The following is a 125,413-nucleotide window of genomic DNA, read 5'->3' as shown; positions in this document are numbered from 1 at the left end:
TCATTAAAGACTATGATTTTATATGGAGCTAAGGAGGAGAGAAGAAAGAAACAGACTTCTTGGAACAGCTGGACTTTACAGGTGGAACTTTGGAAACAGAGGCTATCTTAGTTTAGAAGACAACCACAGGTTAATAAACAAAACAAATGAAGAAAGGAAGAAAGAGAAAAGAGAGAACAGATACGTTATTCCAGTGTCATGTGTCTTATCATATGCAATGACTATGCAATCTTCCACTTATTCAATAAGTATTTACTAAACACTCCACCATGCCAGGGAACCACACTGTTTGCTCTGGAGGAAATATATAGGAATCAGACTTGGAGAAGCCAGGGCCTTTAGGGGAGTTGAATCACCTAACAGGCAGGTGGTGACAAGTGGGAGATGGAGGTCCAGAGCTGGTGCCATGGAACTCAGAGAAGGCAGGATCCGTCTCATCTGGGACAGTAGGGGAAAGGCTTACAGGGAAGGAAGTCTGAAGAACTGGGTATTAAAACATGGCAGGTGGGGTTTGGTCATGTCAACCTGGTGGAATAGCCTTGGTGGGGAGAACATTAAGGACTAAGGCTCAGCATGAGATGGTGCAGGTCTCAGTGAGAGGAGAAAGCCTGGCCCAAAGGAAGCCTGATGGTGACTGGGGTGGGAAAAAATTATGTTGGAATGAGGTTCTGAGCCAAGATCGGGAGGTTCTGGAATTCCTTCTTGGGCAGTGAGGAGACACTGGGAACCCTGGGCCTGCAGGACGTGGCTGGAAGAAGTGGCATGCAGGCTGTGGGGAATGCTCTGGGGCAGGGTGACTGCAGAAGCCCACCTCCCCCTGCTCATGACAAATGATGACATCATCCAGGTAATCATCTGGGCAACCAGGCGCCTCTGGGCTGCTTCCGGCTGCGGTGGCCACTGCCTGTAGGAGAACTCCAGGTGAGAAGGAAGTTACAAAAGGCAGGGCCCTGGAGAGGCAACTTGGTGTGATGCTGCATGAAGGATTCTCATGACCCCATCTCCGCTTCTCAGTAGTGGTTTGATCTGAATCCTGTTCTGTTTCGGACCTCACTTGCTTAGTATCTTAGTATCTTAGTATCTTATCCCCTTTTAGGAAGAGTCTACACGTTAATTAAGCATGAGGGAGTTGCCGGGCGGTAGGGCAAATGCTTTAAACACATACACATCATCACTGTTCTTTGGATGGCTGCTCTGTCTCCCCCGCCCCACTGACCTTCCACACCGGAATTCTGAAGAACTCCAGGACATGATTCTGAGCCAATTTGTGGAAGAGTACAATGCTGGGTAACCATGACCAGATCATTTGTGTTCCTCAGTGTTGGGTTTTCCCCACAAGGTGAGCAATCCCATAGTACAACGAAGTGTTATCTAGAAGCTGGATATTTGTGTAGGGCAGGGCAGCGGGCCGTCATCCATATTCATTTTGAGGAGGGGTGGATAACACATGTATTTAAAACTGTGGTCAGTCAGACAGGGTCCAGGATTGATGGCACCAACTGGGCTCCCAGTGGGCAACCAGCTCCAACTGGTAATGGGATATATATGGTTTTAAAAAGTGTTGTTATGTCACCTAGAATTCTTCATAGAAATTTCCAGAAGTCTGGTGGCACCGAACTGGCATCTATGCATCGTAAGGAAAAGATAAAGCTCATCATCTTTTTATTATGCTTCAGGTATTTCTAAATAGTTTTAACTGATCTTTTACGAGCCCACACCATGTAAGGGAGCCCTTCTCACATTATCCCCTAGTCTCATTTTCCTTTCATGATCTACATTAACCTGTTTGTTTGCTTCTTGGTTGTCTGTCCCTGTAAGCTTCCAGTGAGCAGGAACTTTCTACCTGGCTCACTGCTGTGTTCATGCCTGGAATAGTGAGGGACCTACATTTTACTTCCTTCCAGTTGTTGGGTTAGGCTTTCTGCATGCCCCTCCTTGGGATCTTTCCTCCAGATGCGAACACTCTTTATCATCCCCCTCTGTACTTCATCTTATGTTGAGCCTTACATAGCATAGAAGCTGGAAGGAAAACCTGCTTAATAGGTCCTCATTAAGGTTTTTGTTCATAAGTAAAAGCACTTGCTCATTCATTGATACCCTTTGACATTGGTTTATAATGTAATTACAGAGAAGTCAATCTTTAAAGAAGGATTAATCAACTTATACTGAAATATGTTTCATCTTGTTTCCTAAATTTGTTATTCTTTACAGTGGTGGAAAAGGGAAGGCAGGTAGATGATGGTGATGACATTGCTTTTTAGCCAAAGGGCACCAGGAACTCACATGTGGTTGAAAAGGTTGGATTTGTTACTCGTTGTGGTGGGGAGGACACACTCCATGGCAACCTTGAGGCATCTTAGTAAGTGAACATGAGAAAAGAATTATAGCGTCTGGTCTTGCATTCATTGATTTTTTGAGACAGCTTGAGGAAGGGTAACTTTGCTTTGCATTGGATGCTGTCATTAAGTTAAAGCAATTCTGTGATTGGGTATCTTAATAATTCTCATTGGGATGGCAAAAAGAACAGAGGAGGCTAGCTAGAGCTATGACTGGTAAAGAAGCAACAGTCATTGACATTACCTGGGACAGGAAGATGGTGGTCATTTTTGTTTAAGCAGTGTTCTTATTTTTGTCTATACTCGTACTCAGACATTATTATGAAGGACTCTTGTTTTTTGTCGTGGTCCATCCTGGTCACACAATGACTTTGTCTGGTATTGATATTCTGTGAAATTGTTTATGTCTAACAGAATAACGTCCGGGCCTAGCTGTGCATGTCAGGCCAGCTCCTGGAGGTCAAGAGCTTCTCTTTCCCACCAACAAATCACAGAGAGCTGAGGGGAAGCCTCTGTCATGATGTGGACAACCTATGGGAGCCATGTGAATGATATTGGAGCAGCACATGGAAAAGTCTCACCTCAAAACTCTCAGTACTAAAATACAGGTTCCATTTTTAATACATATTCTTTTATGAAGGATGAGATTTGCATTTAACATTTTAGTTGGTACTGCCTGTATGGGAACATGGAATAATTTTTCTCTAATTTTGTACAAGTAAATAGGTTTACTTAAATGTTGGCAAGAGTGTTGTCTTCTCAGATTCTCTGTTGCTTCTGACCCCATCAATATCTTCGTGGTGCATCAAGAAGGATTTCTTTTCTTGGGATCCAAATACAAGAGTTCTATTAGGTGACAGTTTGTCCACAGGCTGAAGACCTGGAGCTCAACAAAGAGGCCCGAGATGGGACACCGTTGTGTGCACTTAAAGAAATTGCTTCGTGTTGAAACTTGATAGAAGAACCAGGAGTATCCTAATAGAGGTAGGAGTATTACTGTTGAAACCAAGACTTTGGGGGCACCTAGGTGGCTCAGTCAGTTAAGTGTCTGCCTTTGGCTCAAGTCTTGATCCCAGGGTCCTGGGATCCAAGCCCTGTGTCAGGCTATTGCTGACCAGGGAGTTTGCTTCTACCTCTTAGTCCCCATTCCTCCCCGCCTTGTGCATGCTCTCCCTCTCTCACTCTCAAATAAATAAATAAATAAATAAATAAAATCTCTTAAAAAAAAAAACCCAAAACAAAACTTCCTCATCCTGTTTGGAAAAATGATTCGTTTAAACAAATAAACAATCAAACAAAAACAGAAACAACAACAACAACAAAAAAAAAAAACAATGAAACTCAGACTTTGAAGTCAGGCAGATCCAGATTTGAATCACCCCAGGCCTCCCATTTACCTGCTGTGACCTTGGGCAGGTTACTGAGTCTCTGCCGATATCAGTTACTGCCATTATAAAGTGGTGATAAATATACCCATAAGTTTGTTGAGAGGAGTAAACCAACCATGACAATGCATGTAATATATCTGTAACACAGGGTAGCTTTATTCATAGTGTCAACCTTAAAAATAAAATAGCCAGTTAATTTTTCAGCAAAATGCATTTATTCAGGAAAAGCAGAAGAATTTGCAAACCAGGTTGGCCAAAGTGTGATAACCTTTAAGCAAGTCTGTAGAACAAAAGAGGATCTTGCTTTCATAGAGGAAAGGAGATAGATGGGAGGAGCTGTTTAGAAGGAAAGTCCATTGGAGGAGAGTAAGGGTTTGGAGTCGTGGCTACTTCTCATTGGCTGAGTTATGCAGTTCTCATTGGCGGGGTTGTTGCTGGGTCGGGAGAAACTCTTCTTTCTTCCCGCTAAGGAACGCAAGCTAGGCTTGCTCCTGGCTGGTTCTGGGCAAGTGCATGAAAGCTCCCACTCAGGGCTTGCAAACTCCACTTTAAATGAGGTTTCCTTTACTCATTTTGCGAGCAGTTACCCGATAAGTGCCACCCGCCAGTCATTCCTTTAAGTAAGAAAGGGAGGATGAGAGGGTGGGGGGAAGGAGAGGTGGGGATCAGAAGGAGATGACAATGAGGGTCTTCCTAGGGTTGTCCTTACATTCTTGGGTGAAAGAAAGATGGCTGATAACTGTGAAGAATTGTTTGATTTGCATTCAGGTGACTGAGGTGTAGTTCTGGTTGGCCATGAGGAGTTGTGTCATTTTGAACAAGCCTTTTCATATTTTTGAGCCTGAATTTGTTTATATAATTAGAGTGAGAACGCCTGACTTTTTGCACCATGTAGAGATAAAGTGAGGATGGAATGAGCCAGTAACAAGCCATGCATATTCAGGCGAGGGGACACAGGCAAAGCATGCTGCAAAGGCCCGTGGCATTATGAAGTGTGTGATGTCGTTCATGAAACTTAGGAATTCATCATATACTCACTCCTAAAGAAGTTATCTTTAAAGAGAATTCCTTTAGAGCATATTCCTTGTGTTTTTTAGTTTTCTTTGGGGGGGTGCTATAATATACAAAAGTACACAATTTTGTATATGTTTATCTCCATGTAATTGCTACCCAGATTAAAATCAATGTTTCCATGCCCCTTCAGAGCCAATACCCCTCCCCTCTAGAGGTGGCCACTCTGTCACCATTGATTTATTTCTGCCCATTCTGTAACTTTCTATAAATGGGATCATACAGTGTGTTCTCTTTCATGTCTGACTTGCTTTGTCACCATGATGATTATGGCTGTGTGTGCCAGTATTTTTATTTGTTTGTTTGTTTTTGAAATGGTGAGGATCATCCCTTTGTTTATCACAATTCTTCCATCTGCACAGTCATTCTAATATTGATGGACATTTGTCCAGTTTTCCACTATTATGAGTAGAACTGATGTGAACTTTCTTATCTTTTAATATTGGCTTCTATTATACATTTCAGATGTGTCTCCTGGAAGACACTTTGACCTTGACAAGTAATAGGAAACATCAAACATTTAAATGAAGGCTTCCGCACTTCAAGAGCAATGACCATTTCAAATGCCATCATTCTTGTAAGTAAATCACAATGTCGTAAAGTGAGTCCCTGGCATTATTTTTCTCTTTGGCACACAAGCAGAATAGTTCCCAGCCGCGTTTTGCATACTACAGATTGGGAACTACCAGTGTGTTGTGAAGGAAGAAAAACACTTTTTTTTTTTTCTAGGAAAGAGAAAGTAAGAGAAAATTCAAACATTTTTAGCTTGCTAAGGACAAAAATCGTTATCTTCAGACTTCTGGTTCAGTGATATAGGCAAGCATTTTCTGGGTTGTAACTATAAAAAGAAAATTGTCCTGGATCCCCAAGTGATGGAATCTACAACTTCTTTCCGGGAAGAAACTAGCATTTCTGTTAGAACATTGAAGATTTTCTGAAGTTAATGGGATTAAGACTTGATCAAGGACACTGGTTACTGACCCACCCAACTGACTGTCAGTATCAGTTAAGGATCTAGTGACCTTTATCTAAACATTCCTTTTCTTTTAGTTGTTAGTTTAAGAATAACCATTCTCTTTCTCCACAAAATGTCCCCACCACAAGTAAATCTTTGAGTGGCTCGCTAGAGGCCTTTGGTGTTTTGAACAGCAAGACTGTAAAAATAACTCTGAAATGTGTTCATAAGTAGATTGATAAAAAGTTTTAAGCGCTATGTAAAATATTTTTTCTTTCTGTGCATCAGGATTAAAAAAAAAAAAAAAGGCCTGGAATTCACTGATTCCGGGGGACAGGAGGTCACAGCCTAGTGGACCAGAATGCGTGGGAGTTGGTGGTTTCCCAGATAGGGATCCCAGATCTCTGCAGTGAATTACAGAGGCTCTTATTCTCAGTAATACCTTCCAGAGAAAAGACCAAGGGATCCCTGAAAACAGGATCTGTGCCAGGATATCATTTTGGGCCAAGACTGCTTCTGTGTGAGTGAGCTGATAGAATGGGTCTGAGGAGGAATGGGTCTGACTGCTACAGGCAGAGGAAGAATGGAAAGCGTATTGAGAATTTCTTGGGGAGTGTGGTCTCTGGGAAAGAAGGAAGGCTGTGTTACTGAGTTGCCTGCAGCAGTGGTCACTGGTCCCTGGATCACTGGGACACCCTGAGGAGCCATAGGAAATGCATCTCAAGACTGCCCATCTGGGGAAGGAAAGGGAAGGACTGGCCCCCAGTTTCTGTGGGTTTGCCTGTGAGATGTTAACTCTCCCATCATCCATGTTTGTGGGCACCAGGTGTGTTCTGAGGCATCCCGCTCTGCATCCACAGAGAGGTGCTAGTTTGGGTGGTAAGAGCTTTGAAGTGTACGTGGAGCTGACTGGAGCCATCAGTGGGTACCCTAGTGGAGGCTGAAACAAAAGACAGGTGAGGTTGAGGGGGTCCAAAGTGGTAAATAAGATGTCCCATACAGATGGAGAAGCAGTAACACCACACAAGTTTATTGCATGGGACAATGGTTTGGTCATCAAGATAGAAAATCTTAGAAATAGATCGAAAATATTTAGTTAGCCATTGTCTTCAGCCTTGTTTTATTTCTTCCTGGTAGTAGTCTTAGTACAGTAAAATTTTCTTAATATGTCTACTCAGAACTAGAAAAACAACACAATGTTCCAGTTGAAGATTTACCAAGAAATCACACTTCTGAATGCCATCACCTGGTGGTGCCTCACAAGACACATACTGTCCCTTAGAGCCTGTCCGCAGCCCAGATGTCTGTATGATTCCCATCTCAACATTTTCATCTCAGTCTCTCTTCTGAGCTGAGGGTCCATTTACTTTATTATCCTTAAGAATATTCCCATAGGAAGGACACCTGGGTGGCTCAGTTGTTTAGTCCTCTGACTGCTAGTTTCAGCTCAGGTCATGATCTCAGTGTTGTGGGATTGAGCTCTACGTTGGGTTCCATGCTCAGTATGGAGTCTGCTCAGGACTTTTTCCTCCCCCTCTCTGTGCCCCTCCCCCCACATGCTTGCTCTCTCTCTCTCTTTCTTAAATAAATAAATCTTAAAAAAAAAAAATCTTTCCACTAGAATTTACCATGCAACTTACTGGAGACAGAAACCAACACCAATATTTTGCCCTTTTGCCTGGTCAGAGGCATCTGACTGGAACACAGGGCTGGAACCCTTTCCCACGGTCAGCTAGCTGTGAAGTCCCAAGTCCACCCCTTCCTATCTGGAAGTCTGTCCTCTCTGTTCTCTTCATTAAGGTGGTTTAGTCCAGGCCCTCGTATCCTCTGCTCTGGGTTGCGGCTCAAGTGGCCTCCTGACTGTTGCTCTGCTTTTAGTCTCTTCTGCCAGTTGTCTTGGGAGGACTCTGGGAGGATGTCACTGATTGTCCAGAGACCCGTAGTAGGGGGTTGGGAGTGGGGCATGGAACAGGAGAAGTCACGTGGTCTGGCAATCCTCAACCAACAGAAAAGAAGCTGCCTGGGTGGGAACTGAGGTTTTTTATAACAATTAGCAAAATTGTCTCTTGCTTGTTCACCACGTCTACCATAATTGTGAGGTGATTCCCTCTCCTTCCTACCATGGCTTATGTACTTGTAACCTGCTGGGAGGTGGGCTCTTAGACACTCAGGACTGCTCTTGGTCCCCCATACACAAGTGTTTATGACATGCTGCAGTGTGACTATGTGTATTCATTTAGTGGTGTCTGGAGATGTGGTGGTGATATTTGACTACAACACAGAACATTCTTCATGAACACCACAGGAAGGCACACCCAAAGAAGACAGTCTCTGTCCAGGAGGGCTTTCTTGGCACTTAGCCTGACCTTACTTTCCTGTTTCACTTACCGGTTGGGAGGAAAAAAAGATGATTTTGGTCAAACTCCCTTGGCGAGGGGGAGGGTAGATTTAACTGAGTGGCTGTTGGAAAGCAGTTAACATGTAAGCTATTGCTAATGTTGCAATAACACAGATTTCCCGTGGGCCAGCTATGTTCAGCCTTGAGCAGAGGCATTGAGAGATGTAAAATATGGAAGATACAGTCCCCTCAAAATGCAGGGGGCAATCGGACTGAGTTTCATTGAAGGTTCACGAGGCACCTTTTCTTATAACTCTAGTTATAAGAAAATTCAGCTATTTTTCTGATGCCAAAACATGTGAACGAAAGGAAATTCAGTCATCTGTTTTTCTTTGCTTACTTTGTATGATTGAATTTTTTATTTTGTAATTTTTATTTATTTTATGGAAGGATAATTAACATAGGATGTTATATTAGTTTCAATTGTGACAACGTATTGGTTAGGCAATTCTGTACATTACTCAGGACTGAATTTGAAACTGTTCTTTCAAGTGTATGCAGCCTGTAGACTGAGAAAGGACAAATCTCTGGGAGAGATTCCAGTCAGAGTCTAACAAAAGCCGTTAAGGAAGTAAGTATGGACGTGTTGCCTTCTGTCAGTATTTACTGCATGACATGAAGAATAATTTTATTTTAATTAGAATCATCAGTGTGGCCTCAATTTCTTTAATGAATGCCAGGTTAAATCCATTACTTACTTCCCAGCTGTGAATGAGTTCCATTCTTCGCTAACACATGTGTATTCCAGAAGTCAGATTTTTCTTTCTTCACCTAATAGGAAAATTTACTTTTGTTGCATGGTTAGGGCATTTAACTTATTGGTTCTTTCAGAAACTAGACAGAAATAGCATTTATGATCACTGCTTCTTAGATTGAATGGACTCATTTGATTTAAGGCAAAACTTCCCAACATCTGATAAAAATGATTTATTATTAAGGCAACCGTGAGATGATTGCTTCAGTTGGGCCAAACTCTGCACATCTGTTATGGGCTGAATTGTGGCCCCCACCTCGACCATTTATATGTTGAAGCCCCAACCCCTCATTTCTCAGACCATGACTGTATTTGGAGATAGAACCATTAAAGAGGAGGTCAAGTTACAGCGAAGCTGTTGGTTGAGACTTTAATCCAACTGGACTGGTGTTCCTGTAGGAAGAGGAAATTTGGATGCACATAGAGACACCAGGGATGGGCACAGAAGAAAGACCAAGTGAGGACACAGCAAGAAGGAGGCCATCTGTAAGCCAAGAAGAGAAGTCTCAGGAGTAAACAAAGCTATTGGCACCTTGACCTTGGGCTTCGGGCCTCTACAACTGTGAGAAAATAAATTTCCATGGTTTAAGCCATCCAATCTTTGGCATTTTCTTATGGCAGCCCTAGAGGACTAACACAACATCCAAAACCAAATTTATTCTTTCCTTGTTCAAACTCATTCATTCATTCCATGGCCCTCAGAGGCATTTACTGTTCACTGAATATCCATATAATTTCCCCTGCGGTTAGGTGGGCCAGCAGTGATCTGGTCGGTGAGTGACACCAATCTTATCCCCTGTCACAGTGACCAGGGAGGCTACTCTTCCAGAGCTGGAGCTCCAAGATGGTGGGCATTCCCTCTCCCTGGGTGACTGAGTGGATTGAATTTTCCCACAACCCAGTGCAGGGGATGTCTCCCAGGTGAGAAATAATTTATTACTGTATTAAGCCTAGGATTTGGAGGCTTAATTTGTTTCTTTAGCTTGTGTTCATCATGCATGTTCAGTGCAATCTTTATCCTCTCAGTTCACCTGGGAATATAAATTTAACCATCCATTTGCACTCCTCTCACTTCATAATTCCACATCTGATAGGTCATTAGTCCTTTCCATGCTACTTTTGCAACATTCCACAGATCTGCCCTACTTTCTATTCACAGAACAAATGATAGTGATGATGATGACGAAGAAGAAGAAGGAGAAGGAGAAGAAGGAGGAGGAGGAGAAGGAGAAGGAAGAGGAGGAGGAGAAGGAGGAGAAGGTGAGGAGGAGGAGGAGGAGGAGAAGAAGAAGAAGAGGAAGAAGAAGAAGGAGAAGAGAAGGAGAAGAGAAGGAGAAGAAGAAGCCGACAATGGCGGCTCATTGCCCCAGGCACTCCTGTGGCGCATTACATATATGATGTCATTGAATTACATAACCAATAAAGTAGGTACTATTATTTTCATCCCCCTTTTCAGGTGAAGAAATTCAGGGACAGAGAGTTTAGGTAACTTGTTCAAGTTCATACAACTGATAAGTGATAGAGCTGGGATTTAATCTTGCCAATCTGGTTTCCATGGCTTTCCCATAAATTCATGGCATTAAGTTCCCTTCTAATCCCAATGCACACTCTCACTCTCTTCTCCCATCAAGGACAACCCTCTACCCTGACTACTTCCAATCTCTTACTCTACTGACAGTCTAGATGGTTTCTCCAAACCAGTCCTGCGTTTGCCAATCTCTGTTTCATTGTTTAAGCTCTTCCACGGAATCGCTCTATTTCCCATTCCTCTCCCCTTTGGTCCTCCCTGTCTACTTCCTGTGTATCCTTCAATGCCTCCCTCCTTTGCTACCTCTTCTGGGAAGGCTTCCTTGGTTCATCTTCATTCAGTACTCCCCAAATCCCTTGCCTATACTTTCCTTTGGGGACTCATGGTTTGCTTATGTGCGTATCTTGTTTGTTTATCTCTCTCCCTGAAGTATAAATTCCCTGAACACAGGAACCATGTTTTCTTGGTTTTTAGATCTCCTCTATAGATAATATGTATCACTGGATTGCACATAATTGTTGATTTATGGATGTCACTTGCAATTAATTGAAACTTTCTTTGAACGCATTGCTACTTAACAGAATATAATAATGTTCCCCCTTCTCACTTTGGCCACCATGGCTTAAAATTCCCAATCACACTTAGTGAAAGTGACTTTGTTAACATCAGGACATTTTTTTCTTCATTCCTTTATCTCTTCCATTTCTCTGAGTTTGATGCTATCACTTTTGATGTTAGCAAATTGCTCTTTGGCTTTTGTATTAGAACTGAGTTTCAATGGATTTCAATTATTCCTTAGCTTTGATTTATTGATTAAGAGCAGTCTTTTATCGTGACGGTATTTTTCAAGCATGTGGTGCTTGAAAGGTGTTCCCGCCTTTTCTCCTCCAATGACCTTTGAGTATTTTATGAAGCCTGAGCCCTCGTCTCTCATGGGTGGGCATGAAGCTGAAAGGAATGTAGAGTTTGGTCATTTCTGCCACAAGGACTTCTGGTTCAAATGCAGGATGGAATTGAAACTTGAACAAATTTTTTGAAGATTTCAGGTGATCATTTTCCCTCAAGAATGTGTGTTAAGTGAATTTTTACCTACACATGCATTTCCCATGGTATGGCAGCCATCCTCCAAGATGACCTCTAATAGTCCTTGCATCCTGGTATTTCTGGTTCTTCTCCCATGACCCACTGAATAAGGGAGCAATCCCATGTTAAACAATGGGATATTGTGGTTTTGATGGGGTATAACTTCCAAGGCTAGATTATAAAAGACATTCTGGTTTCCACCTTGCCCTATTAGATCACTTGCTGTGGGAGAAGCCAGTCTCCAGGTTGTGAGAACCTGAAGTAACCATTTGGAGAGGTCCATGTGCCAATGAACAGCCAGCACTGACTTGACAGCAATGTGAGTGAACCTTCTTGGAAGTAGATGCTCCATCCTTGGCTAGGCCTCCAGGTGATTACAGCCTCAACCAACATCTTGTCTTTAATTCAGGAAAGATGGAAGCTAGACCATCCCAGCCAAGTTGTTCTGCAAATCCTGACCTATACCATCTGGGGCAGATGATGAATGCTTATATTTGTTTTCAACCACTAAGTTTTGAGGTAATCTGCTGTGTGGTAGTAGACAACAAATATACATGCCATGTGCAGTTTGATTTTACTGGTTCTTTGTGAATCCATAGTCTTGTGTTTTCAGTCCTATCAATTTTTAGCAATATGTAGCATATGACTATTCATTTGGTAGAAGTAAAACTCAGTGGTATAAAGGATAAATCATCACGGTTTGGTCAAATGCTCAGCATAGAGAGATTGCCTCAGTTTCTTGCTTCACTTGTGCCTGGACCCCTAGCACTGCCTCCTGGCTTGCTTGTCCTACCTGCTCCCCCCACAAGACTCTCTTTGCTCCCTCCACGGGGCCACCCTGGCTCCTCCCTCAGATACATTATTACTGCCATTAGGGCCCATCAGGTCAACCTGGACCTCTGTACCTCTTATGTCTACCATCGTGCCTGGTTGCTTTGCTGGGGATGGCATGACTTTGAAGAACCTTGTGGAAGACATTCTTCATCAAACCCAGAAAGAGAGAAAATGTGCTGAGAAGTCCATACAAGGGTGAAACCCCCCTAGAGCTAACCTGCAAAAGACAAGGTGGCACATGTGGACGTGCCAGGAGTATTGCCTTGACAAGTATGCCTGGAGACAAACCCAGCTAGAATGAATGGAATGAGCTAGAATGAGGTCGTGGGCTACTTCCTTCTGGCCTTGAAAAAGGTGGCCTGGCCCACTGCCATCTGCTTCTGAAGGGGCCCTGGCTGATGGGGAGAAGAGACACTGAATCTCCCCGCACCTTGTTTTCCCTTTCTCTACCTTCTTCCTTCTCTACACTCTCACACACCAGGCGCAGTCATACGCTGGATCTTTACGATCCTAACCAGTGCATTTGAATCATTCAGTTAATTAGTGGAAATTCTGCATTGCTTTAGAGGCAAGGATTATGGAAAACACTGCACGAAATTCTGTAAGGATTAATTCTCCTACTTTAGAAAGCTAAAAATCGAAACAAATACTTTAAGGGTACGCACGTTTCCTTTAAAATGTTTGCTAACACAAGCCGTCTCTAATTTAAACATTTGCCATGGAGCTATACAATTTAGAGAGAAATGAAAGTTAAAGTCTTTATGGTTAATGTAGTCAGTGTTCAAACCATACTGGGTAATTTAGGCAAGAAAATATACCTCATTTACTTTGAGTGAATCTGCAAAATGCCATATTGGCAAATTTTCACTTGGCTCCATATTGCATGGATAGATTTTTGGAAACGGTGTTAATAATTCCAGTATAAGAATACAGACAACCCCTAATCACTCGCCCACCTCAAACCACTTAGGTTTTTAATCTACTGATGCTCACTTAGGTCAAATGTGGCTAAGCATCAGTTAACAGTGGCCTTAGGCAGTCTGATAACTTATCTGAGCCCTAGGGTATAAGGGGGCCACAGAGGGTTCTAAGTCCTTCCAGTCCTCCTTGGAAGCTCAGATCCTCTCTGAAGCTCATGCTCCACTCCAGGCCAGCCCGCACATGGCCCTAACTCTCTGTCCTAATAATGTCCTAGGCCCCATGGTCTGGGAGAGAAAGCTGCCAGCCTGAGCCTGTGGGGTGGGGTCAGCTGTTTGCCCCTCTAGCTCCTGCCCCATCTTTCCCGGTCCCCCAGGGCTGGCCTGCTCAGACTGGCTCTTGGTGGCACAGCATGCTTCTGGGACAGAATGGGGCCAACTGCCTTTTCCTATTCCTGGCATCAATCAGGTGCCCTCAAAGCTGTCACCACCCCCCCAAATCCACTCCACCCACACCTCCACAAGAGCTATTGTGTTGTTGAAACTGCCACGGGCACTTCCTGGGAATGCAGAATTAATCAAACAGAAACCCACAGTGAAAGCATGAACAAATCCTAAAGTGTTTGCTCCTCCTGGGGCTGCTGGGGTAGGAGAGCGCTCTGTGCCTCTCACCCGGCCAAGGCGCTGGGGCCTCCAGCTCACAGCTAGCAACCCGAACTCACAGTCAGGAGTCAGGCTCTCACTCCTGGATAGGGAACGTCTGGAAGGGAGCACTGTTCTCCAGGCGCACAAACCATCTGCGGGGGATTGGGGGAGGAAAAAAAGGCTTTTATTGTCTGTCCCCAGTTCTCTGAGGTGGCCTGGACCTCTGAGGATGGCCTGGGGTGAAACTCTGAAGTGGGTGGGCTTGTCCTGTTGTTCCCTCCCCGCCCCAGCACGAGCAGGACCTGATGAAACATGGTTCACAGAGAGGCTGATATCAACACTTCTAACCAACTCAGAAGTTGTATTGCTTGGGAAGTTCCTTAAAAGTCACAGAAAATCAGTTCTGGGGAGGCAGCCGGTTGGGGTGGTATGGGTGGAGCCCAGGGCTGACCTTATGCGTGTGTGACCTGAACAGTCACACAGCACCCATGCTTGGAAGGGCCTCATGCAAGGTTTAATGCTCTTGAAATTATTACTATCTTTGAACAAGGGCCTCACACTAGGCACCCGCCCCAGATGGTAGAGCCGGTCCTGGCAGAGCTTAACCAGAGTGGGACCCCTACCTCATCAAGATGGTATTTTTGAGACTGGATGCTTTAAGGAGATGTAAACCACTGATGGACGCCCGGTAGCTCTGGTGTTCTGAGCAGAGCGTGATTTTGTGTAACACTGTGTAATTCTGTGCAATTTAGCGAAATCAGAATTCCATCAATTGGTGGTAGATCTCCTAGGAGAATGTGGGAACAGCCATGCCAGGCCCCATGCTAATCACTCCATAATACAGAATCTAAGCCCATGATTTCATTTCATCCTTGTAAGACCTCTATGTGACAACTGTTATTCTTGTACTCATTTTATTGAGGCTAAGAAAATTGAGTATCTTGCCCAGATCCAGCAGCTACTGTCAAAGCCCAGATTCTAATCCAGGTTTCTCTGATGCCAGGACCTAATAGGGTTACTGCAATAGTGAAGACTTTTGTCAGTTTTTATTTGTCCAGAAAAGGCCTAAAAACAGAACTTGAAAGTAGCAACTAAAACTCTTCCTATAGCTATACTGTTCAGAATGGAACATCTTTATTGCAAGTGGGACATAAGGTTCAGGGTTTATTCATAATCTCATAGCTCTATCTAGCAAAGACCATTGGGCGGGGGGCTCATCAAAGTCTGTGTTCCCCTTTTCTCCCTGGAGACTTCATGGCTGAACTCTATTTCCCAGGTGTCCAAGGTGTCCTTGCCTTTTAGGTTCCTGGACCAACTCCAGCATATGTGTGTGTGTGTGTGTGTGTGTGTGTGTGTGTTTCCCACAGAACACCAAGCAATTCTCTTTTACCAGTAGGGTGTATGAGAATTAAGCTCAAGTCACTTCTTTTTTTTTAATATTTTATTTATTTCTCTCAAATAAATAACTGTGCTCGAGTAAATAAAATGTTTCTCTGAGTTCCGTGAGCCAGTCTGGCAAATATCAAACCCAAGGAGGCATGGGAACCACTGATTTATAGCTGGTCTGTTGGAAGTACAGGTGACACCCGGAACTTGCAACTGGCCTCTGAAGGTGGGGTGGAGGAGGGGGGGGACAATTGTATGTGACTGAACCCTTAACCTGTGAGATCTGATACTATATCCGGGTTCTGTCAGAATTGGGTTGAGTCAAGGGCGTTAGAGAGCACACAAGAAGAGGGGAGGGCTAGAGGGAGAAGCAGACTCTCCACAGAGTGGGGAACCCAATGAGGGACTCAGTCTCAGGACCCTGGGATCATGACCTGAGCTGAAGGCAGATACTTACCTAACTGAGCCACCCAGGTGCCCTCAACTCAACCCAGCTCTGATAGTACCCAGATATAGTACCAGATCTCACAGGTTAAGGGTTCAGTCACATACAATTGACACCCCCCACCTTCAGAGGCCAGTTGCAAGTTCCAGGTGTCACCTGTACTTCTGACAGATCAGCTATAAATCAGAGGTTCCCATATCTCCTTGGGTTTGATTTACTTGCTAGACTGGCTCACAGAACTCAGAAACATTTTACTCGAGCACCGGTTTAGTGGAAAAGGGTGTACCTCAGAAACAGAGAGATGGGAGATAGGCATCGGGCGAGGAGTGGGAAAAGAGTGTGGAGCTACTATGCCATCCCTGGGGCTTCACCCTTTCCAAATTGCCAAGTGTTTATCAACCGGGAAGTTCTCCAAACCCTGCCCTTTGGGGTTTCTGTGGAGGTTTCCTTAGCTAGGCGTGGTTCGTTAAATCATTGGCTATCTGCAGCTGATTCAACCTCCAGTCCTTTGCCTCTCCCCAGAGGTCAGGGAGTGAGACCCGAAGTTCCAACCTTGTATTCACAGGGCGGACTCCAGGGGCCGCCATCCCCTGGTGAGCTTCCGAAGCCATGTTACTAACGGAACAGAAGATACCTTTATCACTCTCAACACTTAAAACATTGCAAGGGTTTTGGGAGCTTTGAGACAGAAACTATGGAGGAAACCCAAATACATATAAGAAATATACTCTGGCCATCTAAATGACCCAATAAATATTTCTTATAAATCAAATTTCACACCCTGCCATTAGAGGTGGTACCTGTGACAAAGTCCTACCCAACAGAATGTGATGTGTGCCATCTCCTGGCCTGGTCTGTGGAAACCTACCCCACGCTGTCTTCCAGGCTTTCCTTTTCTGGAAAGGCTTGCTTTCTATACCTGGGACTCCCTTGAAAGTCACAGTTGGCGATGACAGAATTTTCATAGCCTGAGTCTCTTTTAAGTGACTGCATGGAGGGGGCTGTTGTGGGGGTTCATCCAACCAGAGTTAATATGGGAGTCCAGCACAGAATTCTGGAGGGGTGGAACCATTATGTATTTTGGGTCTTGGCCATAGCAGTTAGCTCTTCTCATGAACACACACTGCATTACAGATAGTAAGCAGGTGCATAAGCAGAGCGTGTGGCTGATGGCCAGATGGGGACAAGTGCCATGTAAAATCCATGCATGGTATTTATTTCCAAGAAAATGAATGTATTGATTACAGTACTTCTGAATAGTTTTAAGATATCATTGAATGCCAGTAAAGGCTCAGCTGCCTAACTCTAACCTAGGAGGTGTCCTGGGAGCCCATTCCAGGAGTCCATAAATAAATACACTCCACATATTATCATGGCTCCATCAGGTAAAGCATCCCCATTAGCAAAAATCCCCTCCATCCCATTCTAATTTCTCATTTGTACTAAAAAACATTTACTTAAACTTGCAGGAGGTTTGGCAAAAGGAAGTCATCACTTCAACATGCAAATAGAACCATCACTGCTGTGCCCTCACCTGTCTGTTTAAAATTTAGTTGCAATCTGGCCATTCTTACCATGTCCAGGGGACCTGTGACATCTGCAAAGATAGCCACTTAAGCAGACAAATGGTTCAGCTTTTTAAATAAACTAAATTAATTTATTTGCAAACACTGCCTTTTCTCCTGCAGGAAGACCAAGTCACATCTCCAGGTCCTTTCCAATCACACCATGCTTCATACCTTGTTCATGGTGTGTTATACTGGAAAGGCTCCTTTGTGCTTGCCTTACTCAGTGGGGAGAGAGAATTGAGGAAGTGAAAGCTTGCTGAGTTTGAACATCAGCTTTATGAAGGATGTCATGGCGTGTCCAAATCTGGCATTTGCAGGAACATGGGTGCGTTGCGACCAGGAGTAATTTTCCCTGCCACGACTCCGTGGTGCTTGTCTCAGTGCAATGGCCAGACTTGCGATGAATGAGTACTCCCGGAGGATTTGCTGGAGGAATGACTCTGATCAGAGGTTGCATAGCATTGGGAGCTACCCTGGCAAGTTACATTGGGGTGAGTACTTGACCTCTCTGTGTTTCCGTTGCCTTATCTACAAATAATGAGTTGTGATGATTGCATAGTCAGTAGATGTAGAGAAACAATCTGGAAAGTAGCTGACATTTAGGAGAGTACATGAGGATAGCTGTTGTTATTACAGTGGTAGTATTAATATTCTTCTTGAGTATTGACTTTCAGAATGTTGACATGATTCTCAATGTTCCTCTCTTAATAAGCTCGAGTGGAAGAATATAGTGAGTTACAGCTTATCAAGATGGTATTTTTATGTCCAACTAGTATTTGGTATTTAAATAAATGAGTTTTTTAAAAATTAACATATGTAGTCATGTATTCATTATTAAATCTACTACTTGCCAAATACCATGCTAGATAGTAGGGGTACCAAGTAAGCCAAATCATTCTTTGTTTTTCTTCCAAGATTTTATCATCTTAACCCTACTGGTTAGAGATGGTGTTTTTCCAGCCTCACAAATTTTATGGAACCATTTTGACTTTGTGTCCTATCTATTTAAACTTTTAGAAGCTGGTCCTCTCTTGCCAGATCTTTCTGCAACATTCTTTAGTCTACTAACAAGGTATTGGGTCTGGTTTCCAGTAATTAAGAAATCAGCTGACATTCAGTTTATTTGTATCAGAATGAATAATTCCACCTTTTCTTACAGATTATATTTGAAAAAGTTAACTTCTAATTTTAAGTATATTATGTTGTATTTCTTTTTTTTTTTTTTTTTTTTTTTTTTTTTTTTTTTTTTTTTTTTTACCTGTAACGTGAAAAACAGAAAACTCTGCAATGTGGTAGGACCATGGATGAGGGATCATGGATGAGTGGGTGTCACCGACCAGAAAACGTGGGCTGTGAGCCTGGGAAGTGCCACCAGCAGGTTGGGCGTGAGCTGTCCCTCTCTCTTTGCGGTCCATGGTGGACAATGCTAGTGCCTGATGTCATTCTTCCCTGTGGAGCATGGACATGGCTTCATAGCCCAGTTCCAAGCCTCGTGCTAAGTGGCCCTGTGAGGAAACCTGAGCTGACATTGGAGAAGAAACTCATCTCCACCTCGAGTCTGCAGGAGGCTCTGGCCTGCCACCAGGGACACTTTTGCTTTTCTCAGTTCTGTATTAGTTCTTAGGGCTAGACTCACCAAGTACTACAAATTGGGTGGCTCAAACCACAGAAATTTATTCTTTTCCAGTTCTGGAAGCTCACACTTAAAAAAAAAAAATCAAGTTGTTGGCAGGGCCATGATCTTTCTGAAGACTCTGGGCAAAGAGACTTCCTTGGTTCTTCTGGCTTCTAGGGGCTCCTGGCAATGCTTGGCATTCCTTGGCTTGGAGGTGCGTCACTCTGATCTTTGTCTCTGTCACCCACGGTCTTCTCTGTGGGTGTCTGCATCCCTGGGTCTCTTTTCCTCTTATAAGGTCTCCAGGCATGTTGGATTAAGGGCCCACCCTACTTCAGGATGGCTTCATCCTGGCTAATTATATCTGCATTTGTGCTGAAAGATGAGAAAGGGCTGGTGGGGGATGGGGGCTGGGAAGTTGGGGGGCAGGGAGGAGGGGAGGAGCGGAAGGCATTTGGCAGGGGAGAGAGAGCTTTGTGAAAACCTCTGCGGGTGAAATGCTGTGATGGAGGGACAGGCACTTGCAATATGCCCCTGGGAGACCCAGAAATCAGGAAGAAGGACACACATCACCCACTCACAGCTTGGCTCACAGCCTGGAACCCACCCACTGCTGCATGCCGGGATTAGCCATGGCAGACGGCCCAGCCTGACCGATTGTATAGGACGGAATAGGGGATAAGGCACAACAGGCGAATAAGATCCTCACCCTCATTCGCGGAAAGACTCCACATTTCTTGGTTCGCCAGAAGCATGAATGTACCAGCATTTTTATTTTCTGAAATGATGGCTGTGATTATAATCGCAGTTCTGTGATACATACAGTGACAGTTTTGGAAGTTCCTTGAGGCTTATCTCCATTCATTATGCTCTGCAGCCTTTCTGGGCTTTTCTGTATGAAACCTTCAGAAGGGTTCAGACAGCCAAAGGGCATTTGTGGAAATTTTAATAATTTTCTCTGTCAGGGCACCTGGGTGGTTCGGTGGGTTAAAGCCTCTGCCTTCAGCTCAGGTCATGATCCCAGGGTCCTGGGATCAAGCCCTGCATCGGGCTCTCTGCTCAGCAGGGAGCCTGCTTCCCTTCCTCTCTCTCTGCCTGCCTCTCCATCTACTTGTGATCTCTGTCTGTCAGATAAATAAATAAAATCTTAAAAATAATAATAATAATTTTCCCTGCCTATGGGTAGGGCAGTTGGGGCAGAGGAAGTTAATGACATTTATTACTTACTCCACAGTTTACTGCTTGGCTGTCTACACTGAGGGCATCAGGCACACTTACTGCTTGGCTTATTTTCTGGGTTGTAGCATTATTGCTGTACCATGACATAGAACGTTATAATTTGGTCTGTTTTCCAAACATTATTTATGCAACACAGCACGATGAATTTTTCTGTTATCTTAAATATGAAAGCCAGAAAGACACACCATTCTCTACTTTTTCAACACGTTATCATTCCTAGGATCAATACGATTTTCTTTTCTCTCTCTCCTTTTTTAAGAGTTTATTTATTTTTTTGAGAGGGAGCGAGAAAGCACAAGCAGGTGGAGTGGCAGGCAGAGGGAGAAGCAGGCTCCCCACCGAGTAGGGAGCCCAACGTGGGACTCAATCCCAGGACTGGGATCATGATGTGAGTTGAAGGCAGATGCTTAACAGACTGAGCCTCCCAGGTGTCCCTCGATACGATTTTCTACACATTGTTCTGATAGTCCATACCCTGGAAGGTTGGTTTTTTTTTTTCCCCTCCTAGTTAGGTAATTCGATTTTTTGGTGATATGAGAGATTTACTTATTTATACCATCATATAACTCTATCTAATCCCTTTATTATTCTATAATCAAGGTGTTTTGTCTATCAATAAGTATCTACACTTTATATTTCAAAACGGTGGGCAAATTGCTTCGCTGGTTTCAGATGGAACAGTGAGATGCACACTGTGACTGAATAGTGCAGATTTTAGAGAAATTGGCGTACTTGATTAAGCACTTTTGCAGAGTCAATGATGATGATTCCAAAGTTTTGGTGGAGCAAAACTCCAGAGGAGAGTTAAGAGTGGGAAAGAATGGAGGAAGGCTGAGAAAGTTGTCACACATAGGATTGTCCCCAGGTGGTCTGTGGTGGTGGTCCTCAGCCCCAGCTGCACGGGGAAATCACCCAGGAATTCCGAGCAGCACCAGCTCCCAGTCCTGGCCTCCAAAGGCTTTGACCTAATTTGTGTGGGGTGGGCCTAGCACCAGGTTTGCCTCCCACGTGGCAGGGAACATGGAACTGGACAGCCAGCAGATGCCATATATAATTGCTGATCTTTTCAGAGGTTATCAGTTTTCAAAGAAGAGAAGGGGAGAGGAAAAGTTTTTTTCATCCATAAAAACAAAACTTGGCTCCTCTAGACTTGGAAGTAGACTAGCAATCTTGGGAGGGGTGGGCTTAGGCTCCTCTGAGGCTGACTGTCCCCCTGGGGGTCTCTCACAATGATTCCAGGCTCCACCGAGCCAAGCCAAAATGGAAGGAAAGGAGATGCTGTATTCCCACAACACAGTGGCCTTGCCCTAAACATAGCCCTGTCCTAACCCCTGCATAGAACTGAGGGCAGACAGGGGACATTCAGGTCAGATTTTATTATTAACTAGGCCTGCAGATGCAAAATAAGATCCCAGTTCCACTTCCTATAAAACCTTAGGTTAGAGGTAGAAGTTACTTAGCTTCCGGTAGCTTGATTTCCTTATCTTTCAAATGAACATAGTCATCATTGTTGTAGGTACATAATCATGTGGGATTGTAGGAAGTTTAATGAGATAGCATTTATAATAAAATGCCTGACACCTAATAGATGTCAGTGATGAGTAGCTTTTGCTATTGTTAGACTCAAAATATTCTCACCCTGTATCATCTGCTCCAGATAAGACCAACTCAGGGCCTGCCGACCCTGTTGTGGGTCTACTGACCCATGGAGGACACCGTAAGTAGAACAGAATTAGTTCTAGACATCTTCTCCAGTGTAATCACAAGGCCAAGGAAAAAAACATTTTCTCCTATCCCCCTCTGCAGCAACTAGAGTTCGCTTTACAGAAGAAGGAACTTCCAGATCTTGAGACAATTGACACTGGGAATGTCAAGCCCTTCATGAATAACCAGCCTGCTGTCCACTGGGATGGAGCCCATCGTAACACAATGCAACATACACTACAACACAATCAACACAACATGATAATCCCCACAGTCTTGAGAGACGCATATGGGAATAGGGATGCTGATTTCTAAAGCAAGGATTCTCATGCCCTTCTCTACAGCAATGGTGTGCAAAGAGATCTATGTCCCATTTTCTTTGCTATTTATCCATCAGTGGCCACTTAGGTTGTTGTCATATCTTGGTTATTGTAAATAATGCTATGATAAACACGTGATGCAGGTATTTTTAGTTCGTGTTTTTGTTTTCTTTGGATAAATATCTGGAAGTGAAATTGCCAGATCTTATGGTAGCTCCATTTTTAATTCTTTGAGGAACCTCCATACAGTTTTCCAGAGTGGGTGCATCAGTTTGCATTCCCACCAACAATGCATCAGGGCTCATATTTCTCTACATCCTCATCAACACTTAGTATTTCTTGTCTTTCTGATATTCTCATTTTAACAGATAGAAAATGATATCTTGTGGTTTTGTTGTGCATTTCCCTGGATTAATGATGTTGAACATCTTTTTAAGTACCAGTTGGCTATCTGTATGTCTGCTTTGGAAAAATGTTCAGATCTCTGCCCACTTTTTAATTTGGATTTTTTTTTTTTGCCCTTGAGTTGTATGAGCTCTTTATATATTTTGAATATTAGTCCCTTGTCAGTTACATGATTTACATATATTTTCTCTCACTCAGCAGATTGTTTTTCATTTTGTTGATGATTTCCTTTGCTGAGCAGAAGCTTTGTAGTTTGATATGGTCCCACTTATTTACTTATGCTTTTGCTGTCAGATTAAAACACAGGCACACACAGGGTGCCTGGGTGGCTCAGTGGGTTAAGCCGCTGCCTTCGGCTCAGGTCATGATCTCAGGGTCCTGGGATCGAGTCCCGCATCGGGCTCTCTGCTCAGCAGGGAGCCTGCTTCCTCCTCTCTCTGCCTGCCTCTCTGCCAACTTGTGATCTCTGTCAAATAAATAAATAAAATCTTAAAAAAAAAAAAAGATGTCTTTAAACACACACACACACACACACACACACACACACACACACATTACCAAGGCTGATATCAAGAAGTTTACTACCTATGTTTTCTTCTAGGAGTTTAATGGTGTCAGGTCTTACACTCAAGCATTTGGAATTAATTTTTAATCCATTTGAGTTAATTTTTCTGTATCTTATGACCTTATAATAAGATTCTGGTCTAGTTTCATCCTTTTGCATGTAGCTGTCCAGGTTTCCCAGCACCATTTATTGTAGAGAGAATGCTTTCCTCATTGTGTATTCTTGGTTACTTTGTCATAAATGAATTGGCCATATATATGTGGGTTTATTTCTTTTTTTTTAAGATTTTATTTATTTATTTGATATAGAGAGAGATCACAAGTAGGCAGAGAGGCAGGCAGAGAGAGAAGGGGAAGCAGGCTCCCCCTGAACAGAGAGCCCGATGCGGGGCTCGATTCCAGGACCCTAGGATCATGACCTGAGCTGAAGGCAGAGGCTTAACCCACTGAGCCACCCAGGTGCTCTGTTCTGGACTCTCTATTCTGTTTCAGGGATCTGTGTGTCTGTCTTTATGCCAATACCATTCCGTTTAAATTGCTTATAGCTTTGGACTAAGCTTGAATTTATCAAAGATTTCCAGAGGAGGAAATAAAACCAGTGGCTCTTTCTCTTTAACTAGAGGACGATGCCCAATTATTATTGCTATTACTATAACTATTGAAGTTTATAAGCCATTTGTAATTACAAAATGGCATGGTGCTTTGTGGGGCGTGGTTCCTGACCTGGTGCCAACTTGAGAACTGTTAGTGTCTGGTCCTTGCTGAGGTAAGTGCAGAACTCAAGAAATGGTGTCTCAAAAGTTCTAGAGACATTTGACGTTGTCATAGGACCAGTGGTACAGCCCGGGGTCAGAAGGCAGAAATCAGATTCGGTGTGTTGAAGGTAGTTCAAGCTACAGACCAGCTGTGCCCCACAGGAAAGACCACACCTCCTCCCACAATGACCTGGAAAGAAACAAAACTGGTGCTGCTTCACAGATGGCCTAAGCTGGTGGCCTTCTGACCAGTCCTCCTTTTACAGCTTAAAAATAATAGCTTGGGGAAACTGCCACCAACTGATGGTAGAGTCTTGATAGGAGTAGAGTTGGAATGACAATTTAATTTCACACCTGATGCCTCAGCCGTGTCTCATAACAACCTCCAACAAACCAGGTGCTCCAAAGCCAAGACTAATGCTGGAGGAACAGAAGACTCCAGCTCAAGTATAGGGTCTTGGGAAGTTTGGGTGGTCACCGTTTCCTTTGCTTCCTACAGAAACCTAGTAAGAATCCTGGAAGTGTTTCTGTAGAAGGGAGAAGTATAACTTCCTATGATTTATAAGAACACCCAACACCAGATTGGGCCTGTACTGAGGAGTGATGAGATCTCCATTTTTGCATATTTTTATTGGACGATCAAGAAAAAAATGTGTCAAACCAGAAGTGGAGATAGTCTTACTCACGCACTGTTTGGGGTGCCGACCCTGTTGTAAGCACTGTTGTTGGTCCTGAGAACACGCACTCCATTCGATCACATACTTGTCTTCAGGGGTTTATAATCTGGTGGGAGAGACAGATGACCCAATAGACTCCTTCCGTCATCCTATAATGTGTGCTGTTATGTAATACACATGTAGTATATAAAATGTAATATCTTCCATAATTACACATATAATTTTCAAGTGGGTGCTCGCTTCGGCAGGACATATAATAATTTTCAAGTGGTCATAAGAGCAAAAAAGAGAAAGAAAGAGAGCAAGAGGCCAGAGCAAGAGGTGCAGAGAGAAAGCCTGTCTGAGGAGGTGACATTTGAGCAGAGACTTGATCACAGAAAGGTTTGATGCGCGATGTGATGGGTGGTGGCCAAGGGGCAGACATGAGAGTGAGACCTTGTTAGGAAAGTGGGAAGGGCTTAGTCAGGGAGGTGACTAACCCCAGCTGGGGGTGTGAGGGGTCAGGCTGGTGCCACAGGAAACTGGCATGGGATGTTGTAGGCACAGACAAAATCAGGCAGGGAATGTTCTGTATTTGGGAACCCCAGGCTATGTAAGGTGCTGGGTAGAGTGAAGGGTTTGTGTCTGGGGATGCAGTGGGGAGAACAGGTGCTGGGAAAGAAAGCAAGAAAAGCCTTATGGGCGATGTGAAGTTGTTTGGACTATAGCCTGACGGGAACAGGGAAAATGGAGGGAATTTTAAGCATATGATATGATCACATTTGCTTTTAGAAAGCTCTCTGTGGGAGCAATAGAAAGAATGAGTGGAAGGCAAGGTGTGGAGGCAAGTGAGGAGACCATAGGAGAGACCCAGGCGGAATGCGTGGTCAGAGAGGAGGGGCAGATTGGACCCAGACAAGCATGGGATCATTAGGGTTTGCTTACGGGTGGATTGGACATGGTGGAACTTCTAGATGTTGTTAGACAGTTGTTGAACTTCTAGTGTTGTTAGACAGCCCCTCCAGAAGGGAAACTGGAAGTGAAGTAGGTTCAGCTGGGACAGATGGTGTTGACTCTATTAACTGGGGGTGACTACAAGACATGCAGGTGCAGGTCCCAACTGAGTAAGCTGTTGGAGACACATCTTACCTTTCTTTACCGGGATTTGCCAATGGGAACAACAGCTGAGTCACCTGTAGAGTGGCTCTCAACAGGATGCCTATGGAGATGATTTCCAACTGCTTGCTTCACATCTCTGAAATCACGATGTGCCTGTGGCCATAATTTCTTGGGGACATGGTTGGAACAACAGTGTGTCCTCTCCTCCGCATTTATGGCATGTTTTGTTCACGCATAACAGAGGGCACTGTTTTATGTGTTTTATTTCCTGTGACTCATTTTCACTCAGAATAACGTGTTAGACAAGCACTGTTGTTCATTTTCCAGATGGTGACGTGAAGGCACAGAGAGGTGAAGTGACTTGCCAAGGTCACACAGTGCCTAAGTGGCAGAGGCCAGATTCAATCCAGGCATGTTGGAGGCAAGATTCAGGCTGACAACCACCACAACATACCTGTCCTCAAGCCGGAGGCTCTACCAATGCCTAGTGTCCTCCTGATCTTTACCTTCCAGGCCTTCCACCGTTTCCTGAGTGAGGAGCACGGAGGTCCGGCAAAAGGTATACCTTTATGTCCAGAATATTTTTCCTCTTTAGTTCTCTCATGGCGCTTTCAGGAGGATCACACACATGCCCTAGGTCAGCCATTTTGGGTCAGAGTTGTTTACCAGAACACTTGATAACCTAATCACGGCAGGAAGAGAGTGCCAGGGGAATAAATAACCAGCCTGGAGTGCGCCATGAAGACCAAGGAGAGCCAAGACCTGTTCTCATAGGCACACCTCTGGCTGGCAGCAGCTCTTTCCAGACTCAGGGCTGCAACCCTTCAGTGGGTTGGGAAATCAGTCAGTAGATCGTAACCGGCATTCCTTCCAAATCATGAAAAAGGACAGAAGAGACTAGGCCATGTCAGGAGTGTATTACATGGAATCTGGGTAAGTTATGTGGGTGCATATATATTTGGGTCATGACATAAATGTGCTTTTTATTGAATGTCTGGAAAATGCTGAGCCAGAGCACCCTTTACTGGGCAGTCCGTGGCCAAACACACTCACTGAACTATGTATGGTAGCTCCCCTACCCCTTACCTGTGGTATCAGTTACCCATGGTCAAGGGCGGTCCAGAAATGGATGTTCCTCCTTCTGACAAGTCAGAAGGTCAACAGCAGCACAACGAACGCTATGTCACTCCCCTCACGTCATTCATCATGTGGGCCTTTTATCATCTCACATCATCACGAGAGTGATGTACTGAGTACAGTACAAATAAGATATTTTGAGACAGAAACACCACATCCACACAACTTTTATTACAGTATATTGTTATAATTGTTCTATTTCATTATTTATTTTATTTATTTTTTTAAAGATTTTATTTATTTATTTGACAGAGAGAGACACAACACAAGAGGGAACACAAGCAGAGGGAGTGGGAGAGGGAGAAACAGGCTTCACACTGAGCAGAGAGCCAGATGCAGGGCTCGATCCCAGGATCCCTGGATCATGACCTGAGTCGAAGGCAGACGTTTAACCAACTAAACCACCCAAGAGCCCTCATTGTTAGTTATTGTTGCTAATCTCTTACTATGCCTAATTTATAAATTAAACTTTATCGTAAGTATGTGTGTAGAGAAAAAAAGCATAGCATATATAGGGTTTGGTATTGTCTGTGGTTTCTGATGTCCATGAGGGGGGCTCCTGAGAATATACCCCAGTGGAGAAGGGGGGACTACTGTATTTTGTTCTCTAAGGAACTGATATTGGTGTACACCTGTGTACTTTAACTACACACATCTATGCTCAGTGCTTTGGCAGGAAATACAGTTCTGCGGATCTGAAGCTTCGACCAGAAACCTGCTCTAGCTCATGATTTGGGGGGTTGGTGGCACGTAGATGGTAGCTTGTCCAAATGGAAGCTTTAGCCAGAGACAAAATCATCTGGAGAAAGTGTGTGAATGATCAAAGAGAAGAGGGTAGAATCTGGGGAACCATTTACCTTAAAGGCAGGGGTATTGGAAAAGGAGCTCACAAGACACAGACAAAGACGTGGCAGGAGGATGTTGGCACGGGAGCCAAAAGAGGAGAGAGTTTGAAAAGCCTGGAGAGGTTCAAGATTGTCAAATGTGGCAGGAGGTCAAGTTAGGTAAGAGCTGGAAGGCACACATTAAATTGAGCAACATGGAGTTCCTTGGTGATTTTGGTTGGTGCCTTCAGTCTGTGGTGGCCACTGGACTGTGGGGGACTGAATGGTGACCGGGGAAGACAGACACAAGAGAGGAATGGGCAGCTCTTCCAAAATGTCTGGCAATGAAATGGGGAGGGCAAGAAGGTATCAGCCAAGTGGGGGATAACGGGCTCCTCCACAGACAAATTTGGCCCTAGTGTTACAGAAAGACAAAATATAAGCTAGGCTTATAAGAAGGTGTAGGACATTTAGCCTCTGTTAGAAGCGATGAGATGAAGCTCTGGATTTGCAGCTCCAACCCCCATCCTTTCCGAACAGTCGGGTAAGAACTTCTGGTAATTGTGGAGACAAAACTGTAGAATGGTCACAATGACTGCTGTTGCTCTGGTTACTTATACAAGCAGTGGCCAAGTTTATTTGGGAATTATGATTCCAAATTGTAATGCACAATACAATCAAAATCCCAGAGTTTAGAGGAGGAAAAGAAAAAGAGGATGAAACGGTAGCCAAAAGAAAAATGACATTGGTAGGCTATCAACATTAGCACTCTCACTGCATAAAGAATAATGAAATAATGGACTGTATTCTGAAAAGAGAAAATGCTATGGGTAACAGATAGAATCCAACAGGACAGACTGAATTTCTTCTATTTTTACAATGAAAACCAGACTTGAAATTACTTTTGATTTGTCTTTTGGCTTTACCACACTTTTGCCGAGAATTCGGATGTAGGAAGCTTATCGCTGACATTCACTAGTCCAGATAAGATTTCTCTGTTCAGGTTCCTGGGCCCTCGGCCCTCGGGACTATCATTATCACAGCCTCAAGGTAGGTTACCAGGTGTTGCATAATTATTGCCACATCTAGTCTGTAAGGAGTAAGGAAATTGCATCTGAGCATAAATATTTGTATTTAATCTTTGCTTCCCTTGGGGGGTGAAGAAAATTGGGACCCCTGATAAAGTCATCTTATTTAACAAACATTGGGCATAAAGATCATTTTCAGAGATGAAGGAACTATATATAATTCCTAAAAGATACTTTCTCCAAATCAGAGAGCAATTTAAGAAAGTGTGAAGCTATGAAGAAAAGATATTGATGAATCTTCCTTAGGTTGCTTTCACAGTAGTGAGTAACTGCCTTAAGGAAAAAGCTCATCTCTTGTGTTCTTGAACATTCTCAGACCATTAAAGTCACTAAAAACCATTCATTGTTTTTGATTAACCAGCATGTGAAAAATCTTGTCTAAAAAGTTTAGAAATGAAAGTGCTTGCCTTGAACAAAAATGAATAGTCTTGAAGATGAGAAATATTGCTGGCTTTGCTGAATATAGTCATCTATGTAAAGGGTCTCTGGCCTGTGAATAAGCCCCTTACTCCCAAATATTTTGAAACATGGAATTAAAGTGTGCATGTGTGTGTTTGTGTGCATGTGTGTGTGTGTATCTGTCTGTGTGTGTCTGTGTGGTGGGGAAATCCCTCCGAGTATATATCATGTCCTGGGTGGGGCAAGTGGATTTACAGGAAAAGGAACTTTCATGTTAGTTCAACTCCTAATTGTAAGTCAAGGTGACTCATTTGGGCCACTGAAGGTCAGTGTATGTGAGGGAAGACACTGACTGACTCCTCACTGGCTATTTACCTACAAGTGAAGATGCCGAAAACCCTAAGTTTCTTCTTACATATCTCTTAGTACCTGTCATTTTTGAAGTCGTAAGAGAAAGCTGAGTTTTAAGCACAAAGGAAAAAAGGATCCTACACAGTGAAAAAAAAATTGACAGAAGAATTTCTCAGAAAGAACTTAGTGAATTTTTATAAACTCTTTGAAGTTGTTCTTGAATGACTGAACTCATTGTCCAGAGACTCAAAGGAGCTGGAATTGGTTGGAATTTTCCACTCTTTGCCATACTCCTGGATCATAGGCACAATTTTTCAAAATATTGGTAGAGCCTGGTCCTAGTGCCAGAATGAGGGGCAGATTTTTATGCAGATTTTATGCAGTTTTCTCCTTCGCTAACTATAATTTTAGCTGATTTTGTTTTGATTGAAATTCTCCTGGTTGGTTCGGCTGGTTAAAGCTGGTGCTAGCTAACTTGGACCAGGGCCAGATGGCTGGAGACAGACAAGCTTATTCTGTCATTGATCACCCCTGCCTTCCAACCTTTTCCTCCCTGCAAGCAGAGGAGCTCACCCTCTTGGCTACCCACTCAGAATTTAGAACAACCTCTGATGCCCCAGGCAGGTGGGTGTGGAGGTGACGTGGAAAACAGTCATCAGTCTCTAGTACTTGTCTGTGAAAAGTTGGGTGGGGAACCTAACTTGAGGACAGCTGGCTTCTGCCATGGGAAGAAAGGTTTCAGCTTTGACCCCCTCTAATGGTGATAGGACTCCAGGGCCCCCGCACCAGCCATCCCATTTAACACAATCCCCCATTAGATCCTTTCCTTTCACTCTTCAGGGCCTGCCTTGTCCTGCTGAGGAACTTCAGGCATGGAACTTGGGGAAAATCCCTTCTCAGGCTCTTGGTGAAAACCTTAAAAGGACGGAACAAAGGTGATCATAAATCTGGGTAGAGAAGCCCTGCACACCAGTTGACTGCAGAGCCAGAAAAGCTGGGGAGAAAATTTCTGATTATGTCTTTTATTTCCCTTTGCAGCTGTTGGTCTAGAATCCCACAGGGGGATACCCTAGAAAATGCTCAGAAGAAATCAACTTTATCTACTTTCCTTCCGAGAAACTTTTTTGAGTAGCTGCTGGTAAACCTCACCAGCTTTTTCAAAAAGTTCTTGAAAGCCACTTACCTGTGTTGGAGCACCTTTGTGTTTTCTTTCTGTTGCCTGAACAGAAATGCAATGCAGAGGAGACATATAGTAGTGTCTCCCTATGATTTTACACACATACACATGCACTTTTCTGTTTATAATTTCCCTCCCCATCTCTTTGCCCTAAACCTTATAATAAGCTCATTCATTTGTAACTCTACTTGGCAGCCTGATGTTTTCAGAGTAAAATTAGTGCAGTGGCTTTCCCCGGTAAAAAGGGGTAGCTTGGCAGGGGTATTGAGAGACAGGAAAGCAAACTAGGCAGGGAATACAATACTAGAAATGTAAGCCCAGTGAACAGCACTGACTCCTTTAGAGAAATGTTTGCTGTCTGGAGGTCCCCAGCCTCTTAGCCAAGCGGTGGATCAAGCTTGCGGTCCTTTAGATACAAAGATATAAGAATGCTCCGTCTCCGAATAAACAGACACTTTGTAAGGAGAGAAAAACTGGTCTGAAGAGAATTTCTCAGGCGCTTTGATCGTCTGATTGCACAAACATCGCCTCGTCAATTTTTCTCACAATCTGAGAGAGGAAGTGGCATGAATAGGAATGTGTTTGGAGCTGGAGGGTGGGGCCAGGAGGGAGAGAGACGCTTCCCCGCCACCCGAAGAGGGAGAGGCAAGGAAAGCTTCGCGAGGAACCTGCGGCGCCGTCCCTCCGTGCGTCCCGCTCCCGGCGGAGCCCTGCCCCCGGGGCAGCGCGGGGCCGACGCCGCAGGAGGCGGCGGGTAGCGTGCGCTCCCGCACCGCTGGGGGCAAAAAGCGCAATTCCGCGTCTCTGGCCGGAGAGGACACCGTCATCCGCGCGGCGGACCATCTCTGGCACCAGACCCAAGACAGCCCTCTCCGGTGTCTACGCGCAGGCGGCTGCGCGTGCCTGCGCGCACACATTCCCGCCTCCGCGCGCCGCTCCCACGCCCCGGGCCCAGTGCCTGCGACGCGCGGGATCCGCCTCCCCGGGCTGGAGCGAGAGGGTCCTCCGCGGCGTCTTTAAGGCTGCGGTCCCCGCCCCTCCCTGTTCCCCGCCCTCCCCCGCCCGTCCTCCTCGCTGTCGCCTCGGCTCCTCCCGACCTCCCCTGGAGCCGGGCTGCCGGGCGTGCGCGGCGCGCGGAGCAGGTGCGGGCGAGCCCCTCGCATGCCGCTGCCCGGCCGGAGGTGGTAGCGGCGCCGGGCGCGCTCCGCGCGCCCCTCCTCCGGGCAGCACTCGGGCTCTGGCGCGCGCGGGGACATGTCGGTGGCGACGGGCAGCAGCGAGGCGGCCGGTGGGGCCGGCGGCGGCGGCGGCGCGCGGGTTTTCTTCCAGAGTCCCCGGGGCGGCGCCGGCAGCCCGGGCTCGAGCAGTGGCTCCTCCAGGGAGGACTCGGCGCCGGTGGCCACGGCGACCGCGGCGGGGCAGGTTCAGCAGCAGCAGCAGCAGCGACGCCACCAGCAGGGAAAAGTGACAGTGAAATACGATCGCAAGGAGCTTCGGAAGCGGCTCGTGCTAGAGGAGTGGATCGTGGAGCAGCTGGGTCAGCTGTATGGCTGCGAGGTACCTGAGCGCGGGGCCGGGAGGGTCGTGGGCCTCCCTCGCCGCTCGGTGCCCACACAGGAATTCTCTGTCCCTGGGCCCCTGACTCCCTGGGACCCAGCTCTGGGAGCTAGGCGCAGGGCGTGCTCTCTCCGGGGTGCCCTCTGGCGCCGGGGCGCCACAGTTGGGACGCCTCTGCCTGGGCCCAGATGCCCGGTGCCCTCAGAGGTGCGGGCCCCTTGGATGGCAGTAAGGAAGGATGGGTTTTGCTAAGCACATTGCTTTTCTCGGAGCCGGGGGTGGGGGGCGCTTCTAGGCTCCAGAGGCAGCTCCACGCAGCGGGGCTCGGAAGGGCTCACGCCAGCTGCGCCTAACCCCACAAAAACAGTTCTTAACTGCTGAGATCCTAGCAATCCCGGCTTCTGTGGGGAGGGAGCAGGGAAGGGACCTGAAAGCTGCTTATCGGAGAGGAGAGGTTCTGGGGATCCCAGAGGACCCCTTGGTTCCTGAAATTCTACATCAAAATCAGGAGATTGAACGCTTTCCCTTTTGCAACCAGCCCCGACGCGCGCTCCCATAATTTATCCTTGCATTTCCCCAAGCCGCACACGTTAGGCTTTGTTGAAGCAGATTTTAACCCCCTTGGTCGAGCTCGGTTACTCCCATTGATGGGAGCCGAGTGAGAGCCTTTGGCAGCCTCGAAAGGTGCCTGGATGAAAGGAAGGTAGCTCTGCGGGTGGTTTGCGCGATGCTCGGAATCCACCAGCTTCCCTCCGCGAGGACCCTGTGACTTCCCACGGTTCAGGGGCTAAGGTTCACACCCGAGTCCGACGGTTGCAGAGATGCCTGGTGTTAGGAGGAAGATTTAGAATAAGCTGTAGCAGACGTCTGCTAGAAAAATGCCTGAAGCCAAAATGATTGCCCAGGAGAGTCTTTAATAACAGCGATTCTGAATGAAGTATTGTACTTCTCTTAAGGGCGTGGAGTTTGGGAAGGGTGGGAAAATGGAGGGAATTAATAATTAAGGAGACGGCTTCTCAGTTAAAGCAGGTTCGTGTCCATAGGGCTGTTAACGCTGTTCAGCAAAAAAAGAGAGAGAGAGAGAGAGCCAGATGAACTCATTGGCTTTTCTCCTGGTTTGGGGTATTCTGTTTTTCACACATTTTATGGCCTATTGTGAACACATCCTTTCCTTCACGTTCTCATGGCAGGAGGCAACAGCATCCTCATTAGGGACTACTGATGAATGATCAGCATATAATGAAGCTTGACTATATGACTAATGGGCTTGTAAAAATATATTTTTTCTCCAGCCTGGCTCTTACAAAAAGCCATCTTAATTGTGTAAATAAACACTGGCCAACACAGGAAGTGTTCCTGGGATTGATTTTTTTTTTTTTTTTTTTTTTTTGGTAGGAAGTTGGCAAAACTCTTGCAAGAAACACTATTTGATTTAGATGGGATGGGATGACTGTTGGGTGGATGGATGTGCTCGGTCTTGCCTCTGTAGAATCCAGTTAATTTTTATTTATTTCATACTGACCTTTATACTCCATTTTGGATTTGGAGAAGATTTAATAGAAATGCTGCTGTTGAAATGCACAGTGCTTGAGCAGCACTCCTTTTAGGGAAGACTAATTAGGGGTAGTTGGGGGGAAGCTAGAGAGTTCTGGCCCCTTAGCATATTGGCAAATCAAAAATCTTAAAAATTCTTCAGAATAATTGGCGGGGGGGGGGATGGTGGATTGGATGTTCACTGTATTGAATGTGTAGGTTAAAAATATATTGGAAAGGGTAAACATGACCTTGAATCTTTTCCTTGTACATTTCGCTTCCCGTTTTAAACCTTCTGACCTACAGCGAACTAGAGATTTGAGAGGGGGCTCTGTGCCCTCAGTGTGCCATTACAATGTGGCAAGTGTTCTCTTCAAGTTGTTTGCTCTCTCACTGTAGGTTGAAGGAATATTGGTCATTGAGAAGGTTGTTGGCAGTTTGTAATTAATTACCAAGCTGACAATATAGCTTCCCTTAATGACAAAAAGCATGTGGGCTCCTAAGTAGACATATAAAGAATTGTTTTCTTCCCTCTATTTCTGCACTGGTGGGGCTCTATTTTTAGCTTAGTTTCTCTGGTCTGGTAGCCTTTCCTTGCTGATGGCTTCAAGTATTTCAGCCTCTGCTCTTAATCGAGAGGGACTGTCCTGGGCTAATAGCTCTGAATTTCATGAATACAGAGGGTAGGGACTGTCCCTTTTACAATTAAAATTGGTAATGTTGTCAAATTTTCATTTCATGCAATTGACACAGAAAGCGAATTTGCCAGACTTCAAACTGGCCAGAGGCCTGAGCTTTCTGCCAAGCTGGGGGAGATGATGAACCCCTATTTAATTTCAGAAGAATGTCTATCAGGCCGGTCAGCAGTTGGAAGACTTGTCCTTTTCAGAATAGAAAATAGTGATCTTTTGGAGAGGCATAAAGCACGATGTTTAAATCAGGAGTGGGAAGGAAGAAATACACAGAACACCTTCCTGGCTGTAGTCTGAGTTCGAAGTTTGCAGTGACTGTCGATTCGATATGGAGAAAAATCTAGAGACGGCATGTGTGGAGTGCTTATTAGGCGCTGCTCTCGACACTGTGTGCTGACTAATTGATTTAGTCTTTACAACAACCCTATGAAGAGGGTGCTGTTATCTGCTTTCCAGACGAGGAAACTGAGACACAGAGTCAGCGGCTCTCCCAAGCCCGCAGAGCTGGTGAAGGGCAGGGCACGTATGAACATGGGTTCATACGGATGGCCGTATGAACCCACCGGCTCAGCACCAGGCCTGCCTCGTAAGTTTGCAGGGGCCCAGGCAAAGAGAACAGATGGAGGCCCTCAAAGCAGAGGTCTACCTATTTAAAGATAATGCAGTTGTAACAAGCATGATATAAAATTTACTCTGTCTGCCTACCTTGACAGTGATATCTCCATAGTGACTTGGAAGGCGAAGTTTGAATTTTGAATTCTCGGACTTCCCAGGGCTCACAGCTGGTATGCAGCTGGAGAATCCCCAGGCCTTGGGCCTGCTTTCTTTTCTTCCCGCGGTACAGTCTCACCTGGTGAAGAGCATTGTGTCCACTCCCATACCCACTCTCTGTCTATACCCTCTGTCCCTCTTTGTCATACCTTTGGCTCAGGCCAGTGGTGGCAAAGGCCCCCTTGGGGGGACAGATCCAGGAGGAGCCTATTCATACGCTGGAAATGGCTTGGTATTGGATCAGGAAACTCTGGGGAGCTGTAGTGGGGCCTGAAATGAGAGGGGCAGCACTTCTGGGTGGGTCCAGTGGGTCCTGGGAACTCTGCAGGGGGCTGGGTGTGGGGAGATTAAGACCCAGGACCATGGCCCTTCCTACCCAGTGTAAGGGCAGTATTGCGGCACACCACATCAAACAGGCTTTTGGATGTATAGAGAAGTGTTTTTCTAAGTTATGAAATGCTTAGTTATGTTTATAGTTATTTTCCATTTCATCTTCTTGTACAGATAGTTAAATTTTCCAGCCAGGGATTTGGTTATAATGGAACTGTTAGAGGATGGATCTGTAGCCACATTGAAGGATTTCTGTTTTGAGACATTTTCATATCTCGTCCAAACCCAGACAGTTTTTAAGAACATTTTGAAATCTGGCACTGCATCTCCTTTGACAAGTATTGCAAGATGGGTAAGTCATAATCATTTTTTCTCATCTTGCCCAGCATCCAGATAACATCTGTACTTCCAGTGTTGCAATTTGGTTTGCTTTGGAAATAAAAGCCTGTTGTTAACCTCAGATTATTGCAATTCCTGTAGCAGCTCCCCGTAAACAGACTTGTGTGCGGAGGGCATTTCCTCGGTTACCCTGAGGGTCCACTTAGGCTTTCCCTTTGCAGCTGTCTGCATTTTATTTTATTTTTTTTTTTATTTTCAAAGATTTTATTTATTCATTGGAGAGAGAGAGAGATAGAGACAGCAGGAGAGGGAATATAAGCAGGCGGAGTGGGAGAGGGACAAGCAGGCTTCCTGCCAAGTAGGGGGCCCGAGGCAGGGCTGGATCCCAGGACCCCGGGATCATGATCTGAGCCAAGGGCAGATGCTGCACGACTGAGCCACCCGGGTGCCCCAGCTGTCTGCATTTTAAAATGTGGTTCCTGTCATGTTATACCTTTGCCTATTCCCTGACTCCCTGTCATTGTTCGTTCTGTAAATCAGTGTTTTTCCAAATGTTTTGATGGTGACCCTAGAAAGAAATACCCTTTAGACTGCTGCCTGACACACGGGCACATGGATGTATGAAAGACACATGGATTCACAAAGCTGTGCTCAATATTACTGTGGATGCTAGAGAAAAAATGACAAGCGTCATCCAAAATAGGACTTTATTCATGTTTAAATACAATATTCTGTTTTATTTCTTTTTCCAGAATTGCTGGTTGTGACTCTCTAAGTTGATTTTAGGGGCACTTGGGTGCCTCAGTCAGTTAAGTGTCTGATGCCTGATTTTGACTCAGGTCAGGATCTCAGGGTTGTGAGATCGAGCCCCACCTCCCACTCTGTGGGGCATGGAGCCTGCTTAAGATTCTCTCTCTCCCTCGCCCTCTCCCTGCCAGCTCATGCTCTTTTTCTAACAAAGTAAGTTAGTTTAAAAAATAAATAGATTCCATAACATTTTTGGACAGTGGCATGCAGTTTTAAAAATACTCCTCGAGGGGCACCTGGGTGGCTCAGTCAGTTAAGCGTTTGACTCTTGATTTCAGTTCAGGGCATGATCTCAGGGTGGTGAGATCGAGCCCTCCGCGTCAGGCTGCATGTTCAGCAGGGAGTCTGCCTGAGATTCTCTCTCTCTCTCTCCCCCTTTGTCCCTCTCCCCCTCTGTCTCTCTAGAATAAATAAATAAATCTTAAAAAAAAAAAATACTCCTCCAGAAAGAAAAACCTGAACATATGTAATAGAATTAGCTGGTGTTTATGAAATGCTCTCAGTGCATCAAGTATGGTTCATGTAGTCCTAGTCACAGTTCCCGATATTCTCATTTTGTGGGTATAGAAACTGAGTCATGGAGATCCCAGAAAGTTGCCCCAGGGCCCACGGCTGAAACGTGCCCGTGCAGGTCCACGTTCCCCCATCCCTTCCCCATGCACCGACTGCTCCTCAAGGCAGGACAGCACTGGGCACCTTCTAAGAACTTCCGTGTATTGTCTACTCCCCGGAAGTGGCTGTTGGAGCCCCTGAGTTGACTGATCTTGCGTGTACAGGGAAATCCCACCATCAGGGAGCTGTTCTTATGCCTGGATGGGGCTTCTAGTTTGAAGTTCAGGTCCTTGTTTTGTATATAGAGTCCCACTCTACGACATCATCTTCTCCTGTTTTGCTGTTTTCTTAGTACCTGAGCCAGAAGGTAGAACCTGTTGCCGAGAGCTTGGTTTGTGGGTTATTTGGTGAAGCATCATGGGTTTGGGTATTGGAGAATGAATAGACTTTTTTAAAAACCTGCTTTTTTTTTTTTTTTTAAACCTCCATAAATGCAATCTGTAAGGAGTCAATGAAGCATGTTGGAAGTCTATGAATAAAAGAATTCTCCATTGCCAAGGGAAGAAAAGTATTTCACATGCTTCCCCTCGGAACAGAGTTAGGGAAATTCGGGGTGAAGGCGGCAGTTAAGAGAGTCAGTGCTCCACTGCTTGAGGTCTCATCATGACCCAGCATTCAGTGGTCGTGAGAGTGTAGGCAATTTCCATAACCTCTTGGAGCCCCATCTTCCCCTTCTATTTAAGGGGATCACCTTGCCCTCTTGGCAGGGTTGTTGTGTGGACCAGATGGGAAAGGCATGGAACATAGATCTGGAACACAGTAGGTATGCAGTTGCCCTTGGACCTGGAACCATAACCAGCCACTATCACTTATTCTCTGTCATGTGGGCAGAGGACAGGAAGGAAGAGAAAAGGTATTCACATCTGTTTGCTGGTAGAACTTGGAGAAGATGAGTGGATACTTGGGTCAGGGATGTTGGTATGTGTTTGAACTTGAACATGGGCAAATCGTCTATCATTCCCTTTTCTCCTAGAATCTTCCTTATTCTGGAAGTTCCGGTGGGTTTTCTTGTATGTATAGAGAAATTAAACTTCAATCTGCATTAATTTTCTCTGCACCTGTCCTGGTGTGGTAGAGCACAGTTGTTCAGTCATTAAGCCTTTACTGAAATGAATGAAAAAGAGTCAATCACCAGAAAACATGTTTTAGCATTGAATGAGTTGGTGGCATTTCTTTGTTAAGAGTCACGGCTAGGAAAAGAAAAACCAGATTTATGGTTTTGTTACAGTAATTCATATCCCACTCTTGCATTATGACTGTTTTATTTCAGCGTTGTTGAAAAGTACACGTACCTTCATTGACTTACTTGCTCCAAACAGGAGTTTACAAATTGTGGTTGCAGTGCATTGATTTTTTTTCAGCTTAGATCGAGGGAATTCTTTTGAGAATCTGATGTTCCCCCTGTCTCCTGCCCACCCTCTTTCCCTCTGCTTCTGCTGTGCCCCGACACACCAGCTGTGCCTCGGGTTCTTGCCTGACATTCACATTTTTTGCTTCCAGGGTCTTTTGCTTTTCTCCCAGCTCTGAAACCACCTGGCTGCTCTTGGCCAACCATACCTCATTGACAGCGCTCCGCAGAGGAGCCCCTGTTTGGAGAGGAGGGAAGAGCCAGGTCTGCATGGTTTCTTCCCACTGTGGGCACCATCTCATTTTGCGGTTTACTCCCTAGTCTCCCCAGGCCGTGCTTGATTATTTCACGGCTATTTCAAACCATCATCTGTCTTTTCAAGGCAACTTTTCCCTGCTCTTTCCTTCCCTGCGGCCCAGTCCTTGGCCCTGTCCTGCACCAGCCAGTGCGGATGCCCAGGGCTCTCTTCCCTTCATCTCTCTCCTGCCTGGGACGGGTTTGCAGCCCAGCTCCCTGCTAGAACCAGGAGCAGCCATTGCCTGCCATGAAAAACGCTTCCCTTCCTCAATCCTGTATCCCCTCTGGTTGCTACTCTTACTATCTATTTTCCTGGAGCCTTCTCCAGACACTGTTGATGCACCACAGCTGCCCTGAGGACCGTGCTGTTCCTCAGTCCAGGGGGACCTCATGAGTCTTTATTTTCCCTGGACTCCTGCCTCTGTAGGCACCCTTTGCCACTCCTTGGGGAAACCTTTGGCTCCAGGGGCAGCCTCGTTGGGTCTCCCACTCCGCCAGCCCCCTTCTGGCTTCTTTCTCTGTCCATCTCTTTGGTCTGATGTTGCACAGGGTCTGTCTTTGGACCCCTGCGCTGCCTTCTGTGATGATCCCCCCCCAACCCACCCACCCTGCACACTCTTTCTGGGTGGTACGAATATTCCCGTGGCTTCAGTTGCTGGCTATATGCTGACAGCTCTTCAATCTGTATTTTTAGCCCAGATCAGTTTTCTGAGGACCAGACATACTCAGAGAGTTTTGAAATGGACATCTCCAGGGACGCCTGAGTGGCTCAGTCGGTTAAGCATCTGCCTTCAGCTCAGGTCATGATCCTAAGGTCCAGGGATGGAGTACCACATCGGGTTCCCTGCTCAGCAGGGAGCCTGCTTCTCCCTCTCCCTTGCCTGCTGCTCCCCCTGCTTGTGCGCTCGCTCTCTCTCTCTGTCAAATAAATAGGTAAAACCTTAAAAAAAAAAAAAAAAGAAATGGACAACTGCACTTAGATGCTCCACGGAAACCTCATGATTCCCTGGCTGGCAGATGAGTTTACCTTCCTATGCAGACCTCCTCTTCTTCCTCTGCAATCGTGGGGCACCAGAGAAGCTGTGACCTGTCCCTGTCTACGATCATGCTGACCCCAGAGGCACATAGCTGTGATGCTGCCACTGCGCCCAGCAGCTCCATTTATTGAGTTCCTACTGGATAACCCCTCCTTGCAGTAACTCTGCAAGGAATAGAGCTATGGAGGGCTTGACCAATAGGCTCCAGTCAGAGGCCATATCCTTCTGGATGACATAATCAGGAACAGATAGTGGTCTCTGGTTCCTGGGCCGGGACCTCCCCCTCGGAGCCCTCCCCTCCAGCTGTCCCTCACTGCGGCCATTCAGAGTGTTTTTCTGAAATCCAGACTGGATCCTCTTATGGCCCATGGGCCTTCATGGCAAAAGATGAGCCCTTAGGCTGCAACCAGTGCTCAGGGGCTCGCCCTGCCTGCTGCCTCTGTAACCCCATCTCTTGCCCCTGTCCCCTCCCTCTGAGATCCTCATGCAGGGCAGACAGGATCCTTTCAGACTTGCTTCTCCTCCTGCCAGACCACCTCTCCCTACCTCTCCTACCTCACTTGTCCACCTGTTACCTGTTCTTCAGACTCACCCTTGGGGTATCTCCTCTAGAAGCTTCTCTGGTACGTCCCCTCATGGCAGCCTGTCTGACTGGCCTCCAGGAGCTTGTGCTTCCTTCCCCCTTTCTTGGAACACGTCTGTAATCCTGTCTCTTGCAGCTTCATGAGGGTATGATCTTGGGGGGGGTCCCTGAGGCCCCAGTGTCTCTCACACACCTGGGTGCCCTAAGGTGTCTAGCACCTGGCCCTCAAGTGAGTGTGACCGAAACTCGCCCTCCAGACCGTCTTCTGGAACTGTGCATTTCAGAAAGACACACCTCAATTAACTGCACTAATGTCATTTGGATCTGCCTGGTTTATAAGTCTACTTTTTCATTGTTGACTCAAACTTTCAGCTCACTCCCCTGGTTGTGAATTATATCTGTGCAGCCCTATGAACCCGTGAATGGCAAGGAAGTGGCAATGGAATAAAGCACAGAGGCAGGGGGATGAAAGTCTTCTGAGGGCGTAATCACAGGTTACTGCCATTCTTCTCCATAATTTTATATTTTCAGTATGTACAAGAATCCTGTTTTATTTGCACAGTCATTGTTCATTTCCCTGAGAGTGGCTGTGCTTGCTGGGCCAAGAGGGGGCGAGCTCTTTTCCATCAGGAGATAAGATTCAGAGCAACAGGCTCATACAAGTCTTATTAGGACAGGGAATGAGAGCCAAGATTGCTGCGTCCGCTTCAAAGTTTCGGCCAGTAAGGTCTCACCAGGTTTTTCTGAGTCAGGACTGGTGCTCTGGAAATCTGTTTCACTGTGTAAGACCTGAGAAAAAAGAAGACACCGGAGTGCAGGTTCATCTCTAACACATGACTTTATGGTTGAGGAAAAAAATGATCAATGAAGGGCTTTTCCTTTTTTGAAGATTCCTCAGGGCCAACTGTGGAAGGAACTTTGGAAGATTGATGGATTGGTGGGTTGGTTGATGGGGTTCATTCATTTCCAGCAGATATTTGCAAAATGAGGAAAGGGGACTAGGAAGCCTTTGTCCTTTAACATTGTTTAAGGGCAAAAGAAAAAGAAAGGAATCCTTTCTGTTACAGGAGAAGAATGGAGGTGTCCATGTGATCGAAGTCCTATGAGGGCAGAGCCTATGTCCTGTTTGCGGTTGTCTTAGTTCAGTACGTTCTTTTACTACATAGTGACTCTGTGCTGCTTCTTTTACTCAAAGCCCTTTCACAGGAAAGGATATGATAAATTTGTTCACTTGAAAATGTAAATGACTAAGCACACTTTAATTATCTATAGGAAGTAGGGCTTTAAGTAAGACAAAGTAATCGCTTAACAAGTGAACTTCAGGAATCAATGAACAGGAATCAATGAATATATTATTTGTGGGCTCTGGAACCTTCTTGGCATTTATGAAATCTATGGACCCAAAGCACGTCCATTGTTCCCAGGATGTCATGGGAAGAGACCCCGGCCTGTGGGACTTGAACTAGTTGGGATGCTGCTTAATTAGCTGGATGGTCTTGGCAAGTCATATTCATGCCAGACTTCTGTTTTCAGGTTTTCTTTCCTTATCTGAAAAAATGAGGGTGGTCTAGGGTTTTTAGGCTGTACGCTTCAGAGCTTCTATGATAGGGGTGCCCTGCACTGCAGAAAATGGGGTTTATTGAAGACAGGGTGATACTTAAAGCAGTAACCGAAGGGTCTTTCTCTCTTAAGGCAAACGTGAGACAGGCATTAGGCTAGTTCACCAAAGGAGCATCTACTTGCAGAGCTAATTCCAGTAGCTCAATGAGAGTGTATCCATCCTTCCCTTGGTGTAGTCTCTTGGGTAACATGGCTTGGATAGGAAGAATCAGATTGAGAAACCTTTTGAAACACCTTATTTCCAATTCTTGATCTCAGCTTGATGGTTTACATGGAAATTGGTCATATCTGACACTCTACTACATAAATATGAGTGACTTGGATTAATCTGGTGTGTTTACATACCATATACACAGTTGAAATGTAGCATGTAAGTTAGAGAGAAATACTGCACAATGTTTCTTAAAAGTAAAATACTCTGCTGTGGTGAAATTACTTAGTTTCGCATGACATCATTCTGTGATGTCTTTTAAGCTTTTTGGAAAGAGGTACCATTTGTAGAAAAACCCTGATTTGGGCTAACTATGGATTTTTAAAAATATGAATGTTGTCCCTTTTTATATTTTTATGAGAAAGTAGTAGAAAATTGCTTTTGAAAATGGGCTTCTATTTAAATGTTGAAATATATGTAATAAACATTCCAAGTTTAAGGAGACTGTAATTCCTTGTATGTTTTTTAGAACCATCTCCTTTCAGTGATTGTAAATAAATTCTCAAATCATCAAAAAAAAAAAAAAAAAAAAAAGAAAAGAAAAAAACAAAACACTTTATTTCCCTCCTCCAGCACTTCCCACTATTGACTTCTAGGTTAAATTTGAAATCTTGACACTGCTGATATCATAGGTACCCTATCTGCCTTTAAAAAAAAAATTTAATTAGGTTAACCTTTAAGAAGAGCTGGCGTGTTTGACTTAAAAATTTTTGGTGTCTAACTTATAATATTGGCTCTTGGGAGGCTTTTCCTCTTCCTTTATTTGTCCTTTACCTTGGCCGTTCACAATGAAGTAATAGTGGTATTTATTTTTAACTTGCGTTGATATAAAATGAGCATCTGAGAGGGCAAATGGTAGCAGCTTTAAGAAATAAAATTTTTTTAATTTAATTTTTTTTAAAAGATGAAGTAGCCTAAAAAAGGGGCTGAAGAAATCTGTATAAACAAATTGATTTTCACTGGGGAATTTATCCCTAGAATGACATTTTATAGTTAGTTTGAGAATGAGCATGACACAGGATAGAAAAAAAATAAATTGAGATTTTTCATGCACAGTTCTGGGGGGGAGTGGAAAGCAGAGTTTTTTGCTCTTAATAATATTTGTTTATTTTGTATGATGATGCAATCCGTAAGGCAATCCATCAGATAACCCTTTCAATCCATACAAAGACTCTGTCATATAAGTAGCTACCTCATTTTTTTTAAAAGATTTTATTTATTTATTTGACAGAGAGAGATCACAAGTAGACGGAGAGAGAGGCAGGCAGAGAGAGAGAGAGAGGGAAGCAGGCTCCCTGCTGAGCAGAGAGCCCGATATGGGACTCGATCCCAGGACCCTGAGATCGTGACCTGAGCCGAAGGCAGTGGCTTAACCCACTGAGCCACCCAGGCACCCAGCTACCTCATTTTTAAAAAAGATTTATTTGTCTAAAAGAGAGAGAACACAAGCACGGAAGGGAGGGTCAGAGAGAGAGAGAGAGAATCTTAAGCAAACTCCCAGCCTAGTGAGGGCTCAGTTCCACAACCCTGAGATCATGACCTGAGCTGAAATCAGGAGTCAGATGCTTAACGGACTGAGCCACCCAGGTGTCCCAGTAGCTACCTCATTTTTAAAACAACAGAACTGAGGCTCAAGGGCACCTGAGTGGCTCATTTGGGTAAGCATCTGACTTGGACTCAGTTATGATCTCAAGGTCCTGGGATAGAGCCCGGAGTCCACACCTGTGCTCAGCAGGGAGTCTTCTTGTCCCTCTGCCTCTCCCCCCACTTGTGCTCCCCCCCCTTCAAATAAATAAAATCTTAAAAAAAATAAAATAAAACAACAGAACTGAGGCTCAGAGAGACTCAGTTCCCTGCCCGAGTGTAAGTTACTGGCAGGAAAAAGAGGAAGATACACACTTCGAAACCATGACCTCGAGGGTCACCTCCCACCACTCTGGTCATTTCCAGCTATTCTAGAACGTCTGCCCCCGTGGCTCGAGCAGAGTTCTTGTGCCTAATCATTGGATACATTTCCAAACATGCTTCATCTTAGTTGAACAGTTTACAGGATCCCATTCTATATATTTGTTCCCAATTCATTAGATGAACCATCAACAGGATTCAGGCATTTCTTTGGAAAAATTCAAATCTATCAATTCTCAGGTCCATATCATAGGAAGAGTACTGCGTATTTCTTGGATGGCCAAGTCTGCACAAACAGTATACGCGAGCCCTTGCGCTCTTCAGCTGTCCACACAGGTGGAGTTTTGAGGTGAAGTTGGAAACTCACTTTAAATAAAGCATTGGTTGCACGGTGGGTCTTTTCTCCAACCTGTTTGAAAGCGTCAGCTTTTACCTGTCACGTGATAGAAGTAGAGAAACGAGGCTTCTAAATAAAATGTACAGACGTCTTACCAGCTTCCTTCGCTTTTGTTAAAGGATATTTTTGCCCTGAGCTGCTTTTTCAATCATCTGTTAATATCTTTTCTATTTTATGTGTCAGTCGTACAATGGATGTAGATGCTCCATTCATTTCTGCAGATGTTAAAAGAATCTGATCTGTTTCAAGCCAAAGAGGTAAGGTGTTGAGATTTCAGATTGGTAAAGATGATCTTTGGTTCTTAGGGCCAGTGCTCTACCTAACAATTCTCATTAGTCAGCTGGTTTTTCTTCTGTTGGTGATGGGGTGTGGCAGCTCTCCGACAAGTCAAGAGAAGATGAGTCATTGATTTGGTGTGAAAACAGGATTATGCTTGCCACAACGAAAAGAGCCTACAAATATTACAACTAAAAAATAAAATAACATGTACTATCTCTGGTAGACAAGTGCCTTTTGTTAAGCTAGAATATCCCATTTCTGCAGCAAAGCCCAGATGGTTCAGCATTCAGGAATCTTCTGCCAGAAGCAGTTTGTATGGATGGATGTTTAAATAAAAACGTGTGTATTTAGGTAAACAGAACATCGTCTAAACTAGCCTGAGACTTTAAAAGCATTTAGCTGCCATTCATGTCTCAAACCTCTAGGATATTCGCATATAAAAATCAGAGAGGGAGAGTGGGCTGCACTTTGTTAAGTGAAATATCCCAAGTTCGAATTAACTCGTTTTGCTCTAAAGAAGAAGAAAATGAGGAACTGGTCTGTTTGTCATTGACACCTTGCGTGAAGCAGTTAAAGACACTGAAGGAGGGCAAAGAATGAGGGGCACCTGGGGGCTCAGTGGGTTAAGTCTCTGCCTTTGACTCCGATCATGATCTCAGGGTCATGGGATCGAGCCCTGCATCGGGCTCTCTGCTCAGAGGGGAGCCTGCTTCCCCCCCCTCTCTCTGCCTATCTCTTTGCCTACCTGTGATCTATCAAATAAATAAATAAAATCTAAAAAAAAAAAAAAAAAAAAAAAGAGATACAGAGAATACATAGAACATTTAGCAAAGTATTGGTTCTCAAGTCAGTTATTATGACGAAGCCACTGTCCCCCGCCGCAGGTGCGAGGCTGGGGGCTCTGAGCCGGTCTGGTGTGTGGGGTGTAGACCAGCCTTCTTCTCAAGGAATGCCGGCTGTCTTTTTCTCTCTGGCCCCACTTTAGAAAATCAGAACAAATGGGAAGGTTCCTACATATGGCTTCCTGCTGGTGGTAGGAAATAAGTTGTCTCATTTCAGGATCCCTTATTGGTTTTGACCTTGGGTTTCTTTTAAATGCTTAATGCCTGGCTTGGGTGGCTCGGTGGGTTAAGCCTTTGGCTCAGGTCATGATCCCAGGGTTCTGGGATGGAGCCCCGAATCAGGTTCCCTGCTCAGTGGGAAGCCTGCTTCTCTCTCTCCTTCTGCCTGCTGCCCCCCCCCCCCGTGCTTGTGCGCTCTCTCTCTCTCTCTCTCTGACAAATAAGTAAATAAATAAAATCTTAAAAAAAAAAAAAACAAATGCCTAGATGTCCGGCCTGGTGCGGGCATCACATTATAAGGGAGATGGGGCATCGCCCTGGAGCAGAAATGGGCTTGGTCTGCCCAGAAGGATGAAGCAGGCTCCCTGCACCTGCCTTTATTCACAGTAAGTTTCTGAGGCGTCAGCCTTGGGTTCCTTTAATTTCCCCTTTTAAATGATCCAGCCCTGTCAGGGATGTTTTGAGGGTTAATAACGTTAAGAAAATCATCCCAGAAGAAGCGCGCGGTATTTATGAAAGTACCATTAGCAACATCTCTGCTCTTTTTACCACGATCGATTCATTCAGTCTTCTTATTACAAATACTCAAGGTAAAGATACATTCTTTGGCCAAAAAGAGAACAGAGGCTCTTGAAGTTTTTGTTTTGAAAAAAAAAAAAAAATTAGGCCATGGTTGAAAATTTTGGTCACACACCAGGATTTATGATTATGGAATAACCTTGCCAGTGCCTCGGGATAAAAAATGTTGCCGGGCTGCTTCAAGAGAATTACCTTTTCAGTTCAAGAGAATTATTGCATGTGAGTTAAGTGATAATATATCTATTATCATATAACATTCATTCTGGATCAAAGTCCTTTTTATAGGTTATCTTCCATGTATGCCTAGAAAAAGGGTTGCAAAGATGGGTAATAAATATTAATAGTGTTTTTAGTGTCATTATTATAATTTTTATTTTGTTTACAATGTATGTAAACCAATGAATGCATTCCTTTTATGTGAGAAAGCTATGGTTCTTTTAAAAAGGCGGTGGGCGTGGGTATGCCTGTCGTCACCTGTGAGGAAAGGGCTCCCCGCCTTCAAGGACACCAGCTCCCCTGTCACAGAGCTTTACCATGTTAAGAGCAAATTTTCTGGGGCTTTGCCTTCTCCCCTTTCTGAGGCAGCCAAGAGGTTTTTATTTATTTTTTAAAAATTTTTTTCCTTTTTTTTTTAAATTTCTTTTCAGTGTAACAGTATTCATTGTTGTTGCACCACAACCCAGTGCTCCGTTTAATCCGTGCCCTCTCTAATACCCACCACCTGGTACCCAACCTCCCACCCCCCGCCCCTTCAAAACCCTGATTGTTTTTCAGAGTCCAAAGTCTCTCATGGTTCACCTCCCCTTCCAATTTACCCCAACTCCCTTCTTCTCTCTAACAACCCTTGTCCTCCATGCTATTTGTTATGCTCCACAAATAAGTGAAACCATATGATAATTAACTCTCTCTGCTTGACTTATTTCACTCAGCATAATCTCTTCCAGTATCGTCCATGTTGCTACAAAAGTTGGGTATTCATCCTTTCTGATGGAGGCACAATACTCCACAATACTTCCTTATCCATTCGTCCATTGAAGGGCATCTTGGTTCTTTCCACAGTTTGGCGACCATGGCCATTGCTGCTATAAACATTGGGGTACAGATGGCCCTTCTTTTCACTACATCAGTATCTTTGGGGTAAATACCCAGTAGATGTTTTTATTTTCAAGTGCAAATAATTAAGGAAAAAGTAAGCTAACAATTTTGTTCATATTCTATTCTTTACCTTTGCCGACTAAGCACTGGTAATGCTTTGGGAAATCATGGTGTCCTTGGTAAGATTAGTTTGTCACATTCTGCATCCCTTCCTGAGATCCCCCAATCCCCTAAATGATTTTTTTTTTTAATGTGCATACGAAAGACTTACTCTTTGCACTGTAGAGTTCTCTGGGTTTCGACAAATGTAGAGTGTCATGTGTACTCTCACAATATCACATAGAATAACAATGGAATACTATGCAGCCATCAAAAGAAATGAAATCTTGCCATTTGCGGTGATGTGGATGGAACTAGAGGGTATTATACTTAGTGAAATAAGTCAATCAGAGAAAGACAAGTATCATATGATCTCCCTGATATGAGGAAGTTGAGAGGCAACATGGGGAGTTTGGGGGGTAGGAAAGGAATAATTGAAACAAGACAAACCATAAGAGACTCTTAATCTCACAAAACAAACTGAGGGTGGCCAGGGGGAGGGAGTAGGGAGAGGGTGGTTGGGTTATGGACATTGGGGAGGGTATGTGCTATGGTGAGTGCTGTGAAGTGTGTAAACCTGATGATTCAGACCTGTACCCCTGGGGCTAATAATATATTATATGTTAATAAAAAAATAAAAACTTATAAAAAATAAAAATTAATAATAAAAAACAATATCACATAGAATAATATCATCGCCGTAAAAAAGTCTCCTGTGCCTCACCCATTCAGCTCTTTCTGCTTCTCCCCAAGCCCCTGATAACCGCCAATCTTTTTAGCATTGCTGTAGTTGTGCCTTTTCTGGAAGGGCATAGAACTGGAACCAGACAGTATAAAGCCTTTTCAGCCCGGCTTCTTTTACTTAGCAATAGGCATTTAATAATCATCTACGTCTTTTTGTGACTTGGTAGCTCAGCTCTTTTTATAACTGAATAATGTCACATTGTATAAATGTACCACATTTTATTTGTCCATTTGGCTGTTGGAGGACATCTTGGTTGCTTTGGGTTTTGGGCAATTATAAATATACCCGATACACACATTTGCATGCAGGCTGTTCTGTGGATATAAGCTTCAGATCAGTTGGGTAACTATGCCAGACGGCAGGGCCCAGGTGCCGGGGACCCTGCAGTGAACCAAAGGCGCCAAGAGTCTGTGCTCCAAACACAAACACAGTAAGCAAACCGAAGTGGGTTCAGCTCAGGAGAAGTGCTGTGAAGGAAACAGAACAGGCCTGGGGGATAAAGGGTACACTGTGGCCTGTTTGGTGGGACCAAGGATGGGCCTCCCAAGGTAAGTGGTCACACGGGCACCTGAACCTCTATGATGAGAGATGACTGCAGTGGCAAAGGCCTTGGGGGTACATGTCACTGAAGTTTGCTCATTTTAGTGGCCATCCCATTCCACATGTGAGTGGTCACACTTCTTTTTCATCTGTTCTGCTTCTCATGGGCATTTGAAAGGTTTCCAGTTTGGGGCTGTTCCGAATCGAGGTGCTGTGAACGTTACCGCACACGTCTTTTGGTGAACATATGTCTGCGTTTCTGCTGGGTTCTACGCATTGTGGCGAGATTGCTGGCTTAGTAGGAGTGCATATGTTCGGCTTTGCAGACTGTATATTTCCAGAGGATTGTATATATGTCAGCCAAGAGTAATTAGACTGACTTACACTCCCACCGAGGTAAGGAGACGACCAGTTGTTTCCCATCCTTGCCAACACTTGGTGCTTTCTCTTTTTCACTTTCACTCTTAGGGAGACCATCACATTGGGGTGTTAGTTGGCATTTACCCAAGGACTTAGAAAGTTCAGCCCCTTTTCATACGCTTATTGATACTTTGGGGATCCTCTTTGCGAAGTGCCTGTTCAAATCTTTGGCCCACTGAAAAGTAAAACGTTGAGTAGAGTTGTCAGTCGTACTGATTTTTATGAATCCTGGCTACTAATCTTTATACATCCTAGATAAGCGTCCTTGGTCAGAAATAACATGTTGTTTGAGTATTTTCTCCCACCTTGTGAGCTGCCTTTTTTTTCACTCTTATAATGGTAAGTGTCTTTTGATGAATAGACGTTTTTAATAGTAATATTGTTCAGTTTACCAGTTTTCTGCATTTTGCATCCTGTTGGAGAAATCTTTGCTTCAAGGTCATGGAGATGTTCTTGTATGTTACTTTTTGGAGCTTCGCTGTTTTACCTTTTATATTTAGATCTGTAATCTATCTGAAATTGATTTTTATGGTATAAGGTAGGGATCAAGATTCATTTTTTCCCCTCCAGTTGACCCTGTACCATTCATTAAGTGTCATCCTCTCTCCAGTGCACTATTGTCACAAATCAGGGGACCGCTTCTCTGTGGGTCTGTTACAGATTCTGCTGAGTGTATTTTAATGTTGGGTTAAGCCTTCCCGTCTTGCGCACAATACTTCCATTTTCATTTCCTGGCACGGTGACCCATGCACTAAAATGGTAAATGGTTAGTAAATATCAACTATTCAAGGGGCAGGTCTGAACTTGCCTTTAGACAAGTGTATTTAAAATCTCTAGGCTCAGGCTCAAAGAAAAGATACTCAGATTTCATTTTAGAAAAGACTTTACTTGACTAGTTAATTATATTTCTTCAACATGCCCCAATATGGTTTTGGAGTCATCCTGCTGGTGGAAGTCCTAGGGAAGGTCAGCTAACTTCAGACCATCTAGTCGGTATTACTGTATCTATTCAACCATCCAGCCAGTCACCCATTAAAATTTGTTATGGGTCTACTATGTACCAGGCATAAAGGAGAACTACTAAATAATGGGATTCCTTCCAGAGTTTCCATTTTTAATTTTAGAATATTTGTTGTTTCTTTCTTTATAAGCTAAATGCTTCTTTCTTTACAAGTTAAATACTCAGTACAAGAAGGGTAATTTTTGGAATTTTCTTCTATTGCTAGGATAGCTTATTCTATTGTAGTTATTTAAAATTTTTTGTGTGTGACAGTCTGGGTAAACAGGCAATAGGCCTAAGCATTAGAACTTTTATGTTGCTATCAGAATATTTTAAAACAAATTGAACCCTACAAAAGAAAAGTGATTAAATTTTTTTTTTTTAAAAGCACATTATTTATTTTTTAAAAGCGCACTATTAGTGGATTCAATGAGCAGTTAAATGCTTTCCTTATTTTCAGAATTTAGTGCCAGCCCCAAGACCACATCCAGTGTAATGGAGACACGTGTTTTCTGGAGGCTGGCATTGTGCCCAGAAGGGGCCAGTCAGTTGTCCTTACATCAGATTGCACTACAAATGGGGGGCATGCTAAGAGCCACTGTTGCTGGTACCTGTCCATCAGGGGGCCTGTCTATGGACGGCGTCTCCACTGCCGCCATCTTGCTTGGTTATGGTAGGGCCCTGGTTCACATCACAGGACCTCTCTGCTCCTTGCCTCCCCACGGGGGTGTTCATGAGGCGTGGTGGGGTGGGCTGGGGTGGGCTGATGGTCTAAGCTGGGGCCAGCGCTTGACATTAGCTGCTGGAAGGTGGGGCTGCCCCTGTCAGCTCTTTCTCGCCTACTGCTGCCTGTTTCTTTTCTTTTCTTTTTTTTTTTTTTTTTTTAAGATTTTATTTATCTATTTGACAGACAGAAATCGCAAGTAGAGGGAGAGGCAGGCAGAGAGAGAGAGGGAGACGGCTCCCTGCCGAGCAGAGAGCCTGATGCGGGACTCGATCCCAGGACCCTGAAATCATGACCTGAGCCACCCAGGCGCCCCTGCTGCCTGGTTTCTGATAGTTTCCAGTTCCTCCTGTTTGGAGCCTTTTGTGGACTCTGGAAGAGACAGCCAGGGAGCCGGGCCATGGCTGGCTCTGCCCTCTGCCTCAGGCAAAGCAAAGAGACTGGCAAGAGAACAGGGTGTCTGTGCTATCGACTGTCACTTACTTGATAGAACTTTTATTTGCTTTCATATTAGTCAACGTCGGCTCTGTTTTGTTTTTAGTTTCTCTCCTTGAACGTGTAGCATATTTAGCGAAACCTCAGCTATCCCGAGGCCACTAATTCTGCGACTTCAGCCATTTCAAACACAGCAAAGAACCCGGGAGAAAGCAGATGGGGGATTTCGAGAACCTGAGGAGCTGCCCTGCAGTTTATGTTTTCATTTATTGGTGAGGGGGGGGGAGTCTTGGGCTGGGGAGAGCATGTCAACTCTTCCTTGAGCCACAATTCCAACAAGCTTGGCCTCCTGACTTCTTAACTCACCAGGCTCTAGAAGCCGCACACCATGCTGCTCGCTTGAAGTACTGGGAAAAAGTCTCCTAGTGACAGCTGACAGCCTGACGGTGAGGGGTTGACAGAGAATCTATAAAAAGCTCAGAAGATTGGAGCCGTCTCACAGAAGACAGAAAGAGCTCCATGCGTGCCAGTGGCCTGGAGGGTAATAATGCAGCACAAAGGAACGTCTGCTCACAGAGCTGACCTGAGTCATTAAGAAAATACTAATTCTGTTGGTAGCTTCTGCTTCAGAAGGCAGACACATGAGTAATATGTTAGAGAGATTTTCAGAAAAAGAGGCCCAGTGTAGTTTATCTAAAATAACTTGCTTATAGAGAACCATTGTTTTCCTCAGGATAATAAGTATTTTTTTCTCTCTCTCTCTCTTCCTTCTCTCTTCCTCTCTCTCCCCCTCTCTCTGTCTGGCTCTTCTTGCTTCCTTTCCTGCTGTTCTCTCTCCCCACTCTTCCTTACCCTGGTCCCTCCACCTCCCTCCCCTGCCCAACTGCTTTTCCTCCCCTCCCCCACCCCTGCCCAACACAGTGCAGTTTCCCATTTGTCTCTGAAGGACACAGGTATCCAGTGGGTTGCTGGTAAATGTTCAACAGCTGGTCCTCAGGAAACCAACCAACCAACCAACCCTGATTTATAGCATTTGTGCCTTTTGTTGGTGTGGATTAGTGCCCCTCCCCCCCACACCACCAATTTGATCTCAGGCTCCCACTGTGAAGTCACTGAGTGTGGAGCAGGGACGAATATTTCCTCCATACAGACCCAGTAGATGTAAGCAACCTCCAAAGTGTAGACTGGAGTGAAAGGTAATGAAGTCATTAAAAAGTGCTAAACTTTGAGCATTTATTAACTTTATTTTACTTGTCACTAACTTCCTTGTATGTTTATATAATTTAATTTTCAGGGGCTGTGCTTGGTAGTTGGCTCATAAAATCCCTGGAAGGTTAACAGTTGTCTCTCGTCAGCTGTGAGCCGTTTCCGGCACATACCCAGTCCCTTGTAGCTGAGGGAGGTGACACCATCTTATCCGAGCATAACCACAGTCCAACCAACTCTCCAAGAGAATCCCAGAAACCTTTAGTTAAGAGAGACCCCCCCATCCATTCTGACCTCTTCACCCGCCACTTGAATTCCATCTACAGCCAGTGAAAGGATAGTCCCAGGCTTCCGCCGCTCAGGTTTCTCCTGTCCTGGTACAGAATCTACCGCTGACCTTTGCGCTTGACGGTGGAGGGACACGGGCTTCTCCGCCCCAAACCATCCCTGGAATTTAGTGTCTTTCTCCTGTTGCTCTCCAGCTTCATTCTCATGAAAAGAACATGATTCCTGATTCCATGATTTAGGACAAGACGTGTTTTATTGGGAAAAGATTCATTCAAAGACCTCCATGTCATTAAGTAAAATCAGCAAACGTTTATTAGTGCTTGTTATGTGGTGGGTGGTTTGTAGTTCCGATTTTTTGATGAAGAGTTTATTTTACTGTTTCAACACCCATCTATAAAGGATATTTATTATACAGGCTTATTATGTATTCATAGGTATGTATATATATATATATAAAACCTATATATATATCCATATATACTCATTATATGGTATTTCTGACATTCAGAACTAATATTTTAATTTCCTATAGATAGGAAATATTTGATTCTCTTGGGTTAATGAAACCAGACAGCTTTCTAGATCTTTCTAACCCTGGGGCACTGGTGCCTTTATGACGTGGTGGAGCTCTTCTGTAAAGCTGTATTTTGGTGTGTGTGTGTTAATGCGGCAGACCACACTAGACTTCCCATATGGGGCCCTGTGGAGTGGTGGGAAGCACATGGCCTGCAGAGCAAGGCATACCTGAATCTGAAGCCCAGCTCTGCTCTGCTCACCAGCTTGTGATTCTTCTTCCTTTGGGCTATTGGGAGTTGGTGTTATGGATATTTCTTCTTTCCTTAAGAAGACTTGGTTTATTATGGGCCTCAAAATAGAAGCTCCTTAGTCTGAAGATAAAATTCTTTGGAAATCCTATCTGACATCTCTCCTGGTGGGCACAGATCTGTAACAGGAAAGCAGTGGGTGTGTGGGTGCTGTGCATAATGGGTGCAGAGATGGGCTCCCGGCAAGGAATCTGAAGGGACAGTCAGGCTGCTCCGTGTCCCTAAAAGGCCAGATTCATCCAGCTTCATCGAGTGGCCAGATGTGGGGGTGAAGTCAGGTTCTCACATCCCATGCTTGGGTATCTCCTGGGTCTAGCGTCAGCCATATTGCTCTTAGTGTCACTCAGTCAAATCATCTTAAGGCCAAACTGGCACTTGCTATGGCTTCCCTCTTTTTATTGATGGTGTGGTGAATCACCCCAACAGACCTGGGTTGTGTTTGTTTTTGAAGTAATTTTAGATTTACAGAAGAGTTGCAGAGACACTGATGAGTTTTCCTGTTCCCCTGTCACCAATGTTAACATCTTTTCATGTACATTTATGAAAACCAAGAAGTCAACGCTGGTATAATACTATTAGCTCAACCACAGTCTTTATTTCTATTTCCCTGGGGTTTTTTCCACTAATGTCCTTTTTCTCTAGCAGGACCTAATCCAGGATCTATCAGATCGCATCTGGTGGTGTTTGTCGTTGGCTCCTCTCATGTCCCACCCACTCTCAGCCACCTAATCTAGTCCCTTATTCCCACCCTGCTTTTCCATTCTCATGAAAGTGCCTGAGCTTAGCCTCAGCTACTTACTACTAACTCGCTTGTGGACCCTGGCATATTACTATTGGATTCCTGTCCCCAGATTTTCTGACCTTCTTGGGAGCTGCCCAGAACGGGCAGGGAACCATCGGAAAATGGACCCCTTTGAGGTAGCTCAGACCCTTCCTGGCTGAAAGCTGAGCTCCTCACAGCCTCTTTTCTAACCCTTCAAACATGATTTTGCACTACTTCCCAGATTCTACTTTGGCCCTCTTCTGCAGACTGGGGGATCTCTTGGCAGCCTCCCTAACATTGCTTCCTATCTCACAGTTGCCAACCTTGAGTCCTGCTGTGTGCAGGAACTATGTTCTTTCATTATTTATCTTACTCGGCCTTTAGGGCAGTACCTATGAAGGAGACCAGTTAGAAACTGAGGCATAGAAACGGGAGTAACTGGCCATGGTCACACAGCCAGTATGTAGTTGAACAAGGATTTGCACTGAGAGAGTCTAACTGTGGACCTTAAGTTCTTGAGCACTCCAGTCTCTCGTCTCAAATTCAAGATGGCCCCGTGAGTTTTGCTCATGCCATTCCCACATTTCTTCACCAAACCCTTCCATTTTTTTTAGTGAGGATTCTACTCATCCTCCAAAGCCAAACTGAAATCTCATTTCCAAGAGTTATTTTTTTCATTTTAGACTGAAATCAGTTTGTTTACCTAGCCTTCTTAATACTTATAAATCAATTAGAATAAAGGCTTTATCTCTCAGCTGGCACTTACCATATGCTTCCCGTGTGTGTGATTTCTTATGGGTGTGCATCTAATCTTTCCAGTTTGACTGTAAGCTCCTAGAGAGTGGGAACTTGGTTAATTTTTTATTTTATTATTTTTTTTAACTTAAAAAATTAACATATAATATATTATTGGTTTCAGAAGTACAGATCTGTGACTCATCAGTCCTATATAATACCCAGTGCTCATTATATCACATGTCCTCCCTAATGCCCCTAATGCCCATCACCCGGTTACCCCATAGGAAATAAACAGGTTTGCTGGAGGGGGAGGTGGGGAGAGACTCCAGAAAACCTGTTTATTTCCTATGATTAAGAGCCTCTTATGGTTTGTCTCCCTCTCAGGTTTTGTCTTGTTTTATTTTTTCCTCTCTTGCCCTATGATCCTCTGTTTTGTTTCTTAAATTCCACATATCAGTGAGCCATATGATAATTGTCTTTCTCTGGTTGACTTATTTTGCCTGGCATAATATCCTCTAGTTCTGTCCATGTCATTGCAAATGGCAAGATTTCAGTTTTTTGATGGCTGCATAATATTTTGTTGTGTAGTGTGTGTGTGTGTGTATACACACACACACACCATATCTTCTTTATCCATTAACCTATTTATGGACACCTGGGCTCTTCCATAGTTTGGCTATTGTGGACATTGCTGCCATAAACACTGGGGTGCACGAGCCCCTTCGGATCACTACATTTGTATCTTTGGGGTAAATCCCCCTAGTGCAGTTTCTGGGTCATAGGGTAGCTCTATTTTCAACTTTTTGAGGAATCTCCATACTGTTTTCCAGGGAACTTTGGTTTATAATGTATTATGTCATCCAAAAAGTCCAGTGTACAGTCTCTGTTGAGTAAATGTGTTTTAAGTGTGATTTCCTGGAATATCACTTGATAATAAATAGTGAAGAGTGTCTCATTCTATTTGAAAGATATTATTGATGGCTCGAGCTTTGCTTATGGAGCTGCTGTGGCATTGAATCACTCTTGACCAAATAAAACCCAAACCAACAATAATAATGGGCATCAGTGTTTATTTAGATTCTGGGCTCAATTCTAAGGCCTTTCCCACATTAACTCTTTTTTAAAAAATATTTTATTTATTTATTTGACAGAGAGAGAGAGCACAGGCAGTAGGGGCGGCAGGCAGAGGGAGAGGGAGAAGCAGGCTCCCCGTTGAGCAGGGTACCCGATGCAGGACTCGATCCCAGGACCCTAGGATCATGACTCAAGCCAAAGGCAGTTGCTTAACCGACTGAGCCACCCAGTGCCACCACCCCCACCTGCCACATTAACTCTTCATCCCTCTTAACAAACATCTGAGGTGCATATTTTCATCAGTCCCATTTTAAAAGGGTAGGAACGAGGCACAGAGGCACAGAGAGATCAGTAACTCACTAAGATACACAGAGGAGCTGGTGGGCAGGAAGGACTGTCCCCTGTGGGCTGGATCTCCTGGGTCTCCTTCAGTGGGGTCTCAGTGGCCTCAGAACTCACCTCTTCTTTTTGTGAGGTCAGAGGTCACTTACAAAGACTACAGAACTTTGATGTGCTGAGTGTCTTTTTTTTTTTTTTCTAAGTGAGTTCATTGCCAGTGTGAGTCTTTATAAATCTTTAACTTCTTGCTCTTTAGGACTGCTTAGTAACTTCCTTTGTAATACAATACTTTACCAATTAAAAACCCAAATAAAGGCAAGCTCCCAAGTGTGGAGGATTTCTAAATGCAAGGAAGTTGCTCTGGCATTTTCTGGGTGGGGATTTGGTCCCCCCAGGACTGGGGGTGGGGGGTGGTAGGGCATTATCAGAACTGCTACTTTGTGTGTTTTCTCTGTTCTAATGCTTAATCATTCTACAGCATCTAACCCTGTGTTACTGGGTCACCATAGCACATGGCTTCTCACTCTGCTAGGTTTAAGGCTGGTGTTTTTCTTAGAATCAGTTAAAGTAAAACCTGGATGTCATACCCATGGCCTGTTTTGGGTAATGTGGTTTAACCACAAGCATACCTCTGGTATTTGGAACTGATGTTTGGCTTGCTGGTTGCGATTGCTCTGGTGGGTCCCGAACATTCCAAGGTTCTCTCTCTTTGGCAGCAGGATCCCCACAGCTGCCACACCTAAGTCATAATTATGTTCCTCTGCTCAAGAAGAATTCACAACTCCACTGTGGCTTTTTAGAGCACTGGCCCGACATGCCTCTGTCCTTTTCTTTTTTTCCCCCCCGTTCTTGTAGGTTTTTCCTTTTGACTCATTATCTGGTTTTTTGGGGAAGGAGTTCTCCTGATAACAGTGAATAGGAGGGACCCTGTCGGGCTCTAGGAGGTGAGGGGCTGGGGCCGGCAGGGGTTGGGATTGAGGAGCCCATGCAATGTTTTCAGCCACCCTGTTGGTTAATCTGGACAGAACAGTGTGGAAGGATGCCCTCTCTGCAGGGGTGCCCCATGGCCTCCTTGAGTTACCAAGCCAGCAGTTGCCCCTAAAAACTAAGCTTGAGGCAGGTCACCCTTGGTACAATTTGTGTCTGGCTCCCTCGGCAACCACCTCTTGTCTTTTTTCCGGCTTCGCGGCTTATCATTCAGTTTAACTTGGCCTTTCCCCATGACTGTAGGTCTTGGTGTCAAAGAGATGATAGAAAAGCAACATCCTGTTTCTGCCTGTGAAATTTTTTTTTTTTTTTAGCTTTTATTTATTTATTTGAGAGAGAGCGAGAGCGAGAGCGAGAGAGAGAGAGAGAGAGAGAGCAGGAGCAGAGTTGGGGGGGAGGGGCAGAGGGAGAAGCAGACACCCTGCTGAGCAGGGAGCCTGAGGTAGGGCTCCATCCCAGGACCCTGGGATCATGACCTGAGCCGAAGGCAGACACCTAATGCGCTGAGCCCCCCAGATGCCGCACTCCATGCAGTCTTATTTAAAGTGCCGAGGAGGTAATTGGGCTCAGTAATTGTGACAGCTTCCTTAGTTTGTTTGAAGGACTTGTTGGTCGAATGCATAATCTGTTTCTTCCTGTGATGTTTGGGTGAATCAGTGGATTCATGTCTTGGAGCCGGCAGAGTTTTGTGATCGTCTTCAACTCGTTCCCATTCAGACACACTCTTTCATTTCATAGAAACGAGATGTTCTTTTAAGTGTTACTGGGAGTGAGACCCATGGAAGGGCAGGCCCCTGTCATTGCCACAGAGGTCTGTCTAACAGAGGACTGGACGGAGGGGCTGAATCAGGAGACTCCTGTGCTGTGGAGGACCCTGGGTGGAGGACCGATGAGGCCACCCTGGGAAATGGGAAGCTGGATCACTAGGAACAGCCAATTATTTAAGGCAGTCCCACCAGGCAAGTAGCCCACGTTGGCCCTGTGTGTCAGCCAGCCTTCGGCTTCTGGCTTCCTGTGTTCCTAACTCCACGTCCTGTTCGCTGCCTTCTCTGTACCAGAAATTCTAACGTCCGTGTTACCCAGCCTACAACTTAAACCTACTTCCCAAGATCTCTCTCTGGGTGGTTTTGTTCTAAAAGTTTCTGACTCCACATTGCCCTCCAGACACCAGTAAGCCAGCCTTAACACTCAGTGGAAAGGAAGCGGGCCTTTCCCAGATGCCATGTGACAGCCAGAATGGGAATGAGCTTCTGCTTCAAGAGATGCATCTTGGGGATGCCTGGGTGGCTCAGTTGGTTAAGCAACTGCCTTCAGCTCAGGTCATGATCCTGGTGTCCTGGGATCAAGTCCCACATCGGGCTCCTTGCTCGGCAGGGAGCCTGCTTCTCCCTCTGCCTCTGCCTGCCATTCTGTCTGTCTGTGGTCGCTCTCTCTCTCTGACAAATAAATAAATAAAATCTTAAAAAAAAAAAGAGAGATGCATCTTGAAAGTTCTGGAAGAACTAAGATACACTGCTTCTCTCTCTACCTGTTGTTTCTGTGAAGCAACCTGGGAAGAAGAGATGGAAAATGAAATGATAATTTGGGCCTATATATGGGTCTTAGTGGCACCTTCAGGCCAGGTTTATATTGGGAAGGGAACTATCTTGGTAGATAAGAAGTGAGAATTCTTGCCAGTGTGACAGAGGACTCGCCTCTCTCTGTTGACAACACGGGGTCATGTGTGGAGTGTCCCGGGTGATAGAGCTTTTGTGAACATGGAATGGTTTCATGCCTAGGCTTTTTTTTCTCTTCTCCTTTCTGTGCATTCCTGTCCCTGTCTTCCTGGCAGAGGGAGCTAGAGTGTGGGTTGGGGCAGCTACCTTAATGGGACTGATCAGACCTACATCAGAACCCCAGAGGCCCACCTGTTCAGTGACTCTCCTAGTGAGGAGATGGGGACAGACCTCACTACCAAGACCCCATTGCCAGCCAAGGAGATGGGCTTCTCTTTGCGGTCTATGTCTTCCCTCTTTTCTGGGCAGTTGTCCAGTTGCTCATCAGTCTGATGTTTTACCTTACTCATGAACATGCTTTCTGCCACAACTTGAGTGCTGTGACCATCATCTCCTAGAGGGCTTTGTGTGTGTGTCTCCTGACCCCCGTGTGGCCCCTCACCACCCCAGTAGATACTGTGGGGCTTTTGTGTGGAGGTTTTGTGTCCTCCTGTCTGTCTGTGTCCTGTGATCGGGGATAGGCACCATATTGGAAAGGCTTACAGTGACCAGTCTCAGGCCCACCTGGGATCCTTGTGGGGAGACCTAGATGAAGGAAGCATCCAGATGGCCTGGCTGATAACCCAGCTCATGTAGAAAGGCTGGAGGAAACACCACATGTGGGCAGGGGAGGGTGTTGGGGCCACAAGGTCAATGGGAACCCTATGTGGGATGACGGAGAGGGGCAGGACCAGCTCAAGGATCTCTGGGTGATCCCTGGAGGGGAAAGGAGTTACAGTGGTGGAGACTTGTTACTCTCCTAATATGCATGAGCCTCTTTAGCTCCGTCCTTCAACTTAAGTCAGTGCGATTCATTCATAGACCTACTGGAAACATCTCAACCAAAGAAATGGCTGTGTGTCTGACCTAACCATGTAATAGACGCATCACCTTGATTGCTCTCTGTTTCCTCTCTTGTTTTTTGGGAATCATTAAAGATAATATTATACCTGGCTTTCAAAATTATCATGGCAATACAAAATTCTGTGTCCAGAAATACTACAGAGGATCTTTGTGCCATTGGTTACCGTGTGAGTGCACTGAAGTGGTCACCCAAGAGGAGAGTGTGGCTCCTAGTGGTTTCTCTCCAACCCCGACCCAGCTCAGGGAGGTCTGGAGGCATCCACATCTGATATGCGGATTTTCAAATCTTACAGGTGATTCATCATTCACAGAAAAGGAGAAAAATGAGATCCTCTTGGAGGTACCTCTCAGAGGATGGGTTCCAAACAGTGGATGCCGCAGGCAGGGCGAGCTCTCCAGGGAAAGCCAGCCAGCTGCACTTGTTCGCTTTCTAGAGTCTGCCTGTTACTATGAGTGCAGTCCTTTTCAAAGCTCTGTTCTGCTTCCTAAAATACCCTACCAATTCACTTCCTCTTGAGATGAAGAGAGGCCTGTGGGGTCTGCCTGTCCTAAGAGTAGAACCAGCATGGGGAGGCATGGGAAGAGACCCAGGGAAGAGAGACCACCCACAGAGGCCTTCATCCTCACAGTGAGGAGGATGGACTACCCTGTGTGGAGAGTCCCAGTAAGTGTCTAGACCTGGGGGCTTGGCCACAGGGGCCTTATCTTTTCTTTTCTTTTTTTAAAGATTTTATTTATTTATTTGACAGACAGAGATTACAAGTAGGCAGAGAGGCAGGTAGAAAAGAAAAGGGAAAGCAGGCTCTCCACTAAGCAGAGAGCCCAATGCGGGGCTTGATCCCAGGACCCTGAGATCATGACCTGAGCCAATGGCAGAGGCTTTAACCCACTGAGCCTCCTAGGCGCCCCCACAAGGGTCTTTTGAAATGGAAACTAACTCTGTAGCTTTACCATTTGTTAGACTCTGAATCTGAGGTGTATGTCTCATGTTAAGTCTTGTTGCTTTTCAGACTGTTACAAATAATTGGTTCTATCCACGGTGACTCTTACATCCCTGAGATGAAACAAGCTTATTAGTATTTTTAGAATAGGCGTGATGAAACCCAAGAATAATGCCAACCATAGTGTGAGGAAGATGTGGTTTGAGTCACACACTGACTGTGCAATTGGGGAAATCACTTGGCCTCTCTGTTCTTTGGTTTCTCCATTTGTCAAATAGTGGGTAATGAGATGTTGTGAGTGAACCAAGGTGTTCTATGTAATAAAGCGTTTATCATAGTGTCTTGTTGATGGTAAGCGCTCAGGAAATGTCAGCTGTTTCTAGAGTTGAGGCAGAGGAGTAGCAGTGGTCTACTACAGTACAGTCTAGCAGGGTCTGGACTGCCCCTCCAGCTGTGTTACTGTGGACATATGACAAGTCTCAGTTTCTCCATTTGTCAAAGGGGTAATTTTAGTTCTCCCTCCATGAAAGCGTAGTCACGAGAGCTACACCTGGTCATGTTTGGGGAGAGTGCTTTAGTGAAATGCAAGTCCTTTGGGGTGTAAGGTGTGGGGTAGTTTTGTATCTTCTCCGGGGCTGCGTACGGTGCTCTACATTTGCAGATAAACCTCACGAGCTCCCAAGTTTGCCTTTGGTTGGTTTCTCTGCGGCAAATGTTGTCCCAGCCACACAAGCCCTTCTTGGAGTAGCTGTTTTGAGTGTGTGTCTTGAGGACCTACCTGGGGTCCCTTCGGTGGGTGACACAGGGAACACAGTCTTTGTAATAAGCTCCTTGATGTGAGTGACATGAGGATGATTGCAGAGGTTTTTAGGACTGTCACCAGCAGTGTGGCTGGGGGAGTAGCGTGTGGAGTGGGCAGACTGCAGGTTTGAATTTGAAGGAAGCCTGTTCGGAGTGGTGCGTTTTTACTGCTGAATAGTGATCCTGGACCACATCCGCAGGTGTAAGAGGGGCTCCAGGTGAAACAGGATGTGACAGTGATACTCTGCATCCTCACTAGGAAAATTCATCAGTGTCCACATTCTTGTCACCGTGCATCTGAAATAAGGACAGAATGTCAAAGTTTGGGTTGATTTGGGTGAAAGGAAGGTAGAGAAACCACAGCTTCTCCCTTTGGAAGTAATGGTCAGATTTAAATTTAGAAGTAAGTGATGTGTGTGTGTGTGTGTGTGTGTGTGTGTGTGTGTGTATTTTAGGTGAAATCAAGTATCTCTATCTTCAGAATTGCAACTCTTTTAATTACTTTTTTTTTTTTTTTTTTTTTTTTAGAGAGAGAGAGAAAGAGCACATGCAGGATGGGGAGGGGCAGAGGGAGAGAGAGAACCTTAAGGCAGGCTCCATACCCAGCGCGGACCTGACTCGGGGCTTGATCTTATGACCCTGAGATCATGACTTGTTCAGAAATCAAAAGAGTCTGGCGCTTAACAGACTGAACCACGAGGCGTCCCCAGAATTGAAATTTTTATTCCCTCTATTTTCATCTATTTGCCAGGAAGTGGCCGGCTGCTTCCAGCAAGGCTGTGTTTTTAGGAGAGATTCTGGGTGTGCATTGCCTAGCCTGCCACGCACCCGAGCTCCTGCTTGGCGCAATGGATATTTGTGCTTTTTCAGGGTGAGTGGTGGGGTTGCCAGTGGGCCTCTTCCTTCCTTTCTGCTCTGAGATTCAGGATGTCCTGAGAGGAGGCATTTTAAAAGTATGGCAGAACATTTGAAAAATCTTGTCTTGAATACGTAACTGTGAATGAACATCGTTCTTTTCCGTCGTCCTAGCTCTTCCCTTTTCGTCCGCTTCCTGTTCCCCAGGTAGCCCACTTCCCAAGTTACGAAATGGTTTCTGGCATGTAATGGTTTTCTTGCTTATACCTTAATTAGGAAAAACGACACAGATGAACCTAGCTGTCTTGTTTCCGGATATAAGAAGATGCTCTGTCCTTCGCCTTGATTGTAGCATGCTGGAGAGCTGAGCCACTGATGTTGGCTTGGAGTCTGTGTGAGCTATCTTTCTGACAAACAGAGCACGCTTGGAGTGAGTGTATCTTTGTTAAGATCTTTCATTAATGTGACTTGATTTATTTTGGATTTGGAGCTATGACAGGTTTTCTTTTTCATTGCTTCTCTAATTTAAGACTTGAAATAAAATTACTCTGTGCAGTAAATGGTTTGCAATATGTTTACCCCTTTCTTCTTCTTCTTCTCCCATAGCAGTTGCTAGATAAAGTGAGAAACACGATGCTGGGGTAGAATATGAATTAGTTTTTTAGAAGTGCTATGTCTGATCTGGGTTGTACCGCTAACTAGCCTGGGTGCAAATTATATTAAAGAAAAAGAAAGCTTGGTTTTGTTACTTGACTGAATTCAGCCACTTTCACCAAATCAGTTGGTATGTATAGATCTTTAGGTTATGGTCAAAAACAGAATAATCTTAGAATGATGGCTGAAGGTGCACCCTGTCCTTCCAGACCTGCTGGGTTTGAATCTGGCTCTATCAACTCCAAGCTGGGTACCTTGCTCCAACTATAAAATAGGAATAATATAGGTGTGTACCTACGTTACAGGGTCACTGTGATGAGTAAATGAGATGATATGGTGTGAATGTAATGCAGAGTATAGTACCTTTCACCAAGTAAGCACAGTGTAATTGTTGAACTCCATAAATACCCACTTAAAGCATAAATATTTGGCTGGTTTGTGGATTATAGCTTTCCTGATTACTGTGGTACCTTACATTTTTCACTTTTGAAAGGGAGTGATTTTTTTTTTTTTTTTTTAATATGAGGTATCTTGGATTGTTAGCAAGCCACTGTGGCTAATGTTAGTTATAAATTTCAGTTGACTTTTCTATAGTACAGTTAGCCTGAAAATTATAAAAAAGGAAAATGAGTTGGGGAAAATGGGTTTATAAATCCAACTGTAACTCTCTACCTTGACAGAAAAGAAATAGAATGGAAAATAAAATTTTGCATTTTGTTTTAAGAATTCAGGCAAGTTCAGTGTTCAGAAAAGTGCTTCCACATGTCATGGTGTAGAGTCATTACAAACCTAACTGTCTAACATCTGAGTGTGGGTTTCTTTTCTTTTTTTTTTTTTAATTTTTTATTTTTTATAAACATATATTTTTATCCCCAGGGGTACAGGTCTGTGAATTACCAGGTTTACACACTTCACAGCACTCACCAAAGCACATACACTCCCCAATGTCCATAATCCCACCCCATTCTCCCAAAACCCCTCCCCCCAGCAACCCTCAGTTTGTTTTGTGAGATTAAGAGTCACTTATGGTTTGTCTCCCTCCCAATCCCATCTTGTTTCATTGATTCTTCTCCTACCCACTTAAGCCCCCATGTTGCATCACCACTTCCTCATATCAGGGAGATCATATGATAGTTGTCTTTCTCTGCTTGACTTATTTCGCTAAGCATGATACGCTCTAGTTCCATCCATGTTGTCGCAAATGGCAAGATTTCATTTCTTTTGATGGCTGCATAGGATTCCATTGTGTATATATACCACATCTTCTTGATCCATTCATCTGTTGATGGACATCTAGGTTCTTTCCATAGTTTGGCTATTGTGGACATTGCTGCTATAAACATTCGGGTGCATGTGCCCCTTTGGATCACTACATTTGTATCTTTAGGGTAAATACCCAATAGTGCAATTGCTGGGTCATAGGGCAGTTCTATTTTCAATATTTTGAGGAACCTCCATGCTGTTTTCCAGAGTGGCTGCACCAGCTTGCATTCCCACCAACAGTGTAGGAGGGTTCCCCTTTCTCTGCATCCTCGCCAGCATCTGTCATTTCCTGACTTGTTGATTTTAGCCATTCTGATTGGTGTGAGGTGATATCTCATTGTGGTTTTGATTTGTATTTCCCTGATGCCGAGTGATATGGAGCACTTTTTCATGTGTCTGTTGGCCATCTGGATGTCTTCTTTGCAGAAATGTCTGTTCATGTCCTCTGCCCATTTCTTGATTGGGTTATTTGTTCTTTGGGTGTTGAGTTTGCTAAGTTCTTTATAGATTCTGGACACTAGTCCTTTATCTGATATGTCGTTTGCAAATATCTTCTCCCATTCTGTCAGTTGTCTTTTGATTTTGTTAACTGTTTCCTTTGCTGTGCAAAAGCTTTTGATCTTGATGAAATCCCAATAGTTCATTTTTTCCCTTGCTTCCCTTGCCTTTTGCGTTGTTCCTAGGAAGATGTTGCTGCGGCAGAGGTCGAAGAGGTTGCTGCCCGTGTTCTCCTCAAGGATTTTGATGGATTCCTTTTGCACATTGAGGTCCTTGATCCATTTTGAGTCTATTTTTGTGTGTGGTGTAAGGAAATGGTCCAATTTCATTTTTCTGCATGTGGCTGTCCAATTTTCCCAGCACCATTTATTGAAGAGGCTGTCTTTTTTCCATTGGACATTCTTTCCTGCTTTGTGGAAGATTAGTTGACCATAGAGTTGAGGGTCTATTTCTGGGCTCTCTATTCTGTTCCATTGATCTATGTGTCTGTTTTTGTGCCAGTACCATGCTGTCTTGATGATGACAGCTTTGTAATAGAGCTTGAAGTCCGGAATTGTGATGCCACCAACGTTGGCTTTCTTTTTCAATATCCCTTTGGCTATTCGAGGTCTTTTCTGGTTCCATATAAATTTTAGCATTATTTGTTCCATTTCTTTGAAAAAGATGGATGGTACTTTGATAGGAATTGCATTAAATGTGTAGATTGCTTTAGGTAGCATAGACATTTTCACAATATTTATTCTTCCAATCCAGGAGCATGGAACATTTTTCCATTTCTTTGTGTCTTCCTCAATTTCTTTCATGAGTACTTTATAGTTTTCTGAGTATAAATTCTGTGTCTCTTTGGTTAGGTTTATTCCTAGGTATCTTATGGTTTTGGATGCAATTGTAAATGGGATTGACTCCTTAATATCTCTTTCTTCTGTCTTGCTGTTGGTGTAGAGAAATGCAACTGATTTCTGTGCATTGATTTTATATCCTGACACTTTACTGAATTCCTGTATAAGTTCTAGCAGTTTTGGAGTGGAGTCTTTTGGGTTTTCCACATATAGTATCATATCATCTGCGAAGAGTGGTAATTTGACTTCTTCTTTGCCGATTTGGATGCCTTTAATTTCCTTTTGTTGTCTAATTGCTGAGGCTAGGACCTCTAGTACTATGTTGAATAGCAGTGGTGATAATGGACATCCCTGCCGTGTTCCTGACCTTAGTGGAAAAGCTTTCAGTTTTTCTCCATTGAGAATGATATTTGCGGTGGGTTTTTCATAGATGGCTTTGATGATATTGAGGTATGTGCCCTCTATCCCTACACTTTGAAGAGTTTTGATCAGGAAGGGATGCTGTACTTTGTCAAATGCTTTTTCAGCATCTATTGAGAGTATCATATGGTTCTTGTTCTTTCTTTTTATTGATGTGTTGTATCACATTGACTGATTTGCGGATGTTGAACCAACCTTGCAGCCCTGGAATAAATCCCACTTGGGCGTGGTGAATAATCTTTTTAATGTACTGTTGAATCCTATTGGCTAGTATTTTGTTGAGTATTTTCGCATCTGTGTTCATCAAGGATATCGGTCTATAGCTCTCTTTTTTGGTGGGATCCTTGTCTGGTTTTGGGATCAAGGTGATGCTGGCCTCATAAAATGAGTTTGGAAGTTTTCCTTCCATTTCTATTTTTTGGAACAGTTTCAGGAGAATAGGAATTAGTTCTTCTTTAAATGTTTGGTAGAATTCCCCCGGAAAGCCGTCTGGCCCTGGGCTTTTGTTTGTTTGGAGATTTTTAATGACTGTTTCAATCTCCTTACTGGTTATGGGTCTGTTCAGGCTTTCTATTTCTTCCTGGTTCAGTTGTGGTAGTTTATATGTTTCTAGGAATGCATCCATTTCTTCCAGATTGTCAAATTTATTGCCGTAGAGTTGCTCATAGTATGTTCTTATAATAGTTTGTATTTCTTTGGTGTTAGTTGTGATCTCTCCTCTTTCATTCATGATTTTATTTATTTGGGTCCTTTCTTTTTTCTTTTTGATAAGTCGGGCCAGGGGTTTATCAATTTTATTAATTCTTTCAAAGAACCAGCTCCTAGTTTTGTTGATTTGTTCTATTGTTTTTTTTTGGTTTCTATTTTTCATTGATTTCTGCTCTGATCTTTATGATTTCTCTTCTCCTGCTGGGCTGGGCTTAGGGTTTCTTTCTTGTTCTTTCTCCAGCTCCTTTAGGTGTAGGGTTAGGTTGTGTACCTGAGACCTTTCTTGTTTCTTGAGAAAGGCTTGTACCGCTATATATTTTCCTCTCAGGACTGCCTTTGTTGTGTCCCACAGATTTTGAACCGTTGTATTTTCATTATCATTTGTTTCCATGATTTTTTTCAATTCTTCTTTAATTTCCTGGTTGACCCATTCATTCTTTAGAAGGATACTGTTTAGTCTCCATGTATTTGGGTTCTTTCCAAACTTCCTTTTGTGGTTGAGTTCTAGCTTTAGAGCATTGTGGTCTGAAAATATGCAGGGAATGATCCCAATCTTTTGATACCGGTTGAGTCCTGATTTAGGACCGAGAATGTTCCATGTGCACTAGAGAAGAATGTGTATTCTGTTGCTTTGGGATGAAATATTCTGAATATATCTGTGATGTCCATCTGGTCCAGTGTGTCGTTTAAGGCCTTTATTTCCTTGCTGATCTTTTGCTTGGATGACCTGTCCATTTCAGTGAGGGGAGTGTTAAGGTCCCCTACTATTATTGTATTATTGTTGATGTGTTTCTTTGATTTTGTTATTAATTGGTTTATATAGTTGGCTGCTCCCACGTTGGGGGCATAGATATTTAAAATTGTTAGATCTTCTTGTTGGACAGACCCTTTGAGTATGATATAGTGTCCTTCCTCATCTCTTATTATAGTCTTTGGCTTAAAATCTAATTGATCTGATATAAGGATTGCCACTCCTGCTTTCTTCTGATGTCCATTAGCATGGTAAATTTTTTCCACCCCCTCACTTTAAATCTGGAGGTGTCTTCGGGCTTAAAATGAGTTTCTTGGAGGCAACATATAGATGGGTTTTGTTTTTTTATCCATTCTGATACCCTGTGTCTTTTGACAGGGGCATTTAGCCCATTCACATTCAGGGTAACTATTGAGAGATATGAATTTAGTGCCATTGTATTGCCTGTAAGGTGACTGTTACTGTATATGGTCTCTGTTCCTTTCTGATCTACCACTTGTAGGCTCTCTCTTTGCTTAGAGGACCCCTTTCAATATTTCCTGTAGAGCTGGTTTGTTATTTGCAAATTCTTTCAGTTTTTGTTTGTCCTGGAAGCTTTTAATCTCTCCTTCTATTTTCAATGATAGCCTAGCTGGATATAGTATTCTTGGCTGCATGTTTTTCTCGTTTAGTGCTCTGAAAATATCATGCCAGCTCTTTCTGGCCTGCCAGGTCTCTGTGGATAAGTCAGCTGCCAATCTAATATTTTTACCATTGTATGTTACAGACTTCTTTTCCCGGGCTGCTTTCAGGATTTTCTCTTTGTCACTGAGACTTGTAAATTTTACTATTAGGTGACGGGGTGTCGGCCTATTCTTATTGATTTTGAGGGGCGTTCTCTGAACCTCCTGAATTTTGATGCTCATTCCCTTTGCCATATTGGGGAAATTCTCCCCAATAATTCTTTCCAGTATACCTTCTGCTCCCCTCTCTCTTTCTTCTTCTTCTGGAATCCCAATTATTCTAATGTTGTTTCGTCTTATGGTGTCACTTATGTCTCGAATTCTCCCCTCGTGGTCCAGTAGCTGTTTGTCCCTCTTTTGCTCAGCTTCTTTATTTTCTGTCATTTGGTCTTCTATATCACTAATTCTTTCTTCTGCCTCATTTATCCTAGCAGTTAGAGCCTCCATTTTTGATTGCACCTCATTAATAGCTTTTTTGATTTCAACTTGGTTAGATTTTAGTTCTTTTATTTCTCCAGAAAGGGCTTTTATATCTCTCGAGAGGGTTTCTCTAATATCTTCCATGCCTTTTTTGAGCCCAGCTAGAACCTTGAGAATTGTCATTCTGAACTCTAGATCTGACATATTTCCAATGTCTGTATTGATTAGGTCCCTAGCCTTCGGTACTGCCTCTTGTTCTTTTTTTTGTGTTGAATTTTTACGTCTTGTCATTTTGTCCAGATAAGAGTAAATGAAGGGGCAAGTAAAATACTAAAAGGGTGGCAACAACCCCAGGAAAATATGCTTTAACCAAATTAGAAGAGATCCAAAATCGTGAGTGGGGAGAAAGGGGATAAAAAGAGGTTCAAAAAGGAAGAAAGAGTGTGGGTTTCTACCTGAATCATCAGACTGGGGAATTTCTTGAAATAAGTAAGCACAGCATAGAAAAGATTCAGTGGTTTATATCAAATTCATATTGAGGCAAACATTTATAAGCCTCTCAACTTAATTCAATTTAACTTTATTTTTTAAGCCTATTTATTGTCAACAACTTAGCAAAGGTGAAGGGATGTGCTGTGGTGTGATGCTCACCTTTTGACTCTTCACACATTTCTCTCATTTTGAGTGGTCCTTTTTGATGTCAGGGGAGTGATTCTTTGAGCTTTTGAAGAAGAGGAGTTGCCGAATTTGACAAGCTAAATCGGGTATTTTCTCTTTTGATCTAGATGGACTCAGAAGTTAATATCTGTACTCTCCAGGAACTAATTTGCAGGGGTGGTGTCATGTCAGAGTGTTATGAACACCACACCTGGTGAACAGGTGTCCCAGGTAGCATGTGGTATGTGACGCTCATTGTTGGGCCGTTACGATGTCGAGCTGCGGTGGCTCATGCATGGAGTGTGGGAGCTGTCTCACTCACAGACTCTGCCTCTTGCTCAGGGGCAAGTCTGACTTCTGTTGGGTGAGCACTTCCTGTCACCTTCCGGTGAATATGGATGCCTGGCCCTTTGTCCCCTCCCCTGCCTCATTCCCCTTGTGACCACAGGGTGTGATTTACCACATCTTGCATTTGGGTGACATCCACTTGACCTATGTTTTTTTGCTGTTGTTGTTTTCTTTCTTTCTTTTTTTTTTTTTACTATTTTGAGAAAATCTTTTTTTTTTTAAGATTTTATTTATTTATTTGATAGAGATACAGTGAGAGAGGGAACACAAGCAGGGAGAGTGGGAGAGGGAGAAGCAGGCTTCCTGCTGAGTGGGGAGCCTGATATAGGGCTTGACCCCAGGACTCTGGGATCATGACCCGAGCCGAAGGCAGATGCTTAACGACTGAGCCACCCAGGTGCCTCTTGACCCATGTTTTGAGCTTTTTTCCTCTCCGAGATGTGCTAAGAGAACCCCGTTTTGTGTGCGACCCCCCACTTCTGGTTTAGGTCTGTTTTCTCCACTGGAAAGAAGGGCTCCTTCAGAGCAGCCACAGCCCCATTTTCTTCACTGTTGTATCTTGGAGCACACAGTGACACACACGGCAGGTGCCCCAGAGGATGGGTGACTGAGTTAATGGATGGATGCCTTTGGCCCAGCTGAGAGACCAGTAAGCAGGAAGTCATGGTCCTGACTCCCCCAGCAGGACTGGAATGGCCACTTCCCCTTTCATAGGCTTGATTCCTTGTCTGGGCAGCCAGCAGCTTCTCTCAGCCGACCGTGCCACCTGTGGTTGGGTCTCGGCTGTCACCCTGTACGGCAGGCCTTTCCCCTTTCCACTCTAGCTTATTATTACCCTTCCTAATTTCTAATGTGTGTGTTTTTCACGCCCTTGCCTCTCAGTGCAGCTGGGGTGTTATTTAATGTAACTGGGTTTTGTTTTGTTTTTTTAATGTAACTTCTTTCTGTGTCACTTTCTTTGTGTAGGAAATGACAGCGGTGATGCTTCCTATCGCGTAGGCTCTGGGGGTATGCAGGGAGTGGCTGCCTGGGAAAGGGCCTGCGGTAGTCTGTTCTGATCCTCGAGTCACCCACCCTGTCCCGTGCACCTATACAGCTGCCCCCGCTGAGGCCCAGGCCATCTCCCCCATACTCTTGACCCTGCCAGCCACCTCATGCTTTCCTGACTTTGTTCAGCTTGCCAGGGGGACCCTCCTCACAGCATCCATTGGAATCTTCTAGCGACAGCCCACTGTCTCCCTAGCACTCAGCTTAGCATCTGATGAAAAACGCACATCAGTGAACACTTGTTAGTTGGAAGATTGTGAGCTGGCCTCGCCCCGTACTGGAGGCTCTAGGCTGCTGCATGGTGGCTCTCCAGCCTCCTGCCTGTGACAGGAACCGAAAGATCATTTATCATTCTGGCAACTGGAGACAAATCAGCTCGCTGTGTCAGTCCAGATAGGCTAGGAGTGACCCCAAATTTTCCCAGCTAAAAATAATAACATTGTATTTCCCACTCAAGCTGTGTAACCAGTGTTGACCTGATGTGGGGGTTCCGCTCCTCAATGTCACTCGGGGACCCAGACCCATGAGGCTGCATCTAGAAACATGCTTCTGTAATTAGCAGGCCAGGGCGAGGACCCTGAGAGACACCCACTGACTCCAAAAGCTTCCACCAGGAAGGGCACCCATTGCTCCCACCACCTAGTTCATTGGCCAAAGCCAGTCTCACTCCACATCTAACCTTAGAGGGACCAGCCAAGCCTGAAGGAGCCACTAAGATACTTGTGACCAGAGAGAGATTTTGCTGACAAAGAGAGTGTTTCCTAATCGTTACTGTCACTCTTCAAATGGATTGTTCCATGCCGCATCTCCATCCTCATTCAAAATAATTTAGTCTGTGAGAAAAGGCATGAATCCCAGGAAGCTTCAAAATGGAGTTTTCCTTCCAAAGCTCTGAGGAACTCATCCACTTTGAAGGAAATAACTATCTGTCTGAAGAGAAAATATCCTAAGTAATCTAGAGCTGGGCCTCCAAGGAGAGTGATTCACATGAAAAGCCCCTCGGTTGACTCATTATTTTATTGGGCTTTTGCTGAGACCTTTCGTGTGTCCAGGGTTTATATGACCTTTAATCCACCGTAAGAAGCATAAACAAGCCTCTGGGGACTGGCCCCTCTGGGCTCAGTCCTGAGCTGGGAGCTGGGGTTCTAAGGTTAGGTGGCAGAATGGCTAATAAAATGACGGCAGCCTGAGGGAAGAAGCAGCAAAGAGAAGTATGCCAGAGAGTAAGCAAAAGAGAGAGCAGGTAGGGGAGGGCTTCCCCCAGAAGATTCTCCAAGGCTGAGAAATCTGCTCACCTGAGGTGAAGAGGAGGGGCGTGGTCCAGAGATGGTTCCAGGCCGTAGCGCAGCAAAATCGGGAGACACAGAGGCTTCATATCATGAGAACTTTGCGGGCCAAGTAAGGGAGTCAGAATTTTAAGTTTAGTTAGAAACCACAGACACAGGGGAATGAGGTGGTCAGTTCAGAATCTTACTTTTTTACTATTACAAAAGTGTATTGAACAGAAAACTTCATTATTAGAAGGTACACGCCTAGGATTTTTATCTCCTAGAAAAAAAGGTGCTGTGAAGGGGGACATACAGAAAGAGTGGTTGTCACTGGGTGAACATGGCTGTCACCTGTGCTTCCGCCAAGGCTCTTTCCCCCCTGTCCCCATTATTCCCACATAGTTCCGTCGCCTCATCCCCACACGGTCATCCATCAAAAGAATCATAAAGGGACCAGATGCCCTTAGTACTCCTTGGCCTCGTCTGCCACCATTTAATTGTGACCATAACTTCTGGCCCATAATTTTTTTCATCTCAGGAGAGGAGTTTTGCTTATAGTGTCTGCTCGGCAAGCTCAAAGATGCCTCGAAACAAAATGCCTTGAAATTTTAAATTTAACTTATGCTGGATTTGTTCACTACTTCTTACATGCCTTACTTCTTGGTATGATTTACATTTCCACAACTAATTACTTTCTGTTTTAAACCTCAAGTTCTATTTTACACCGAATACCCGCATTTAAATCTGATCATTTCCAGTATTTTTTTTTTTCCACTCACACAGAAAATTTAGCCATGTGAGAAAACTGAAGTGGAATGTTATACGGTAACAGAGACTCAGTCACAGCAGAGAGAGAGAGAGAGAGAGAGAGAGAGAGAGGTCTGATTATTCTCAGGGCTTGTTTCATTAGGTGGTTGCTACAATTCATTATCTTGTCAAAATTTAACTTTGTACGTATGGATTTAAAGCGTGAAGGGTTTCTAGTTTAGAACAGACAGATCTGCTGCTGCTTTTGTCAGTTTTGTGGTGAGATACTCTGTTCATTCGAATCTTTCTTCTTTTGGTAATAGTTTAATCCGATGGTCACACAAACGTTTATACGACACGTTCAGAAACTTGAAGTTATGTTCCTAAATGACTTGACGGCAGATTAGAATTTTGAGAAGTGCGGTGTGGCTGCTGTGTGGGGAATGGCAAGTGGCAAAGGTCGAGAGGAGTGAAGAGCTGGAGGGGGACGAGGGGGACCAAGATGTTAGCGGTGGGGATGTGGCGGGGTGTGCCGATGGGGTGTTCTTTGGAGGTAGGATAGACGGGACTTGCCGGTGGAAGGGCGTGATGTCCAGCAGGAAGGTGACAGTGGTCCTTTGCTCAGGACACGCTGTCCAGGTGGGCAGTGCACCTGGGAGACGGGAATGGAAATCAGAAGCTTGGCTGGTGATGAACAGAACAAAGGGAGCCGCCTTCCCTCTGCTCAATACTTTGTTTGCGCACGAAATTCCCACTCCTTTGCGCTCGTTTTTCTGGATATAACTGAAATCAACCCTTGAGGGTCTGTGCAATCCCTTCTCCCCAAAAGTGCCAGGTGCAGAGCGATAAGTTTCCAGTGTTTTGCGTTCACTCCCCGTCCTCCTATATTTCTTTTTGTTGACATAGCACCCACTCAGACAGAGGACCTAATGCAATAGAGAAGATTTGCAGTGTTCTTTGATGACTTAATTGACATCCTCATGCCATTTTTCATGGTCACAGTTATTGGATTTGAGGGGGACTCTGGTCTCTTGATTGGATAAGGAAGACACCTGGGTGTCCCTGATTAAATCTAGCAACAGTTCTAGCCTCCTCATTCATGGAGGGCTAGAAAAATACCCAAGTCTCATCTGTAATATATTACCACACCATCTTGTATGACAGAGGGATTTCTGGCGACGGCTAAGTTCATCATGTTGATATCGATTGTTTTAACTTCTCTTTTTAAAAAATTTTTTATTTTTTAAATTTCTTTTCAGTGTTCCAGAATTCATTGTTTATGCACCACACCCAGTGCTTTATGCAATATGTGCCCTTCAACCTCCCTCTCACCTCCCCTCCAAAACCCTCAGATTCTGGGCGCCTGGGTGGCTCAGTGGGTTAAAGTCTCTGCCTTCAGCTCAGGTCATGATCCCAGGGTCTTGGGATCGAGCCCCACATCAGGCTCTCTGCTCAGCCTGCCTCTCTCTGCCTGCCTCTCTGCCTATTTGTGATCTCTGTCTGTCAAATAAAAAAAAAAACAAAACAAAACCCTCAGATTTTTTCTCAGAGTCCATAGTCTCTCATGGTTTTCTCCTCCTCCATTTTCCCCCAACTCCCTTTTCCTCTCCATCTCTCCGTGTTTTAACTTCTCTTGCAGTGGGAACATTTTCTGACTTCACATTCTAGGCTACTCTCATTTGGAACCTTTAAAACTTTCCTTCAGACCAATTTCGAATGTTTCCTTGTCCCCACACAATTTTGGATGCCGTTTGAAAGCCATAGACACCTTAACATCAACAACCGTAGCTTGGAACTGTAATTCCGGCTGGTTCTCTACTGACTCTTTCAGCTACCCCCTCCCTAGTGGGGTTGAGCTGGATCACACCAATCTGGTCTGGGTCGTCATCCACTCCCCTCCCAGACAAGAAGAGGTCCCAGAAGCTATAGGAAGGGGAAGGCCAAGAGGGTCCCTGTTCAGCAAGGCTCCTAGCTGGACCTTAGTTTCCCACTCCACTTGCACATTAAAGAGGGAAGAAAGATGGTTTTGGTTCAAACCACCTGTAGATCAAGCTGCCTGACCCAGGACAAATCCTGTCACCTCTCCAAGTCTTCATGTCCTCATTTGTAATAATAGCACCTGCTGCGAGGGTCGAGATGAGCTGTAATTAAATTCTTGATGGTAGAAGTTATTGGCATGGTGCCCAGCACAGTGGTACTACAAATAGGAACTATTATTATTTTGAAAAAATAATACCCCACTTGGTACTTCTTGACCAGACCTAGGACCATGCTTTGTGATAATTTGGCTTTTACACAAGTTTCTTAAAGAAAATATACACATTGACTCTAAGTCACTCATTCGCAGCTGATTTATGGCTTGAAACTTTGTCTTTTTATTATTAATCAATGAACGTAATAGTCTCTGCTCTGGGACTGATTTACTGAATCTTAGAGGGTGTAGACAGGTGGTACTAAGCAGTCATCTGGACAGAGGTCAGGAACCCTGAACAACCACTAAGAAAACTTACATTTTGAGCTCTGCCAACAAAGGCATTGCTCAGATGTGATAAGGAATTTTGATCAGGACCCATCTTTCTCTGGCCTGGGTCTGCTCTTGACTTCCTCAGACTGATCGTAGCTCTCGCTGGTGAAGCACACAGAATAAGGCAGACACAGTGTGAGGCACAGGGCATACTACTTAATCCTTTGGGCAGCCCAGTGAGGACTGTTCTTACTTAGTCCCGTTTTATGGATGAGGAAGTAGAGTCGCAGAGAGGTTTAGGTCACATGGCGAGTGATGGGCGGGGCTGGGACCAAGCCCCTGGTCTGCTCGGCCGCAAGTCGGTGTTCTGGAAGTACTATTCCCACTTGAAGGCAAAAGTGACGTTGGATATGCATTTATTGAGAGCAGATATTTCATGAGGGGACAGCAATTTGCAAGGAGGGGCCTGAGGCCCATGGAAAAGGACCCATTACCTATGGTACCCAGTGTTGCTGAGACTTCATCTTGGAGGACAAAAGGGAGGCAGCCAGACTTTGTTGTGTAGAGATTCTGGCTTGGGGCTCTCTCCTCACTCTTACCACTCTGCCTGGACACACTGTAAATTCACGACGATGAACTGGAGACAGGCCCTGCGTGCACCAGCTAGCCCAGGCTGGCTGCTCTCCTGTTCCCTGAGATGCCAGAGGCAGCTACATTCCGCAGGCCCCGCCTCAGCCTTCTGGTTTCCCATAGAGAAAACGGGGACAGTTGGAGGGCCCTCCCCGGGCCCCACGGGCTCGTGTGCCCACACACATTGCTCACTTCCTAGTGCGGCGGATGAGCTGTCTCCAGCCCAAGAAGGACCCTCCCTTCTGCAGAGGACTCCACCCTTCTGGTCTACTCAGGGATATTGTTCTGGTAGCTTTTCCTCACTTTCCTGCTTCGTTCGTTCCCCGCGGAGTAGAAACATGCTATTATTTCTTCATCCCTAAAAAAAAGTCTAGAATCCTTTCTTGACAGCACTTCCTCCTGTTCGCTAACAACCCTGTCCTTCTCTTCAAAACAACTTGAGAAAGTTTTCTGCGCAGCGGCTCCCCACTTTTGCAGGGGATACCTGCCAAGACTGCTCCTGGATGCCTCCAGTTGGACCTAACTCCAAAACCTGCATATACTGTGTTTTTCCCTTCTGTGTTCCTACCCGTGATAAAGTTTAATTAATAAGTTAGACACAGTAACAGGTTAGCAACAATAACTAGTAATGAAATAGAATGGTTACAGCAGCATATTGAAATAAAAGTTTGCGAGCATGGTCTCTCTCTCTCATGATACCTTACTGCACTGCACTCAGCCTGCTTCTTGTGTGGTGTGATAGTGTAATGGTGTGAGCCTGTGTGATGAGATGAGGGGAGTGACCTAAGCTTTGTGATATAGTGCTAAGGCTGCTCTTGAACTTTTGCTGCTTGGTCAGAAGGAGGGTCATCTGCTTCCAGACCAACTTTGACCACAGGTATTTGAAACTGGAGACGGTGGGTAGGATGGCTGCTTTCTTGAATACCAAACCCAGTCCCAGTCTCCTACTGTGTCTGGAACTGACTCTTGGATTCTGCCTCAGCCCTGTTCCAAAGCTGCTTTGTTGAGTAACCGTGACCTCCCTGTTGCTCAACCCAATGGTCCAGTCTTGGTCCTTGTCTCACTTTCATAGCTTGGCACAGGTGATCTCATTCCCTCCTCCTTAAGGCATGTTCCTCTTCTGGCTTCCCAAGCACCAAATGCTCTCCAGTCACTTTGCTGGTTCTCCACTTCTAATTTCACCTACTGGAGGCCTCAGGGATTAGCCCTCAGCCTTATGACAATAGCCAAGTTATGGAAGCAGTCCATGTCCATTGATAAGATGAATGGATAAAGAAGATGTATTTATATACAATGGAATATTACTTGGCCACAAAAAGGAATGAAATCTTGCCATTTGCCATGGACCCAGAGGGTATTATTCCAAGTGAAATAAATCAGAGAAAGAGAATACCCTGAGGTTTCCCTTGTATGTGGAATCTCAAAAAACAAGACAAATGAACAATAAAACAAAAGAGACTCATAGATACAGAAAACAATCCAGTAGTTGCCAGAACAAGGTGGGGATGAGGAGGGAGCAGATGAAGGAAATAAGAGAAGGGGCGCAGAAGCTACAAACTTGCAGTTATAAAATAAATAAATAAGGTACAGGGATACAATGTAGAGCATATAGGAATATAGTTAGTAATATGTAATAACTTTGTATGGTGAGGGATGATAGCAACATTTACCATGGAGATCACTTTGTAATGAATATACATGTTGAGTCACTGTGTTCTGTGCTGGAAACTAATATGATATTGTACATCAACTACACTTGGGTAAAAAAAAAATAATCAAAAAATTGCTTGGTGCTAGATATTTGCTGTTCTTTAGCATCTCAATGAGTCAAGGGGGAAGTGCTCATGCACATTGAATGTAGTTATTGACAAGAAATTTCTGGGTGAGATGGAGACAGTTCATAAATACAGTAATTGATCCAAGAGGCTGTCTCATTGTCTCTCAATCAATGAAGGCAAGAGTTATAAAAAGAATATATTTCTACTTTCCCTCGCATTTTCTTTACTAACACAGCTAGAGAAGTTTCTATTTATAGCCCTTTTCTTACATAAACCTGCACGACCATTTTATCTCCAGTTCTGGGTCAATTTCAAGAAGAAATTAAGTATTCATGGTGTTACACGATTTCCTTTTATTCTTAACGTCAGTATCCTAGAAAATGTGTCTAAAGGTAGTTAGTTCTAGGCCTAACTATTTTATTTTGGTGAGAGCTTCCATTTATTCACTTGATAAAAAATTCACCATGCAGGTACATGGGCCGGATAGTTGTGAGCGTTACAAAATAAGACATAGTCCCTACCCTCAAGGACCTCTTACTGTGGTGGTGGAGACAACAGATATATACATCTTGATGGGTTTTAGGGTTTTAATGTGCTAGGGATCATGATGGAATGTAATGTGCCCGTGACTACAGAGCTGTGGGAGGCCAGAGGACAGGAGATCCAGGTCCTAAGAGGACAGGAGATCCAGACCCAGATTGGGTCATGGGCAGTGGGTCAGCCCGAATGCCTTTCACCCCATCTTCTGATGTGCACTGGGAATCGAGGATGGAGGGCCCAAGATCCTTCAGGCTGGTCCCTTTCTGGGCTGAAGAACCCATCTCCGTGAGTGGAGAGATGGGATTCTCCTGGTCTGTGTTACAGAGGCCGACTAAGAACCGTACTCCTGGTAGACCTTCACTTTCTAAATAAGAGCATCTCCAAGGCCTTCCAAAGGGCATCTTCATAATATACCATCATTATGCCTGCCGAACTACTAGCTGGGCTGCTTGGAGCATCCTAGAGGTTGGCAAGGATTTGTGGTCATTTGGGGTAACCGGGTAATCATAAATCTTCTACCTTGCTTGCCTTTATGACAACTGAATTAGCTTGCAAGTGCAAAGAGCCTTTGGGACTTGGGATAAATCATGTGATTGGACACTCAACAGACAATTATGGAGTGCCCACTAGGTGTGAGGCCTTCTGTCTCCTCTCTCATTGATGTCAGAAGTTAGCAGACTGCAGGGCATCAGATTCTTAAATCTAATTAATTTCTGTTCCAGAGAACTTTTGATTTTGGGGTTTTTGTTTTGTTTTGTTTTAATTTGTAAGGTTGTTTAGAAGATGTCATCTTCAATCCAAATTATTCCCCGCCTGGAAGAAACTAAATAAGGATTTGGGGAAAGCTTTGACCACGTCACCCCTCTTTCTGGGAATAAAAACATAGATCGGAATAAGGCATTTGCACCTTTGTTATCTGTCACCGCTTTTTTCCTTTGACATGGAGATCAGTCCATTTGTGGAAATTAAAAATAAAGCATGGCATCCCTTTCTTTCTGTGCATTTGCCATTACTTGTGTGCTAAAATGAGTGTCTGTTCCAGTAGCAAAAGTGACAGATGCATAGGAGGTAACAACTTGCTGTCTTAGTTGAAGCTTACTTTGCGCTGAATCAGAATAACAGAATTGGCCTTTTTGGAAAGACTGGAATTGTGTTTTGTGCGACTTGCCTGGAATCGAAGGTGAAACTCTTTCATAATCAGGGCTGACAGCATTTTGGAAGGCAGATGAGAGTTTCTAGGTATAAGAAAGGTCTGGGCGCTCGCTCTTTCTCTCCCATCCCTTCACATAAACGTGACCTCCCACCTGCCACAGACTGAAGCTCAAACTTCTGCCCCTGGCTTCCCCCTTTTGGTTCCCAGACCCATAACCTTATGGTGGGGGGCACTTAAATCTCAACCCAGTGTTCCTAAGGATTATCTCCTGAACTTGCATTCCTCAAGATGGAGGATGGGGGGAGTATTTTCTTGGGGAGGAAAAAGTCAGAAGAGCCCAGTGTAAGAGGCTCAGCTCTGGCCTGTTGAGTTCAAGGAAAACCTGCTACATATCCACTGTGGGTGAAGGCTGATCTTCTAGTTGCTGGTGTTTGTCTAGGAAGTGATGCTGTGTACCCCCTTCATCAACAGCCACTCCCAGAAGGTCCACACCAGTGGATCTCTGGCTCCGGGGGGCTCTGGGCTCATGTGGGGAAGGCACTGAGTTTGAACTGAATTGAATGTTTGCTGCTTGCCCGGGATCTGTAGGATTAGGGAGATGGGTGTGGGTGGCCCCAGAGTTAAAGGGTTGATTTATAGGATTGGCAAATTGCTGATTTCCAGACTGTTATGGGATAGCTGGTGGTGAGTATGCAAGTGGTTGAAGCATTGCTTTCCAGGGTGGAAACAATCTGGTTATGACATCTGTCCCCCTGTCACCACAGGCTGTGAGGAGGAGGACTGGCTTCAGGGTTTTGTGTGTGGCCTGGCTACCCGATAGCAGAAGACCTCCCTCCACGGGGACAGGAGGGCTGCTCCATGGTGAGAGGTGTGTAGAGGGCTCAGTTCCCTTGCCAGAGCTTTGCTTTTTTTTTTTTTTTTTTTTTTGGCATTCCCCCTGATCTCGCCTCATCCTGTGTTGAAGACCTGTACAATGACAAACGCTGTGGAGGATGGGTTTTTTGACTCACTTTCAAAATGGAGCCCCTGGCAGGAGCTGAGGGACACTCAGGTGAGCCCAGCAGTGCCATCTGTTCACGGAGGGTCTAGGAAAAGCAGAAAGGAGAAGCGGCCGAGCAACAGTGGCCTTGAGCGGGTATCGGTCTTTGTGTGGCCCCTGATTGAGTAGGACGGAACAGCCACTTCTTGCTTGTGTTTCACAGCCAAACCACATGCCACAGTGTTCTTCTGTGTAGCTGCCATTCCATTTGCCTTTGTCTTGCTCCCCAAACGTCAGGTGGGGGTCTCATGTCTTGTTGGTGGTAGAATCCTCAGCACCCAGCCCATCATGGTAGAACGAAGGTTCTAGATGGGGAGTGGACACCCTATGTGAGGAGTGGCTCTTCCTTTTTGTTGCCCTTCTCTGGTATGGAATGTCTTCCCTTTCTGCAAAGACACTCAACCCCTTCTGAAGCAAACTAATTGGATTGTGAATCCTCTGTGGCTCCCGTTACCTGTGTAGAGGCTGTGGTCCAGTGGCTCTTGGGTGGGGGGCAGTGCTCAGGGGTCTGCGATTTCACATGGGGCTTCTGAGGCAGGTGTTCTGCAGGTCAGGACTTGAGAAGGAGTGCTTCCTGCTTCTCGCCGCAGAGTGCTCTGAGAGTAGGCTTTTCAAGTGGGGAGTCAACAATCCAAGAAGGAACTCTGACTCATTCCCGCTGCTTTGATCACACACCCGGAATTTTCCACACCTTTGATTTCTTGTGTACTGCGCCATCGAGTCCCGTGGGGACCCTTTTGCCATGCTCTTCAAGTACACTCTAACTATTCAGTGGCATGGCTGAAACCTGTTGACATTTAAAAAATTGAGTACTTTTGTAGAAGAGCAGTCACAAAATAAATTACTAGACCTACAATTAAAAATCGGTTAAACTTCCAAAGCACCAGATCTTAAATAAACTCTATTTTAGCCCCAGGAGACTGGCAATATATCACAGCCACTTCCCAAGTAGCTTCCTAATTACTTGCTTCTGTGGAACAACTGGCCTTTTCCCCGCTCCCTTATAATCTTGAATCTTTCTCTGTCCAAGACTTAGGTTTCACTTGGCACCCTAGGGTAGCTCTGTCCAGTTTCCATTCCCACTGCTGACCAGTAGGTAATGTAGACTAGTACAGACACTGGTCCCTTGCCCACATCCCAACTGTCTGTCCCGATGGATCATATCCTCCGGTGTGGACGTGGGCTTTTCTGTGACAGCCCCAGGAAAAAACAGTGCTTACATCGACCATCTCCACCATGTTTGTAACACATGAGGCTCAGGTCTTCCAGCTATCATGGAAACTTGGAATCACCTCCCAGGTTCCAGATTGGTGAGTGCCTGGGCTATTTCTGATGTGTTGGAGCGTCCAGAAGCTATGATAGTGAAGCAATCCCTGGAGGGCCCTCTGGCTGCCGTCCAGCACTCTGGAAAGGGCTCTGCCATTCTCCTGCTGCGCCCACAGTCACTGAAATCGGCAGGGACAAATCTTTTGCTCAGCACGCTGCATTCTGAAAGGTGGAGAACACACATGTTGGCATAAAGCCATGCAGATTGGGGTCAGCTTGTCTGAGTTTGAAACTAAGCCCTCAGCCCGTGAGTCAAGATACTCAAACATTTCCAGAAACCACAGCAAGGATAAGACCTAACTCAGTGAATTGTTCAGACTTTAATTCAAGAAATGATTAGCAAGGGCTTCCCGTGTGCCGGACTCCATGCAAGGCACTGCGCTGGGGACTTACAGTTTAGGGAGGGACACCAACAAGTGTAAAACTTGACCTGTGTGGTACCTGCAACAAAGAAGTGTGTGGTCTTGGGAATACAGTTTCAGGGGTGGGGGGGGGTTAACCTCGGCACAAGCGAGACCAAGGACGTTCCCTCTTAGGAAGTGACTGCTGACTTCAGCTATTGAGAAGAGCATACCACACGTGCATGTGCAAAGGCCCTGTGGAGGCCTCAGCGGGGAGCATGTTGAGGGATCAGGACAGGGCAGGGTGGGGGGTAAGGGGCAGGCACCCAGCACGCCACGTAAGCCGTGCCAGGAATTTTGGTTTTAAGACTGTGTTGTCCCTTCTATGGGTTTTTAAGACTGATGGGAAGCCACCGAAAGGTCTTCGGCAGGGCAGTGCCAGATTCGTGTTCTTAAAGTTGCTACCCTGGTACAGAGTGGAGGCTGGACCGATAGAGGGATGAGACTGGATGTGTGGCAGCCATTGGGAGAAACGGGCAATAATTCAGGCAAGAGATGATTTAGTATAGGTGTGGGGTAGTGCAGGAGGTGAAAGTGCAGGTTCAGGAGCCATTTAAGCCAGAGAACAGATAGACTTGGCGATGGATTAGATGAGGGGAATGGAGGAGCAGGCGGGGTCCGGGGCCACGCTTCCTGGAACGGTGACCTCGCTGAGGCAGAGTAGCACTTATTACGTGGAAATGATCGTGGCCGTTAGTGAAGCAGCGCTCCATTCGGTCTGTTCCTTTCGCACAGAAGTGCTGGTGAGTCACTTTCTTTGGCTGGCCTTTCTTTCTGAGTCTAGACTTTGACCAATGTTGGATGTGCCCAGTGTGCCCAGGGACCCGCGCTCTGACCCCACTGTGGTCCCTGGAGCAAGAGCTCCTCTAGACCCTCCCCTCCCCTGCCGTGTGAGGGAGGTAATGGAAGGAACTTCTGGCAAGTTCTCTTCCTCAGGCAGAACGTCCCAGTGGGTGGCCCTGAGCTCTCACCTGTACCCTAGAAGGTACCGAGCTTCCGGAAAGTACCCCCATACACTCCCGCGGCATCTTCTCCCCTCCTCCTGCTTCCGCTGTTGCTAAATCTAGTATTAGTCTGATGTATTTATTACAAGAGATGAGCCAGTATTGATACTTTTTTTTTTTTTTTTTGGTGGGCAGCAAAGCAAGGGTTTATTGAGTGATAGCAAAGTGAGAGTACAGAGCTCCCAAGGAGGGGGGGGGGCCCAAGGGGGTTGCCACCAGAGTTTCTAAGTCCAGGGGGTTTTAAGGGCTTGTTGGCGGGCTGTTTCCTTCTGAATACCACCTCCCCGCACCTGTCATCCAATCAGGGTTTTGTCACCGATCTATAATATGGGAAAGGGTGGAGGGCTCCTTCCAGGGTGGTGTAAAATCCTAGTAAAGATGGTTTCCCCTTAGGGCGGGGCCGGGGGAACCCCTTGTCGCTGCCTGCCTGCCTTCCACTTAAAAAGGATTTTGATACAGTTTTCTCAGCCACTCTCCAGAGTGTTCATTGAGGGTCACTCTTTGTGTTGTCCCTTCTATGGGTTTGGCCCTAAGGACAGTGATCCACCACGACAATGTCATACACTCTCGCTGCCCTTAACTGTCCTGTGCCCCACCCGTTCATCCCTCCTTTCCCCTCAAGCCTTTGGCAACCGCTGATCTTTCCACTGCTTCCATAGTTTTGCCTTTTTCCAGAACGTCATATGGTTGGAATCCTCTGGCATGGAGCCTTTCCCTGTTGGCTTCTTTCTCTTAGCGATAGGTATATAAGGTTCCTCCGTGTCTCTTTTGTGACCTGAGAGCTCATATTACCCACAGTCTGCCACACTGCAAGTGCACCGTGCCTGCCGGTCTGTACCTGGAAGTCTCCAGAGGGGAATCACAGTTTCTTTTCGGTGTCTGGCGTCTCTTCCAAATAGCAGCTCTACGACTCCTTCTCGGTCTTACTCTTCTGTGTACCTGTCAACCCCGAACACATGTAGCCATAGCAGATGTAGCAGCTTTCCCAAGATAGGAGATGGGAAAATGTCCACATTCAGTATTCTGTGTTCCCGTAATCCCAACACCCTGGTCACGCGGTTTCCCATTGGAACGACTGAGTCACGAACAGTGCGGTGACCGGTTTGAAAGTGCGGGAGGACTGCCTTCTAAGAACTGAGCTGGAACAGATGTTTGCCTTTGTGACACCCTGAGTCTGAGTGTTTCCAGCCTGAAGAGTTCTGCTGGGCCCTTCAGCGTAGGAATGAATCATCATCCATCCAAAGACCGTCTCGGCCATATGACTAAAGGGAGGAGAAGCAGGTCATAGCCCAGTGTGACTTCTTAGGGACAGGCTGCACACCCATTGCCTCTTGTTCACCGTGGGTGACAGCAGCCCTCTCTTCTGGGACAGCCCTATATTCTCTCCCCATGTCCTTAGCTGTTGCCTGTGGCCCCACAGCAACTTGAGCTCATGGCCCCACTGTCTTGTCCACGTTCTTGACCCACCTGATCCCTCCTGTCCTCTGCTTGACGTGCTTCTGAGCGTGTGTGTCCACCACCCTCTCCGTGCTGGTCTGGGAGCTTGCACATGGTGCTCCTGGTGATGCAGGTGCTGCTCTCGGGGGCTGGGGACCTAAAGGCGTCCCCCTGCTGTGAGTCAGCACAGGGGGCGGTGGCCGTCCAGTGCAGCCAGAACCTTCGGGACATCCATTCTGCCTTGGCTGAGAAGGTCGTCCTCGCCGTCTCTGCGAACTGCCTTAGCTCTCCCTTATTGTCAAATACCTGCTTAAGAACACAACCTCTGATTTTTTTTCTGGTCACTCTGGCATTGTTCATGACCCGCTGTGCATGTTGAGCGTTCATACGCAGAACGCAGAAACGCAAAGTGTTACTGTTTCCTGAAAGCTCTGCTTCTGGGGATTTTTGCTTACATTTGTCCGTGCCCTGCCCGTTTAATCCTTGTGGTTTTGAGTAAGCTGGTGATGTGTTAGGTCTTTACATGCGATTTTCAGGGGTAAGGAGTGAAAGATGCGCCAGAAGAAACATTTATATTAAATTTTTTAAAAGAAGGATCTGCTGATCAGATGGGCTCGGAAACCTTAGCCACGTCTGAGGTCGTGTTACTACTGATCCTTGAGTCTGTGCAGGTTTGGGGAGTGGCAGAGATTGGGGGTGGCAGAGGCCTGTGCCGTGTAGCCCGTCAGCAGAGGAACAATTGACATGGGGGCCAGGGAATGGGGTTCGCATCCAGGAAAGCACCTCCCTAGCTCGGCTCGGCGCCGTCCTGCTGCTTTCCCGCACAGCAGCTCCTTTCCTTAGCATCTCAGCGGCCAGTCTTGACTTCCAGCGAACCAAGTAGGAGGAGAATTACGTACTGCACTTCTGTCGCCTGGTCTACGGCAACATGGTCTCTTACCAGGTGATTTCTGCCGCCTCTAACAGGGACTCTGCTCACGCCGATAGCTCGCAGAGCCCAGCGTGATCCTTTCTAAAAGGTGACTCAGATCGCACCACCACTCTGCTCCAACTCGGAGTGGCTTTTCTCTCATGGGTGGGACAAGTCAGTCCTCACAGGGGCGCCACCCCAAGCCCACTCTAGTGACTCTTGACTCCTGGCAGCTCTCAGATATACCTGAGCACTTGCTAGTCCCCCTCAATGTCTCCCTCCGGACATCCAACCCGCTTCCCTCTCTCTCTCCGAGGTCTTTTATTCGGATATTTCTCTCACCAGGGGTAAAATTCTAGTCTTGCTGTTCCTTGTCCCTCCCCTCTGCCTATTTTTCCTCCAAAGTATTTACCGCGGTCTGCTGTGCTGTCTGTGGTGCTTACATGTTTATTGTGTGTCTTCCCCTTCCAAGGTTTGATCTCCACAAGAACGGGTGTTTTTGTCGGTTGTCTGTTCTTTCTCTCTGGCGTCTAGAAAGTGCTCGGCGGTGGTAGGTATGCCGCCAGTAGATGTTGCGTGGATCTTCCTGGTGCTCTTAGCGTTTGCCGTAGATATGCCTTTTCCTAGAATAATCTCACAAGACCAGTAACGCGAATCTTTCTGTGAGTCGGCATTCATTTTCTGTTGTTGAATGTTAAGGCGGCAGCTCTTCCCTGGGCTGCTGTGACTTGAGGCTGTGTGACAGGTCATTTGTTCAATGATAATGGTGGGAAGTACCAAATCAAGCACGTGAACTATCAACATATTAGAACAGTTTATGGTGTTTATCAAATCACGTCAGTGTTGCTCACCTGTATCACATCATGTTTTCTTTGCAAGAGGACAGGGGTGGCTCTCTGTGTGGGGTACTAGGTGGATGTGGGTGGTGACCATGGAGGGGTGCTCTCCGTACTCTGGAGGTGAACTTCAGCTGGGAAATGTCTGGGATAAAGGGAGACACAGACTTGCTCTTCTGGATGGCAAGAAGAGCATCCTTCGTGGGTGTTACCTTAACAGTCCCTTCGCCACAGGATCAAGTTTCGTTAGGCTCTTTCATTTTTTTTTTAAAGGAAGAGTTTGGGGGTTACTGTTTTTGGCTTGAAGCCAGCTTCAACCCTTGAAGCTTATTTAAATTTTAAAATGAGTGGGTATTAATGGAAAGGCTGGTAATGTGGGATCATAGGACTTGCCAAGGGCATCGGAGCTGGGATGACCTCATGTGTTGCCCCATTTTGGATCCACATGAGGCCATCCTCTTCCAGCCCCCTGAATGCCTGGCCCCAGGCAGGTGTGTGCCCGACCCCAAGCCTCCGTTGCCCAGTACACTCAGCTCCGTTCTTTCTGCTCAGCTTCCCAGGTTTGAGGGCCCACGCGCTTTGTTCTTCACTTCCCGGCCCCCCAGGTACCCTCCTCCAGCTCGATTGGGGCGTGTGCCCTCCAGTCTGCACCATTGCCAACCACAGATCAACCACAGATGCCTTTCCTAGTTCTTTGTTTTACTGGAGCACTTCTTCCTCAGATGGGAGGCACATCTATTAAGATGTAAAACCTGAGGTGTCTTGAAATGTCTGTGGTGTTTCTCTCTCGGTTGGCAGTTTGTGGGCATGGAGGCGTCCCATTTGGAAATCGTTTTCCCTCAGGATTTTGAAATTACTGCTCCTCTGCTTGATGACACCGATTCTCTGCCTGCCTCCGTGACCTGTTCCCTTTCTGGACATTTCCAGTGTCTCCTCTTGATCCCCGATGTTCTGAAATTCCACAGCAAGGTGCCGTAGGGCAGGCCAGGTTCCTTTTCAAGTGGAAAGGATTTCTGGCAGTTTTCAGGACTTGCTTGAACATGTAATATAATATTTAAATATGTGATACTTAAAACTAAGCGTAACTCTTGATGCTAATGGTTTTTCCAGTTATAAAATCAAATAAAAATTGCAAATTGACTGGAAAGCACCCAGCCAGTGGAATTGAGGGACACAACATGAATTCATCTGTGGCAGCTAATGTCACTCCTTCGAAGTGAGGAAGGAGGCCCCGCCCTGCCCCTGTGCATCCCGTGAGAGAGGTCTTCTGGCTTCACCTGGTGGGCATACTCGCGGGGGTAGGAATCTAACAGGTCTCTGTGTTTAACATCCATTCGGTGTTAAACCTTTGGCCTTCCAGTCATTAGCCCCAGGACGGTTACAATCGTTCTGCTTGATGCCAATGTGTAGACAGAGTCGAGTTGAAGGTTAAAGGGTGGTCGTCCAGACGATTCTTAGACAACATATTCTTGCTTACAGAAATTTTGGGGATTGTCATTAAAATGAGAACCTGAAATGTAAATATTTTCAGAGGGAACTCCCGGAACCCCTGGGCTTCCGCTCGCCTCTCTTCTCTTTATGTTCTTCCTAAGCCAGTTGCCCTGCATGTTCACAGCAGGCGGCTGTGAATGCGGCTGTGGGCTCGGGCCCTTGCTCAGCCCTGCCCTGCCGCCTGGGTGCTCTACCCTGCCGCCTGCGTGTCCCACCCCGTGTGTGTCCATCTGCGCCCCGCCAGGGTCACAGGCTCCCGTCCCGCAGCCCTTCACAGCCCTGTTGGAGCTGGAGGCTTGCTGAGAACCAGGAGCCTCTGGCACTTCTGGGAAGCCGTTAGGCAGTGGGTCACAGAGCTAGAAAACCAGAATCCGTGTACAAGCTGGTTTAGCTCCTGCGCTCCTGGCCCCATCACCGCCGCGGAGCTGTATTTTTTTAAAATACAAGCACACTTGACACGACGCTGAACAGGGTTCATGGTGTAAATTTTCTGGCAAGTGTGTGTATATGGTATGTGAGTGTGTGTGCACACGTGAATGTGTGTGCATGAGTGTATGAGCATGGCACTGTGTGCATCTGAGTGCATGTGCACATGTAAGAGTGTGTATACATGTGTGCATGTGAGAGAGTGTGAGCATGTGCGTGTGTGCGCATGGGAGACTGCATGTGAGAGTGTGTGTATATGAGTTTGTGCACATGAGAGTGAGAGATGTGAGTGTGTGTGCATGTGACAGTGTGCGTATGAGCCTGGGTGTGGGTGTATGTGAGTGTGAGCTTGTGAGTGTATGCATATATGAGAATGTGCATGAGTGTGTCCACATGTGCCTGTGAGAGTGTATGCATGTGAATGCACACGTGTGTGTGTGTGTAATGCACGTATGTATGCATGAGAGTATGTGAGAATGTGTGCGTGTGCAAGGGTGTGTGTGTTCCCACAGGCCGGCCAAGCTTCGGGAGCCTGCGTGGGCAGCCTGAGCATGTCCTCATGCCGGGGCCTGTTGTGCGCTCCCAGCGGAGATGGCCGCCTCCAGGCCGCAGCCTCTGCCCACTCCGGGCTGGGCCTCTGCTGCTCAGCACTGTAGCGTGTCCCTTTGCAGTGGCAACGGCAGGGGTCCTGCATCTCTGGCATCTGCTCCAGAGCTGGGAGCTTTGGGGCGGGGAGCGGGGATGGCAGATCGGTTACCTCTGAACTGCTTGCTGGTTGTGAACAGCACTCCAGGTCCCAGATGTGCTCCTTATTATGGCATTTTCCCCCAACACCTCCGGGGCTTGAAACCTGGATCTTCTCTTACCCTTTCCTTCTCCCTCACCTGCCACCCTGCTCACTTCCAGATGCCATCCCGTTTTCCCTCCCGGTTAATCCTGGTTTAAGATCTTTTTGTTCTTGCCACAACTCATTCAAGCCCGGTTCGCTCACTCTGGGGTGAGTGTGTGCTTCTCCGCAGGCCTCCGCTTCTCCTCTCCTCCTCCCTTGGCGGCCTCCCCTTCTTGCAGTTTCCAGCCTTGCTCCGGAGCCCTCTGTGGGCCAGTCTCTGCAGGATGAGGAAAAACTGCAGCCTGCAGGGGGATGGATTTTGTTTGTCCTTGACAGGATTTTAAGGGATTGTTAGCCAACTTTTAAAATGTTGCAATGTTTTATTTCAACTAACTTCTGAGAAGTTAGTTTATACACACACACTTGCCAGAAAATTTACACCATGAACCCTGTTCAGCGTGGTGTCAAGTGTGCTTGTATTTTAAAAAAATACAGTTAGTTTATTTCTTTCTAACTTCTGAGAAGTTAGAAAATCTGGTGGCTCTAATTGGCAGGAATGGAGTGTTTTTTGCTGTTTTTCTTCAGGGCATATTTATTCCAGTTTGCCCTGCTCCTCACTACTCCTTATAGTGCCCCCAGCTACCTTAGTGCTCATTTCTGTAACCCCTCTGCTCACCATAGGCATTCAAATTGACAACACAGAGCTGCCTGACTCCTGGCCCAAGGACCTTCCTACATGCCATATTTACAACTCACATTGTATTTTTGCCTCTTGTGTATATTTTGCCTCTTGTGGACACTCTCCTTCCCCCACAACCCTCTCCAAATCCTGCCAGTCCTCAAAGCCAGCTTACATACTCCTTGGTGAAACCCTCCCAGGCAGCCCTTGGAGGAAGGTTTCCCTCTCTTGAATTACTCAAGAACTTGGGGTTTGTCTTTCTCTTTAGGTGCCATTGTATGTTATTTTGTTTCAAGCTTCGACTGACAGTCCCTTGCAGGCCGAGTCTCACAGGGCCTGGCCCACAATGTCTCACGTATAGTGGGTTCCCAACAGATGTATGAACAAGAAGATGGGTGGTGATGATCAAGGGGCTTGTTCTGTGGTACCAACAGGAAGGCCTCTGACTAAAAGGGGGATATGTTGGCTGGTGACTTAGCCTAGGGATCCTGAGGAGATGGTTTCACTTAGTGTTACCATAACCCCTGATTTATTTTTAATGTGGGGAAATCCTCAAACACAGCTAAACACGAGGACATCAGAGTAAGCTGTGGCTGTGGTTATTCCCTCGTCGACAATGTGATCTGTCACTAAAGTTGTTTATTTGGTGACACTGCTCTATACATTGAATAGCGCCAAAGAGAATTTCCATGAAATGTGGACTATTTCTGCATTCCTCATTAAAAATTTTAAATACCAAATATGCATAGGGTTATTTTTTTTTTAAAGATTTTATTTATTTGACAGACAGAGATCACAAGTAGGCAGAGAGGCAGAGAGAGAGAGAGGTGAGGAAGCAGGCTCCCTGTTGAGCAGAGAGCCTGATGCGGAGCTCGATCCCAGGACTCTGAGATCATGACCTGAGGCGAAGGCAGAGGCTTCAGCAGAGGCTTCACCCACTGAGCCACCCAGGTGCCTCCAAATATACATAGGATTCTCTACTTGATACTAGATCATTCCTTGATCCCCAGGTCTCTCCCATGTTTACTTCCATGGCCCATGTCTCCATGTCATTGTGCCACGGGCTTTGGTTTCGCCATCACCGATCTTCACAGCACACCCGTACTCCACCCTCCTGGGGTGTACACGGAGCTCGGACTCCTCCCAGCCACTGACAGACGGGGTGGTGGTAATGAGAAGCATCCTCGTTTGGTAGAAAGTGTCCATGCCCAATGATTGTTGTAATTACTCAGTCGGTGAAGACAGTCTGCTTCAGGAAAGCCAAAGCTAGGTTTTCCCTGCCATATACCCTTGGTAATGGTATTGACCTTGTGATACGGGCGTTTTCTCTCCTCCTGTCAAGCTCCTTTGAGAGGGAAGGAGGCTTTGCTTCCCAATATCTGGGCCAGGTGGTGAGTGGACTCTAGGGCAGTCCTGTCCAATGGAATAAAAGGCTCCGCATCTGCACAGGAGCCACGGGCCACGTGTGGCCGCTGGGCACTGAAGTGTGGCTAATGAGACTGCAGAACTGAATTTTTAATTGGATTTCATTTAGTGAATTTAAATGAAAATACCACATGCCGTTGCCATATTGGACAGTCCAGATCTCACGGGCTGGAGAAAATGGGTCAAATGTAGTATCTGAGGGAGAGCTGAATGCATTCCTTAATGAGAGTATGGTAGATGCCTCCTGCAGGGGTGGGAGTCTGCTTTGCTAACAAATAAAAGGCCCATTTGGCCGAATTTGGCCGGGCATCAGAGCTGAATAATGTTTGCAGGGAAACCCACTGCCTTACTCTTCTGAGGAGAGCCTTATTGACTTACTCTGTCATTTCCTTTACGAATAGCAGACGTTGAGCTTCCCCTAGCTGTGATTCCTCAAGCAGGTTCTGTATTCTGCTCCCTGCTCCAGGACGTTGAACCTTGACTTAAATATAGACTTCGTGTCCTCACCAAAAATTAATGCCAAATGCAGATGACTGTTTTGGGGGGAGGAGTGGCGAAACGGAAGAGGGTTCTGTGTGGATTGTCAGATAGGAAATCGTGGGTTTGTCTCTTTTGCTTTCCTTGAGTAGAAGCAGCTGAAACTGGCTGTGGGTATTTTGGCCTTATATGGTAGTTTTTAGAGCCACCTTGCGCTGTGGATGTAACTCTAACCACATTTACCAGAACGTAAGCCAGTGTGCGCGGGGCTCCGCTCTGATGGCCATTGGTTCAGCATTCATGGGCCTGGGGAGGTTCCCTGTGGGCTCCGTCCACACTGTGGCTCCCTAGCTGTGGTCTGTGTTTGTGGGCTACTGGCTGTTTCAGAAACTGGTGATTTTCTCTGTTGGTGTTTCAGTCTCCAAATGTCCTTTCACTGTGGGAAGTCAGGTAGACCCTTGAGAGCTCTAACACCCCTCTGTTTGTGGCTTTCTAAATGACTCCTTTCAGATGAGATTTCACATACACACAAAAATAGGAGGTGGGGCATGGGCAGCTTTGAGTGACAGAGCACCAGCTTGTGGGGGAGGGGACATGGTGGCAGCCAGGGAGGCTGGAAGCCACCGATGGACGGAAGCAGCACGCACATCCAGTGTAGGGTTTCCCAGCATCCTGACCATGGAGTGCGGATCTGCTCAGCAGCCTCAACCTGGATAGAGGCTACGTTTGTGCCTCCCTCCATTTCCAGCCCTCCCTTTTCTAGAAGGATGGGTGAGGGGTGTGGTGGAAAGTTCCAAACTTCCGATCATGGTTTGGTCTTTCTTGTGAGCAGCTTCCATCCAGGAGCCCACCAAGAGTTACCTCATTAAAACTCAAGATGTTCCTACCAGCCAGGAAATCCTAAGGGATTTAGGAGCTCTGTTTCAGGAACTGGGGTCAGAGACTAAATGTTAGAACAAATGTTGGCACCCCCATTCATGAGGGTTTTAGGAGCTCTGTGCCAGGAACCAGGGTAGAGACCAATACATACATTTCTTACCATTTCGCACCGGTATATCATATTCCTTGGTTTCCTCCAAATGCTTGGGTCCTCTTGTTTGTTGGAATAGAAAAAAGAGAATGGTTGAGCACTATTAGTGAACGCATCTAACTAGAAAGGAGACACTCAGGAAGTGAGCCTTGCCCCCGAGGACCACGTGATTCAGTCAGTACTGAGCGACTAAGCCCCGATGTCCCTCATAGAGGTCTCTCTCTAGCTTCTGCAGACCCATCCCTGCGACGGGGAGGAGCTGGGGAGGAGGTGACCCCTACCGGGAAGGTGTCGCTGTTCTTTCTGTAATCTTCTGACGCCCATCCTCTACCCATAATTGTAGCTTTCTGCCATAACGTAGGAAATTGTCATCTTTGAAATACTTTCTACTGTTCTGTGACTCTTCAATCTTTTTTGCTCCCTCTCCCCTGCCCCTTCCTTTCCCCCTCCTTCCTTCCACTCACCCCCTCCCTCTTTTTCTTCCCTTTTCTTCTGGCTTCCCCTTTCTCCCCACTTTCTCTCTTTCCCCTACTTCTTCCCCATCCCCTGCTTTCCCTCTTCTTCCATTGGTCTCTCCTTCCATTGTTGATCCCTGCCCCATCCGTGATCTAGTTATTTCTTTAAATAAGTCAACTAGGTTGGTTTGGTGCCATGTAGTTTCTCACTAAATAGAATGCCTCCCCCTTTGCCTCCCCGAACCAGGAAGAAGAAATGCCAGAAGTAGAAATTGACATTGATGATCTTCTTGATGCTGACAGCGAAGAAGAGAGAGCTTTAAAGTTACGGGTAAGCCGCTTTCAAAATCTAGAACTTGCCTGTTGTGAGTGCTTGAATCGGCTTGCATCTCCGGAACCCGGTGTGCACTGATCCTGCCCTAGGGCGGTGTTAGCACCAGGACCCGAGCAGGCAGTGGGCCGAGAGGAGAGGAGGGGGGGTGCTCAGTATCCGTTCCCCCTGCACGGCGTCTCTGATGGTAAAGCAGTTCTTGACTATGGTCAAGTAATGTTCCAGTTATGTGAGAGGAGAGGTGCTGGGCCAGATCTGGGGCGTCCAAGCCAGGACTCTGGTCTCCTGGTTTTGGATTCTCTCACCCAGGAAATCAGTTTCTAGAGCAGATTGTTTACAACCTAATAAAAGAAAGATTGTTAGAGTACACTTGCCTGGTAACCTCCTAGTACAACAGCGGATGTTGAAGCTGTCTCCTGTTTCCTCAGTCCAGAGCAAAACAACATTTCTTTCCCTTCCCACAGGAGGTCAGATCTATCATTTTAATATCTGCATTTGGGAGTTTCTAAAACCAATTAGCTTCTGCCCTGTCATGGCTCTTTGTGGTCACTGATAATTACTGCTAATGGTCGTTGGTCATCACCAACGGCAAGGGATCTCTAAAGGCAACGAAAGGACACATTTTAATGTATTAATGTGTTCCGTGTGTTAATAATTACTAGTGACCCTTGTGTGGTGAACAGTCTCAGCTTAGTGATCATTCCTTATTGGTAAATTTATGCATTAGCATCTAGTTACAAAAGTTAGAAACAGTAAAGCAGGCAGCAGGTTCTGCAGAAAATGTAGTGGCCTATAGAAGGTTTTTTGTAAAATTAAGGACTTCAAAGGGGCTTTAGCTACTTTTAGTAGCCCAAAGGAAAGGCACGTGTGTGTTCTGAAGAGTGCAAAGCATTCGTGCGTAGGAATGTACAACTTTCGATATCTTCAAGACGACCCGATGAGTGCTGAAATAAAGTGTGTTTCTAGATGGTTGATAGAAAATCTGGATTTACCATGCATAGTAGAACACCATGAAGAGAAAATAATTTTTAATTTCACTTTTTAAATGATAATGGATTTTAAAATAATCAAACTTACCTTCTGTGTATTTTATTCTAGGAAGCTCTTGTAGACTGCTACAAACCAACAGAGGTAAACAAATCGCTTTTCCTAAATGCTGTGTTTGAATTCGTTTTTATTAAACCAGTTTGCATATTTTTAAAGCCAAACAGCAATACATGGTTTGGTTATGTGTATACTAAGGAATTATTCTTACCCGTGGGTCAAGTGCATGCTTGACTAGTATTAACTTCCTTAAATGTATGCCCAGGCTTATCTGGTTCAAGAAGATTTAAAACTAATGGAATTGGGTGTGTTGCTTGTCTTTTTAAAAAATTCTTTATTTATATCTGATTTCATTAACATATACTCTGTTATTAGTTTCAGGGATAGAATTTAGTGATCCATCAGTTGTGCATAACACCCATTACATCAAGTGCCCTCCCTAATGCCAATCACCCAGTAATCCCCAAAAGCCAAATTCAAAGGTAATTATGAGAGGGTTTGGAATCATTTTAGTGAATTGTTAGTGTTTTAGGAAAATGTTAGTAAAGTGTTAGATCTGTAACTGGAGAATGCATTCTTTTATTAAATAGATATGCATTTTTAAGAAATGTTAAGTGAAGTCTGTCATTCAGAAGCATTGCCTTTATTGGAAGAAGTTTTATGCTGTGTTTGCGTATTTACCACCAAGTGGATAAATATTAGTATAAAAAACATTGGGTATTAGTTTGGTTAGACCAAAGCATTTAAGGTATACTCCAAAGAGTGAAAGCATGGTGGAGAAATTAGGGATTTGATCAATCATGAAAAAAATTGATAAAGGAAGTCTTTTTCATTTGTTCCTGTGATAAATCAGAGAAATTAGAATATCCATCCAATGTTTTTTGCAACATTGGAGCAGTGGTACTAGGACTTCTGATTTTTGAAGTGATGTAGCTACAAAGAGAGAGGAAAGCATACTTCCCCTAGATTGTATAAGATTAAAATGAATATGGTGTTTTGTGATTGTTTGGCTTGGGCCAGTTACTTACTTGAGCTTTATTCTTATAGTCTCCAGTGTTCCTTAATGCTGATTGTATCGTAGAGATTTTTAATTCTAATTTTAAAATTGTAAAGATATTAAGTATATTTTTAAATCAATGTAGCATATAGTCATAGTTTTGAAAGCCATATATACAACTACGCTTATAAAGGAAATATAACATTGCCTGTTTCATTCTTCAGTCCCTCTTCCTAAAGGTATATATTTTATATTTATATATTATATTCAAATAGATTTATACATCAACACTTTTGGCTGTTTTCCTACTATTTACTCTTGTATTCCTAAATATGCAACTGCTATTTTTTTTCATTTATTCACCTAAGGAGAAATATGATAACTCTCTCACTTTCCCTGTGATTCATTTCCCTCATCCCCTTGATAAAGTTATTGACCAGTATTTTGTTGAATCAGTGGTGAAGGTTTACAGTATTACGATTTAAACAGATATTTTTCACTGCTAAGCCAAACAGTAACATATAACCATTGCTCCTTTTTTGTATAGCTCTTTGTTTTTTCTGGAGTTCATGCTATCTTGTCTTTTATTTTTGTCTAGTGCCTATTGCTATTTTTTAATGAACTCTCCAATATCTTTGTCAAATAGGTAGATTCTTCTCTGTATACTCAAACCTGTCATTACTATGCTCCCACCCAGGCTTTCCTCGTAGTACCCCTATGCAACAATCTGGAGAAGTTATTCTCTGGGTCTACTGAGTAGCTACTGTAATAAGATTTCTGTTCACTGTTGTCCTGTTTGATGCTTTGTTTCTTAAATCCCAGTCTTCCTCATTTTTGTGGGAGTACATCCTCCAGTAGGTTTTTGGGAAAAGATGCATAGAAGGTAAATGTTTTGAACCCTTGCTTGTATAAAAATGTATCTTGATTAATCGTTTGGATGGTATAGAATTCTGGGATTTTAAGGCATTATCCTATTTTTTAATCATTTCTCATATTAAAAGTCTGATGCCACTTCCATTCTCAGACTTTTGTATGTGACCTATTTTCCCCCCTCAATTACGTTTAAGATTATCCACACTTTGAAATTTTACGGTGATATACCTCAGTGTGGGTCCTTTTTTATTCACATGCTGGGTACTTTGCAAACTCTTTTAGTCTGTAGTTATATGTATTTCAATTCTTCAAAATTTATTTATTTATTTATTTATTATCAATTTCTTCCTCAGTATTCTATAGTACTGGCTCTCCTTTTATTTAGATGTTACGTCTTGTGGATGGAGCCTCTAATTTCTTATCTTTTTCCTTTCATTGTCCATCTCCTTGATTTTTTATTCTACTTTCTGAGAGATTTCTGACTTTACTATCTAGTCTTTTTACTGATATTTAAAAATTTCAGCTGTGTTATTTTTAATATTTAAGAGCACTTTCTTGCTCTCTGTTCATTATTCTGTTTTACTATTTCTTAGTGTTTCATGGACACATTTTATAATTTTTTTCTCTTTGAGGATATTAACAAATGTTTGATTTCTTTATTTTTGTTTTTAAGATTTTTCTGCTCCCTGTGTGGTCTCTGTTTGCTCTGAATCTCACTTTTTTCTTTTTGTTTTCATCTGTCCTTGCCTGTTTTTGGCAGCTTGTCCATGAGCGTTAGGACCCAGTAAACTGATTAAATTCATGTAGCATGAACACAGCTTGTCTACTGGTGGGTCTCACCATGGAGTGATTAGGTTACAAACCAACTTTTTTTTGGTGATGGTGGTGGTGGTGGTGATGGTGTGTATGTGTGCAAAAGAAGTGGTCCCAACTCAACTCAAAATGTCACTATTTGAACACTTTTTTACTGAAAAGATTCAGGTTTTGTTTTTGTTTTTTTAAGAGTTGGACCATATAAACTCCTTGAGGAGTTGATAGTTAGATTAGAGGCTTTCTGGAGACAAGGACAAGGATGGAGGCAAGAGACCTCACCATCAGCTTTTTTGGGAAAAGAACTTCTTTGTTTATAGTTATCTGGGGAATTAATGGAAGAGTTAAATTAATTAGGGGCACCTGGGTGTCTCATTTGGTTAAAGTGTCTGCCTTTAGGTCATGATCTCGGTGCTGGGGTCGTGCTCCGTGTTGGGCTCTCTGCTGGGTGGGGAGTCTGCTTCTCCCTCTCGCTTTCTCTGTGCTTTCCCTCTCTTTCTCAAATAAATATATTAAATCTTAAAAAAAGAAATTAATTATATATTTGGAGAGTTATATTAAATTGTTGTGAAAGGTTAAACAAGAATAGTAGAATAGTCAAGAAAGGTGATAGATTGTGTCACTGATCACGTGTGATGTGGGGGTGGGAGGGTTGCTGTTGAAAGTAGATTCAGACTCGGTGTAGACGTGCCATTTACTCAGTTAATCATTCCCTTCTTCACTTCTCCTTCTAGTGGGACAGTTCATGTTCTGGTATTTAGGTAAGAAAGGTTGGGCTTTCATGAGACCTATTCTCTTCCAATTGTGCAGTATCTAGGAAGCAAAATATTCACACTTGTTAAAAGCCAGGCAGTTAAATGAAAACAATGAGTCTTGCTTCCCCCAAGAATAAAAGTATTCTTCATCTGGTTTTTATGATGAGGTTTAAGAGATGAAAGATGTAATATTTGAATTGTCTTTGGAGTTCCAAAGGAAGAAAGAAGAAAAAGCATTTACATGTGAACTTCTCTCTGTCCTTTAGCTCATGGTTTCTAGAAATAGAAATGGTGACAAATGCTAAGGAATTTCAGTCAAGTTCATTCATCCATTAAAGGGGTCATTTCAGAGAAGGTTGGCAGTTGGGTTATGATGGTAAAAATTATAGCTTATTGTTTTCCCAAAGCTCTAGAGTTCACATCGCAGTAATAAACATTATCTTATTTAATCCTCACAGTCCTGACCTGAAGAAGAAAGTTAAGTTATTTTGTCTCTGACCTCACAGCAGTGAGCAAAGGGAAGACTCAACCCTGAGTTTCAGACACCTGATCTTGTGCTCATTCTTTCCCCCTGTTTGGCTCCCTAAGCTACTAGACTTGGAAAGACATTTAGGACATCAAAGGACTTTGTCCTATCTCAACTAAGTGCCTACCAATTAACAATGTTCTTTTCAAAGTAGCCCATTCTGAAGGTGCTGTTTTTTTTTCAAGTACTGTGTGATCTTTATTCCATAAAAATCTTGAAATTTTATTTATTTATTTGACAGAGAGAGATCTCAAGTAGGCAGAGAGAGAGGGAAGCAGGCTCCCTGCTGAGCGGAGAGCCTGATGTGGGGCTCGATCCCAGGACCCTGGGATCACGACCTGAGCTGAAGGCAGAGGATGAACCCACCAAGCCACCCAGGTGTCCCAGAAGGTGCTATTTTTTTGATCAAAGGAATTTGCATACAGTTTTATGTCACTTTGAAGTTAACCAATGTAAGGAAAATATCTCTGCTGATTCGGGGACATTTATTTATAGTTTCCTTGCTGAGGTGGGGTGTGTGGTAGGAAGACTGGACTTTAAGACAAGAGTCATTTTTTTTTAATTTTTTTTTTTTTAATTTTAAGAGATTTTAAAATTTTAGATTTTAAAGTGTGACTCTCAATACTCTTTAAAATTAAAGAGAGATTGAGAGAGAGGGAGAGTAAGCATGCAAGTGAGAAAGGGGGAGAGGAAGAAGTATCTTTAAGGAGACCCCCTGCTGAGCGTGGAACCCCACCCAGGCCTCCATCCCAGGACCCTGAGATCATGACATGAGTCAAAATCAAGAATCAGATGCTCAACCGTCTGAGCACCGAGGCGCCCTCTAAAACAAGAGTTTTATGTGAGCAACAGCACTACATCTGTGTGACTTTCAACCTTTTCTCAACCTCTTGAGCCTCCATTTCCTCCCCTGTAAAATGGAGGTAATAACCACCTCTCTGGGTTTTCATAACCAGTATTTGCACTGATAATTTTAGAGATATAATAATAATAATAAGAGCTCAATAATTACTAAGCACATGTCAGGGACTGATCTCAGTACGTTACATGTATTAACTTATTTCTTCTTCACAACAAAACTGTGAGGTTGACAGTATTGTTATCAGGAATTTGAGACATAGAAGGACTATGTCATTTGCCTGAAGTGATATAATTAATAGTTGGAGAAGTCAGGATATGTACAAGAGCACCCAGCATAGAGCTTGACACATGTTAGTCAAATCTTGTTCTATATAAGGTAATATTTCTCTATTACATATTAAATATGCAAAATGCCCCAGATCGCCAATAATGACATCTTGAATTATTCAGCTTGAAGAGTGGGCTTTAAAGAACTTGCTATTTTCACAGAAGTGATATTGTTTTTGGTGTGTCATGTGCTTTGGGTCCATGGTTTCATTTTAGGGAGGGGCGCTGGTTAATCAAAAAAGAACTTGTATGTTCTCATTTTGATTCATATTCTTAGCTGTGGACTGTCAATATGCAAATCTTTTCTGACTAGGCCTTTCAAGACAAAGCAATGTAATTGTGGTCACCACACTAATGTATTTGTGGTTGATTTGGTGTTTTAATTTTTTTTCCCCCTGAGTAGAAGACATTTCTGATGTAGCTGATATTAAAACAGAGCTGATTTTTTTTTAAGATTTTATTTATTTATTTGACAGACAGAGATGACAAGTAGGCAGAGAGGCAGGCAGAGAGAGGAGGAAGCAGGCTCTCGGCTGAGCAGAGAGTCCCATGCGGGGCTTGATCCCAGGACCCTGGGATCATGACCTGAGCCGAAGGCAGAGGCTTTAACCCACTGAGCCACCCAGGCATCCCAAAACAGAGCTGATTTAAATGTAGAAAAATAATGTTTCTATATAATGCAAGAGGAAAAGGAGTCATTTAATTTTGGTTGATATTTGGATTTGAATGATCAGTAGTGACAGCCTGGTGAACATTATAGAAATCTGAGATGGGCTATTGGGGCCAGCTAGCCAGGCTGGGGAAGAGCTTCTTGTCCTATTTCTCATTCTTACTTTGCATGGTTTTGAAATCTTAGGATCACACAGGAGCATTTCCACTTACTGCTATGGTGGACAGAAAATGCTTTTAATTTGGGCTCGAGGGCATCTGTCTTACCATCTGTTACAGGAGTTGTCAGTCCAGTCAATGGACTCGTAGGAATCTCTTTTTATAGTTGATGGCTCTGCCATTGTTCTCTGATAAACATCATATTTTTTTTTCTGTGCATTTAGCAATCAGAGCCTGTAGGTTGATACGCATCAGGCTTTTACACAGGATGACTGCCTATGAATAGGTGGTGAGAGGCATATCTGGGTCCTAGTAATCTGTGGGGTCACGGAAATGTCACAGCCACATGATGATGCAGGAAATGGATGTCTGATCATGGTTTGCAGTAGAAATTGACTAGTGGTTTCGAAAACGCAGGCGTGCATTGTTGTTCTACCCATGTTGATGGTGGGAAGGTAGGATCTTCCTCTTTCGCCACGGCATCTTGGTGACTGCATCTCACTTTTCTGACCGACTTTTGTGGGGCCCATTGTTACTCACCCCGCTCACATTGGTCTTGCTCCATTTAGCATTTTAAGCCATCTTGCAAAATATCGTTCAGCTGTGTATACGTGGAAGTCATGGTAGTGCTCAGAGCTCCTGTTCTGAGCTCATTGCGGTGGACAGAAGAGATAAACTGGGTATTTCTAACATAGAAAGTTTGCGTGTGTGACCGGAGGAGACATGGCTTGGCATTTTGCTATCTTCTCTCTACTCGTTTGCCCAACAAATGTTTATTGAACATCTCTGTGCCTATAATGAATCTAGGGACTTAGATAACGCAGTGAACCTGGGCATCCATTGAGAAAACAGTCTTTCCTAAGTTCACAGTTGACTATGGTGAGAATTAAGTGTTCAAAGGATATTAAAATAGGAATAAAGGCCAGAAATGCCAGGATGTCAGCTTATCCCATCGCTTTCCAAGTTAGTTACCAAACTGCCTACTGGAATGTGCTTTGAGTGGCTCCGCACTTGCTAGAGAAAGACAAGGGCATAGCCATTTCACTCCATTATAAATGGGTCAGAGTGACTCCATGCAGAGAAATCTTTCTTCTCAGCTCTCATGGGGTTTGCTCAAGAAAGACTGTAGTTTGGGGCTGGAATGGGGAAGAGAGCCTGAATGCTGGATTAATGAGTTGAAATACACCTGTTGGAAGCTGTCAGCTTTAGAACAATGTTTCCGAAGAGTGAGGACATTGGGAGCTTCCAAGAAAAGCCTGGAATCAATGACTATGACATTCTAGAAGTTGTAGCCATTGGCTAGGAAAGCCTTGTTATGTTCTAGTGTAATTAGGGTGGCTAGTAATAAAGGACTGGGATTTATTAACCAGAAACAGGAGTAGCTTTACCAAGTAGCCAAAAGGATTTTGGCCCCCATATGCCCGTCACTCACATACTTTCTCCTGAGGGCTCCTTAGGCACCAGGCATCCTCTGCCCAGGGAGAAGGAGCCAGGAGGTGCTGAAGCTCGCACTTGGACTCATATTTGAGTCCACATCTGTGCTCTGTCTACCTCTCACTGCCTTTCTCTGAACTCTCACTAGGTCAGCACCAGCACCCCTTTGGAATATTTGTAAACCTGGTTCAGGTTGTCTTCCTTGAGGAAATCAACCCGGAAGGGTTAAGTAAGCTTGCCAAAGACATGAAGTCATGGAGCAAAACTCCACATGTCTCCTTCCGTCTTTATTCAGCATGTTCTGCAGAGTTAGGGAACAGTCCACAAGCCCATCCTCATTTCCAGCACCTATTGTAAGTGTAGAGGTCACCAAGACCCTGTTCATATTTGACAATGTGCTAGAAGGACCCACGGCACTCACTGTGTGCTTCTATATGCTTCTTTCATTCTGTTACAGTCAAAGGCTACAGATGAAAATCAGCCAAGGGAAGGATACATGGGACACAAGTCCAGGAAAGTTCCAAACACGGGGCCTCCAGCTGTCCTCTCTCGGTGGCATCCTGGGCAGCACTGATTCTCTTAGCTATGATGTGCAACACTGTGTACAGAGTCTTGCCAACCAGGGAAGAAGCTCACCAGGTCCTTGATGCCCAGAGTTTTTCCTGGGACTTGATTACATAGACTGCCCATGAGCTTGACTTCAGTTACCAGTCCCTTGGTATACTGAGCTGATATCACATCACCCAAAGCCCCTCCCCCAATAAATCACACTGTTAGTCTCTCTAGTGTGGGTCAAGGGCCCTGGGGTAAACAAAGATACTTTAATCAGGCAAGGCAGTCCAAGAGCTTAGAGCTCACCTCCCAGAAACTGAGGGCAAAGACGACCTCTTCTGGGGCAAGGTGAAATTCTTTACCAAGCAGGATGGCCATGAGAAGAGTGATAATGATGATGATGACAATATTGGAACATAAGGAAAGAAGAGGTAGATGCTATTATAGGATGAGCCATATAGGTCTGGCTTTAGATGCCCCCCCAGTAATTATTATAATTATTTTTAAAGATTTTATCTATTTATTTGAAAGAGAGAGAATGAGAAAGTGAGAGAGAAAGCATGAGAAGGGGAGAATTAGAGGGGAAGCAGACTCCCTTCTGAGCAGAGAGCCTGATGCGGGACTCAATCCCAGGACTCCAGGATCATGACCTGAGCTGAAGGCAGTTGCTTAACCAACTGAGCCACCCAGGGAACCCAACCCCTTCCTCCCAGTAATTAACGATGGTTATTTTTTAAAAACATACGATGGAGGCAGTACAGGCTTTCAAGGACAGTGGGTCTTTAAGTGGCTGGCATTTTTGATTGTTGGTGATTTTATGGCCTTTTCCTTGTTCATTAAATTCAGAATGAACATGTTTTTCAAGCTGATCAACCCAAATTATAAACAGCTCCACATTCTCTTCTTGAGTTTGGACTTAATTTGGACAGAAGAAAGAACGCCAATTAAAGACAATTTGACACATGACTTTTGGATTTCTAAATCGTTAGAAAAGGGAGTCATAATCAGAAACAAATCTCACGGCTTGTAAATTCAGTAAGATGTCATTTTAACAAGATTTAGGTGTTGGTAACAAGTAATATTCTCTTTCATTGATAATGGGGCCCTTGATAAAATTATTTCAGTTTTCTTAGTGATTATAAAGTTAGAGATTAAAATTTTGCTGGATTTACTCCACTGGTGGTTTATTGCAGTGGGATTATTGATGTGGGTTTTATTTTACATTGTCCAAAGAGCAAGTGTACTAGTTCTGAGAAGCCAGTCATTAGTAAGTGAAGGAAGAATTGAATGCCGAAGAGGCTGAGTATGGGGAGGGCAGGTGAACGGTTGTGCCACATACAAATGAAGGTTAGACTCCGGGTACAAAATAATTAGTCTAAGAGCAGTGGCCCGAGCCTCTAAAATAGATTAATGGGACCACTTTCACCAGCAAAACAAATTAATCTCTAAAGGCAGACAGTCGAGAACATAAATGGACAGCACAGTGTCAAGTGGCTTTAAGTTTGAAGAAGGAAAGAAGGAAACAACCAGGATGCACTTATGACCTTCTGGAATTTCCATGGGCAGCAGGGGTTATAATGAGAGCAGGCATAAAACTATTCCCCATAACAGATTTCATAAACCTCTTTTCAGATCATGAAAATGGACCGTTCTGCTGTGCACGGTGAGCAGACGAACCTCTCTAAAGATAAACAACACTCTCCCCAAACCCTCTAAAAAGAGGGGGACAATTAAATATTCACCTGTGAGTGATGCTGGCACTTGTAGTGCTGAAATGCCTCAGAGGGTAGGGAGCAAATCCTGGTTGGGTTGGAGGACACAGGGCTGGGGAACCCCCCAAAGCTGTTTGTCAGTGCTGATTCACTGCCTGTCTGTTTCAGTGACATGCATACGCAAGCTGATAAAAACTTACAGTGTGATTTTTCTAAATGCCTGGTTGGTTCTTGGAGCAGGGACGTTTTGCCATTTGGAATAGTTCTCAGTTGTTGCCATCACTTTTGAAAGAAGCGAGTACTGCCTTTCCATCACCCTCACATATTTAAACTTCAGTGGATTTGGAAATTCTTCTTCCCCTCTCCCTGATCATGCTTTGCCTGATCCCCATGTCTTCTGATGCATGTCAGGCTTTTGGGAACTGTCAGGTTGATCTGTGAAAGTTGGGTGGTTGACTTGGGTTTGCTGTCGTTGGGCAGAGAGACTAAGCAGATGGTCCCCGTGAATATGCCTTTTAAGGAAGTGACTGATGCATTGATTGGGGTGACAAAGAGGGGACAGTACAAGGGGGAGTCACTGAGCCACATGGATCCCAGCCTTCAGAATCTTCACCTGCTCTCTCTCTCTCCACTCCACCCTGGACTCTGTATCAGGGGTGGATGATATTTTTTGGAAAAGCGGTTTGAGCCTTCAGAGTTCTGCAGAGTTCTGCTGGGCACCTTTTTTTTAAAAAAATTTATTTTTTATTTATTTTCAGCATAACAGTATTCATTATTTTTGCACCACACCCAGTGCTCCATGCAAACCGTGCCCTCTATAATACCCACCTTTTACGGGAGCTCACTTGATCTGCACAACTATTGTGATCGGTGACAGTACGCACCAAGCAACAGTTTTAAGCAATCTTTCAAAAAGTCCTTTTGTGGGGAAAGACTTATAATTCAAAGGCTGCCACATAATATCCATTTGTCTTTTTTAAATGACTCTAAATACTGAAATTATGACAGAAGTTGGTTTAATTATGCACAAAGCATATGATCTGCAAAGATACTGTGGTTTCTCCTTTTCCTACTTTCCATTGGAACCATCATTGTTACGGCAGCGCAGAACATCAATGAATGTAACATGAATCACTGTGAGTGACAAGGGAAAGGTCCCAGACGCCTGGCCACGGTGGTAATTACAGACTGAGTGTCCATCTGCCGCCTCTGGTCCTGGCCGGGGCAGGCGGGAGGGGGTGGAAGCTGAAAGCCACGGGGCCCAGGAGGGATGCGGGGATGAGAGCTCAGAGCAGAACGTGGCACTGGGACGCCGTGCCCCATGACAGTGCCACCCGGCAGAAACTCCAGAGCGAGGAAGGACCGTCTGTTTTCACGGCTGCTGCCAGATCCCTTCACAAACATGCTTTGCTCTTTGAAGTCTCTCATCAGTCAGGGGGCTGCGTGTTATGTAGTCAGGTTTACGAGGTCACTGGAACTGTTTCTTTTCTTTCTATTGTTTCTTTAAGCTCTCTGTGCGTGTGTGCGTGTGTGCGTGCGCTTGTGAACCCGTGTGTGCACACACGCTTCCTGGGCTGCATGCTTCCCCGGATGCTTCTCCTCTTGCCTAACTCCCCCACGTTGGCTAGTTTTCCAGTGCTTAAAGGAGAACCTTTAGAACCTTCCTCCATAGTAGTGGGGGCCAATAGATACTTTGTACAACCACCCCCCACACACACACACACATGCCCATGCATGCACACACACGCAGAATCAGTGCACAGAGATGCTAGTGACTCCCCTCTCTGCTCCTTCCCCTCACGGCCACTATTGTGTGATTTAATGAGTCCACGCATGTATTCCTTTACTTTGCAAACCTTTGCCCAGGAACTCTTGTATATTACACACCATGCTAGGAAGACAGGAATGGGGCTCTGGCAACGAAGCAGGAGTGATAGAAAGGTTTGTGGATTATCTTGCATGCTGTAGAACTATGTAAGTAATGTTTTGCAAATTTCCTTCAGCCTGCTTATTTTGCTCAATATTAGATTTCTGAGATTTGCTCCTGCTGATGTAGGAGGCTCTGGTTCATTCATTTTCACTGCTGTGTGGCATTCCGATGTATTAATGTACTTACCCCTTCTTCTGCGGACACTCTTTTACGCTGTGTCCAGTTTTTTATTATTATGAATAGTGATGTGATAAAAACTTCTGATCTGTTGACTCACATACAAAGAGTCTCCCAGGAATATACCAAGAAATGGAGTTGCTCTTAAAAGTTGGCTCCGGCTTACTTGCCCACCAGCAGAATTTAAGAATTCTCCTTAACCTCGTCATCCCCATACCTGGTATTGCCAAACGGTAGAATTTTTTGCCAATCTGAGGAGATCTCATTGTTTTAGCACACCTTTTCCTGACTGCTCGCTAGTAAGATTGAACACGTTTTTTTCCTCATGTGCTTATTGTTTGTTTATGTTTCCTTTTTGGGGGTTTCCATTTCAAATCCTTTGTCTGCTTTCAAGTTGTTTGTGTTTTTCTTATTGATTTTTAAGAGTTGTTTATATTTTGTGGATGACAATCCTTTGACCTTTGTGTAGGTTGCAAATATGTTTCACAAACTGTGAAGCTTATTTTGCTTGTGTTGTCTTTTATGTATAGAAGTTTTACATTTTAATTGAAATCAGATTTATCCGTGACATCCTTTATGGCATATGCTTTTAAAAGATGTGCGCCTAAGAAAGATTTTACTACTCCGGTGTCTTAAAGACAGTCTCCTTCGGGTACCTGATTGGCTCAGTAGGTTGAGTGAGTGACTCTTGATTTTGGCTCAGGTCATGATCTCAGGGTTGGGCTCTGTGCTGGGCATGGAGCCTGCTTAAGATTCTCTCTCTCCCTCTCCGTCTGCCCCTCCCCCCATAGCTTGAACTCTCTCTCTCTTAAAAAAAAAAAAAAAAGATAATCATCTTACATTTTTTGCTACAACTTTTCACTTTTATTTTTCACACTCAGATTTTTTTTTATTAAATTTTTTATTTTTTATAAACATATTTTTATCCCCAGGGGTACAGGTCAGTGAATCACCAGGTTTACACACTTCACAGCACTCACCAAAGCACATACCCTCCCCAATGTCCATAATCCCACCCCCTTCTCCCAAACCCCCTCCCCCCAGCAACCCTCAGTTTGTTTTGTGAGATTAAGAGTCACTTATGGTTTGTCTCCCTCCCAATCCAACCATCTTGAACTTACTTTTGTGTATGGTGTGAAATAGAAATCTAACTTGACCTTAGCTGTGTTGTTCTAGTACCGTTTATTACGCAGTCAGTCCATCCTTATGCCCTTACTCCCACTGATAGGAAATCATCTTGTGTTGTATATCAGATTTTCCTGATATGCGGAACTTGCTGTTTGTCTATCACTGCACACTATCACAATTATTGGGGATTTATTTTGTTTTATTTTATTTTATTTTAAAGATTTTATTCATTTATTGTAGAGAGAGAGAGAGGAAGAGTATGAGCGGGAGCAGACGGTGGAGAGTCAGAGGGAGAAGCAGACTCCCTGCTAATCAGGGAACCCAATGCTGGGGCTCGATCCCAGGACCCTGGGATCACAACCTGAGTGGATGCTTAACTGACTGAGCTACCCAGGTGCCCCTTGCCAGGGTTTTATAATCAGTTCTTAGCAAGGACCAGGATTTTCTTATTCAATATACATAGGATGGAATATTATGCAGCCATCAAAAAACCCCCAAATCTTGCCATTTGCAACAATGTGGATGGAATTCGAGGCTATTATGTTAAGCGAAGTAAGTCAGTCAGAGACAGACAATTATCATATGATCTCACAATTATCATATGATCAATTATCATATGATCTCTCATCATAATTGATGATAATCAATTATCATATGATTCCTCTGATATGAGGAATGTGAGAGACAGGGTGGGGGCAGGGAGAAGGGAGGGAAAAATGAAACAAGATGGGACCAGGGAGGGAGACAAACCGTTACGAGATTCTTAATCTCAGGAAAGAAACTGAGAGTTGCTGGGGGGTGGGGGTAGGGAGAGGGTGGCGGGTGATGGACATCAGGGAGGGCATGTGCTGTGGTGAGCGCTGTGAAACGTGTGACTGATGATTCACCGACCTGTACCCCTGAAGCAGACAATACATTATATGTTAATAAAAAAATTTAAAAATATCTTGACGATTCTTAAATATTTATATTTTGATTAGAACAGTATTAAACTTATAGATTAATTGGGGGGTAAATGAGATCTTTATGATGGTTTGTTCAGGACCCAATAATAAAAACTGTGAATTCCTCAGGGTGAGGGACAGTTAGAAGAAAGGATAGGTAGCAGTGCGTTTGCTTTTGGTCATTTTGAGACTGGTGGGCCCATGGAGCTTCCCTGTGGAGACCTCCGGGAGCCACAGGAAATGCAGGCCTGGATCTCAAGGGGGAAGACAGAGGAGGCCTGAGAGTATGAGGAAGTGGGCTGGCTGGGAGACAGTGCCTTGAGAAGGCTGGGAACCAGGCTCTGGGGAATGGCCACATTCCATCAGAGCAGGGTCCGATGAAGAGAGCTTGGCAGGGGCACGTGGCCGGGGGGAGCCCCGAGGAGTCAGCTGGCTGGGCAGAACCTGGGTTTCAGTGGGCAGAAGAAAGGTCAAGACTCCGGCTTCCCTCTCCTCTCCCTGTTTCCTTCTCTCATTCTCTCCTTTTTGCTCCGTCCTCTTCCTCCTCCGCTTTTTCTTCTTCTCTAATTTATGAGTTCGCTGGAGTCTAGAAGGCAGCAACTTAGGGCTTCTGAGACATTCATGTGTTGGGAAGAGGCTGTGAGCAGAATGGAGGGCAGGTCCGTGCCCTGGAGACAGCTTCCCAGAGCTTACCTATGAAACAGTCCTCTACACCTCTGGGCAGCCCTTCCCCATGTGTAAACATTAAAGGATCACTGTGTTTATCACACACACTTGAAGTCATTTTAGTTTGGTTTGCAGTTAGACTAAAATTACTCATCTTGGTTGCTTACTAAAAAAGATGCCCCCCCCCCACCCGGGCATCATGATACAGAGAGAGTGAATTGTACCATCCGTTCCCCAGCGATGAGACCCGGTTTCTGACGGCTTCTAGAAATGTAGGGTTTGAACCTTAGTCTGACCATTCAGTAGCTCTGTGACCTTGGGCAAACCTCTAAACCTCTCTGAGTCTATGTTATAAGACTGTTATAAGGATTGAATGAGACAGTACATGAAAATGCCCAGAGTGCTTGTCACATAGAGGGTGGCCAGGAAGTATGAGTTGTGTCCGAACCCCAGACAGAAATTCAGTGCTCGTGAGAACATGGCACTATGCCAGACAAAATAGAAAGGTACATACTGTGGGAAGGAGTCGTCCTCAGGTAGGTTAATGGGTGAAATGGGAATGCAGAGTGTTCTCAGCTCAGATATGAAAGTGGTGCCCAGGACTGAGGTCGGGGGTAGGGGCCCAGAGTCATTTAGAAAGGAGTTGTTGTTGTTTTAAGATTTTATTTATTTGAGAGAGTGGGGGGAGCACAAGCACAAGCATGGGGAGGGGCGGAGGGAGAGGGAGAGGGAGAAGCAGACTGCCTGCTAAGCAGGGAGCCTGACCGGGGACTCGATGCCAGAACCCTGAGATCAGAACCTGAGCTGGAGGCAGACACTTAACTGACTGAGCTACCCAGGCGCCCCACGAGATGTTTAACAAGAGTCAAGTTTCGGGGCCCTGAGCACAGCCTGGCCCTCAGCAGCCCACAGAGACAGTGTAGCTGGGCGGGGGTGGTGGGGGGTGGTTGTTGCAGACCTGGGATCTTGGAGAGTATTTGGACAAAACTGCTCAGGTGGCCTAACAAAATAGATGCCAGTCATTCTGAAATGATGGGTCAGGGCAATGTCTGTTTGCCTCCTTAAAATTCCAGCGGTTTGCTATAAAATACTGTTTCAAACATTAGGAAACTAGAATGGTCAGATCCGACAGACCAGTAGAGAGAGATTCAACTAAAAAAAGGATACCTGTAAGGAGAGAGGAGGAGGGAGAGGAAGCTGGGCTGTCACTCCAGGGCAGTGGTGCTAGATTCTCGATACCTTGTATTGATACAGAACTTCTCATCTTTCAAAGTCTCCTAGATTTATGACCGTCCCTGGGAGAGGCAGGGACGGTCCCAGGCCTGGGCTGGTCAGGGATGGTGTGTGCTGTCGCCTGCCCACAGGGCTCTCACATACACACTGAGCACTGTGGCCCGTGTCTTAGGTGGACAGAACCTATTTCTCTGTCTTCCTTCCCTGCTGGCCTGGGAGCCCCTGTTAGGCGGGGCCTCTCCCTTCCTCTGCATCCCAGCAAGTAGGGTGGAGTCTAGCACATGGTGGGGGCTTGGTACCTAGTTATGGAGTTCAACTTACTTCAAGAGATCTGGATTCAAAATATTTGCTTTGTGACCTTGGACGAGGGCTTTTAATGAACTAGAACATCTATTTTTCTCATCTGTACAACAGACACGATAAAACTACATTAGATTAAATACGGTGGTATGTATAAGTAGGCTACACGGAGAAGGCCTTCAGCAAATATGAATTCCCTTTGTTTTCTTAAGACTGAGCATGACCAGAGCCAGATCCTGATACAGGAACCCACATGAACCATGGGGTTTGCCTCCATCTTCACCTATCCTTTTAGTTGGAGATTAAAAGGTCAAAAAAGAGTCATGAAGGTCCTTTTTTGAGTATCACAAAAAATCATGACCTCTGTGGTTAGGGAATCATTTTCTTGTAGAAATATTGCATCTGGGGGAACCACTTTGTTCATCCCTTCTTTTGGTGTGTTCTCTATGTGTACATGTCACATGGCAGGAGGCCATATGAACACAGTGGTAGAAGGTCTGCTTGAAGTTAGCCTGTTTCTTTATAAATGCACACAGAACATTTACCAAGACAGACATATTCTGGGCCACAGAGCAAGTGTCAAATTTTAAAAGATTCAAGTCAAACAAAGTGCGTTCTTTGAATAATAGAATTAAGTTAGAAATCGGTAGCAGAAAGATGTCTGGAAAATCCCCAAATATTTGGAGACTAAATGACATACTCCTAAATAACTCCTGGGCCAAAGAAGGAATCAAATATGAAATTTGAAATGATTTTGAAATGAGTGAAGTAAAAACCCATTATACCAAAATTTGTGAGATGCAGCCAAAGCAGTGATTAGAGGTGAGAAAATATATATATATATATATATATATATATATATATATATATATATAAATTTATATATATATATATATATAAAAAACCTATTTCTAGTGTTATATATAATAGAAATAGGTTTTAAATAAATGGCTTTAAAATACACCTAAGAAACTAGGAAAAGAAGAACAAATTAAAATCAGAGTAAGGTGAAGAAAGGAAATAATGAAGATGAAAGCAGAAATCAGTGAAATATGAAACAGAAACTGAATAAAGAAAATCAGTGAAACAAAAGCTCATTCTCTGAAAAGAGCAATATAATTGATAAACCTCTAGTCCAAATAGAAATAAAGATAGGAGACAAATTATCAATGTCAGGAATGAGAGAGATGACATCAGTACAGTTTCAACCAAGGTTATGAACCTCTTACCAATAAATTCAACGACATCTATGAAATAGACAAATGCTTTGAAAGACACAACCTACCAATACAAAGCAAAACAACAAACAAACAAACAAACAAAAACCCTCCAGACCCAAATGGCTTCACAGGGGAATTTTTACCATACATTTAAGGAAGAAATTATACGAGCTCTATACAAAGTCTTCCAGAAACTTGAGAAAGAAGGAATACTTCTTAACTCATTCTATGAGGACGGTCCTACTCTGATACTAAAACCAGACAAAGACATAAAAACAGAAATGTACACAACTATTCCACATGAGCATAGCTGAAAAGTTTCTAAAGAAAATTTTGTCCAATTGAATGTAACAGTACATATATATACTTAGAAGGCTCAAAATATCAAAAATCAATCAATGTAAGTCACTGTGGTAAGGAACTAGGAGGAAAAAGCCCTTCCTATAATTATGTCAGTTGATACAGAAAAAAACATCTGGCAAAATGCAATCTCTCTATTCGTGGTTAAAAATTCTCAGCCAACTTGGAATAGAAGGGAAAGTTCTAAACTCTAGAAAAAACATCTGCAAAAGGTAAATGTCTACAAAAAGCTGCTAGAATAAACAAGGGAGTTCATCATGCTTGCAGGATGTGAGGTAAGTCTATGAAAATCTATGGCTGGCCACAGTTGGAAATTGGAATAAAAATATACTACTTACAATAACAGCAATAATTTAAACACATAGGAATAAATCTGATGAAAGATGTGTAATCTCTGTACACTGAGATTTAGAAAACGTTGCTGAGAACATTCATTGTTTTTTTTTCCCCACAAACTGATTTATGGATTTCAGTCTCAACCAAAAGGAGCTCTTTTAATAAATAAATCCAATAATGTGGCTGAATCTCAAAATAATTATGTTGCATAAAAGAAACCAAAAAAGTAGAAGACTTCTTAACAGCACATTGTCTTGGTTTTCCCCCCTTCTCCTTGGTTTCTCCTTTTCAGTCTCCTTTGCTGGGCCAGTGCTTCTTCCAGACCTTGCTTGCTAGGGCGCCTCTGGCTTTGGTCTTTAGCCTTCTTTTCCCCTCTATTTCCACTTTCCTCCAAGCTTATCTCATTGAGCCTTAGCATTGCTCCTGCGTATTCAATAGAATTTTCTGAAATGATGGAAATATTCTATAGCTGCAGTGTCTGCTATGGTGGCCACTGGCCACATGTGGCTACTGACTATTTGAATTGTGGCTAGTGTGAATAAGGAGCTGAATTTTAAAATGTTTTTATTTTAATTGATTTACATTTAAGTAGTCACACTATGTCATTCATATTATAGAATATAGAAATATATATTACATATATACTATGAAGATGGATCTATATTTACTTATATTTATACTACTTGTATATGTGCTTGGGGGTTACAGCATCTCTTAGCCTTGGTCTACATCATGTATTTACAAACTGTGGGTGGTAACCCATGAACTGGCCTTGACCCATCTTACTGTGGACAGCGAGACCCTGGTAAGCTGCCCCTAACACCCTTAGCATGGCTCCCACCCCACTCCTCTTGGCCTTTTTTTTTTTTGCCAGAAACACCCACTTCTTTGCTTGTTTCTCTACAGGGCCTTTGAACATGGGCCGTGACCCAGACCCCCAGACTTTCTCTCAGCTGGCCTCTCTTTGTTAATGCAGGTCTCACATCAGATGTCATTTCCTCAAAGGGGCAGCCCTTCTCTGACTCAAGTAGTGTCCACAACACAAGGCTGAGTGACCTATTTTGGAAGTAAATGAGCTAGGTTCTTATTTACATAGAGAATTTTTGAGTAACAGGAACAAGAGTCATCAAAGTATTTTTGATTAGAGATTCTTGGTTTTTCTTTGAGAATCATCTGTAATCATTAAAATCCTGCATAAGTTTCTATATAGGGCATAAGTACTGATCTTGCTATTTTTTTTTAACTCTGCGGAATACCTCATACAAATTTAATGAACACTTTAAAATATGTGTAATACAGTATATTAACATAAATTAGTTGACATAAAACTAAGAGTTTCATTGATGTTAATTTCTTAAAAATGCAAGTTATTTATTGAACTTTTTTTTTAAAGATTTTATTTATTTATTTATTTGACAGAGATCACAAGTAGGCAGAGAGGCAGGCAAAGAGAGAGGAAGGGAAGCAGGCTCCCCACGGAGCAAAGAGCCCAATGTGGGGCTTGATCTCAGGAGAAAACCTGAGCCGAAGGCAGAGGCTTTTACCCACTGAGCCATCCAGGCTCCCCTATTTATTGAACTTTTTAATCACTGAGATTAATATACCTCATGATTGATTTTTTTGAGATAATTTGAATCTTATTTAAATTACCAAATTACTTTTGTCTTGAAGAAGAAAGGTCTGTAGTTTAGGATATATTATTTCTTATCATGTTTAATCTTTATTTTTATAATGATCTTTATAAAAAATGTGCTATAGAAATAGTGCAGAAGAATTACTAGCTATTAACAGGATAAGTGATAGGATTTGTGATTCTGACCTTTGCTTTAAAAAAAAAAAAAAAAGGAGATCTACACTCAAGTGCTGGAACTTTCTACAGAATTCATTTGAGTAGTAGGTTCCAAATCAATAAAACTGAAAGTATATGTTACATATTATATTGTCGAAACCATATAGCAAGAGGAGAAACAGGAAATGCACTTAACTTGACACAATGAAAACTGAATGTAAGTGTGAAAATTTGGCTTTAGTTTATCCTAAGAATTTTTTAAATTAAAATAATGTTCAGAAAGTTAAAACAGGGCCTCATATGTGTTCCACTCTGCCCAAGATCAGAAATGGTGGTGATGCAAATGCTTTTCTGGATAAGCTCTCCAAAGGGAATATTCAAAACTGCAGATTTATACACAGAGATGTTAATTGTAACATTGTTTCTACTTCTGAAAAGTCCGGAACCAACCACATATCCAATAATGGAGGAATTAAGCAGATGGTAGAATATCCATATAATAAAGGCTCGTATAACCATTGAGGTAAATTTTTAGGAAGGCTATTTAGTGTTGTGGGAGAAAGCTTCTGGCATAATGCTACGTTGAAGAAAAGGGCATATTTATTCAGTGTGATCTTAATTAGGTAAAAATCCATTTGCATAAGGGAAAATACATTAGTCGTTCGTTCTGAGGGTAATTGTTGCTGGCTTATATTTTCCAAGTTGTCTAGAAAAAGCACATATTACTTTATAAGAGCAAAAACGTTAAAATTTGGGTGGCTAACAAAATACTGAATGCTTAAGCTTATTGTGTTTTAGAGCTGGAGAGTAGTTGCTGGGATCACTTGGCCTGGGAGCTCATGACTGGAAGGGGAGATTGAGCATGGTTTCTCAGAAGGCCAAATGGAGAGGAAGATTTCTTAGTGTTTTCACTCTTGGTAAATTCCTGATGTACCCATGACTGCCACTTGTTGATCAGAAAGTCTGGCTTTCCTCTTTGTCTGTGACATATAAAATAGAAAGACAAAGTAATTATTATCTAATAAATGTGACTGTTTAGATAGCAAATATTTTAAAACAGAAGGTGACAAGGAAAGATTCCTGATGGTAGAACATAGGAACTATTCTAGATTCTTTGATCTTTGGGTGTTCGTCTGTGACTAGGACATGGAATCATTTTAGTGGATCTCCCTCTGCAACCCCTTTAAATGAAATTAGAATAGAAAATAGAGGGTGTATTCTATATATTAAGTATTCATTCTTTAGATTTTTATTGAAGGTATGTGTTTGAATATACTGAATTGTAAATGTAAAACGTGTTTGGCTTTTTTTAAAAAAACTGATTAGCAGTCAAGAGAAGTCAGAAGACTCTTTTGAGATCTAGGTAAGTGGTTCTCAGAACGATCCTTGGAGCCAGGAGCAGGTGTCTGCTGAGAACTTCTCAGTGGTGCACATTTTCAGGACCCACCCCCCGCCCCCCAACCACCATCCCAAGAACTACTGAATCAAATTCTTGGGCCCAGCACTCTGGTTTCATAAGTCCCCCTGGTGATTTAGATGAGGACTTACATCTGAGAACCACTGGTCAAGCTTTGCTATTCCAGGCATGGTCCAGAGACTAACATGGGCATCACCTCGCAGCCAGTTAGAAATGCAGTTTCTGGCCCCAGCCTGGGTCTACTGAGTCAGAAGCCACAAGCTCCCTGGGTGACTTGTGTGCTCCTATAAAAGGTTTATTAAAGGTTGAGAAGGCTGATCTAAAACCACAAGTGTCTTCAGAGGCCATGTAGACATTGTCAGTGGGTGAAGGCAGCCTGTGTTTCTCCCCCAAAGAGAGCAACAGGGAGAAGGTATTCATGGTGGTGGAGGTTCAAGCATGCTTCATTTGCTTAAAAATGTCCTTTCCTGAAGACCCTGGGCTTGACACCTCCCACCAAACTCATCAACCTAAGATAACTGCCATTGACCACAATGACTTCAAGCAGATTTTAATCCCCAATTGTAGTAGAGTGAGACTGTCATATTAACTCCTTCTTCTCTCTTCTAGGAATTTATCCAGGAGCTGCTCTCTCGAATAAGAGGCATGAGGAAGCTGAGCCCTCCACAGAAGAAGACCATGTAATGCTGGCACAGGGTGCAACTCTCCCAGAGACGAAGAAGGGTCCTGGGATTTGGGCTTCATGAAGACATTTATTAAAGCATAGTTGCCCTTATGAGAAACTTTTTTTTGGGGGGGTGCCTATTAGACATTTATTCAAGAGTGTTCCTTTTTTGTTTGGGGAGGTTTTGTTAGTGTACTATTTTAATAGCAAGACCAGCAGGTCTTTGGTTTCAATACGACCAAGGATTATCAAACCAGGCAGACACGCAGGAATGGGTTGATCCCAGCAGCATACTCTTTGAGAAATTGCAGGTTTAGAACCTAACTATACAGGGATGATGGTTTTCTCACGACTCGTTTGGTAATACTTTTTCTTAAGTTGTACAGTTGTCTCAGATGTCAAATTTCTCGTACTTGTATATATCTACACGCGACTAAGTTAAAATGTAGACGTGGGTTTTATTTCACATTGATGGGATACACTTGTGGTTGTCCTTTAATTGGAGGTCACAGCACATGGGTTTTCAAGAAGCCACTAGCTATTCTTCATGTGACTTCAGCTGACCTCCAGCATTCACTTTCTGCACCAAAGTGAAAGAATTCAGCGTATCCATTATTTTAATGAGCTACGCCACAAAAAGTTGAGTTGGTCAAGGGCTTAATTCATGGACTTCATATTATTTCATTCATTGAGATGCTTTGCCAGGTCATGTACTTCTTGCCTCGTTCGTGGTATTTTAAAATTTTATGAACCCTTCACTTGAAGAACTACTCAGATTTCTAGAGAAGCCCACTGCAAGGGGTGTCTCACAGTGGAAAAAGGGAGCACTGTGTAGCAATTAACTCTCTGCTTTCAACCAAATACTGTGTATTCTTCTCTGTCCATGAAAGCAGGTCATAAGGAAGTTAACAAATCACCTATTTTCCTCCTTAGAAATAGCTCTGGTCAATTCCATGCCTGGGTAGCATTAGACCAGAGCGGGTCAACGGAGGGTTGAACATGGTAAGAGGTGAGAAAGCCTCCCCTGCTTTCAAGAAAGTTGATATAGGAGTGTTGGCTGCTTTGGAAGGGTGGTGGAGATTGCATTTCTGGCTCCTCTCAATGGCATGTGCTGAGGATTCTGGCTCCTGGCCCCAGTTATGCACCCCGGCCTCCTTGCTTGGAGCTAGGCTTAGGGCCCCTGCCTCCCAGTGATAGATCAGTTCCTTGGAGACGGGTCAAAATTCAGATGGATGTGGGCTGGGTAAAAGGTCAGAGTAGAAACTCTCCCTTTCCCCCCCGGAGGCCCCCACCGCCTCCCCACAGAAACCCCACCTACTGTAAGGCATCTCTAGGCGGCCCTGTCAGAGGACAGGAGTCAGACATTTTATAACAAGGGTGCTCTGAACATATTTTATTTTTTAAAAGAACTATGTTTGTGAATTTTATGTATACTGGCAAGCTTTGGAAAATGTATTTAATTTTGTAATGTTTACCAATGATTTATTTACAAGCTATTTACTCAAATAAATGGAGCTGCTTACAAATCTGCTTCCACCTTTGCATTGCAAGCCACGTTTGAAGGATAATTTGAGTCTTTGAGATGTTCCGCAGACAGGGGTACCGAGTCCTTACACCTCGCTTTTCATTCCCCTGGAAATTTTCAGGCCTTTGATCCTGGGTCTCTCCTAAGGAGAGCAGAGGTGTTGGGACACATTCCTGGGTTGGGAAGGAAAGTGAGAATGAGCTCTGTGTATTTGGTCCTGCCTGACCGTGTGCTCTGGGGCCTCTCTCGGGCCACGGGCTTTGCATTTAACTTAAACTCCCTTTTACCCATATGATAGAAATTCTGAAGAAAATTTCAAATTAATCAGATACTCCAATTATGCAAGAATGCCATGCACCCTAGAAACACAAAAGTACTGCATGTGCCAGATTTCCGCTAGGCCTGACCAGCTCAGGTTATGGGCTAATGAAGCAGGAAGCCCTTTGTTGCTGCCACACAGCTTACTCTTGTCCTTCCGTCACTGAGGGCCTTGCATCACCTGACTCCCCTGACCCCTCCTTGATTCCTCATCTCTGCCTCCAGTACACCCTCAATCACCAGGCTCTTCTTCCTCTGCTAATGCCTCTCATATCCCTAGTTAAATCTTGCCTTGATTTCTGTAACCATCTTGGGGATTGGCTTCCCCATGTCCAATCTTGCCTATCTCTGATCTGCTCAGTAGCCAGAATAATTTTTCTGAAAGACAGCTAAGATCACTCTACACTCTACCCCCTACTTAAAACCCAAACTCCTCTGCATTTCTTACAAGGCATTAGTCGCTGCCTCTCCTTCCTCATCTTTTGGCTTTCCACTAACATCCAGTCTTACTGAATAACTAGGGTTTCCAGAACATAGGTATTTTCTCCCCTGAAGCTTTGCAAAACTGTCTCAGTCTGGAATACCCTGACCATGCATGGGTTCTATCTGGAAAACTGGTCTACAGCCCTTCCCAAGCTTCTAGTATTTACCCCGAATCACAGCAAGTACCCGCCATATTATTACTGTCTATTCGCCTGTTCATCTCTTCTTTTAGATTCTAGGATCCTTGAGATTGGGACCAAGTCTTAGAAATACAGCACCTAGTCCTGAGTCTGGTCCATCCAAGGGGTCAATACATGTTTGCAACTGAATCAATATAATAAAAGATTCTTCAAGAAAACTCAACTGTTTCCTTCTTGGCAGGGATAGCAGTTCTTAGGACTGAATATGCATTTGTATCACCTGGGAATCTTTAAAAACAAGTCGTCGCCCATTTAATCAAAATTTGAAGGAACAGACCTTGGACATTTTTCTTTTTCAAGTTCCCAGACTGAGCACCAGCTGGGCCGTTGGCTCATTCTCATGGAGTCTGGCATACAAGTCTGACCTCATTGACCTCAGTTCATCACTTGGATGCTGTTACAGCAGGTGGCATCTGTGGCTTTAACACATTGACTATTTCTCATTTTGTCTTCTGCTGGAGAAGAGTTTATAGTCCAGCACTAGGGGAATGACTCCAAAGTACCCAACTTCTAGTTTGGTGCTCCACTTGAGTGTGAAGAAATCTAAGTTTAAATTTGATCCATTTATAACAATTATAATAATAGTCCCCACTTACTTATCACTGTCCTGGGTACTTATCTGCCTTATTTCATTTAATCCTGAAATGAATGTTATGAGGTAAATTGCATTATCCTCATTTTATGGAAGAGGAAGTAAACTCAGACACATTGAGCAGGTTCCTGGAGGTCATGTGGTCCCGGAGCTGATACTGAAACCCAGTGCTATGTCTGATTCAAAGCCCCTTGACTGTTAGGCTTTTCTGCCCCTTAGAGGGGGATTGCTCTCAGCTCCCCCCATAAGAGTAAAAGCCAGGAGCTGCATCAAAAGTGAGCCAAGCCCCTGAGCTGAGAGGTGGGGAGTGGGAGGCTCTGTGGTTGGAGCAGTTCCTTGGCTCCCTATGGGCTCTCTCTCACTCCTGAGAAGAGGGGCTCCCAGGCTTTGTGCTGTTGTCCCCTGCCCTCTCTCCCCTGACAGAAAGCTCTTGGACTTGGCCTTGGAGGCTCAGCATGGAATACCTCCCATCAGTTTCCCAAGGAGGCAAAATTGGGAGGAAGAACAGCTCAAGGAAGGTGTTTCTCAATTCCTGTAACACAGATACCTGATTTTCATTTACTTCTAAAACCCCCATAAAAGATAGCGTGCTGTGCAGAATCCGTTATCAACAATAGATAAGTACACGATTATATTGGCTCTTTCCCAGAAGACCCAGTGGTTCAGAACATGTGCTGTTTTGAACCATGGCTACTGTGTCCCCAGGAGACAATGACCAAAGGGGCCACCACCGAGAGCGGCCAGTATGGCCCAGGCACTTAGCCTAGCACCTGGAGAAGCAGGTGGGATAGCTTCTGGGAGATGTCCCCCAGTGAGGCTGCCAGTGGGGGGCCAGAAATGTGCTCCATGGCTTAGCTCTGTGGTGGGCACTGCTCCCACCCAGTGCTAGGATTTTACCACTTTCTTGCTCTGCAAGACTCCCAGACCTTGAGCTAGGCTTCTGTGTGACTAACAGCTGGGGAAAGGCAGGCCACACAGCTGATGGACACATCTCTATCCTCACATCATTTTTGCTTCTGAGGCAAAGATCCTCAGGGTTCCCTCCACTTCTCAGGAAACTTCTCTGAGAGCAGCCACTTTGGAGGTGCTCTCTCCCCTCTTCCCAAACCCACTGCCTCCTCCTTTTTCCCATCTTTGGTCACTAGACTCAGGGCCCTCTAATGGCACAAAGGACCTAAGAAGGCCTGGTGGGAAGTACTTTGGGGTTGGAGGGACCCCTGGTCTGCAGTCTTAAAAAACCAAAATAATTCAATGTATTCAGTAACTGAAACTTTGTAAAAAGCCCGTTTCAAATTGGACATAAGTAGGAATACCAGTAGTTTCCCCATTGCTTTCCTCTTCTCGAATTTACTTGGGGCCTGCAGAGTTTTTACTAAAAACTAGTGCCATTTCCTTTGGGCTTCAGGATATCCCTTACTGTGTGTTTGTATTCTGCCTGTGAAAAAATGGCTGGCTTCTCAGAGTCTCTGCAGACTTGGTGGGGTTTCTTTCCACCCCTATTTGGATGCACATGCCAGAAACGTTTCACTTTCTCAGTGTACTTAAGCCATCATGGCATATCTCGACTGAGGATGAATTATTTTTAAAAGACTGGATCGTTCAACCCTTCTCTTGTCTCCATGGTGTTCTCACTACAACATGGTGGACAGGCATTTCACTAGAACACTGACGTTAAAACAACTACAAATCCAATCCTGGAAATCAGGTTTTCTAGGGCTTTCCTTGGATCCATTGGAGAAAGAAGTCTAGATTAATCTCAAGTACAGTTTTCCTTCATCTTCAGGAGTGACTCTGTTGGATGGCCTTCTCAAGACTGACCTTGTTCTGGTAGATTCTAGAGGTAGATAGTCCTAGCAAGCACATGAGGGTAAAGAAAAGTACACTTTTACCATCATGGCTATATACACTTGATCTCATCTACATACATATTTTTAATTCTGTGTGATTGTTGTTGGGAGACAATTCTACACAGGTCTCTTGTGTTTCTGCATGCTTGAATTAATGTCAGTATTGGAAGACAGAAATACATTTCTCCCTCTAAAGCAAAGAGCAGGCAGGGGCTGAATAATACGAGTAGCACATTATCGCTTGTGGTTTTGAAGTGCCCAAACTGAACTCCAACAGCAGGTATGTGACCGTCATATCTTTGTGTATCCCAGTACGCCCAGTTTCTGAAGCCAAAAATAGAAAAAGAGTTCATGGCATATCTGCTGCTACCAGATTGGTTCCTGTCAGTTCGCAGGATGATTCATAGAAAGTGTAACCCAACACGCCCTTCTGGGTCACAAGTGGCTTGAGCCCAAGAGATTTACTATTTGGTTTTTCTATTGTTAGTAGCAGGAAAATGCTCCTTTGTGGCTGATTATATTCCTAAAAGGGGACATCACTGACAAAACCCCCTTTCTGATCGCTCATGGATAAGGAGATAAATAAGATAATTTATCTTTAAGAAATATTTTTATAGCCCTTTGCACAGAGCCTTACTCTTTTCAGTTATAATCCCAGAGGGGATCAGTGTTCGGGCTGTGGGGGTGGGGACCAAAATGTACAATCGGTAGTGTAGGTTTGCCTCACTTTAAACAGAATACCTCAAAGCCCTAGAGACCTCTCTCTTCCTGAAATTAGTGATGAGTGAGAAATTGGTTTTTTTTTTTCCTTCTGAATCTTATTTTCTGTTTGAATAGGTATACTGAGAACTCCCTGCCAATAACTTTAAGCTAAATTTTCCTAAAGCTACAGCTCATGGAGGCTTTGGGGAGTCCTCAAAACCTCTGAGACTTTGCAGGAAAGAGAGAGAGAACAGACTGAGACGGAACCATACACAGAGCAGCAGAGAGAGATCATGTGTCAGAAAGAAGAAGGATACAAAAAGTGGCAGAGAGGCACGGACAATTTGGGGAGGAGAGGGTCTGTGCCATCACTGGGTTTTCAAAATGTCCATACCAAAAAATTGGAGAAGAACCAGGGCGTGGAACTTTGGAGGCCACAGCTGTGCAGGAAGCCAGGGTTGCCAGGAGCCCCCCAAAGAGCTGGTGGCAAGGCCAGCCTCTCCTCCTCGGCCTCAGACCTCCCCGAATGCACTCCCCAAACTCCTTCCCTCCCACCTCATGCTCAGATGTTCCACTTCGCTGAATTCCTTCCATGGATGATGGACTCTCTCCCAGACACACTGCCCCAGGAGCAAGTAACAGCCTGCCTGGCAGAGAACAACAGGCTTGTTCTGGAGGCAGATTCCAGGTGTCTTTCCTCTTCTGCCGTCAGCACTGGGCTCTGTGCAGGGGTTCCCATGATCATAAGCTTCCAGAACAGCTTCACCTCCAACATGCCCAGCTCCACAGTCTGCTTCAACCGCCAGCCCCGTTGGCTAACAAGCCTGCGGTGGGTGCCAGAGGGCACCTGCAGAAAGATCTTTCCTCAGCCTAACCCCCGCCTCCACTCCCTGCTGCCATCTTGTTTAGCTTCTCAAACAAACACGTTGAGATGGGCATGTGAATACTGGTATACGGGGCAGAGCAACGGGTGGGAGAAAAGTCCATACTTGGTCGTCTTGTCCCTGGGGGGAGAAAAAGAGGAAAAGAAGGTAAGAACAAGCCACTTCTTTTTGAAACATTCTTTTGTTGTTTCATAGGTGTGCAAAGAAAGAAAACTATTGTGTTTTATTGGGGCTGGTGTTTAATTGGGGCTGGGAATTTAAATCCCATAAAATATTTTATACCTTCTAGGAGGAAGGAAGCTCTTAGCTGTTTGTTTTGCTTGTGTCTTATCATGAGTCTCATTTAATCCAAAGCACAGGACCATGATTTATGGTCTTTGTATGGCGGAAATACTAAAGATACTTCATGCCACGAGGCACATGTCATATTAGCAGCAGAAATGGCCCCTGCCTGAGTATTCGCTCCCCCTCCCACTCTCTGAGATTCAGAATGACCCATCCACCCCTACTGTGGGCCACACAAAGTCATATTTCTAATGAGATCCAGACCCTGGAGGCAGAAACTGTGAAAGAACTGGAATTCCCATTTTGTTGTCAATAATATCAAACTTAATGTTCATTCGGTGATGACTATCCAGACACAAACAAGCAGAAAGGAAGGGGCTTTAAAATCCTAACCAATAATCAATTCAGTGTCTCCCTCAGATACTAATTTCATTACTGAGGGGCTTATAATTTCTGTGTTGTCAGTTTTAGTGAAAAGTCCTTGAGGGTTATTCATTGGTCATTGGGAAAGTCAACGTTAATGTCTGCTATAGTTTAGGAAAGGATGTTTTATGACTAAATTTTCAGATGCTTGTATTGAATTGCCTGGGATTGGAAGTTTCACTGGGTCCCACCCAAGGCTCCATAAAAGCTTTTAAATTACCTGTAGTTGTCAGAGCACATTGGCTCCTCAAGAAGATGAATGGAGCTTGCCCACTATACTGCCCATCAGGTTTTTAAAGTAATGCCGGTTCCCTCTGTTCTCCTCCTAAATGGTGGCTATGAGGCTAAGCTATGTGCCCTGGATTTCAAAAGGAAAAATCTTCTAAGGAACAAGCTTAGGTTAGTAGAATTGGTGGAGTCAGCGGCACCAGTCGGTGAGCTTCCAGAAGCCCAGCAATCCTTCCGCTCTAATTCTGTAACACCCCCACCACGTCCGTGCCGGAGATCCTACAACCAGACACCCATTCTCCTTCAAGTTAACCCGCCCATATACCAGGTAGAAGCCTTAAACTATAAGCATATTTACTTTCATCCAATTCCTTATTTTGGAGGAGGGTTAGGTTATGAGGCTGTGAGGCCTAGTTAAAGTGGGAAATGGGGACCTGACCAATGGCAGTTTGAATGTCATTTGACTTTCAGTTATCTCCTACAGCAACCCTGTGATGTGAGCAGCTTCATGTTCCATTTGCAAGAAGTCAAGCTAAAAGGAGGGCAAAGTCTTTGCCAATAGACTGAGCAGAGGAGGCATATAAACTGATACCATACTTTAGGAGGGCAACTTCGAAATATTTATTAAAATATAAAATGTTAATATTTTTATTCAATAGTTACACTTTTTAATATGTACCTAATACTTATACAAATATATGTGTAAAGTTTCTTTGTTAGTGTTTTTGTAATAGAGAAAAATGGAAACCAACTCATGCCTATCTACAAACATTATATGGGTTTTCTAAGAAAGATACACCAACGTGGTGTTGGTCATCAGGAGAGAAAAGGAAATTACACAGGAGAATTTAATGTAATCCCACTTTTATTTTTAAAGATTTTATTTATTTATTTGCCAGAGAGAGAGAGAGAGAGAGAAAGCGAGCACA

At 44.4% G+C, this 125,413-nt stretch overlaps 1 protein-coding gene across 2 annotated transcripts; it reads left to right on the top strand.

The window, feature by feature from the left end:
* Positions 1-31,315: 31,315 nt before the first annotated feature.
* Positions 31,316-118,523, top strand: PPP1R14C (protein phosphatase 1 regulatory inhibitor subunit 14C). 2 transcript variants are annotated; one of them, XM_013056643.2, is made up of 4 exons: positions 31,741-32,218; positions 94,031-94,114; positions 95,213-95,245; positions 116,943-118,523. In XM_013056643.2, the coding sequence occupies exons 1-4, from the start codon at positions 31,916-31,918 to the stop codon at positions 117,015-117,017; spliced, it is 495 nt and encodes a 164-aa protein (XP_012912097.2). In that variant the 5' UTR covers positions 31,741-31,915; the 3' UTR covers positions 117,018-118,523. The 2 variants fall into 2 exon arrangements, with proteins under 2 accessions (XP_044936124.1, XP_012912097.2); XM_045080189.1 differs by lacking the exon at positions 95,213-95,245 and having other exon boundaries at positions 31,316-32,218.
* The last annotated feature ends 6,890 nt before the right edge of the window (positions 118,524-125,413 follow it).

Source organism: Mustela putorius, unplaced genomic scaffold (genome assembly GCF_011764305.1).
Source record: "Mustela putorius furo isolate JIRA1106 unplaced genomic scaffold, ASM1176430v1.1 tig00000450_pilon_pilon_pilon, whole genome shotgun sequence".
Lineage (NCBI taxonomy): Eukaryota > Metazoa > Chordata > Mammalia > Carnivora > Mustelidae > Mustela > Mustela putorius.
The sequence above is the reverse complement of the archived record's forward strand: the minus strand, read 5'-3'. Positions and strand labels throughout refer to the sequence as shown.

What these genes read in the sequence shown, in the direction of transcription:
- PPP1R14C (XM_013056643.2), top strand. Translation starts at nt 31,916, where the DNA reads ATGTCGGTGGCGACGGGCAGCAGCGAGGCGGCCGGTGGGGCCGGCGGC. An exon ending in GTCAGCTGTATGGCTGCGAG is followed by an intron (nt 32,219 to 94,030) that starts GTACCTGAGCGC and finishes TCCCCGAACCAG; the next exon opens with GAAGAAGAAATGCCAGAAGT. An exon ending in ACTGCTACAAACCAACAGAG is followed by an intron (nt 95,246 to 116,942) that starts GTAAACAAATCG and finishes TCTCTCTTCTAG; the next exon opens with GAATTTATCCAGGAGCTGCT.